Source organism: Phyllostomus hastatus, unplaced genomic scaffold (genome assembly GCF_019186645.2).
Source record: "Phyllostomus hastatus isolate PE091 unplaced genomic scaffold, TTU_PhHast_1.1 phas_contig_210, whole genome shotgun sequence".
In the NCBI taxonomy this organism is placed as follows: domain Eukaryota; kingdom Metazoa; phylum Chordata; class Mammalia; order Chiroptera; family Phyllostomidae; genus Phyllostomus; species Phyllostomus hastatus.
In genome coordinates this window covers 13738653-13852861 of record NW_025333737.1, presented here as the reverse complement: position 1 = coordinate 13852861, position 114209 = coordinate 13738653, and the positions used below count along the sequence as shown (strand labels likewise).

The 114209-nt window shown below is 36.8% G+C and overlaps 1 protein-coding gene across 2 annotated transcripts; it reads right to left on the bottom strand.

The window, feature by feature from the left end:
* Positions 1-477: 477 nt before the first annotated feature.
* SMURF2 (SMAD specific E3 ubiquitin protein ligase 2) lies at positions 478-110006 on the bottom strand. 2 transcript variants are annotated; one of them, XM_045836652.1, is made up of 20 exons: positions 109883-110006; positions 53184-53222; positions 47331-47439; positions 40594-40727; positions 38652-38717; positions 32183-32267; positions 30251-30334; positions 27725-27927; positions 25341-25425; positions 21121-21279; positions 18038-18233; positions 16639-16742; positions 13447-13561; positions 11498-11676; positions 10556-10693; positions 8086-8206; positions 5443-5644; positions 5232-5263; positions 4118-4193; positions 478-3797 (listed from the first exon to the last, which is right to left on the bottom strand). In XM_045836652.1, the coding sequence occupies exons 1-20, from the start codon at positions 109932-109934 to the stop codon at positions 3784-3786; spliced, it is 2193 nt and encodes a 730-aa protein (XP_045692608.1). In that variant the 5' UTR covers positions 109935-110006; the 3' UTR covers positions 478-3783. The 2 variants fall into 2 exon arrangements, with proteins under 2 accessions (XP_045692608.1, XP_045692607.1); XM_045836651.1 differs by lacking the exon at positions 5232-5263.
* Between the last annotated feature and the right edge of the window lie 4203 nt (positions 110007-114209).

Sequence of the window (114209 nt, the reverse complement as noted above, 5' to 3'; positions counted from 1 at the left end):
CCTTCACCCACTATCATTTATAGAGGTGTGAGTCGTGACCTTTTAAATAAAGTGATGGCTCCTGTTCATTTTGAGGATGAACTGCTCAACACCAGGGTAGCAAATGAGGCCCCTACTGTAGCTTCACCCTCCAGAGCCCCAACATGTGACGCTGTTGCAGGACCGAGACACTTCTCCAATAAGCCTGTATTGGCCTCAGAAATCCATCTCTACATGGCTCCCCACAGCCACTGACAACCAATCAATTTGTCACAGCAGGAGAAGTGCCATATGGCACCTTCCCTGCTTCACCTGGAGACAGGAAGGAGATGCTGAGCTCTCTGAAGCTCCAGCTCCCCAAAGTGACAGAGGCATCCTGGGAATCTTCTTCAACTTCTCATTTCATGGCTTACATGCTATCACCCTTCATAGAACCGATGAGATTTTTTTCAAAACAATTCATTATAAACTCAATATTCTTTAAAAACTTTGATGCTGTGACAGTGCAAACAGCATTCATTTTATTGCTCAACTTCGGCATGGGCAATACATAGTTAATTTTTAAAAACCATTTATACAGATGTTATTGATAAAGCTCATGTAACAACTGAGTGAAAATACAAAGAATATCAAAGCTAAAACACTCTGTAATAAATACAAATAACAAAATGATAAAACTTTGTTTTTAAAGTCAGTTTGAGAGAATATTACATTAAGTGAACTAATTACATCTACAAACAAAACAACTCAGCATTTGGTACAGTCATCATCCTAACATAAGAAGGGTAAATACCACGAACGGCCCCGCGGACTGGGTGCTGCAGCTGACGGATAAGCAGGAGGAGCTGCTCTGTCCAACCGAAGTGATGGCTGGAGCAGCCTCTAACTCCCGTCAAAGCAATCAGTTCAATGCACCAGAAGTTCAAAGCAGACTTAGTGTTGTAAAATAAAGCAAATTAGACTGTATTTAAAAGAAAGGAAACTTGTGCTCTGGACTGTAAATGCAAGAAAAAACAATGACTTGATAAAAAGAAAACCCATTCAGGGCAACAAACTATGTGCAAAACAAAATGTACACTATACACGGCACTATTTAAAAACTCATTACACCAAGAAATCAGACCCTCGAAATACAACTCACCTCTGTACTGCCGTATGATCTCTACAAAGTAACCACTGTTCATAATTAAGTATGCATGACAGAAAGGCAATGTATGGATATGCAACATCACGTATCTGAAATAACACAACTACAGGAAGGACTAGAAAAAAAACCCAGTTAAGAGGGACATGTGGAAATAAATATTCACATTAAACATGAGGTGCAAGTCCAAAGCTCAAAGACACATTGGGGGGTTTTGTTTGCTTAGCACCTTTTTGGAAGTAATCAGGTAACATACTTTTGAAAATGAAATCTAAACATATTTTTATAAATAATGTTGGTGAAACCACAGACTAGTAGGTAATTCATTTTTCTTAAAGCTCTATTAAATCATTTTTATAAAGTTTAAAAAGGCACTCAGAAAGCGATGGTATTTGCCTGCTTGATACTGTACATTATGATAGAGCGTTTCGTCAGTACTGCCTCTGTCAGTTAATGATTCCTTTCAAGTGTGTGCGGGCTGACTTTTCACTGAAAGCTTCTAAGACAGGCACAGTTGCACTGCACTAGTCCTGTAATATCAGAGAGAGAAGACCTGTGACCAGCAAGGTACTACTGTGAGAACTGAAACTACTGATATCAAACAGTGTGCACACCATTTCTGTACATTTCAAGATGTTCTTCAATGCTACTAAGAATATGGTAGGAAAACACAAAATGGGAAGAAAAAGGCAGGCAAAAGCACATTATTACTGCACAGTTAGACTATAACTAGCTCGCATGGAGCAGTCAAATTTGGCTGAATGAAACAAATTTAAATTCTTAGAAACAACACAAGTAGTTATCAACTTTTTTTAAGTGGCAAATGTCCCCTTCTTTTACCCTCCCCTCTCCCAACCATGTGAATGCTTACTTGGAATTCCAATACATAAAAGACAAAAACTGGAGCTGCTCTGGGTAAATAGGGCGGGGTGGGGAGTTAGAGGCCCCTGCTGAATACCAACTAGTCCTTTCCCCTCCCTCCCTCTGTCCCTCCTCTCACAAACCACTGATTCTGAGGCACCTCTGAGGAACCCCGTGGCTTCAAGAACACAGACTAAAAACCAGTCCATCAAAATAAAGAACACGTAGGCTTATTACTGACTTAATAATTAAGCCATAAAATTTAAACAAAGCTGTATCATCAAAATTTGCTATTCTTGATTTCACATCAAAATAAAAACAGTGCAGATTTCTCATGACTGAATTTAAAAACCCACCCATGATTTCAGATTTTTCCAATTCATCATTCCAGAATTTAGCTGCCTTCTGTATCATGCAACATGCCACACACCTTGAAAGCTAAATTTGAATATTTCAAAATCAGATGCTGAGCTTTAACACCAAGGAAAATGGCATTCCCTCACTTCCAAAATTCATTCTTCAGTTTTAAAGTAATTAATACCATATAGTTAGAATCACCCTTTCTTTATAATCACATCCCCTGTCCCACCACCCCCACTTTACTTTTGTTAGGTAAAAGCAGGGTTTTCTAAGTTTGTTAAATAATCTTTAGAGCAATTTTTTTCCTTTTTCATAATTTTAGCTGATTAAAATATTGCAAACAAAGATTTAGGATGGTTTACTTGATAGAAACTTACACCATAATTAAAATATAATATAAATTAGGTGTACTTTGTCAGAGGAGACTTTGGTTTCCAGAAATAGTATATATATTAAAGATAAGTTGATCCAGCAAAAGAGTTAAAATTCCATCCCATCCATATGATCTGAGAAGCTATAAAAATGCAGGATATCCATTTAAAATGAAAAGTAAGTCCAAAACACCTGGTCATATTGATTCAAGATAAAAAATTAGGGTTTTTTAAAGTCTTGTAAAAACACGGAGCCCCTGAAAGCATCTTATCATAGCAAATAAGCTACTAAGTTTAGACTAAATGGTTGCATTAGGAATCTGACAACCAAAATTATATAGCTGTATTCCAGGTAATTTGTGCTTGAAAAATATAGAAAAGACTCAGGCTAGGTTGAAACATATAATACTTTTAAAATATAATGCTTTGCTATAGAAAAATGTAATTAAATGTGTAAATGGCTTGATTTTTTAAAGATAATGATTCTTTTAGCCAATTGGTTACAAAGATAGGATAATTCAAAATAATTTTATTTCATTTTTTTTTTACAAAGAGCGAGTACAGGAGCTATTCAAAATCATGTATTCAATCAAAATGAAATGTGACTTGTACCGACTGCTGAAGTTGTCTTGATGTTTCAGAGACTTGAAATCTGTGAAGCGATTTGAATAGGTTACCTTTTATAAAAATAGTAGTAGTCTTTAAGTGTAGAATACTGCCTAACTCTGGAAATGTAGGAAAAGTCAGCATTCTTTAGGTTCAAGATATTAATTTTAAATAGCAGCTGAATGTGGCCTTATGGCAAAGCATAAAGACCTTTTTTTTTTCCTTGAAAAGGAATTTCAAAATTGTCCTTTCCCCTCAGTGTCCTAAAATTTCAAAGGGGAGGGGCATTTTCCTGTATTTCAGCATTCCTTGAAACTCTGCTGAAAGGAGGCTGTCAGGGGTATAAATAGAGTCCTGGGTAAATCCTTGAAGTCTGTCATTCCACAGCAAATCCACATGTTTCTTCGATGGCTGTTAGCAGCTTTTCATATAACTTTTCATAGCTTTCATAAGGCGGAATGTCTATTCGGTTGAAGCTGTAAATAAGCAAATCAGACTTTACACAGTTCATTTAAAATAAGTGCGCCATCCTAGAAAGTCCACACTCACATAGCCACACCACTCTGTGTCACACAGAGGATTACAGGGACACAGTTCTATCCCTCTGCAATTGAGATTACCACTTTCAGATGTTCCTACGAATTTCAGAACCATCTTACATCACTTAAAGAGTTGCTTATCATTCCTTTTAAAGGTCCATTTAGTAGTAAGAACAACAATAAACGAAAAGTCACCTGTCTGAAACTAATACCTACACACATGGAGTAAGGGGAGGGAAGCTACAAAAACGACTCACCACGTGTGCGCTTTGGGCAGGTTGTTCGTGCAGGCATCAATCTGGTGGATGGTGAAGAGTCGTGGGCCTGCAGCACCTGCCAAGGAAATCAGTGTGGGTCAGATCACCACAGGTGCATGCATTAGTGTCTCAATCTCTGCGTAAACCTGGTACATAAACCACAGGGTCTAGGGATAGAGGAACTCTAAAGACTCTACACAAGCTTCCAAAAAATATTGTTTTCCCAGGAAGAGATTCTTGCTTTGAAAGCTACAATTGACCTTGAATATGGTTGGATTCCTTAATATGCTCGCATTTCAAATTTGAGAAAAAGTTCAGGGTTGAAAACATTTGCCAACTTCTTTCTTCTATAGGAAACTGATGTCCCAAAAGCATGAGAAAAATAGGCAAATCCAAGATGAAATACACACACATTAAAAAAGATGACAGCCTAAATGCGAATTTAGGTTTCATGACTCAAACTTGGCCAAGAGCAAAAGATTAGCAGTCTACAGAATAAATTTCAGTTAACGTGAGACAGCCCCAAGACATATACATAGAAATACAAATTCACTTTATGGTAGTCTGATAATGAGTTCTCCAAATAGAAACTATCAGCCCGACTCCCAGTATGCCTTCCCCATGGGCTTTAGACACTGTGCTGTGAGCAACGCTGATGGGTTATGTACCAGTCTTGCTTTGTATATCCTCAGTCATCACCAGCAGCATCAACTTTGAAAACAAAGAGCTTCAGAAGTAAAAGAAGCAACTGCCACCCAGCGAAGCACCACAATCATTAGCAGTATTGCCAAGTCATCCAAAAATTAAACAGCTATTCCCCAGAAAACAATCTGTTAACATGGACATGACTCTAAATAAGCAGTCGGATGCCATGCGATAACTGACGTGCTCTGACCACACAAATGGCTTCGACGATGCGTGCTGCCACTTTCTGTTAAAAGAATAGAAAAACAGAGGGAACAGCATCCCAAATGGGTAAATGTTTTGCAGGTTGAGATGTGAGGATGGAAATGGACTTCCCCTATATGAAAGTGCAGCAGAATTTAAAAGCAAGGTGAGCAGAAAAGGCGGAGCATCACCACATACGGTCTCTAGCATGCGATGCGGCACTCACTACAATCACAGAGAACCCCAGCAGAAAAGGCTCTTGGGAGGGGAACAAAAAAGGAAGAAGAAGGGATCAAGATGTGAGAGTTACAGATAAGAAACAGGGTGAAAAGAGAATCTGTTTCTAAGCACATGGCTGTAAACTAGCTATGTACACCAAGTACTGACCGCCCCCCCATCGTCTGCGGGCACGCGGTCTGTCCCCCTGGCGCTGATACCTTGTAAGGCTTTGAAGCCTTGCAGAGGCACTCTCGACGAGCCTGTCACGAACTGAAGTAACCGCGCTCGTCTCTCTTCATCGAAAAACTCCACAGCTTTCCAGAACCACTTGACGACATTGCTGTCTGGTGTACAGTGTTTTAACCGGGTGTTTACCTTCCAGTCATTAACATCTATCTTTCCAAGTCCGCAAATAATGAGCTGTTAAAACAGTACACAAATCGTGAGCCCATGGGAACCAAGTTAAGCCAAAAATTCCTCAAAATAGAACTTCAGGTTTGTAGTGTTGGCTCTCACGTGGTGGTTCTTAATCAAGGGTACACATCAGAATCATCTTTAAGGTTTTTCAAATACACATGCCAGGTCCTATGCTCAAAGATTATAATTCTGTGTGTCTAGAGTGATACTAAGAAGCTGTATTTTAAAAAGCTCCACGGGTACTTACTCACTTTTGGGCACCCTACCCAGAGTCTGAGAACCACCACTGTGCGGAACACAAGATGAAAGCTCTATAATTTCACAGAATTCTAAAATCTCTTTTTAATGGACAGAAACTAGACTCCAAGAGTAAATACAATTTATACGTGCCTCCCTTAAGACCTGCATCATATTACTCTAATTTCAACACTGACTACCTTTGGGATTCTGAGCAATTCAGTTCACCTCCCTTGGCCAGCAGTTTCTTTCCTCTGTGGTAACAGGGTAGTAACATCTATTTCACTACATCCTGCGAAGTAACCCGTAGCATACAGGAACTCAAGAAATGTGTTGAATAAGTGATGCAACCTGTTGGACAATCTTAAAATTGTACCTCAGTATAAAGTACATGAATGCACTGACACAGGTCTGCCTAACATCCTGATGCAGGGACAGTACAGATGAACTCGACCAAAATTGCCATGATGCTGTGAGGGGAGGGCAGACAGCAACCCAAGGCAGGAAGGAGGAGGGATGCAACCCACTGACTCAGCAGTCCTTGAAATTCTGTCATCTGTTCTGTGAGCTGGGAAAGAAAGCCTTTGAAACTGTTCTTTCTTTCATCCCGAGGCCTGAAAGGCCAGAAAGGGCCCAGAGTGCTTAAAGGAAAAAGCCCATTAACACCTTTGAGTATTCACCCCCCCCCCATCCTGGAAAGCTGGCATCACCTTTACCTGTCAATCAATGTGTAACTTCTTGGAGGGTGGGGGGGAACCCATCCCACTCTTTCTGTAAATCCTCAGAACAAAGGACCACTGTCTCTGGCTCTCGCCATCCATCCTTGTCACCCTTGCTCTTGCCTTTCTCCCCTGCCTCAGAGGTTCTCTTCCATGAGAACACTGCTTGCACAATAATAGGCTCATTGATCTATAATCCTTTACTGTACTGGCGAGAAGAACCAAGTTTCTCCCATAACAACACTATCAATTCTTAGGGTCCTTAGGGTGGGTCCAAAACTAGCTCATCTAACTAGGGTGTTTCTAACAGTGAATTAGGATAGTGTACAGTGTAAAACACCATGTAACTTACAAAGCCTATACTTTATAATTCTATTAACCCAGCATAACACCAAAATGAATTATATATATTTCAATAAAACGTTTCATTTCATTAGCAACAGAAACTATACAACAAAACCATAACGCTACTGAATAAAATCTCCAACATAGCTTCCATGGTGTTCTGGAAAGACAGCTGAACCACAGCCACAGGGAAGAGGGAAACAGTTATCCAAACAGGCTTACAGAAGTATATGTGACAAAAAAGGTACCGGAACTCCTAAATTTTCTTTAGAGGAGTGGTAATTATAAAGCCAAATTCCTCATTCATTGTATGAACAAATAAAAATGCATTGTATTTCAACTTCACTGCCATTCCTGTTTTCTTCTTCCTCCTACTTCCTTCTGATCATTTCGCTATTGAGTGTAGTTCAGTCACAAAGAGGAATGGGGATGGTACTGAGTCAAACTGATCTTTTAGACTTGCCTCCTAACAGCTCTTTTTGTTAGAAAGGACACTGAAGTTAATAAAATCACGTAGACTTTGAATATTTAGGCTCTCCCTAGCCACTAGTTGAATTTGGGACCTCTGGCAGAATAAAACTCATTGATTTTTTCACAGAGTAGTTCAGTGGAAATTTAGATATATTTGTTAAAGGTCTTAATTTAAAAACCAGACTAAGGTGCTTTAAGGATCAGTATTAAAAGAAAACAAGGTGTTAACTGTTTATTACAGCTACTGTTAATAACAATGTGTCCGAAGAGGCAGAGGATGTTTAGATACAGTGTATCGTATTTTAATTATTTCCTCTATAATCTTATTTACCAATTGCTTTCTTGCAAAGTATAGTGTAAATCGATTGAGCCTAGGCTTTTATTCCAAATAAATTTCTACAGAAAACAACACTGGAAAAAGGTACACATAAGACCTGAAATCTGTTCAAAACAAGAAAGGGTAATATGGAAAAATAAAATACTCACAATGCAAGAGAGTCTGATCACTTGTAGAAATTCCAAAGCAGGAAAGACTTCCTACAAATAAGAATTCTCAGAGTATTGCACCATGGAACTTCAGAAGCTCCAGAAATACAACTTTCCTCTAAAGCTAACAAAATTCCTAACCTTTACTTGTTACACTAGATGACATCATGACATTAATATACTGACCTCTAACTCCTTCTCATCAAATGTCTTCAGCAGATGCTGTGGAATTACTTCATTAAATCCTTTCTGCAGAGCCAGGAATTGCGCCTCGATGCCTCGTAAAAACCTCCAGTTCACATATAGCCTATAAACATTGGGCAGGGGTTTCATATAATTAAATGTATCAGGTTTGGTAATTACTATGACTCTCTACTTTAGCAATATTAAAAAGTAACCTTCCACTAACGAAAGCTGCATCAATAAAACAACTCTTCAAACCAGAGAGTGAACTGGAAGCTGGATGAAGCGTAGATGGGACTGAAGTCAAAATCTGGATGAAACTTCTTTCTAAACTTCTAACGCGCATGCCAATAACCACAGAAAAAGAGCTCGATCAACCAAAAATGACTATTCTTTCTGGTTTCACTTGAAAATATGATGTGAATATGTTGGGTGTTTATTTATATTTTGGGGACAGCATAAGGATTGGAAGAGAAGGTAAAGAGAATCTTCATATCCAAAATGAGAATAAAAGCCGATGTAACACTTTTTGATTAAATATTCATTGTTTCCTTGAGGCTTTAAAAAACCTGGAAGAAGTAATTTACCAACAAAGAGTGTACTACATCTAATGAGTAGCTTTACTTAGGCTTTTGACTTGTAGTTTATAAGTGAATTGTTTTTTTTTAAATCTCCCCAGGAAAACCTCTCCATTTCACACATCTGAGAGCTATTCATCTTCCAAGTCTGTCAGCACATCCTTTTCTAAACTTGGAGAAATAGTTCTCTACTTTAAGAAGTGTTATTTAACATTATATTCTTTGAGGGACCTCACTTTTGTGTTTGGTTAAGGGGACAACAAGACTGCACATCTGCAAAAAGGTTTCTTTGTCATTTTTCTTTTTTAATCTCAAAACTGTACTTGGTAAGGGATCATCACCACACACTATAAACACGACTGAGTCCTGGAGAACGGGAGCCAGGGACTGAACGGTCCATACCAGGTCCATTCTTTTATTTTTTTAAATTAGTAATATAATAGATGCTTGTTAGATAATGAAAAATAAAACACTGAATGTGGAGACAAAGTAAAACCTGAAGAACATTCTTTTACCCTCTTTCCCTCTCCATTCCCAGGTGCGCCGCCTCCGCTCCCTCATCCTAGACCAACAGTGTACTTGGTATTCAGCCTTTCGGAAGACCTTCCGTGTCATTACAAAACAACACAGACTCTGTCCCTACGCAATTCTTCTATGACTTGCTTTTTAAATTCAACAGTTTATGCAGAGTCTCTCTTTCTTTTAAAAACCCACACAGTATTCTGCTGAATATATGTATTTCATCATTCTCTAAAAACACTTAGCAGTTTTAAAAATTTTTTTACAAGTACTGTTTAATTGAACATCCTTATTCATAATTATTTAATTACATGTGTTTCCACGGCATAGGCTCCTAAAGATGGAGCTGCTAGTTAAAAGGCATACATGTTTTTGTTTTGGTGCTATCATCAAACTACTTTCCAAAAAAGCTAAATCAATGCTCACAATCAACAGTCTATGAAACTGATGGGTCACATGTGTAAAGTAGGAAAATTGCAGCAAGACTTGAGGACAGAATGTATACCAAACCATTTAGCATGCACATTTCTGTGTGCATGTGATGAAGTTCAAACTTCTAAATTTGATTGCCATAGTTTTATGTTCAGAAGAACTTTAGTTACCATACGCCAAATGATCTACCCCACCACTTTTAAATTCCTCAATCAACAGGTGATTTTATAAAACTTGGAGAACATTTTCTTATTTTCTAGCCCTTAAAGTCACAGTGTGCTAGTAATACAGCACGAAAAGGCTTCTGCAGAGCCAGCCGTGGTAGACACGCTGCACACGCCCATGCACGTTTCCTGGTATCTGTGGAGCCCCTCCTCCACAGCAAACATAGCTTGGCATGCGACTTGCTTTAACCAAAACAATACAGCACAGAGGTGACGGTGGCCAGTTCTAGGCTTAGGCCTTAAAAAGATCCAACAACTTCTGCTCTTGTGTCTGAGAAACCAGCCACCTCATTACCTCTCCTTTGCTGGGGAGGGAGAGGCCCTGGGGAAAGTGAGAGGCCTCTGATACCAAGTGGGGATGACCAAGGAACCTGGCCAACGATGAGGACTAGGCCCCAGATGGTGACCCAGCAGCCATTCCAGCCAGCCCTCCACCCTTGGAGCCATTCTACCTGAGTCATCAGGTGTGTGAGAGAAGAGGCCATCTTGACGAGGCAGCCCCAAATGACGCCACCCAGAGGAGTGCTGCACTCACCCAAACTCCTGACTCATGGTATTGTGAGAAATAATTAAATGATAGTTGTTTTTAAGCCACTAAATTCTACAGAAGCCTATTTGATAACGATAACTAACACAACCTAAATACTTAAATGGTTTTTTCCATACTGCTATTCTAGAACAGTCAAACAATTCTCAGACTTGAGAACATAGAACGTTTACCTGACATACTCCTTTTTATTTTCTTCGGTAACAGGAATACTCTTGCCATTTGGTTTTAGTTCATGCTGGATAATTTCCCCATATGCATTATGTTCAACACAGAAGGTATGATCCAAAACACCTGTAATATCATTCTCACTGGAAAGGAAAGAGAAGGAAAGATACTTAACTGGAAAATCTAAGATACAGACCCTACAGATATATTAATTGGTGAGACAAATAAAACTAAAAGAGTTTTATGGTGTGACAAATAGAAGATCAGATTCCTCTGACTATTCTTATGCTACCATACCTCCCAGTTCTTGGGCAGAAAAGCGAGAGCTTTAACCTGCATAAACACAGGGAACACTTCACTACTTGAGTAAGAGAAAGAGCCCTGGCCAAAGCGAGGCTTGCCGTAGGGAACTTCAGTTATGTCTGGCTTTCAGGTAAGAGGCCCCACTTGAATCTAGGTACCCCCAGCAACCAAATGCCTGAGTATCCCCAGAGAGAGAGCCACTCATGCTGGCAAAATAAGTATGGCCAATATGTCTTCATAAACTAATGCCCTCCCACAAAACAGAACTGGTTCCTGAAGGTACCCTTTTTAAAGTGCGGTTTCAACAATCACCACATCCCCAGGAATTTGCTATTTTAACACACGCAGGACTGAAATCAAACTTGCACCACATCGAGAAAATCGTTTATATATAGTACTTTTAAAAAAATACACTATAGTTTTTTTTTCTTTTTAAAATACTATCATTCACTTTTAGGAATTTGAAATAAACAGGAAAGCAGCAGGAGGAAGACAAAGTCTAATGTCCTATCACTCAAATAATCACTCAATATTGAAATATTTTGTGTTTTTAAATTTTAAAGAAGTACATCCATTGAAACAGTATCTTTTTTAAAAGCTCAGATTCCAATTACGAAAAAACAGATATAAGACTCAATACATACAGTATCCACACTAAACTGTTATGAAGATCTGGATCAACTAACTCCATGTCATCCAAAGTAATTGACTTCCCAAGCAACTGTTTATAAAAAGGCAATGTGAAACCACCATCGATATAATGTCCATGAAACACAGCCATTCCCATTATTCGTCCAACAAAGTGGAAATATGATAAGTGTTCCTGAAATTGAAAAGAGTTTATATAAATACTAATATTAGACACATTTCAGGAGGTTTTTAATAAAAGTTAATGTTTAAGCAACATGAATCTTTTTACAGTAAGTATTAACTTATACTCTAGTTTACAACTATTTAGATGGAATAGGCTATCGTATCAAAGCTCAGTAATCACTAGGGGGAGTTTCTACTGGGCAGGCTCAAGATACTGCGCTGTTATAAAATATTACAACAGAGTCCATGCCTCTCTCAAAGGGCAGAGTCACTTTGTAAAATTCATCTCCAAAAATTCAGTCCAGACAACAGTCCCACTGCAGCTTCTTCGTTACACCCCTCTCAGATCCTGCTGCGCTCTTCACAATCCTGGCTCTGCTGTGGAAAAAAAAGCTGTCGATCCTAAACCTATTTCCTTGACCTAACCAGAAACTAAAATGCAAAACATCTCAGATTTAAGGGCACAGATTTCATGTCTAACTTGGACTAGAGTCCCAATTCTACCAGTCATTAGCTATGCATACTTGGGCAAATTACTTAACCCCTATAGGACTAATTTTCCACATCTGGAAAAGTAAGGGTAATAACAGTGTCTAAAAAAGGATCTCTGTGAGGAGTAAAATGAGATGGCGAAGCCCCGGCACGGGACCTGGCATAATAGGATAAACGCTCAGCCAATGTGAACCGTCACTACCGCAGTGGCAGGAATGAGCTCCCCAGGCAGAGTCTTCACCTAAAAGCTTTCCCTTGACGCACGAGTCCCAGCAATGACTCGAACATCCCTACCATGTTTGCATATATTTGGTCTCTCCCGATACATTGTTTTGTCAGCTAGGTATTTGTGTTTTAAACTTCTTTTACTTCTCTATTTAATAAGTAATCTTTAAACCTCCCTCTTACCTTACAAAAACACCTTTTGTTCTGTTTCTTTGTAAAAAGTAATACACGTTCACTACAACTATTTAGAAAATACAGACAAGAAAAATAATTACCCATAATCTAATACCCAGAGATAACTAACATCAGTATTATAGTGTAGATGGAGCCTTTCAGTGTTACATATGTACATACACACCAAAACTGTATCATACTATTTTATAATCTTTTCATATCATAAATACCATCTTGACATGTCATTACCTATTATCCCACAATGTCATTTTAATAGCTCTATAATATGTATGCCCTTGTATGGAAAAATAATAGAAATAATATAAAAACAAGTTAGTAGCAGCTGCTAACTTTTGGTGAGTGCCTAATAATATATAATAAGGTTAATAATGTGTAGCACTACACTGAATACTGAATGTGCAGGGGCCCACTGAATTGTCACAACCCTTCTCTAAGGTATAAACTACATTTATTATTATTAGCAATGATAAAATTGAAGCTCAAGTCAACAAATTTGCCCAAGTCACAAAGCTATTAAGTAATGGGATCCTGTTATGATGGCATGCCTAATTCCAGATTCTGTGTTTGTAATTGTTAATGTCATTCTGCTTGTCATAATTTAATCAACCCCTGCTTACGGACAACAATGCTGTTTCCAACTGGGGCTACTATAAACAATGACGCAGTAAACATATGTTCCTGTGTCCAAACTGTTGAATATATCCACAGTTGTTTACTTGAGAATATTTTCTAAAAGAGGAACTACTAAGTTAAAGTCTGTAACTAGGACAAGGAGAGTAATCCTATTTCATAAGCTACATTGACATTTAAAGATGAAAAGTACTGTAGGTCATAAGTTAATTCATATCATCAGAACCAGCAATCATACCGGGTTAACTGCAGAATCAGGATTGATCTGCAGTGTATAGATATCATCCCTTGAATACTGGAAGAGGCCATAGTATGGATTCAACATTTCATGTGACAAGAGATATAACCACTCCCTAGAAAACAAGATATGACAAAGGAACTTTTTATTAATGAATGTATTTTTATTAAAATGCTATTAATCATTTTAGCAAAGAAATTTTATAGAGAAAAATAAAACAATAATTAATTACATAAGATTACATTGGAAAAATCTATCATGCCCAAAAGCAAATGAAGACTCTTGTTTTGTTATGATGCAATCACTTCTCACTCATTTGGGGCAATTCTATGACAGATTAGCAGCAGAGAGTATAAAGGTATTACCCAGAAGTACCAACTACTAATTACATGATGCATCCCAGTGGTCTTCTCCTTTTAATTGCTAAGTAAATTTGTAATCCATGATAAATATAAAGGAAAGGATATTGTTCAAAATATTCAGGCAATCGACATTATCCTAGTCTGCTCCTATCATGGAAGATTTATACTCTAGTTAACATAGATACATATAATGCAGCATTACTCCCACTTTCAAACAGGGTGTGTTTTGTTGTTGGTATTGTTTTAGTAAGAAAATGTCATTATTCATTTCATCATCTTTTTTGTGTAATCCCTAAAACATCCCGTGATAAAAGTGTAAGTGGCCACTGGAAACCGAGAAGTGGTACGGAACAACCAAAAAGGACCTGCTCACCCTAGCCCGTATCTCTTGGTGTGTTCTATACCACTCCTCAGTTTCAAGTGTACCTCAATATTTATAAAACCTCATAATAAACAGGACTTTAAATTTATTAAATCCTTCATATTTTTCAAAGTATGAAAAATAACTTATCCATAACTGAAATATGAGGGGGTACTGGAAAATGTAATTTATTTTTAAAAATTGGGTATTTATTCTTATATGTTTAAATTTCAGTCACCTTCAAAGTGCTCTCTATTTGATGCAATGCACCTACTGAGACATTTTTCTACCTCAAAACAATTTTTGAACTTGTCAATTTTGATGCCTTTTACTGCTTCTGCCATTTTTTGTTTCACCTCTTCCACAATGGCAAAATGTTTCTCTTTGAGGACTTTTTTCATCCAGAGAAACAAAAAAAAAGTCTCTCAGGGTGAGATCGGGTGACTAGGGAGGGTGGGGCACAGAGGTCATGCCATTTTTGGTCAAACGCTGCTGAACATTCAGTGTGGTATGGGCAGGTGCATTCATAAATCACCCATCATGAAATGGGCAAATGCATTGGAAGAGTCTTCAAAAAAAATTCACTGAGGCCGAATGCAGCCTCTCACAACACCACCAGCAGATACACTGATACTGATGGGTTCCTAGAACACTCGTCTAGCAGGGGAAGCTTGTAGTACAAGGGACCCACCCTCCATGAGATAATACTGGTGGGTTGTTTTTTTGGTCTCTTCTCATACAATCACTAGTCTAGGACTTGAAGAGATGTAGTTCTAGTTTCAATTCTTGTCATTCCTCACCTAGGAAAGGTATCTAAATGAAATGTTGCTATGGATTAAACACACCAAATAATATATTTTTATGAAATACTTTTAAAAAGAAGTTAAAGAACTATGTTTTTAAATTCTATAATGTGCTGGAATCTAGCTCAAATCACTACCATTTATTTTATACTTGAAAAACTAGAAATTAAAAACAAGTGAGGTCTCCACATAAGTACTTTCCTAACACATAACACTCACCTGTCATGTCTTATATGCTCTTTGTACATGTGGGGTTTTTTTAAAGAAAATTCAAATTTTTGTTTTCTTTCACCAAGTATTTAGAACATACATCAAAGCAGAACCCAACTGCTTTTGGGTTCTACTACAGAGAAAGATCAGAAAAAACAGTTCACTGCCACTCCCTTTTAGTCTGCCCAAATCCTGAGAGTAGTGAGGTTAAGAGATAAACGATAGCCCTGACCAGTATGGCTCAGCTGGCTGGGTATCGTCCCACAAAGCCAAAGGTCATGTATTCAATCCCAGTTAGAACATGGGCTTGGGTTGCGGGTTAGATCCCTTGTCGGGGCACCTATGAGAGGCAACTGATTGATGTTTCTCTCTCACATCAATGTTTCTCCCTCCCTGACTCTCTCTCTCTCTCAAAATAAATAAATATTTTTTAATAAAAAATAAACAAAAAAAACTACTTATTTAGCCTAACCATATAATTATAAGCATTTAGATTCCATTAGCAGGTAATTAACAGGTTTTTTCAATAAGCATTCAAAATCGAGTTATGAATAAATCACAAGAATTCCATAGAAAGTACTAAGTGTGATGTATAAGTGATCAATTCTAAATATCCAAACTAAAGAAAACTATCCATTTGCAGTTAAAAAGGTCACAGGATGAAAATAAGTCTACAGATGAAAGCAAGTAATGTTAACAATTATGGGACTCAGTGGAAATAAAATTTAATTAAGGTTGGATTTAGAGTGGGGAAGCAGCAACACATTGTAGCTCTCTACAATGTTTCTGCTACACTTACATAAAGTAAAATTTCACACCTGGAAAAAGACACCTTCATGTATGAATAGAACATAAGGACCATTGATGATCCACACACACACACATTCCTTGAACAAGGTTGAAAAGCACGGCAATGGAAGCAAAGGGAAATAGTATTCAGTTTACATTATGTCATTAAAGTCTCATGGTTGTTCCTGACAATACACAGCAGAAGAGAGATGAAGAAAATATAGGGCCTGCAGGTCTACCAATAGTTAATATAGGGTTGCAGCTAGTTTTCAGAGAAAGTCTCATTGGGCTACATGATCCATTACGTCTCTCTTCCTACCCCCCTTCCCCTCTGTCTAAAAATAAATAAATAGCTAGGTGGGTGGGTTGGGATGGGAGTAAAAGATAGAAAATTGTAATGCAACAACAATTTAAATAAAATTTTAAAAATGATCATAAAAAAATAAAAGTGATAATGACAAGCCAAAAAATAAATAAAATCTTTTTTAAAAATCCACCTCCTCACACATATTATAAATAAATAAATAAGAAAGAATATCCTCCTATTGCAAATATTAGGGAATGTCACACTAGAAAAAATATCAATGAGAAGGTTACACCACAGGGAGTATCTTAAATTTGTAAATATACGGAGCCATATGTTATTTCCTGAGAAGCACGTCTTTACCTGGCGACCCCTCCGTAGTCAAGACCTTCTTCTCCACGGAACTTTATCATTAATCGTTTCCAGAGATCTTTTGGTCTCATTTTCATGACCTGTCGATATGACTCCTGAAAAAAAGTTAATATACTGTAATTACTAGGTGCTTTTAACCTATTATTTAAATTCTCCCTCCCATTCCATCTACACATTCCACCTACAAAACATTTTTATTTAAATAAGGTGAAATTCAACAATCAAATCAATGAATAAACTCCAAGTGTTTGAAACCTCTTGGAACTTCTAAAAACAAAATGACTATAGCCTAATACTACTGAAACCAATTCAGTTGATAAATTATTAAAAGCCTACTAAGTGCAAAATTCCGTATTTGAATATTATTGATTTTTTTTTGAGAGAGAAAGCGGGTAAAAGGGAGGGAAGGTGGAGAGAAAGGAGGTGGGGGAAAGAGAGAGAGAAGTCAGTTTGTTGTTCCACTTATTTGTGTATTCATTGGTTGCTTCCTGTATGCACCCCAACCATGGACTGAACCTGCAACTTATGCGTATCAGGACAACACTCTAAGCAACTGAGCTACCCAGCCAGCACCACAAAATTCCATATTTAAGTTCTATGAACCATAGTGGTGATTCCTTTCATATTAAAAAATAGAATTTGATATAAGTACCAAAATTTTTAAAGATGGCTGACCTAATTCTAGGTCATCAGCACCAGTAGAAAATAAAGGTTAATGAAAAAGAAATTTCCAAAAGAACGTAATCATTAATGTTCTTTTCATTAAACTGGCAATATTATATTATTTTACAATACAAATGACTGACTACAAACAAGGCCAGAACTGTTCTGAGAGAAAAAAGTTCATCCTTTGGGAAAATAATAATCAAGTCCCCAAACATCTTGCCCAGGAACCCACTAATGAGTGGGAAACCTCTGACTTGGAACTCTGCCACCAATTATGTAAGAATTCTGAAGTTGATGTTAGGGCTATAAAATCCAAAGATAAAAGAATATACTAGAAAGGAAAATTTTCAATAAAATAAGGAAGTAGTACAAGAGTAATTAAACAAACTGATTTTCTGATTTAAGAGTCCTTTACCTTTTGGAAGAATTAGAAAGTAAGGGATGGATAATACTTGTGGTCTTTTAAAACTCATTAACATTAAATATTTGCAATGCAGAGACCAGGCTGAACCAACTAGACCACCAAACTCTCTTCATCTCATTTAAATGTTTATTTTATACATTAAATCTCTCCAATATTATTGCCTTTAGTCTCCACAATTAAAAAAGAAATTAATGAAAACTCTCCCATTCTAAAGAGTCCCAAAAAGTATTCTTGGAAAACAGAGAGCAACACACTGAATCTTAATTTTTCTTTATTTTAAAATAAGACTTGTAAGTTTACCTCAAAAATCTCTTCCCTGGAAACCTCAATGCGGCAATGGCCAGCCTGAGGCTGCTGTTGGGAAAGTTCTTGCCGCAAAATTTTTAGTTTCTGAACCAGGTCTCGCTTGTACCGTGGGACTGTCAGGCACTCTGTGTCATCAGGGCATAAGGACACCACTTGCTGTTGCTGCTGGTCTTTCAACTGGTTCTGCCGACTAGAAAAGTAACAAAAATACTATTAAAATATTTAAATGAAAAAGATTACAATTATACACTTAAAATAGCATTATACTATAAAACAAGTCTAGCGATATCATTTCCATGTCGTACTGAGTTCTTGGTTTGTCTTTTTCAACAATGATAAACTAGCTCCAAAGTTTATTTTTCAGAGGCCATATGAATTTATGGAATGGGACAATGGAGTTTCAACTGTAAAGCTTTATACAGCTGTTGAGAACAAATTTCTCAGATACCATTTCCATCTTTCTTCTGCACAATTACTGTCACCCGTTTTAAAATTCTGGCCTACGCCAAGCTCTGTGCTGTTATCTCGAGTCTGTCCCTCTGGGAGAGACACACAGTCTGCACTGGCAGGCGGGCCGGCCCTTCTCCTGCACACGCTCCTCTAGGCCACAGGAACGCAGGCGGTCACACGACGGGCCTGGCACCAAGAAGTGAGCACTTTACAAACAAGTCTAAGTGCTTAGTAGAGTGACTACTTTTCCTTTATTGTGGTAAAATATACATTAACATAAAACTTACCATTTTAACCATTTTTAAGTATATGGTCAATGGAAGTACATTCACACTGCTGTGCTAAAGTGAATTTTAACTGCACATATATGGTTTACCTCAAACACATAAAATAGTCTTTCACATATAGCAGAAATACAATTAATTTTTAAAAAGCAAATTACCTAGAGATACTTTGATTCTCCTGGCAAAAAAATTATAAGTTGCATTGAAGAATTTTTCGAAGAACCTTATGATATAATGAACTAGTTAATTCCAGTAAGTTGTCAAGAGCTAAAAGTCAGATAATTTGCTACTGATGTCTATGGAGATATTGAGTGATTCAGTTGGAGTTTAATTTTACACATAAGAGAAAACACAATCTCCTAACCTAAAGGTAAAGGGCAATGGTAGCTATGATAAAATAAACAAAAATGACTTTTGGGTCTCTGACAAATCACCCAAACTTATTTTACACAAAATGGTTCTTATACACTAGACCCAATTTTATACGTAAAACATAACTATGGAGAGAAAATGCGTTTTTGATGAAAATTACAAATCACTATTCAGTACTCTCACAAACTTTGTAATAAAGGTGTTTTTTTTACACACATATACAAAAAATCAAAACAGAACATACTTTAAAAATACTCCCTAAACAATTATATTCATCCTATGCAAAAGAAAGAAATGAGCTCGGGTATATCTTACACCAGATACAAAAATTTAAATCAAAATGGATCAGAGACCTCAATGTAAAACCTAAAACCATAACTTCTGAAACACAGAAATAAACTGTTATGACTTGTGTTAGGCAAAGGTTTCTTAGTTATGATACCAAAAGCAATTCATGAAAGAACAAATGGATAATTGAACTTCATCAAAATTTCAAAGAAAACTTTGAAATCCTATATCAATACCTGATATAGGATTGTATTGCAAATATGTAAAGAAAATTCTCAAAACTCAAAAGTTTAAAAAAATCAACTTTTTAAGAGGCGGCAAAAAATTTCACCAAAGATACACAGATGACAAAAAGCACAGAAAAAGATGTCCGACATTATCAGATGTGAGAGAAATGTGAATTTAAACGATAATGAGAGAAACCACTACACACCAATCAGAATGTCTCAATAAGGCATCAAGCGTTGGTAAGGGTGCGCAGCAAGTACAACTCTCATTGACTGCTGGCAGTTGTAGTCTCTGGAATACACTGATAATAGTAAAGTACTTCCCTGGTTCAGTGAGCCATGCTAGCAAATTATTGAACTCCCCAACTTAACACCAACTAGGAAGAACTGGGACTTGGGGTTAGCATGTGAAGTCAGGACAGTTTTGAGGGACTGAGTCCTTAACCTGTGGGGCCTGACACTAACTACACGTACTGTCACACTGCATTCAATTGTTGTACATCCTGTTGGTGTCTGGAGACTTGGAGAATTGATAGGTATGACACATTTGGTGTCATAAGTTCCTTGGGTGGAAACAGATCACAGGCGGCCATGTGAGAACACAAACTGGGATGGTATGTCTACAAGCCAAGGAACAGAAAAATTTCCAGAAACCACCAAAAGCTAGGTGAGAGGGAAGGAACACATTTTCCTTCAGAGCCTCCAGAAGGAACAAAGCCTTGCTGACAACTTGAGTCTGAACTTCTGGCTTCCAGAATTGCGAGAGAATGAATTTCTAATAGTGACATTTTACAGCAGCCCTAGGAAACGAGGGTGGAAGCCCCACAGGAAGGGACGGGAGGGGAGATTACAGAGAGGCACGAGAAAACTTTTAGGATGATGGATGTGTTCGCTGTCTTCACTGTGGTGGGTTTTGTGGATGTATAATATGTCAAAACTTAAACTGTACATTTTAAATATGCACAGTTTACTGTATGTCAATTACATTTCAATAAAGCTGATTTAAATAATCCAAGGTACGCTGAGTGCATTCACAAAGACTTGTATGAAAAACTATGTCCTGCAAACAGGAAAGAAGACAAAGGTAGAAAACAAAACTAACAGCAAAAAAGGCTCCGGAGTGCACTCAGCTATCGTGGAGCTATTTCTGATGCACTCTTGGGGATAAATATTCATCTACTCCATAGAGCAGCCTGTCTCTTCAAGTGTGCCAGGGTACACCTCTGACACATAATCTTCTCCTAACGTTTCAGGACAGGCTGCTACTTAAGCACAGTGGGATTAAAATACTCATACATCAAAGTAAAACTTGACATACTCTTATATAAAATTTTGTTCAACAAAAGTAATTTATAATTAAAGACAGCAGACACCCTATCACATTTGTTACAAACAGCATCATCAGTCTTCTCTTGTTCAGACTCGCATTTTCACATATATTGCTTCAAAAACTTACTTTAAAACTAAATGCAAGTTAGCAGAGAGCCGAGGATCTGTAAATTGTGTTGTTCTGTTGTTATGGTCAACAAAATAAACTCTGCCTGTGGCCGTATTACGGATCTCCCATCCAGGAGGCAATGGACCAAGCTCTTCACAATTGATGTTGCTAAGATCCCTGCAAAAACAAATATAAAATAAAAAATACCTCATTGCTGGGCCTGCTGAGCCAAGCAAGTGTAAATGACACAGAACAATTCCATGAAGTCTGAGAAAATGTATTGTTTCAGAAACTTGAGATGTTAAGCTGGAATCTTTAATTCCCAATGGTTTAACAAACTTGCATATTCAAAACCCGATCCATAAATGGCTCAGAAAGTTTGTTCCTGGGCTTTAATGTGACACAGATTTTAAATTAATATAAAAGCAAATCACAACACTTGCCAGCATAAACTATACTTCAATACTTATCTGACAAAATATTGTCTTACAAATGTCAGTAGTATAAAGAATTAAACATTTTCTAAAATTTTCCTTCAGTTCTTTCTATCATTACTACACCATAAGATTTGTGTAAATATTCATTTTACTATTAATTTTAAGCTCTCCAACAAAGAAAAACTAGAAATATTATTAAAATTATGATCTTAAAAATAATTACAGCTGTCCCTCACTGTATCATGGTTCACTTATTGCAGCCTCACTGTAAACCCGTGATACAGTGAAGCCGTAATAAGTGAACCACGATATAGTGAGGGACAGCTGTATACTTCACTGGCAAGTACCCATACAGAATTTTATATGTTGTTAAAATTACATAGGTTTAAAAGTGTAGAAAGTGTTTAAAAGCATATGAAGTGTTTATAAGAGTATGGGAAAGGTTAATAAGAGAGTGGAAAAGGTTTACAGGAGTGTGGGAAGGGTTTATAAAGCCTTAAAATATATATAAATAATAAAATAAATAACACCACTACTTTGCGGATTGTCACCTATCGAGGGGGTCTCTGGAACGTGACCCCTGAGATAGGTGAGGGATCACTCTACAGTATACATTTCAAAGCATCCACTTTGAATTCTTAAAGCTGTAAAGCTAGTAAATGAAGAACCTGTTTAAGACATGCAAAAATAACACTCTAAGGCTGACTGCTACAATAAAAAAAGCAAAAAGACTTTTAATGGACCAAAGACCATTGTTACTGTATCACATATATTTTTTTTAGATGTTATTTATTTTTAAAGAGAGGAGAAGGGAGGGAGAAAGAGAGGGAGAGAAACATCCATCAGTTGCCTCTCACACGCACCCTGCCTGGGGACCTGGCATGCAACCCAGGCATGTGCCCTGACAGGGAACTGAACCAGTGACCCTTCAGTTGGCAGGCTGGCGTTCAATCCACTGAGCCTTGCCAGTCACAGCTGTATTATGCATTCCTAAAATACTATTATATACAGATAAAGATATACAGGACCTTAAAAATGATATAAAAGCAGCATATCTAATGTAAACTTAAACAGATAATTATAGTGACAAATTTCATCAAAGTGTTTTAAAAGTTAAACTAGAAAAAAAATTGCATGAAATCATCTCTTCTTGGTCATAATGAAACACACTGATGGGCACATATAAGCATCCATAGATTTTTTGAAACCGTAATTCTGGCTTCTGCTTATAGGTGCTCCAAGAGACTCTTCCACTATAGAACAACTAAAGCTTGAAAAGAACACACTATCTGAGACACTGTGAGTCTCAACACAATCAAGGGAAAAGTTCTAAAAATCCTTCCCTAACCCTGAGCGGCAGGCAGGCAGAAGGCTAGGCCTGCTGGTGTGTAGCTGTTAATTGAGAAACAGTCTCAGGCCAGCAGTAAGGTTGGAAAAGGAAATCTGAAACTGCCCCCCTAAGCTGAGAACTAAAAGGAAAGATGAAGTGATTCCAGGAAAACTTCCTAAATTCCTACTTCAGGTCCACAGAACTCAAACCAATTAAGATCAAACAAACTCACAAAGATCACCAAACACTTCAAAAAGGAAAGTCCGGATGACTGAGAGTCAGTGGAAACAATAAACCACAGAATTAGATTCCCAAGTACTGCCAGAGATCAAACAGAGAGAGAACAGCAATGACATGAAACATTAAAAAAAGAAGGGAACAATTACAAAGGCAAACTATCAGTGAGAGATTAGTAAGCATAAACAGATAGTTTTTAAAGTGAAACTTTTAGAAATGAAAAGCAAATATTGAAATCAAAGAATGAATAATTCTTTAGATATAATGCAGAATTTAATTTTATATCATTTTATTTAGAACTTTATAATCTAGTCATACATGGGAAAGCTCTAAAGAACTGATTAAAAGAACAGAAAACTGGAAACAATCTTTATTTCCACTTGGAAAATGACTGAAGAAAAATGGAATGTTACACAGCCATAAAAAGTAATACTGTATTTCAAGACTACATAGTCAGTGTGCAATGGCATTAATCATTGTTTTAAAGAGATATGTAAAACTTGATGAAATGGGATTTCTCAGATAAACCTAAGTTTACTGGATATCTTTAAATAAAGTAACTGAGTTGTACCATTTTATAAATGTCTTTGAATAGTGATGATATTTTAATAGAATCTAAATGCTTATAGTCTGCTTTGATAAAAGATCCTCCACACAAATGGTATGTTTATTAAAGGGTCCTTCAAAAACAAAAGATATGATATATGATGACATAAAGATATGATTTTTAAGATAACAATTTGAAGTATAGAGACTAAAGAAAAATAGCCCATAGCATAATTCCATAAAGTCATTATTCAATATTTAACATGAAATATTCTTTAAGATTTTATTTATTTATTTTTAGAGAGGGAGGAAGAGAGGGAGAAAGAGTGAGAAACATCAGTTTGTGGTTGCATCTCATGCACCCACAACTGGAGACCTGGCCCACAACCCAGGCACATGTCCTGACTGGGAATTGAACTGGTGACCCTTTGGTTCGAAGGCCAGCACTCAATCCACTGAACCACAGCAGCCAGGACACATGAAATATTCTTAAACCTTTATAGAAGCTACATAATCATTTATGAAAAACTGACGTTTCCTCAGGAATAAGAACATATTACCAACAGTGCTGCCAAAATCTATTTCATCTTCTGATGCCAGCTTATATAGTATTCTTTCAACAGATAACTCAAGATCTACTTTAACTACTATAAAACACTTAGTTTAAAAAAAATTACTTCTGTACACTTCCTTCTAATGATTTTAAATTATTTTTTTAAAAAGCTTATCATTGACCTTCAGCTGGAATAACAGAATCCATAACACTTCTTTTCATACTTCACATAATAAAAGTCTTGCTGCTAAAAGATAGGCCCATGGATTTTTTTCAGTGAGCTTATTAATAAAACAAAAACGTCCTCCCCACTACTATTTTTAAACTAACAGCTTATATTATCAAGACACAGAAATGACAATCTTGATACAATAATTGGTGATACCACATTTCTTTGGTTGCCACCCTTAAAAGAATCTAATTAAGCTCTATGACAAAGTAAAATAGTTTCATTATCATCATTTTATTTATAAATAAAGTAAAGGTATCAAGGCAATCTAAGATCAGCTAGTCACATCTGGTTTTGATTCAAATACATGAATCTTGACAAGTAGAGCTTTGAGTATAAGCTTTAAGAAAAAAAAAAAGATCTCAGGTAAATGCACTGAACAATGCCTGTAGTTCAAATGCACAAAATTTGGCATTTAATAGAAATTTAACTTAATTATGCTATACTTCTTTTCTATATTACAGTGAAACTTTATTAAGGAACACATAAGAAAACACTGAATACACTTTTATAAAGTTAAAACAAACCATTTTTTTAAAAAGCCTAACTGGAAATATCAATTTTCTATCCTTTTAAAAAAAAAGGTATGTACGGTATGTCTTTTGTAAGATTTTGTATGTTTTTTCTCCAGGTCTGTTTTCAAACTCCTAAAACCCATGTTTTTACCCAGATTTTTTAAAAAATGGAAAGTGGACAGGGACTGAGGATTGGTTGGGGGTAGGGCACTGGGGTAGGATTACAGAGAAGTAGGTAGGACTTTACATTAAACGTTAAACGGACATGAGTATTAGAAAGAACCAAACTTTTAAATAAACTATTTTAAGAAGTTGGAGATTAAATAATCAAAGAAACCCTGGGTAAAATGGATATTCAAGGGTACAAAGAATATTTAGAATATTTTCTCACCTAGGCACTCTTGGATCATGCCATGTGCTCACACCAGTCTGAGTATGCAAGAAATACACCTGACCTTGTTGAGTTGTCCTCTGTTCTGTAAAATTAAGAAACACTAATAATAAAAACATATTCAAAGTGTCCAAACCAAAGACAGCTATAGACACAAGACTGTTAATAAGTAAATTATCCAAATTACCAATCTACATTACGACAAAAATTTTGCTTTATAAATCATGTGTTCAGAACTCAATACATTTTGTCCTGGAAACAATCGTATCAATACTGATGAGGGGTCACCAACCAGCTAATCTAAAGCCAACTATACTTATAATGTGGCTCAATTACTAACCACATTGCAATGCAAAATAGAAAACAAGTTTGTGACAGTACCGATAATTCAACAAAACAAACGTGAAGAAATGATCTTTTATTTGTCTTAAATGTGGACCCTGAGTGGAACAAAAGAAGGCTCAGAGAAAGATGCCAGATAAGTAGGAAGATTCTGAGGTACTTGCAGAAACTTTCAAAGGGTTTGCTGAACAGTAATGTTTTTTTTTTATTATGCCAATTTTATAACAAAACTTGTGGGGTGGTTTTCTTGAGAGAGGTGTATTCTCAACACTACATTTACACTTAAACAGAAGAAGATGGAATGCAGGGGACACACTCTCTGGTCAAAAACAGGCAAAGATGGAAGAATAATCAAGGTAGAAAGAGGAGGACTAACACGCAGTGTACCTATCGGGGAGAAAAAAGTCAAAAGTGACATTAACTCAAAGCCCTAGGGAAGAAAGGAGAAAGCCAGCGGAATGAGAAGGAAATACGTGAAAGGGTCCCTTCACTGGTGGCTTCAAGTCTTTATAATACCATGTTTTTAAGCAACAGACTTTTTCCTTAACTATCTAATGAAAAATTCTACATATAAAATGATAATACTATTGCTAATATTTATTAGTATAAATTTGTTTATAAGTCTATAACTAAGTGAATTTAAACCTTTTAAAATTATAAACATAATACGATGTTTAAAACTGATTGTAGATAAGAGCTGCAATAATTTTAGCCTTGGTATCCACTTTATGCTTATGTTTAGGTTGAATTAAAAAAAAATTTGGTTGGATTAAAAAAAATTTTAATCCATGTCATACAAATATTATAAAAGTATAACCACTCCCACTCCAAACAGCTTGCCTTATAATCTCAATTAAAGAGAAATAGCAGGAAATACTTTATTCTGAGGTCTGAATATTAATAAGAGCAGCTAAAATTTATTAAGGTGCTTTTTATGCCAGACACTGTGCCAGGCACTTCACATGAAATTATCATTTATTTCTTTGTGACAAACCTGCATGGCTGGCACTATTATTTTCCCTATTTTATAGAACATAAAACTGAGACTCTAAGAGGTTAATGTGCCCACTATCACACAACTAATATGTGGCAAAGCCAGGGTATAAACCCGGATATGCCCCTTTCCCAAGCCCAAGCTATACTGTAAGTTCACCCATGCAGCAGAGCACAATTAATGAACAAATTGGGTTTTTTAAAATTGAGTTAAAATATATTTTAAAATGAAGTTAAAATCATGTATTTGCAGAACAGTTTTAAAAATATCCTACAGTAAAAATAAAAGCTAGATCAGGAGACTCCCAGTGTTCATCATCAGGTGTCACCAGCAGCCTGGGATAGTTTATTTATATGGGCAGGCTGTTGAGATGAGGATGTAACTGGTTAGCATTTAGCAAGGAAGGGGAGGAGACCGAGTTCATACTATCTATAGGAGTCCACAAGTTGTGATTAATTTAGAAAGTTCTGTATTCACCCAGAAGATCCATATCACCTTCCACATGAAATTGTACAATTCAGGAAATTGTAATAATTTTACACAAACAGAAATGACTAAATTATTTACAACAATAACCCCATAACTCAAATAACCAAAAATTATAGACAATATATAGGTATATGCTTTTGAAGTTATTTCTAAATATGTATGTCTAGAAAATTACATTTCAGGCCTGACTTCAGATTACCATTATCAATAACAATACCATCTTACCTTTTATACAGGGCCTACTTACAAAGAAGTCTCATATTGTTTCATATGCTCCTCATAATACTTTTGTGATAGAGAGAGGTATCATTCATCTTATTTCATTATAAAAGAGCAAAAAGGCTGAGGTAAATGACTAGCCCAAGGTCAAACTGTCGGTCAGGTAGTCTTCTACCACTTCAAAGACTTTTCAAAGTTGGGAAGTTTTACATTTACTTTTATTTTCATGCAGAATTCCTAAACCCAGATTAATAACTTCTTTAAAAGTTGATTTTCCGGCTCTGTTAGCAAGCTGAAATCAGTAAACCACACTTTATTTTTTCTCTGCTAGTTGTCATACCATAGCCTTCTGGTAGGTCTGGAGGAGTATGTAAATGTGTCCTGCTCATGTAATTTCTATGTCGTTGTGACCTGACTCTCCTCTCTGCCAGTCTGGGATCTGACGACTGTCCACATGTTGCACCATTTGTTCCACTAATTGGAGTGTTCTCATCAACAAAGCAGCTAAGAGGTCTGCCAGGACTAGAATATTCAGATGCCGGTCTATGGAAAGTAACAGAGAAAAAAAGTTACTCAATTCAGTAGAGCTCTCTAGACAATGCATGTACTGCAGTAACAATTGCTTATAAGAAAATGGAATGACTAATACAAATATAATGATTTCAAAAACTCTGAATAAAAGCCTGAAGCCTCCATGCACAATGAAACTGAAGTAATAAGCAGAAAGTCAATTATGTCTTTCGATCATTTCATGTTGATTTTAATTACATTTTATACAAAATCCACATATATTTGTAGATGTGAGTACTAGCTCACAAAGCACTACCTCACTTAGCTACAGTCTCCCTCTCATACCTGATTCCCACCATTCTCCCACACTGCTTCTCCCTGTTCCTTGAACTTGCAAAGGTCATCTACTTAGTGCTGGACAGTAGCTCTTCTTTCCACCCAAAATGCTTTTTTCTCCCATAGGAGAAATGCTAGAGGAGCATTTTTCTCCTCTAGGCCCAGCTCCTTTGTTTTGAGGTTGTTGTTTTTGTTTTTGTTTTTTGGGTTTTTTGGGCCATTCAAATCACAGCTTTAGCTTAAATGTGGCCTCTAAGAGACATTTGAATCTAAAGTAGTTACCCAGGCATTTGACAGTGCATCACCCTAATTCCTTAGCATAGCAGTTATTTCCAGTATTTTTCTTATTTGCATCCTTGTCTTTGTCTACCAGCACTAGAATACTTACTGAGCAATGAACAAGATCGCCTAGTTTGTTCCCCACTCCACATATCCCCCACACCCAGAACAGTGCTTGGCGCATGTAAGTAAACACAAGAGTAGCTCAATAAATATTAAAAGGATAATCAAGAGTTAATTTTTAAACTAACATTTACAGCACAATCAGCTTCGCACATGTGGAAATTAAAGTCTATTTTATCAGTTAAATGAGTTAGGAGGAAATGGATTTCACTAAAATACTGACAAGTACACATTCATTTACACTCATACAATAAAAAGGGGCTATCTGGCTTCAATAAAAACCTTGGCAGTTTAATACTAGAAATTTAACTCTCAAAGAAGCATTTTTAAAAATGACAACATGATCTAAGCCTTTACCCAAGAATCACATCAGAGAAAACTTTGTGATTCAATGAGTTAAGCAATTACTCTTTAGTAAATAAAAGTATGTATAGCTAATGAGAAGCATTTGATATTCTATGTCTGGTGCCAGCCAGTCCTGCTCAGGAAGAAAAGGGTGTGGGGGTGGGGGCAAAACAAACACAGTACAGGTGGCAAATAAACTTTGTTCTTACTTTGCTTCTTTTTATTGAACTTTGTTTTTTTAGTCCTCATCTGAGGGCACTTTTTTCATTGCTCTTAGAGAGAAGGGAAGGGAGAGAAGAATATCGATGTGGGACAGAAGCACTGACTGATTGCCTCCCATACACACCCAGACTGGGGATTGTATAACCTAAGCATGTGCCTTGACCAGGAATCGAACGCTCAACATTTCGGTTATGGGATGACACTCCAACCAACTGAGTCACACTGCCCAGGGCAAACTTTGTTCTTAACTTAAAAGGAAATAAAAATGATAATTATTTTAGTGGTTGGTATAATAAAATAAAAAATAAAAATTTATCCACTTATCCTATTCATTTTTAGTCACTTATAAAGCACTTCCTTGGAGTTTCCAAAAATACCTTGCATTCCTATGTCTTGATACATTAAGCTCCATAAAGGTTTTTCCATCTTGTTCAATGCTACCACCCAAATGCTGAGCACAGTGCTACCCTGAACACTTTTCATCACCTTCCCCTTACCTAGCTAAACCCTGACATTTTTCAGGATGTAATGCAGAAATTCCACTCCTTCCAAGTTTTCCTCTGCAAGTTCCACTATCCCCTTGTCCCTCCACTCTAAGTCAGGTGCCCCTCCATACAGTCTCAGAGCATTTGATTCTTATTTTGATTACAGACCTTACTTGAAGCAATAAATATAATCATCCCCCTACATGACTGAACAAATGTAGATCCTGTGTATATATTTTGTTACAATCATTCAATAATGGACTCAAAAAATAAAAAATTAAGAGTCCCAGAAATAAGGTAACTTCTCAATTTATTCATTTAACTCATTTAATAAATATTTGCTTAGTACCATCACAGGCCCAGCAGCTATGATAACAGGATAGTCTGCTAAACAATCCTTACTGAAAATTGCTTTTTAAAAATAATGGCACTTGCTATAAGATCTACTGATCTAGAGCAGTGTAAACCAAGACAGAAAATCCAGTAAAGCTGGTAGTTAAACAGAAAGGGACGACTTCAAGAGCATGAATACCATAGACCATAGGAAGATATTTGCATGTTCTTACCGTGTTGGGCGTTCCCATTGCGTAGTTCTGGTTATGTGGTTTAGATACTGGATTCTTCCAGAGGCAGTTCTCCTTTCTTCCCAGCTTAAATAAAGATGTTAAGAGATTAGATATTAATTACTAGGTATCTGGATACTAAATATTTTTAGTGTAATAACCAAGCCAAGAAGAGATTTGTGAGTATGAATCAAGAATGACAAACTGAAAGCAATACACAGAATGTAGGAAGAATGTTTTCAACTTATTTTTTTTTAATGTACGATATATCTTCTAGAATTCTGAAGCTTCTAAAATATTTACACTGAAGTGTGAGTAGTATTTGCCATCAACCAAGCTCTGAGAATTTTTCAATAATGTCAATAATGTTCAATTAAATTACACTAATTTCTGCAGAATTTGCAGGGGGAGGCCATAATAAAATAAAAATCACACAATTTTTAAAAAATTAAATTTAACTAGGAAAGTATACAGAAGCTTTTGAAAGCATTTAGCCTACTCAATTTTTTTAAAACAGAAATGCTACTTTTTCCTCAATTTCTTATTAATTCACATAACAAAAGTCTAATGACTGTAGAAATGTAGTAATGTTAATATTTCCACTAAAGCACTGGCAGATGTTTAGGGGCCTTAAAAATATAAAAATAAAGAGATGTTAAGAGGTTCTTTCTTTTCCCCTATGATTACAATTATAGTACAATAATGTAAAGCAAGTTTAGAAAGCTTGAGACTTATATTGTTGTAATCTCTCAATATTGGTTAGTTATTTCACCTTAAATTTCCCCTTCAAAATACCATAATCTACCTCACATTCATAAAAGTTAACATATATATATCAAGAAGCTACAGTAATCTATGAACAAACTTAAATTACAGTGACTTTTAACAGTTCTAACTAAATGAGCAAATACCATAGACTGGATATAAAATTTCATGTCAAAAATAAAATGAAAACTCAACCAATTACATACTTTAGATGGATACAATTTATAGTATATGTAAATTATAGTTCATTGAAATCAATTAAAAATACTTTGAAACTAAAAAATAAAATCAGAACAGTGTCAGAACTACTATTAACAAAGATAGAGAAAGTGACAAGGAGCTTTGGAATTAAAGCTTAAACTTATATTCCAGCTCTGCCATTTATCATGCGGCCTTTGGCAAGTTATTTAACGCCTTGAGTTCCAGTTTTTTAATCTGAGAAATGAATGAGGGTAACAATGGTAGTAGCAGTAGTAATAAGAGTAGCTAATTATTTATTAAGCACTTACTATATGCAAGACACTGTGTCAAGTGCTTCACACAAGTGATTTCATCTAATCCTCACAATAACATATGGCATATGTACTATTATCATCATCTTCTTTTATAAATATAAACCAAAGCTTACAGAAATTAAATAAATTAATCATATTCATGAAGCTAGTAAGCAGAAGACTAAAAATTGGATACCAGATGACCTAATTCCAGAATCACATGCAATAAAAATGATATAAATGTATTATATAAAGTGCTTATAACAATATCTGACACATATATGCTGAAAAAAATGTTACTATATTATAATTAATATTACACAGATTCTCTATCCTATCCTTCTAATAGAGAAATGTCTCAGATTCAGCACTCACTTGCCTTGTTTTGAATAATTTAATCAAACAGAAGGTTTTTTCTTCCTGTATAATATTTACAGGAGAGTCCTATTTGTCAAGAAATTTGATTTGTCTCCTAGTCAAAACTCTTAAGAACCAAATTTAACAAATAATCAACAGCTTATTTTATAAATTTATGACAAAATACTAATTTTCCAAGTAGAAGGAAAACCTAGACACTGGCATTAATCAGTAAATTTTTAAAGTATACAAAAACACCAAATTATTTCTCATTATTATAAGGGTATTATCTGCATATGTCTGTAAGACTGTAGCTTACCCATCTGGTAAATCATTATCAAACAAACGACTGCAGTCCACAACTTGTCCTCCTGTGCCTATCCGGTCTCTGGACTGAAGACTTACTGTTAAACAACAAAAACATTACTAGGACCCACAGAACAAGAAAGAATTATTATAATTAAATAAATATATATATATATATACACACACACACGCATCTCTTTAAAAATCATCTGGCTTAGCTTATTTTAATACTTCAGAATAAACTCTTTAGTTTGGACTAAATTCTGTAATTTCTTTTTCCATGAGATTTTTTTCCTTTAGGAATGATAATAGAATTTTAAGGTCTCCCTACCTTAAAATGTTCACAGAGAAGAGTCTAGTTACTTTTTCCATCATACTGGGCAATGCAAGGCTACTATTACACTTAAGAGGCAGAACACATAAAAGGTATATTCATATACAAAGGAATGTGAAAAGATCACATTAATCTCAGTTTAATTCTTAACCCACCTTTAAAAAAAAATACACTGGATTCTGACAATAGGGCAAGACCTGAATACCATGCATTAAAACAATACATCATCATCCAATGTAGTATAAAACTACTCTTAAAAACCTGGCGGAAGCCCTGGCTGGCGTAGCTCAGTGGATTGAGTGCGGGATTTAATCTCATATTTCTTATATTAAAGAGGAGAGTCTAGAGGCGTTCTCTCTCTCTCTCTCTCTCTCTCTCTCTCTCTCTCTCTCTCTCTCTCTCCCCCCCTCCCTCCTTCCCTCCCTTCCCTCCCTAAAAATAAATAAATAAAATCTTTAAAAAAAATTTTTCTTTAAAAAAAAAAACCTGGCGGCAAGAAATGTGAACTCTAAATCAGGCTATATACCATCTAGTTTAGCCCTGTGACTTTGAACAAAACACTTAACTTTCTTGAGGTTGAGATACTCCCAATCTAAATAATGAGGAAGTTTGGCTAAATAAGATGCCTGAGGTCCTTGCTGCTCTATTACTCTTCTATTCTATTTTTAGCCACTATCCCGAAAGATAAAAGAGGTACAAAAAAACTGACTACAGCCCAACTTAAAGAATACTACATAAAGGCATGATGTCCTAAAACCCTTCATTCTAGGAAGTGTCTCAAAATTCTGAAATTTTCCCGCTCTGTAAAAATTTTGAAAAATCAGAAAGTTTAACACATCGTTCTGTTTATAGGAGATAACACTATAACACACCTGCTCATTGAAAGTAAATAAAACATTAGTATTAAAATTATACTAGAAAACTATATTAAATAGTTTTTATGAGAAAGGCTAAGTGAAATGCTTACTGAAATACAATCACAGCAGAAACAAGGTATTTTCTTTGTTTAGAATAATACTAAGGATCAAAGTGCTAAAGGATTTCATGAACCTCAGTGTATATCTCCAGAATGTTGTATTACAAAAGACCTGAACAATTTTTAGATGGGATTCTGTTTTTAGATAGCCTAATTCTAGCAATATGTGAAATGAGTCATAGAAAATCTGTATCAGAGCACTGCTCACAATATTAAACATCAGAAATAACTTAAATGCCCAACAATAAGGGACTGGTTAAATTAATTATTTGCCCATGACAGACTACCAAACAAAATTTTAAATGCTATAGAAATGTATCCATGGACAAAAAAAAAGAAAAGATATTTAACAGATTGAAACAGGTCATATACAAGTCTGCATGGTATGCTCTCATTTTTAAAAAACTAAGAGAAAAGTTTGCACATGAAGGTGATAACGACAGCACATTATGGGTGCACCTTAGGTCCTCTGTCTATATACTTTATTTTATTTAAATTTTTTTTTAAAAACCTCACAAGAGTTGGAAAGAATCGACTAACAATTATAAATAGAAGGAAAGGGGTTTGAAACCCTTGAATCAATCATCTCAATTTGAGAAATTTTTAGTTTTCTTTTTTTGTTGTTGAATTTATTGGGGTGACCCTGGTTAACAAAATTACATAGAGGTTTCAGGTGCATAATTCCACAACATGTCACCTGGGACATTTTTCTAAGGTAACAATCCAAAAAAGTGATAAAGCTAAATGTCCAAAAATGTTTTGCAAGTTTTAATGTTATAATAGCAAAAACTGACAGTCCAGTGATTAAGTTCTGATCTATTAATATAATTCATCCTTTAAAAATCACTGACTATAAATATGAATAATGGTTACAGTAAATGAAAGCAAAATAAAAAATTTAAATTCACTGTAGTTAAAAATCATAAAAGTATATATACATTTATAAGTATATAAAAATATTGGAGCCCTGGCTGGTGTAGCTCAGTGGATTGAGTGCAGGCCTGCGAACCAAAGCATCACTGGTTTGATTCCCAGTCAGAGCACATGCCTGGGTTGCAGGCCATATTCCCAGTATGGGGCGTGCTAAAGGCAACCATACACTGATGTTTCACTCCCCCTCTTTCTCCCTCCCTTCCTCATCTAAAAATAAATTAAAAATTTTTTAAAAAAATAAAAATAAAAATATTGGAAGGGGATATATATATATATATATATATTTTATAGTTAGTGTTCTAGTGTATGTTTCTCCATTTCCCAAAAAGCTGTTAAAGAACTAGAACTCATTCTGTTCTCTTTTTTTTTAAGTCATTTTATTTTATTTTTTTAAGTTTTTTAAGTTTTTTTTTATTTATTTTTAGGGAGGGAAGGGAGGGAGGGAGGGAGGGAGAGAGAGGGAGAGAGAGGGAGAGAGAGGGGGGAGAGAGGGGAGAGAGAGAGAGAGAGAGAGAGAGAGAGAGAGAGAGAGAGAGAGAGAGAGAGAGAGAGAGAGAGAGAGAGAAAGAGAAACATCAATGTGCGGTTGCTGGGGGTTATGGTCTGCAACCCAGGAATGTACCCTGGCTGGGAATCGAACCTGGGACACTTTGGTTCCCAGCCCGCGCTCAATCCACTGAGCTACGCCAGCCAGGGTCATTCTGTTCTTAAATGACATAATTGTAGGATCTTAAAGCACAATGTTTGAGTCCAGCCTACCTCTATTATGAACACAAGTTTACATAAGAGATTTAAATTTAAAAAAATACACAATACACACACATTTTAAAGTAAAACCTTCTTTTTTATATCCCAAATTATATACTTTTTATATACCCCTTTTATATACTCCAATAGGTATATGTCTAACCACTAATAAGGGAAAGTCTGCAATTTTTGTAAGTGTGAATTTATATCTACTAAAACTATTTTGTTACTATTAGACATTAGTTGGTGAACAGTGTATAACAGACCAAAACAAATAAAGTAGGAAAAGTCTTGTAAGCCAGGGTTTATTTTTAAGTTTCTTACTCCCTTCTCAACCTAAGGATGACAGGAATTATCAATAATGATGCAGGATAATTACTTCCCTATGATAACTGCAATAGGGCTTTTGTTATGTTGCTATTCTGGCAATTCCCTAACTATGAACCCAATTCATTGCCTTAGAAAATGAAGTCCTTCAAGTACCTGTGGAAACTAAAACCTATTTGGTAGGATCATGATACAATCATCTCATTCTAAATTCTGCTCTACATTGAAGTGGTATGATTCCAATTGCTTTTTTCTTCTTTAGGAGTCCACTTCTGCTATGTATTTTAATCAAATCTCAATCCATCAATTCTTAAGATAAGTCTCAGGATTTTACAGAACTCCCCCTCCTCTGGGTTAATTCAAGATAGTCCATTAGCCCACTAAGTGCCTTGACTAAGATAACAATTTCTCCCTTTTTCCAATTAGTGCTCTTTCTTTTTTGTCCCACCATTCCTCATTCTGTTTTCTTTTCAATTAGCACAATTATTTTCAAACTGTAAGGCACTAAATAAAACATTCAATATTTACTCAAAAACCAGTTTGAGAATTATTTTCAGAAAACCTTAATACTATCTATAAAGTCTCAGTGTTACAGTTTATTTGAATACTGTATTTTGCTGTATATAATGTGTACTTTTTTGCCCAAATTTTTAAAATGTTTTATTTTTATTTTTTTCAGATATTTTATTGATTATGCTATTACAGTTGTCCCATTTCACCCCTTTATTCCCCTCCACTCTGCATACCCTCTTCCACCCACATCCCCCCCCTTTAGTTCATGTCCATGGGTCGAAAATATAAATTCTTTGGCTTCTACATTTCCTATACTATTCTTAACCTCCCCCCTATTTTCTACCTACCTTCTATACTACTTATTCTCTGTAACTTTTTCCCCTCTCTCCCCCTCCCACTCCCCCACTGATAACCCTCCACGTGATCTCCATTTCTGTGATTCTGTTCCTGTTCTACTTGTTTGCTTAGTTTTTGTTTCAGGTGTAGTTGTTAATAGTTGTGAGTTTGCTGTCCTTTTACTGTTTCTATTTTTAACCTTCTTTTTCTTAGATAAATCCCTTTAACATTTTATATAATAAGGGCTTGGTGATGATGAACTCCTTTAACTTGACCTTATCTGAGATGCACTTTATTTGCCCTTCCATTCTAAATGAAAGCTTTGCTGGATAGAGTAACCTGAAATGTAGGTCCTTGCCTTTCATGATTCGGAATACTTCTTTCCAGCCTCTTCTTGCCTGCAAGGTTTCTTTTGAGAAATCAGCTGACAGTCTTATGGGAACTCCTTCTTAAGTACTGTATTTTTGGACTATAAGACGCACTCCCCCCTCCCCAAAATTGGGAGGAATAATGGTTGTTAGTGCTGCTGTTGAGTTCTGTTTACATTTACACTAATAACATATTATGTTATTTATGTTATTAAATATTTTACCACATATTTTGCTTCAGAATTTTTTTCCTATTTTTCTCCCCTAAAACCTAGGTGCATCTTATGGTCCGAAAATACGGTAACTGTCTCCTTTTCTCTTGCTGCTTCTAAGATTCTCTCCTTATCTTTAATCTTGGGTAATGTAATTATGATGTGCCTTGGTATGTTCCTCCTTGGGTCCAACTTCTTTGGGACTCTGAGCTTCCTGGACTTCCTAGAAGTCTATCTCCTTTGCCAGATTAGGGAAGTTCTCCTTCATTAATTTTTCAAATAAGTTTTCCATTTCTTGTTCTTCCTCTTCTCCTTCTGGTACCCCTGTGATTCGGATGTTGGAACATTTAAAGATGTCCTGGAGGTTCCTAAGCCTCTCATTTTTTTTTTTAAATTCTTCTTCCTTCATTCTGTTCTGGTTGAATGTTTCTTTCTTCCTTCTGGTCCAAACTGTTGATCTGAGTCCTGGTTTCCTTCCCACCACTGTTGGTTCCCTGTACATTTTCCTTTATTTCCCTTAGTATAGCCTTCATTTTTCCATCTAATTTGAGACCAAATTCAACTAATTCTGTGAGCATCCCGATTACCTGTGTTTTGAACTGTGCATCTGATAGGTTGGCTATCTCTTTATTGCTTAGTTGTATTTTTTCTGGAGCTTTGATCTGTTCTTTCATTTGGGCCTTTTTTTTTTGTCTTGGTGCACCTGTTACATAGCAAGGAGGGGGGCCTTAAGTGTTCACAGGGTGGGACAACCCCTGTTGCTCTGCTGTGACGCTGTATGTCGGGGAGGGGTCCAAGAGGGAACAGCGCCTCTTGCTCTGCTCTCTGACAGTTTTCAGTTACTTCTCCCACTACCCACAAGCAAACTGGGCCCTTCTGGTGCTGATTCCCAGGTAGGTGGGTTTGTGTACATTCTAGGACCCTGTGGGTCTCTCCAACAAACTCTCCTATGAGGCTGGGCATTTCGCCCACTGCCACCTCAGTCCCCACCAATGTTTTCAATCAGAGGTCTGAGGCTTTATTTTCCCATGCTGGAGCCCTGGGTTGCAAGGTCTGTCCCGCTCCCCAGTTGTTCCTCCTGATTTATCCATACGTGAATGTGGGACCGCCTGCTCCACTAGCTGTGGGTCCTCTCAGCCCCAGCTGCCTGTCTCTGCCCCTCCTACCAGTCTGGATGAATGTTTCTTCTTTAACTCCTTGGTTGTCAGACTTCCATACAGCTCGATTTTCTGGCAGTTCTGATTTTTTTGTTTTTAAATTGTTGTTGTCCTTCTTTTGGTTGTGCAAGGAGGCACAGTGTGTCTACCTATGTCTCCATCTTGACCAGAAGTTCCTTTTGCCAAAATTTTTGTGGAAAAAATAAGGATACGCACTATACATGGGTATAATGATTACATACCATAAGTATAATAATCTCATGTATAATGCAAAAAAAAAAATGTGGGTACACATTATACATCGCAAAATACGGTACCTTAAAAGAATTCCTTCCTAAAGGATCAATAGTTCTTCACAACATTAGAAACCTTCAATTTCAAACTTTACACAGTTTGTTGAGTTTTTTTAAAATTAAGTTAGCCTTGATCCCATTGTCCATGGTTTGAAACATTTTACATGACTCATTTAATTCATGTCAACACAATGAAATGACAGTTGTACCTTGACTTAAAAGGTATTTAGAGTTTAGGTCAGTTGAATGAAACCAAAATTCATGTAACTTCAAGTTCCACACTTACCTACTATCTGTCCTCTAACTGTGTCATTGTCATTTGGCCCAAGTTTGCAGAGATCCAACCTCTGATCTATTTCAAGTAAACAACAAAAAGCAATTAAAAAAGAAGCTGGTATCAGAGACTAACGTCTATTGAGTAACAGTAAATTTCCACAATCCATTGGAAATCGAGCCTATCGTTTAAAAAATTAATCATGTTTTAACGATGAAACAAATGTTTTGAGTCAGTTCTGCTACTAACTCATTTAGGGGCAACTCATTTTCTCATGCCTCATCTATAAAACAGATACAACACTGGCCTGGGCAGTTATAGCAGGGAACAATGTCACCCTTAACATATTGGTTTTACTTTGATTACAGCACTTACACCTGAATTCTTTTACAGCTATATGCCATCAATCTACTTAAATAAATCATGAATTAATAAAAGAAGGAGACCATATCAGTCTCTGTAAAATTATCCACCCCAACTATATCAGATGCTCAATAAATATTTGATACATTAAATATTACTGTACATCAAAAGGTCAAATAAATTAATGCAATCAAGCATGCACAGCAGCAGAAAAAAATATTCGTGTCCCCCAACTATAGCACCTGGCCAAAAATACAGACATGTTTCCCTTTAAAATAAATGGACACTACTACTCAGCTATACAGTGGACGTGGACAGGCAATTCCTCTTCTGGTCAGTCCTTTCAATGTGTCCTGCTCCCTTTGCCAGGAGGCCTTTGCCCTTCCTTCTAAGAGGTCAGAATCCAAGCCTTTTTCACCTTCACATCACCAGGATTTTGAACAGTACTTAAAGGTTCAATACATGTTGGCCAAACTAAGCCAGAGATAAGGTTACACATGTGACCTATAAGTTTTTAGTCTTCCCGCTGGGTTGGGTAAGAAAACAGTTTGTTTTCATATGCTAGACCTTTTCCAGTCCCAGTGTCTTCTACCTCCTGTTGGTTACCCTGTCAGTCCAGAAACATAAGAAATTCTTAGTTGCCCTTAAATTCCCCTAAGAAATTCTAGCTCATTTTTCTCCCTTTTTCTTTTTAACAGGTCAATATTATATATCTGGACTACAGTATAGTAATACTACATTAAGAGGGATCATTTCAACATATCTAACATTCAAAGCTAAATTTACTTTTTTATTTATTAATTTCATTAACTAGAATATATGTGAATTTTTGCTTAGTATAGGCATCTGGGCTAAAATCCCATGACAATAGCTAACAATATTTTTTATATTATGTTGAAAAAAATGTCTGTAGAAACAACAAAAAACTTCTATTCAAAAAGATATTTCCATCTATGTCCCAGAAAGATGCTATGTTTCCTGATTATATGAATTATACATATGCTATGTCAATTTGTCAATCCAATACGGAAATCACTTCTAATGTCTTGACCTTGGTCTAATTTTCTAAATGCCCAGCTTGGTGAAACATAAGCTATAGAAAAATAAGTTAATAGAACTGTCTTACATTCAAAATAATGTTTGCCTTTCTGTAATTTTTAATTTTTCCAGTTTTATATATTTTTATTCACTAATAATTACCCATTAACTGCCACCTTAAATACTCCAGTCACCTAAATAAAACCCACTTTATTTCACAAATCCACCAAAACCAGAGAAGGCTAAGAAATTTTAAAAATAATAATAATAAAGGCATATATCTTTCTTTGATATCTTTCTTTTTATTCTTCTGGAAATTAATCATTTCTTAACCCTTACATATTCACTAGTAACTAAGCATCATCTCCAATTTAGTTTTACGATTCACATATTTAAAATGTTTCATTATTTTTTTTAAGTCCAAAACATAAATTTAGACCAGGAATTTTTAACCAGTGTTTCAAACATACACTGAAGTTAAGTTTTTAGACAACTGCCTCCTCCCCAAAACATGTATATATGTAAAATTTAAAAAGCACTAGTATCTACTCACAACCAGTGTCTTTAAGGCGGTTAATGGCATTGGAAAGAAGACGCACACAACCAAGAAATCCAGCACCTTGTTTTTTATGAATCTTCTTGTGATTCCACACACTGATCGTAACTGAATCAGACTTTCCAATATACCTAAAAAACCCAAAATGACTTCATGAGTAACTTGACAATTACCAGTAGTTAATGTAAAATTTTTCTTTTGTTTTTGTAGTTGAGTCACAAATGTTTCAGAGTATGGACAGGCAATGCAAAACATGTTTTGAGAACTCAAATCAATCCACAAGATCAAATTTAAATTCTTTAAATAATCTTAAAAGTAAAATCTAACAGGAATTTTTAATATATCTTTTATCACATCTGCCATTCTAAGGCTGAGTAACAAGTTTTGTTAGTGAAAAAAACTATTTTAGTAGCTGGTGTCAAATAACACTATGGGAGTTTATAGTTATTTCTTTTCAAGAACCAAAACCTCACAAGAACTTTTATTACAGTCACATTTTAAATACATTTCAATAATATGACCTACTACCTCAGAGAGTACTCAGTTCATTTTCGAGGGGTGTTGTCAAGGCTGACAGACCAAAAATCTGACATACCTGTTATGTTTTAAAATGCTGTAGAACAAAAGCTGACTGTAACGCTTTTCCCCTGCTTCTTTCCTGCATGCAGGCCTTGAGCGAGCAGGACTCTTGCAGATTTCACTTCACTGCCTGCAGACAAGCAGAGCAGGGAAAAGCGTTACTATACTTGTCTGTGCATATACCTGCAAGTATGTAAAAGCTCTACCACAGCCAATTGTTAACATGGTGTCATCCCATGCAAAAATATAATAACATAATTCTATTAGCAGAACCCTAACTGGATTTCAATGACCCTAAGAGGTCAAATTTTTGGTCCAGCAACCTTGACCTTAATGCGTCATTCAATAAAGCAGTAAATTCAACAAAATTCACCCAATACATTAAAAAGCCTAAACCTTTACATGAGGAACATGAAAGCAACATTTATGCCCCTGGATCCAGCTGTGTTAAAGCAAGCCCACCACCATGGACTTTTAATTATATAAGTTACTATATTACCTTTTATTAAATTATGCCAATTTAAATTTCATTTTTGTTGCTTGCAAATAAAAAATATGAACTAAAATATCAATCAGTATGCAGGTACCAATTTTTAAATAGACCTAACATGGCAAATATCTACCACATGACATGTCAAAATTCTAGAACCAGAATCACGTATTAAATAGCTAAATACCCCAAACCAAACATTTTTTTTTAGTCACATTAAATCAGTTTCCCAGCTGGGAAGCTTGACTTATAGGTAAGCTAAAATATTGGTTCCCTCAGGCCTTAGAGCAGCCTGCCACCTCTTAAGTATCCTGTTGGGAGGCTGTATATCAAGGCCCATAGAGACCTTGAAACCATACACTGCAAACAAAAGCTTCCGTCAGCCTGTATCCGTAATTGACTGTTTGACAGTGCCTCACCTGCCTGTCAAATGGACTTTACATATAAAATACACTTCTATTATATTAAGCCAATGAAAATTTGGTGTTGTCTATTGTATCAGTTAACCTGCTCTAACCAATACAGGGGACAAATCATAAAGGGCCTCTTTCTCAGCAATGGTATGAACTCTGGCTCTCACTCCAAGTAACAAAGAAAGCCAATGGGGATTTGGAGCAGAGGAGTAACAAGATTTTAAATATGTTTTAACCAGATCACTCTAGCTGCTATGTTGAGAAAGACTTGCAGTAGCAAGGTTAGAAAAGCAAGGAGCCTAAGAGGCAGGGGTCAGCAAACCACAGCCTGTGAGCCAAGATACAGTATGATTTCATTTTTTGGGGGGGGTTAAAAAATTTTAGGTTTTAAGGCAATATTAAAAAATATTTAGGCCCTGGCTGGTGTGGCTCAGTGGGCTGAGCACCAGCCAGTGAGCCAAAAGGTTGCTGGTTTGATTCCCTGTCAAGATACATGCCTGGGTTGCAGACCAGATCTCCAGTTGAGGGTGTGTGAAAGGAAGCCTATCAATGTTTCTCTTGCACGTCAATGTTTCTTTCTCTCTATCTCCCTCCCTTTCCCTCTCTAAAAAATAATACCTTTTAAATAAAAAAATAATAAAATGAAAAATATTTAGAATATCTACATCACTCCATTCACATTACCACTTTTTAACAGAAAGTCTTCATTTTCTATTTGCTGGATTCCTCCATAGTACTGGACACAGTATCCTTTGCCATTCTTGCCTTCCTCTAAATTTTTCACAATATAGGCAAAGTGTTCATTCTTGGATATAACTCTGATTATAGCATTTCCCTACTGAAAACCCTATCACTGCTCCTACTGCTTTTAGGAGAGTATTCAAAGTTATTAATAAGCTTCCGAAGACCTTCATGAGCTGGTTCCTGCTTGCCTCTCTTTGCTTGTCTTTTACCATACCTCCCGTACCTTATGTGAACTCATCAATGCTGCCTCTCTAAGCTGTTTCCAGAGTCATGTTCTCTTTCACCTTTGGGTCTTCACACAGGATGCTTTTGCCTAGAGCCTTCCCACCTTTTCCATTTTCAAGTTAACTCTTACTCAAAGTCTAAGCCTAAATGCCACTTTTCTAGGAGGCTCCCCCAACTCCTAAATCGACGTGAAGAAGTTCTACCTATTTCCACAACACTCTATACTTCCCCAAATTATCACACTGTTTATAGTTTCCTAATTATTTGTATTTCTACGACACTTGGCTGTAAGCTTGGAAGACTATGTCTTGTTCATGATTGTAGATGGGTCTCTGGCTGAATTCAAATCTGATTGAAGCTAAAAAGAAATGGCTTAAAACAATCTGATTAAGAACTCTAAAGCTTGGTCATGCTACACAGATAGTAGCTTATATAGCTATGCTTTCAAAGCCCCTAAAGGTAAAACCAACTAATAAAAATTTTCTGATCTAAAATAATGTATTAATTAAAATTACATGCCAGATACTAGTCTGAGCACTTTACATGTATTATCTCACTTAATCTTCATATCAATCCTCTGAAGGCATTATTGTCATTATTAATAGAAATTGATGCATAATGAGTTAGATAATAAGCTGATAATCACACAGTAAGTGGTAAAAGTGGGAAGCTAGGCAGTCTCACTTCTCTCTATTGCCTACCCTTTAGTTCCTGTTTATTTGATTATTAAATTAACTTGGAGTTAACCAAGTCATAGTAATGAGGAGCATAGAGAAACGTGTAATTCTTAGTTGTCTCTAGCTATTATTGAGTTAAAGTAGAGACATGATATTTGTCCCATGTGATTTAGAAGGCTAAATTTAAATAACTGCCCAAACCCAAAGCTCAGCTGGGTATGGCAGTTTGAGCTAATGGTCTAAAAATAAGTAGGTGAGATGTCAGGCATAGAGGTTTTTTTGTGGGGGGGCGGGGGGGGGTGCTTATTATTCAGTTTTTAGAGAGAAGAAAGGGTGGGGATGGAGAGAAAGAGAGAAGAGTCTTGTTGTGCCCTGACTGGGGATTGAACCTGCAACCTTGGTGTATCCAAACAACACTCTTAACCAACTGAGTTACCCCGTCAGGACCTTAATGGAAGATCTTAGGCTAGTTTTTGTAGGTGAATTCAAATGGAACATTTTGAAGAAAAGTTGAGGTTGACAAAGAGTGAAACACAATGACTGTGAAGCTTAAATGACTAAGGACTTAGAAAGTCAAGATATCAGGACAATTAACATGTGATAACTGAATTAGCAACCTGGAGAAAACTGAAACCTAAGCAGGAAGAATAAGACTACTGCTGCCACCAAACCTCTGAAATATTGCCAAACCATAAGCCCAAGATACTCTGATGGTGATAGTGGAGCTGAAACAGAAGGATTGGTGAACGTGTTTAAAAGGAATGGCAAGATCTACCAAATCCCTTCCTTCAACCAGTTCATCCTCAACCCTGGCCGACCAAAAGTTATCCTCTGAAAAGTACTCCAGGACACTATGCATGGCTGATGGAAGAGGTGAAATTCCATAATAAAAACAGAGGTATTAAGAAGAGGTTAATAATGTGAATGAAGAGTCCTCCTAGCAATCTAAACACTGTTCAGCTCCAAGAACACCTGCATCCAAGATTACAGCCCCAGGCAGGAGATGGGAGAATTATGTGCAATAAAAATGTCCTAGTTACACCTGCTTACCCTAGAGAGCTGACCAGCTCTACCCATGGGCAGAGTTTCCAATCAACATTTTAAGTGCCTCCCTAAAAAGACAGAAACCCAAACCAAACTAACCAGGGAAGAAAGGGAACTCTGAGAAACGAGAGTCAATACAAGTAACAGAAGAAAACTGCAACATTCACTTTTCTCATCAGATAGTACATCCAAAAAATAACAAGTAGTTATGAAAAAGGGATAGTCAGAAAGCAAATAATCTTTGAAGTTAAACAGGTGAAAGCAGAAATTACAATAATTAGGAATGCTGGAAAACGAAGTTGGGGAAACAGTGCAATTATTTTATCGTAGTTTTTAATTTTTTAGTAAAACAAACATTTTTTAAACTAGTATAAAATGTGGGAGAAAAAAAGATAGGACCACTAAATGATAATCAATTCACAAGGGATAATATCCAAATAACAGGATTTTCAGAGAAGGAAAATGAAGAGGAAATCATCTACTGGTAATAGAAAACATTTCCCATAGAGTTCTTACCCAGATTAAAAGATCCCATTATATTTGCCCTGGCCAGCTATCTCAGTTGGTTAGAGAGTCGTCCGATATGCCAAGGTTGCAGGTATGATTTCCAGTTAGGGCACATACAAGAAGCAACCAATGAAACCATAAAATAAGTGGAATAACAACTAAAAAAAGTCCCATTATCTAACACCGTGTATCAGATCCATCACACCAAATCTGTCATCAAAAAATTTAATGTCAGGCATAATGAGAATAACCTGAAATCTTCTGGTGGAAAACAATAATCATGAAGGAACAAAATCAAGATGGCATCAGCAATACTTTAAAATGATAGCCACCTGCCACATGGGGATATAGAGTACTGGTAATGTGGCTAGTCCAAATTGAGGCACTCCATAAGTAACATAACTCAGTAATTATTTTATTATTGACTGCACGTTGATATAAAAATATTTTAGATATATTGAACTAAATAAAATACATTATAAGGCTTAATTTCATGTTTCTTTTTATTCTTTTTAATGTGGCTAGCAGAAAATTTAAGATTAAAGATGAACTGCCATTTGTGGCTCACATTATATTTCTATTCAGCACTGTCCTAGAAGACAATGGAGTAATGTATTCAAAATTTGGAGGAACAGTGATGCCTTACCTAGAAATCTATTCTCAAATTATCAATCAAGTAAGAAGACAGAATATATTTTCAGACAAGATCTCAAAGTAATTTTCCATATCTTTGCCTTTGAACTCTGTCTCAAGATAACAATCAAAGATAGACTTCACCAAACAAGGAAGTAAACAAAAAAACAGGAAGTCACTAGAACTAGGAGACAAAGGAAATTCCCAACATAACAATAAAGGCAAGTTCCCAGACAATTGTGCAGCAGGTCTTAGAAAACCACCAGACCAGACTGGAGCAAACAAAGGCTCCAGAAGGGATATCTATGAGAAGAAAACAAAGTCAATGGCATTGTTGAAAATATGCAAAGGAGATATTCAGTCCCATAGGAGAGGTTGTAAATTAATGATACAGAAAACTAAACAAATAAATAATAGCTATTAATTTCAGAAAAACAAAAGTTGTCAAGAAAGGACATGTAATCCGTATATCATGCGACTCGGTGATGAATATCTACATGATAATAATATAAACAAAAAACAGTGATTTAACCAAAAAGATACAAATGACTATATAAGAGGGCTGGGATAAAGGAAGGGGCATTTGGGTGCTCTGGAAGCAAGGATGAGAGATATCAGTTGTAAAAGCTAAGTCATTTTCTATGATAGGAAATTTTAAAATACCTAAAACTAAATAGCTGTATATTTATATTTATATTTTGAGATGCCATAAAAAAAAGCATGATATCTAGAAACATAAGAAAATACCAAGCCCTGGCCAGGTAGCTCAGTTGGTTAAAGCGTTGTCCCATTTGCCAAGGTTGCAATTCAATCTGCTTGGGGCACTTACAAATAGCAACTAAGGAATATATAAATAGATGGAACAACAAATCAATGTTTTGAGAGCAGGGGCGGGAAGAACACAGAATAAACAGCCAGAGCTATTGAAAGCAGTTAACTTAAGAACGGGAATCTGGGGGATAAAAGGAGAAGAGAACTGCATTTTCCCATTAAAAGCCTTACAGTATCATTTGTCTTTTTTAAAAGGTATACTACTGTGATTAAAATAAAATTTAAAGGAAAGAAACTATCCAAATAAAAGCAGAAAAATGCCTATGAGTGCACCCCAATTGTGATTTCTGGTTTTATGCTTACAACTGGACTAAAGTAATTAACACATTTAATTAATGAAAGTAGGAGGAGGGAATTGCTGTATGCTGTGTATACATTTTGTTTTTCATAGGGTCATTACGAAGGGTACCTCATCTTCCAAAACCAGCTATAAATTAGCCGAAGTACTTTCCCAGTAGGTTTTGTATCCCTCTGTGAAGACTGAATTATACCATGGATCAAATTCAGGATCTTTTTTGGTGATTCTTTTCAAAGACTATAACAAATAATACTGATTGTATGTTTCATTTCAGATAAATCATTTAAACCTACAAGTCATAATGCTGATTCCACTTTGGATCAAGTGTATTCTTCACAGTATCTGTAGAATGGCATTGCCCAGATCCATCAACCACCACCTTAGCAAATGGGTCCGGAAGTCCTGTGAAAAGGGGGAAGATTTTTTTTAATTAAAAAATATTTGACATGGAAGCTAGAAGAATAATTACATAAAAGTTATTATTGCTACCAAGATTATTTCATTGATTCCAGAGAGAGGGGAAGGGAAGGAGAAAGACATCAATGTGAGAGAGAAAATTGGCTGCCCACAACCCATGACCTTATGGTTTAAAGGATGACACCCAAGCAACTGAGCCACACCGGCCAGGGCTATTTCACTCGTTTTTAAAGTTTAGCATGTAGCTATAAGAATGGTCTATTTAAAAACTACAGTTAAAATTATTCTACACTAAATAACAAAAACCACATTTTTTATTATTCCAATCTCAAAGCATTCTCAGCTTTAAACTATCAAGGTCTAGAGGTTACCTCAAATGTGGAGGTGTTTATAGATCTTTACCTTTGACCCCAGAAAGGAAAATGTTTATAACATTCCTGTTTCTCTTAGAGCTTTCCCAATGTCTCCCCTAGTAGCTTATTTAAAGAAAGAACTCACTGAAGGTTTTCACACAGGAACATGGGCTACAGAGAAATTAAATTAACCAAAAATTTTACTGAAAAACTACCATGAGTGTGAGAAATTGAAATAAAAATCTAATACCCTGCCTTAAAAAGAGCTTAATACCTAATTTGGGAAATAAGAACACCACACATATATACAAAACAAACACACATACACAAAAGAAAACAGAACAAACAAGTGTCTGTGCTGATTTGTAATACTATGAATGCTTTGTGTACATGTATAGTACATCTCTTAATCCTCATAATAACCCTATGGGGTAAATAATACTATTATCTCTATTTTATTTACAAGGAAACAGAGGCACAAAGGGTCCAAGGTCAAAGTAGTAAGTTGCAGAGCCAGACAGAGGTGTCCAACCTTTTGGCATCTCTGGGCCACAATGGAAGAAGAGTTGTCTCAAGCTACACATTAAATACACAAGCACTAACAAAAACTCATGAGCAAAAAAAAAATTTTTAAGTAAATTTAGGATTTGTGTTGGGCTGCACTCATAGCCATCCCAGGCCACAGGTAGGACACCCCAAAGTTTAGATTCTAAACCCAAGCACACACAATTTGGTTTTTTATTTCATGCTTTTAATTACTATGTGATTCAGTTTGTACAAGAGCTCAGAAGAGGAGAAAAACAGTTTGAGTTTAAACAGTAAAGAAAGGCATTTTTTTCTTTTTGAGGGGATGAGACTCATTTGGGTTTAAAAAATAAGTAGAAAGAACACCAAAGAGAGTCTGACAATATTTGAAGGGCTTAGAGGAGTCTAACCAAAAGGTTTGTGCTACGGTGTGAAAGTAAATACATCAGAGAGATAAGTCTGATCCAAGAGAAGCTTAAAGTCAGAAGGTATAGGCTTGGAGTGACTGAGGTATTATAGAGAGCAGGGAGCCATTGTTCTTGAGCATGGCTGTAAATATTTTCATAATTTTCTCTTAGTGGTATTCAGAATGGACTGAGAGAAGGAAAGATTAGAGGTACAGAGGCCATCTATGAAACTGTTGTGTCATACAGTAGCATGAAGAACAGTAGGATGAGTAGATCCTACGCTAGGGAAGTCATGTGGAAAGGAAAAGAAAATAACAAAGAAAGCTACTCTGAAAATTCTAACATAAATTTATAAGAAACTAATGTCAAAATGACACTATAGTTTTAAAACCAAACAGCAATGAAAATAGTGGCTCTTTTTACAAAAAAAAAAAAAAAGAAGAAGTTGGAACAAAATCAAACATTAAAAGAACAAAATGACAATTTTGATGTGGAACATACTAGGATAGTATAGATCTACGGACAGCTGAAAATACAACAAAATGTCAGGTAAGTGTTGCTACCTGCAGAAACTTTGCACCTTGATATCTATGCTAATTTTTTAAAAGTTAAGATACTAATATGCCAACATTCAAGGCCAGCCAGAAATCACCTAGCCAATTCTAATTCTATGATTTGGTGATCAGCAGCTTCAAAAAATAAAAAGACCAAAATTTAAGAATGGTAGGTATTTAAGAAGAAACTTGGTAAGTTAGGATATCAATCTATTTCACTTATTGTTTTTGAAGTTGAACACTGTTCATATTATTCCCATAATATCTAACAATTTGTAAATGTGCTTAATGGAAGAATACTTTTCCCTCTACCTTTAATAACATTAAGTGTTTTCTCCTGGGAAAAATCTATTCTACCTTGTTCTTTTGATTCTAGAATATAAGCAAATAAACACATAAGTGTATGATTGTAAGCAAAAACAAGCCAACAAAAAATCACATTGCTAGATTTCCCTTTGGATGTTGTTTAACTAAAGAATTAAAGACTAAGAAAAACAAGTTTTTCCACACAAAAACAGTAGGTATGGCTTGCAAATCCTTAATTAAGTATGAACGTCTGACTCCCATCCTCCTATGTCTCTCTTCTGTTCAATTATACATACAAGCTCTACACCCGACCAAAAACATACTTATTTCAATTTACCTGATTACATTATTCTACAAAAATTTCACTTGACAGCCAAGTTACTCTAATGTGGTAAAAAACTGTCAAGTTTTCTGAAGTTAGTGAGACCTCTAGTGGTGAATAAAAAGTGGCTAAAGTATTTTCTGTATGTTTTCAAATTTCTTGACTTTTCCCACCACTTCTGAGTTATATAAAATAGCTAAAGCTCAAGAATTTTCTCACTACACAAACAAAACTTAATGAGCTAAAAATAACAATGAAATAAAAATTTCAACATAAAAGGAAGTTATTTACTAGGGTAAAGAAGGCTTTGTTTCTGACTGGGGGAAAGAAAAAAAAAAAACATTGATCCAGCCAACTTGGTTCTGAGTGACTTCAGTATGGCCCCTATACAACACCTTAGCACAGTATGCTATTTTACATACATATCTTTTATTTAAATGTTGCTTTTATAAAAGAAAGAAAATAATTTGACACTAATGACAACATTCTCTTAAAAACATACATAATGGCCCTGGTCAGTGTGGCTCAGTTGGTTGGAGCATCACTGTAAACTGAAAGGTCCCAGGTTCAATTCACAGTCAAAGCACATGCCTAGGTTGTAGGTTTGGTCCCCAGTATGGGGCACATACGAAATGCTCTCTCTCCTTCCCTTTCCTCCCTCTAAAATTAACAAGCATGTAAAAACATACATAATGGCCCTGGCCAGATGCCTTGGTTGGTTGGAGCATCATACTGTACAGCAAAAGGGTTGCAGGTTAGATCCCCAGCCAGGACACATACCTAGACTGTGGGTTTGATCCTCAGTCAGTGCACATAAGCTGATCTATAATTCTCTTTCTCCCTCTCTCAAATACGTAAATACACCCTCCAGTGAGGATTAATAAAAATAAATAAAAACAAAAACATACATAATGGATAAATGAACATATAAAGTTAATAGTAAAATCTAAGTGATGGATATTAACTGTAAAATTCTTTACATGTTCTTATATGTTTGAAACTTTTGCTGCTAAAATTTGGGGGGAAGAATGATCTATTTTTAACAGACAATAAACTTGTAAACAGTTCTTTAAAAATGGCTGAGCAAAACTTTTCTCACCAAGGGTAGATACTCTAAAATAAATAGTAGTATCTCAAATTACCCAAGTTACTCGACGAAAGACCACAAATGGCAGTGCATTTTTTCTATAGTTAAAATATATATATATATTTCATCAGCTTGTAGTCCTGCTTCATATTAAATTTTGTTTTTCTCATTCCGCATGGTTTAAACTGAATTACAAGCAAAAGCGTAACTATATTTTAGTATCAATGATAATTACATCCTGATCAATAAACACATGTTCTCACTCAAACTTAATTAAGAGATTTAGGAACTATTACTTAATTCTTTCTCTGAAATCAATGTGAGCAATCTTCAACTTATAAAAGATGAAAAAAAAATGTAAATCCGCCACAGTGGGGAAAACCTTCAGCCATGTGAAGCGGGGGATATTCCATCCTGGCTGAGTCCCATCTGAAGGCCTCAGGATTGGCTTTCCTGTTTCCCTTGCCAGGGCAAATGTTTCTCCCACTCTGGGTTTTAAAGATATTTACACAGTTTTCCTTAATTTTTTTTATCCCTAAAGAAAGTCACAACTCTTAAGAATTTTCATCAATTCTTACAGCTTACACCAATAAAAAAAGGAAAGTTTCCTCTCTTTTTTTTTACGTGCAACTTAATATTAAGGAGAGATAAAGATCAGGTAAGTGATAATCACCTCTTAGAGGTTTATAATGAATTAAAGTAAGACCCCTCTAGGTTTCCTAGAAAAACTGAGACAAGGCTATCTGGATATTTTATTAGAGATGCTGTGTCTTGGGGCTCTGGAAGAAGGAACAGAATTTGGGGAAGAAGGCTAGGAGATGAAACTAAAGATTTTATCTTTGAAATCAGAGTAGATGTCCTGGAGGGTATAGAAGCAGCTGTTGAGAGTGGGCAGCCCTCACTTCCCATCCTTCTCTCCTTATCACCAGCCTATCTGATCCTGTTTGCCACTTTCCAGTCCTACTAGGATATTTCCTACCTCAAATCAGTCTTCAGAAGGGTACAAAGAATACACACTGGTTATTAGGTTACTAGCAACAGGGATGAGATGGGTAGTTCAGTACTAGCCTGTGAAGATAATATTAACTGGTGGAAGCCCAGAGAAAGATCACTGGGTACAAAAATTGGAGTACAGGGTACACAGTACATCAGCTGCTTATTATTGTTCTTCTTAACTATGTCCTAAAGCATATAGCATAAAAAATTTTAATTATATAGTTTTATAGGAAGTTATTTTATAAATTTTAATTCAGGTTCTACTCTATAAAGACTGGAAGTAATATAATTTCAAGGGGAATAAATTAAGTATGATTTAAAAATATATCAAGAGCTTATTATTTCTTTTAACCAAACCCTTGAGAATTATCTAACGTCATACTAAATTACCACTTAACAGACAGTTTTTGCCAGATGGTAGGATTTGAATTTAAAAATCGAATCAATCTTTATTTCTAACTTCAAATAATTTACATAAAAAATTTTGCCAGCTTAGAATTTTTTACTGAAAATTTTATCTTTTTTTTTCACTCAATAAATGAAAACTACCCACATATAAGGGGTACTTCCCAATCCTCCTTCACAAAACTTAATTCTAAATAAAGCCACAAAAAGTTTCACAACAGATCAGCAAAGAGACTGCAAATATGGGAACTAAATGTCTACTTTGAAGACACAAGAGCATCTATAACCAAATGTAGCAGAGATTTCTTTCCTACAGTCTGGAAATTCCAAACAAGCTGAATGACTTCTCAATTTCCCAAGGAATCCTAAATGCATGAGTAAAATTGCCTATAAAATCTTAGGGGGGAAAAGTGATACAAAATAATCTCAAATTTTTTTCTAGAAATCTAACAGCATGTACACCTTCAATATACATTACACACATCTGCATATACACACCAGCACAGACACACATTTTACATAAATATGTGGGAGGGGTATAGGGAAAAGGGTTAAGTAATTAGTTACTTAAAGTAATTAGTTATTTTATTAGTTAAATAAAATCCTCTAAAAAAATGTGATGCCAAAAGGCTCTGAACCAAAGCATTCATAAAACAACATTAATGGACATTAATGTACATTTCTGAATTGAGAAATCCCTAAACCAGACAATTCTGAAAATGCTACCTCAAAAGTTCACACACAACATACAAAATTTAAAGTTAATTTACTTACGGAAAAAATCCTTTTTCACCAAGTTTTTTGCACAGAGTACTGTAAAGGAAACAAAAAATACATGGGAAGAATTAAAATAAAATGGTAAGACTGCATTGTCAAAAGTGCTACTTTTTAAACACTGAAAACACCACTGAATATTAAACACTACAGCAAGGTATGAAATATGATCACAAACTTTCATTAAAGACTAGCAAAAGACAGCTGAACTAGTGGTTGCAAGTTCAGCAGTGATCACCAGTAACAGATGAGGACAAGAAAATTTATAAATCTAGTATTCTAATAAGGTCCCAATTCCTATTTTCCATCAAGATCTAGTCTCATAGTAGCCTGGCAGCAAGAGGGAAATAGTTCTAAGAAGTAAACATGTAAATTCAGATTGGTAGATATATTTTAGGGATAAAATAATTTTATACTGAAAAGGATCATAAATAAGATAAAGCTTTCTTGATCTGAGTTTTTTAAATAGTGTTCTGCTATTTACTCTGCATCTAAACTCCACAGAAACTTTACAGGTGAGATAAATTACCTTCTAAATCATCAGCTCAACAAAAAGATAGATCTACTGTATCTTCCAAAATTAAAAGTTAATATGTTGAGCTAGATATCCCAAACCCACATTCCCTGGACTACCTTATAGTAAATTAATATTTATATGGTGATGGATGCACAACCTGGTGAATATATTAAAACCATTAAATTCCACATGTTAAAGGGGTGAATTTTGCAGCATGTGAATTATATTTCAATTAAAATATTACTGCTTATACAGAGCCATAAACTTCCCTTCTTTGATTCAAACTTAATACAAGTGAAGAGAAAACATCAATTTCCATGTAGTTACAGTTTAATTTATAAAATATCTATGAAAGTAATGCCTGATTAATTTCTACTCACAGTTTAAATGATCTGTTCAATTAGTTTCAACTATTGGAAGTTTAGTATGTACAAATTCATTTAACATTATAAACCTTGACAATAAATCTCAATATAACTAATTACTTTTAAAGTTCAAATAAAAGTCATTTTGAAGACAGGTGCTATCAGTAAATGAATGAAATTATTAAGTAAGCACAATATACTGATTTACTAATCAGAGTCTCTTAAGCTGTGTCTTAGAGATAGTTTTTTTAATCATAAAAAAACATAAAAACTCAATCATGAAAACTAAGAGTACCAAATCACAAATTTGATTTAGAAGAACTCCTCCCAAAATTTTTATCATCATATAAATTGAACAGAATACTCAGGATCATCAGAAATACAATACACACATAAATACAAATTACAGTCTTCAGTATTAATGAGGTGCTTATAATTCAAGACATAATTTCACATCTTCAGAGAAACAGAAAATATATGCAAATTCTGCCAAGTTGTCACTAAACCTACAACTTATTGTTCATACTCATTCTTATTTTTCTCTTTCTTCCATTTACAATGTCCATTCTCCTGCCTAACACTATCCTTCCCCCGTGCTCTGGATCTCGTACCCAACCCACCACTTTCTCAGGGACCTGGTCCCTCCTCTCCTCTAAAGAACAGCCCCATCAGCGTTTAAACATACTTAAGTCTCACCCATGCCTCCTACTCCAGCCACCATCAAACCTCGTCTCCTTCATAATGAAACTACTTTAAAGAATTGTCTACACTTTGTGACTCCACTTCTTTACCTCCCCCACTGTAACACGGCTTCCTCTCTCACCACCACCTCTACACTGCTTCTCCAATGCCCTGGGGGACCTAATTACTAAATCCATCCAATGGACACTTTTCATTCTTTGTCACATCTGACCCCTGAGGCACATTGGCCTCTATTGACTATTGCCTCTTCTGGAAACTCTTCCTTTGGTTTCTGTTTAACACCACAACCACATGGTTTTACACAAGGCATAAAACTCATTCTAAGTCTCCCTGCCAGATCTTTTTTCCTAAACTCCATCCATGAAAGTTGAGGTTCTTCATGGTTTTGCCCTTGGTCCTTTTCTTTTACTCTATAACCTAAGGAACTCTGATCCCTGCTCTGTAAACCTTGAAATTCATTTGTAAACTATTATATGTATGTGTAAAACCTCACATTTTTTCTGGGAGAAAGTTCATAGTTTAATAGATTGATAAGATAAGGCTCTTCCTTCTTGAAATACTTATCTGAAGGGCCATTTCTCCATACATCCTCCCTTGTCTGTACTGTTTTGATGACATCTAGATCTATAAACCCAACTCTTTGATCTCTCCTGAACTCTACACAGGCAAACTGAATATGCCCCCCAAATAAAATCCCCATCTTCTCTCTCCCCTAAAACTGCTCCTCCAATTTACTTTCTTTTAATAAATAGCCCTTCTTTCAACTCCACTGCCTCAGACAGAAACCTCCATTGTAGCCTTCACTACTCCTCCCTTTCCCCACCTCCTGGCAATTACTGGTTCTAATTAATAGCCTTCATCTGTCTACTTCTATTATCAGTGCTACCACCCTAGTCCAGGCCACCACCAACTGCTATCTAGGTCATTACAATAGCCACCCAATCATTCCCCTGCCTAAAGTCTCAACCCCCTCCAATTAGTCCTCCACACTGGACCCAAAGTGATCATTCTAAAAATATGACTAAGCCTTTCCATCCATTTCCCCTCTAATACATTTCAAAGCATCCTTAAAACATCCTCAAAGCTATCCTTCCACCTGTGCTCTGCATCTCATACCAAATCTATCACTTTCTCAGGGACCTTGTCTCTTGTCTCCTCTACTAACCTCCATCCTTCAATCATTCCCAAGGTCTTCAGGCCCAAACTTTATATTGGTTTACAATGCTCTGGCCCTGGCTCCTGCTTATCTCTCTGACCTCATCTTTCATCACCATTTCTCCCCTCCATGACCCCAAGTCCAAGATCCAGCCACACTAAACTTTCACTTTCCTAAATGTGCACCATCTCTCACTCACAACCTTCATGTACCTAAAACATTTTTCTCAGGCTTCATCTTCTCATCTTATAGGTCTCAAAAGGGAAGGAAGCCTTTTAGAACATGTTTCTCTCAACCCTCCACCCACTTACATCTTCACAGTTTTTTTTTTATTCTTGGAAGTCATTTCTTAATATATTTTATTTATTGTACTCTTACAGTTGTCCCAATTTTTTCCCCTTTGCCCCACTCCACCTGGTATCAGTTATTCCCTCTGGCAATCCCCACTCTTAGTTCATGTCCATGAACTTAATCCATGGGTCATGCATATAAATTCTTTGGTTACTCCATTACCTATGTTGTTAACATTCCCGTCTATTCTGTACCCACCAATTTGTATTTCTTAATCCCTGTACCTTTTCCCTCATTCTCTTCCTTCCCCCTCCAAATAATAACACTCCAAATAATCTCCACATCTATGATTCTGCTTCTGTTCTGTTTGTTTGTTTAGTTTGTTTTTTAGATTGTTGATAGTTGTAATTTACTGCCATTTTAATGTTCATAATTGATCTTTTCTTAAATAAATCCCTTTAATATTTCATATAATAATAGCTAGGTGATAATAAGCTTTACCTTGTCTGGGAAGCACTTTATCTGCCCTTTCATTCTAAATGATAGTTTTTCTGGATAGAGTCATCTAGGTTGTAGGTCCTTGCTTTTCACCACTTTGAATACTTCTTGCCAGTTCCTTCTAGCCTGCAGTTTCTTTTGAGAAATCAGCTGACGGTCTTATGGGAACTTCTTTACAGGTAACTCCACTTTTCTCTTGCTACTTTTAAGATTCTCTCTTTAGCCCTGGCTGGTGTGGCTCAGTAGATTGAGCACTGGTCTATGAAACGAAAGGTCACGGGTTTGATTCCTGGTCAGGGCACATGCCTGGGTTGTGGGCCAGGCCCCCAGATGGGGGCACATGAGAGGCAACTGATCAATATATATCTCGCACATCAATGTATCTCTCTCTCTCTTTTTCTCCCTCCCTGCCCCTCTCCCTAAAAATAAATTAAAAAAAAAAAAAGATTCTCTCTTTAACCTTTGGTATTTTAATTATGTGTTTGGTATGGACCTCTTTGCATTCATCTTGTTTGAGACTCTGTGCTTCCTGGACTTGTATGTCTATTTCCTTCACCAAATTAGGCAAGTTTTCTTTCATTATTTTTTCAAGTAAGTTTTCAATTTCTTGCTCTTCTCCTTCTGGCACCCCTATGATTCAAATGTTGATACGTTTGAAGTTGTCCCAGAGGCTCTTTAGCCTATCCTCTTTTTTAAAAAGTTATTTTTTCTTCTTGCTGTTCTGACTGTTTTTTTCTTCCTTATGTTCCAAATCATCGATTTGATTCTTGGCTTCATCCACTAAATTGTTGATTTCCCTCTAATTTTTTATTTATTTCAATTAGTGTAACCTTCATTTCGACCTCGGTCTTTTGTTGTTGTTGTTAAGTATATTTTATTGATTATGTTATTACAGTTGTCCCAATTTTTCCCCTTTTGCCCCCCTCTACTCAGCACACCCCCTCTCCAACAAGCATCCCCCCTTACTTCATGTCCATGGGCCATGCATATAAGTTCTTTGGCTTTCCATTTCCAAGACTATTCTTAACACATCCCTGTCTATTTTGTGCCTACCAATTATGGTTTTTAATCCCTGCACCTTTTCCCACATTCTTCCCCTACCCCCTCCCAGATGAGTCCTTTTTATGTTGTTGAGGTACCCAATGAGTTCCTTGGGCACCCCAAGAACCACTGTGTTGAACTCTGCATCTCATAGATTGCTTATCTCTATTTTGTTTAGTTCTTTTTCTGGAGTTTTGTTCTGTTCTTTCAATTGGGCCACATTTTTTTTGTCTCCTTATTTTGTCAGCCTATGTTCATTTCTATGTATTAGGTAGAGCTACTTTCACTCCCTGTCTTAGTAGTGGGTCTACTGTAGAAAAGTGCACCAATAAGTTGGATGAAGAGGAGCCTTAGGTACTCATCAGGCAGGGCAACCCATGTGAACTAAGTTTATGGGAGTCTCTGATATGGTGTCGCTGCTCTGTGGCTCTGTGGCAGAGAGGGCTCAGAAAGGGAACAGTGCCACTACTTGGCCTCTAGAGTTTTGTCCAGGAGGAAGCTATCTCCTGTACTCACCCTGATGCCAGACACTTCAATTTCTCCCATATGCCACTGGTTCCCTTTCAGCTGCTGCTCCGGTGCAGAACCCTGAGGGAGTGAGTCTGTGTAAGTCCTAAGTCTGATGTGGGTCCTTTAAGAGGAGATTCCTGAGAATCCTGCAGCTTCTTCCACAACCCCAACCTCCACTGGGTTTTAGAACCAGAAATTATGGGGACTTATCTTCCTGGCACTAAAACCCAGGGCTGGGTGGTCTCATGTGGGGCTGGGATGCCTCGCTCCAGAGGTATCCCTCCTGATTTTTATCTACCGCATTTGTGTGGACCACCCAGTCTGCCTCTCCATGTCTCCACTCCTACTACCCATCTGGATGAATGTAACTTCTTTAATTCTTTGGTTGTCAAGACTTCCATACAGCTTAATTTTCCAACAATTCTGAGTGATATTTGTTTTGTAGTCTATTTGTAATTTTGCTGTGGTTGTGCAAAGAGGTGAGCCATGTTTACCTATGCCTCCATCTTGACTGGAAGTCCCAGAAGACCATTCTTATCACAGGCAGTCATCACACTTTATTATAATTAAGTTTAGAACGTTGCTTATATGAAGGTGGTAAACTCCATACAGCAAAATCATGTCTGCCTCATTTCTTTCTACCTTCAGCACCAACACACAGTGTGCCAGGCATTTGCTAGGCACTCAATAAATATTTATGAGATGAATGAAACAGACTTCAAAATAATCTAAAATAATTTCACTGAAAGAGGGACTTTTTATATTATATGATAGCTGAATTACCAATTCTCAAGTAATAATGATTTTGATTTATGAAGTGTTATTATTATAATTTCCCTTTACTTAGGTAATGTTTGACAAATTTTCTTTTAAAAATCACAAGTAAGATGTTGCTAATATATAAATAAGTTTCAGCTCTGGCTGGTATGGTGCAGTGGATTGATACCAGCCTGAAAACCAAAGGGTTGCTGGTTCAATTCCCAGTCAGGGCACATGCCTGGGTTGCAGGCCAGGTCCTCAATGGGGAACACATGAGAGGCAACCACACACTGATGTTTCTCTCCCTCTCTTTCTCCTCCCCTTCCCCTCTCTCTAAAAATAAATATTTAAATAAATAAATAAGTATCAAAGGACAATTAAAAATCAAAAGAACAAAGAACTTTAAAATCAGGTTTAAAGCTTATGAAGAGAAACTGAATTTAGTAACCCAGAGACTAAGAAAAATAACTATCAGAGTCCTACAAAAAGTTCATTTAAAAGTTAATTTAAAACTTAAAAGAAATACCAAGACTCATCAGATTGCTAACTTTAAGACTAGCTCAAGGGCTCCAGCCTGGTTTTGCTTAAATTATTTTATACCGTAAAAGAAAAAACTCTAATTTTAAGTTTTTTTCTTTAAGATTTTATTCATTTATTTTTAGAGAGGGAAGGGAGGGAGATAGAGAGAGAGAAACATCAATGTGCGGTTGCTGGGAGTCATGGCCTGCAACCCATGCATATACCCTGACTGGGAATTGAACCTGCGATAATTTGGTTTGCAGCCCGCGCTCAGTCCACTGAGCTACACCAGCCAGGTCATTTGTAAGTTTTAAAAGAATGATTCTCAAGCATAATTTGAGACTTGTTAATTTATTTGCATAAATAAATTATTTTCACACTTTGAAGCCTTTACTGCACTGTTCTTTTTCTTGGGAATGCACTCTGGGCACTAGAACCACTGCCCATTCCTCCCTCCATGCTCAGTACCAATTTTACAAGCTCAGAAAATACTCAATGAGTTAATGAATTTCAATAGGACAAACTCCTATTTGTCACCACAACAAATTCTCAACCAAGGAGTTATATATCATGTAACCTGGGGAATGCATGTAGCATATTATAATTTTATATTTGTAACATGATTTTATATTTATTTGTATGAGTTTATATTTGTAAACCTATCATTTTTGGTAATAGAAAGTTGAACCAAGATTGGAAATCACTGAGGTAGGGAGTGATAGCAGTGTGGAGAAACTTTCACTTTAGTTTTCTAAATGATTATTACAGGACAGAGGTAAAAATAATTTTGGGAAACGCCAGACTAAGCTACCAGACTAACAAGAGAGAAAACTTGTAAGATGGATAGGACCAGAACAAAGGCTAGGGAGTGTAGACTCTATCCTACATAGCAATCAATATTTCAATAACTTTAATGTTTAGTAAGCTTTTTACTGAAGTGACATACACAGAAAGGTACAAAAATCTTAAGTATATAATTCAATACATTTTAATTAATTTTTGTACTAACAGAACATCAAACTGGACTCTAGATATGTATTTAGCAGTCATGTGTCAATTTGATTAACACTAACTACAAATGTGGCATTAGACAGCACAATGCCATTACTCCAGAATCCATTAAGGACCAGGTCTCACATGGCCTGTAGATCTGCACTAGATTAATCTTATTAGACTACTTTGATCACGTACGTTTCTAAAATTCTTTCAAAGCAAATCTCATTCTTAAGTTTATACTCTCAAAACCTTGCCTGTTCTAGCTATTCTATTCACCCCTTCTGCAGACAGATGGTTTGAAACAGGTACAGGAGATAATCAAAATAAGCTAAGGTTGGCCTTGCTGGTATATTGGTAACTCCTATTTCACACTGATGCACATGTGACATCTTGAGATGCTTAATAAGAAGGGAGTACTTCCTACATCATTCATTCATTCATTTAACATTTCCTGAGCAACCACTCTGTGTCAAGTGCTATTACAGATTCTGCAGATACAAAGATAAAGAAATGTTTTTTTGGGGGGAAGGGGGGGGTGCTGGGATGGTGGTATGGTGGTAAAGGGCAGAAAACTGTACTTGAACAATTAAAATAAGTAAATAAAAATAAAAATACAGAAATGTTTTCAGATTTCACAAAAATCCCCTTTCAGTAACTTTTATATGAGGCAATGACTAGAGGAAACCATTTGCAGGAGTGCAGATGTAATAAATATTACCATTTCACTTAAGTCAAAGTTCTTTTCTGGATGGAAAGGAGTTACCACAGGCAAAACACTATGTAATACTATCAAAGTATAAATCCCAACTGCAGAAATAGAATGCTATTGCTGTTCTTACTGAGTTGTACTCATAATGAATGGCTGTCTATGCTTTATCTGAATAAAACTCCCAACTGCTCAGTATCTTTTCGCCAAAAATTTCCCTTCCTCCTCCAGATTGGAGTCACATTCCAATTACACTGCTGATTGGAATAAGACTGCTTGAGAGAAAGAAGAAGAAAAAAAAACCACTCAGACATCCCATCTTCCTTTGCCCCACAAAATAGATTTTGTAATACTGTTCCTGCAACTTGGAAGTTGTAGACTATTTTCAAACAGAGTTGATATCCCTGGGTTTTCTTTGAACTTATATTATCATTGTAAAATAAAACTGAAGTTCGGGATAGCATTCCTATACAAATTCCAACAAGACAGCCTAGTACTTTAAAAATGTCTCCTAATATGCACCCTTCCAGATCACTGGCACATGACAACAATTTAGATCTTTCTGCCAAGAAACAATCTCTACCTCTACTCTTAAAAGTGAAATGAAAATGTAACCTGTGCTCATACAATGTTTACATGTGTTTTAGTTATTGGTGCTTGAAACAGGAGCACTCCACAAAATTCACATTCAAGAGCATTATTACAAAATGTGGCAATGAGCAAAAATATCAGATACAACCTTTTGTGCACAACAATAATCAAATGGTCAAGGATAACAAACAGCATGTTGAAATATTACACACCCATTAAAATTATGTAAATATGTTTACTAATAAAATATTTTCTTAATATGCTATTAAGAGTAGAAGTCTATTTATAAATAGTATATTCAATACAATGTAATTTTAGTAAGGAATATAAGAAGACTGAATAACATTTATTGAATATTTTTTATGTGCAAGTGTACACCAACCACTCTGGGAAGTGAGTAGTATTACCTACATTTTAAAAACTTATTTATTTTTGTATTACCTACATTTTAGAAATAAAGAAGCCAAAGCTCAGACATAAAAAGCTTACCAAAGATTACACTGTAAATTCTAGAGTTTAGATTCCAAGTCATATTAATCTAATTACAGAACCCAAACTCTTTTTTTAAGATTTTATTTATTTATTTTTAGAGAAAGGGGGAGGTAGGGAGAAAGGGAGGGACAGAAACGTCAATGTGTGGTTGCCTCTCACACACCTCCTACTGGGGACCTGGCCTGCAATTTAGCCATGTGCCCTGACTGGAAATTGAAAGGGCGACCCTTTGGCTTGCAAGCTGGTATCAATCCACTGAGCCACACCAGCCAAGGCCAGAACCCTAACTCTTAACCATTATACACAGAATGAAACATAGTCTCTCTTAGGTCAGCTCTTCCTTTTTGAAGGAGCTTAAATGCTGATTAAAGCAATTACTGGTGATACAGATTCACAAGTGCTGAATAATAGAAACCTAGGTTGCAGAAGAGTCTTCTCCAAAAGAGAAGCAATCTTCCTCTTTCAACAGATATAACAGTTTACCTCTACAATCATGTTAGACGGGCTTTTAACTAAATATCTTGCTACAGTATCATTTCAACAAGGGATTTTAGGCAATTGATTTCATGTTGCAACACAAGCTGGGCCTCTAAGTTTAACTTCATGTACTTAGTACCTGGTAGGTAATTAATTTAATTACTGTATAAGATGATGTACTAAAAGATATAGGTTCTACCACAATGAGGTAAATATTCTTAACAAAACAACAGACAGTATCAACATTTAAATATTTCACCAAAGGAAACACGGGTTCTCAAATTAACCAATCAAAAATGACCTTTTAAGCTCACTCATATCACAACCTGGTGAAAAGCCTGTTTTCATTTGGGCTGCTATACCATAAAGGTGGCTTAACATTTATTTCCCACAGTTCTGGAGGCTGAGAAGTCCAAGACCAAGGTGCCAGCAGATTCAATGTCTGGTGAGGGCCCTCTTCCTGTTTTGCAGATAGCCACCTTCTTGCTGTGTCCTTACATGGCTGAGACAGAACACCTCTCTAGACTCTCTTCTAGTAAGGACACAAATCCCAATATAAGAGCTCCACCTTCGTGACCAAGTTGTGCCTCCCAAAAGCCCCACCTTCGAATATCATCACACTGGAGACAGGGGCTTCAACATACAAAATTTGGGGGACACAAATATTCAGTCAATAATAAAGTTTATGTATCAAGTAAGCTTTCTGTAAATACTGGTAAGTGTAAACCTGTATGTCTAGACTCACTCCTCTCTAAGCTCCAAGCCCACATTTCATTTGACTACCACACATACCCACTTTGAAACCTCACCAGCACTTTAAGTTATATTTATTCAAAGTTGAATGAATCAACTTCCCTGCTGAACCAGCTCTTCTTCCTTTTGACCACATGCTTTCAATTATCCAGAAAGCAAATGTCTTGCTTATCTCTCCCTCTCCTGACCACCCAACACCTAAAGCAGCTGCCAGATTATATCACATATCTCCCTGCCTATTTCCATTTCCAGTATTCACATTTAAATAATATATCTATTTTATAATGTGCCAAAAAAATTTCCACAGAGTTTCTTGCTTCATCTTAAAAGTTTGTGAGTTATGTTTTATATCCACAGAAAAGGAACTACAGCTGAGAGTTGTGGCTTGCCCTAAACCATCACCTAGTAAATGAGCATTTTGAATCCAGGCTCCATCCTCTTTTTCTATAGATTCCTCATTCAAAAGGCTATCAATGGTCTCAGCCTTCTCTCTCATTAACCTCTAGACTGAAAATCTCAACCTCTTTGTTCCCCTTAATAAGCCCAGGACTTTCTGCCTTTGCCTTTATTCAAAATATTCCTCTCACCTCAGGTGCTATTATTCTAACCACTGACCCTCAAAATCTTATCATCCACTTTTCAAACTTCAACTCCATGTGAAACCTTCTCTGGTTCTCTTTTCTCACAATCTCATTCTGATCTCTGCCTTCCTGTGAACTTCCAACATTTCGACTCCTGTTTATGTCCATTCTCTCATTTGTATTAAACTTATCCTTGTGTCTTATCTTTCCTTCTATGTCCCACTAAGCTATAAATTTCCTAGAGACAAAGCTGTGTCTTTTTAGCTCTGCTACACTTTATTATATAATATCTTAAACATAATATACACTGAAATATCTGGTGAATCAAGACAATCTTCAAGTAACGACTGCCCACTTCTTCAAGGAGGACATACAGATGGACCAGAGACATAAGAAAAAATGCTCAACATCACTGGCCATCAGAAAGATGCAGATTAATACCAAAATGAGATATCACCTCACACCTGTCAGAATGGCTATTATTAATAAATCCACAAATAACAAGTACTGGAGAGGTTGTGGAGAAAAGGGAATCCTAGTGCACTGTTGGTGGGAATGCAGACTGGTGCAGCCACTGTGGAAAGCAGTATGGAATTGCCTCAAAAAACTAAAAATGACCAAAGTCTTGCAGGTTCAATTCCCAGTCAGGGTACACGCCTAGGTTGCAGGCCATGACCCCCAGCAACCGCACATTGATGTTTCTCTCTTCTCTCTTCCCTCCCTCCCTCCCTCCCTCCCTCCCTCCCTCCCTCTCTCTCTCTCTCTCTCTCTCTCTCTCTCTCTCTCTCTCCCTCCCTTCCCTCTCTAAAAATAAGTAGATAAAATCTTTAAAAAAAAAAAACTAAACTAAAAATGGAACTACCTTTTGACCCAGCAATTCCACTGCTGGGAATATACCCTAAGAATCCTGAATCACCAATTCAAAAGAACTTAAGCGCCCCTATGTTCAGAGCAGTGCTATTTACAACAGCAAAGTGCTGGAAACGGCTCAAGTGCCCATCAGTAAATGAGTGGATCAAAAAACTTCGGTACATCTCCACAATGGAATACTACACAGCAGAAAGAACTTCTACCTTTTGTGACAGCATTAATGGAAATGGAGAACATTATGCTCAATGAAATAAGCCAGTTGGTGAAAGACAAATACCATATGATCTCACCCATAAGAGGAATCTAATGAACAAAATAAACTAAAGAACAAAACAGAACCAGAGGCATGGAAACATAGAACAGACTGACAGTGACCAAGGGAAGGGGGGAGGAAGATAATGGTGGAAAGAAGGGGAAGGGACTAGTCAAAGAACATGTATGAATGACCCATTGACATGGACAATGGTGTGGGGATTGACTGTGGGATTGAGGGGTGGACTGGGCGGAGGAGGGCAAAGGGGGGAAAATTGGAATATCTATAATAGAATAACAATAACATTTTTTTTTATTTTTTAAAGATTTTGTTTATTTATTTATTTATTTATTTATTTATTTATTTTAGAGAGGTGAAGGGAGGGAGAAAGAGAGAGAAACATCAATGTGTGGTTGCCTCTCATGTGGCCCCTACTGGGGACCTGGCCAGCAACCCAGGCATGTGCCCTGACTGGGAATCGAGCCTGTGATGCTTTAGTTCACAGCCCACACTCAATCCATTGAGCTACGCCAGCCAGGGCACAAATTTTTAAAAGAAAGAAAGAAACCACTGCCAAGGTGGTCTTTCATTCACAAGGATGAGCAAACTAAATGGTAAATAATAAAGCAAAACTCATTCCTTGCTTTTCTAAACCTTGTATTTTTCTTCAAATCAGGACTGTTTCTTCAACTACTTGTAAGCACTCTGCTTATCCTAGGACCCAACTACCTATTGGACTCCTTTCCTAGTGTCAAACATCTCACTGAGCCTTCTCTCTCATACACAATAAAGAAGTATATTGTCACATAATGTTCTCCAATTACATTAACCTTATTTCCACAACAACATAAACAAAGATAAGCTGCTTGGCTTATCTTTGCCTCTGCCAGAAGCTGCCTCTGATGGAAGCTTCTGCCTCCTTCCATCCTCTGAAAAACTGTAGTCACTCAAATAACGCAAAGTGGCTGCCAAAGGTAGTTTCCCAAATGGGCTCCATCTGTAAACACAAGCCACTAACTCACTAATACAAATAGGAAAAAAGACTATAACTAGAAAAGGCTGTAATTTATAGTAAAAAAAACGTCATAATGTCATACTTTTCAAGTATTTCCTGGGTTGATAGGGAATTACTAAATTCAATAAACTTTTTATTTTAGAATAACTTTAATAGAGTTACAGAAAAGTTACAAAGATAGTATAGTGTTCTCACACATCCCATGCCCATTTATCCTATAAATATCTTACATTAGTGTGGCACATCTGTCACAGTTTAATGAACTAATACTGATATATTATTAACTAAAGTTCATATATTATTCAGATTTCCTTAGTTTTCACATCTTTTATCTATTCCAAGATCACATTGAGGACACCATACTACATTTAGTCATCATGTCTCCCCTCCTCAGGCTCCTCTTGGCTTTGACAGTTTCTCAGATTTTGTTATTGTTCTCAGACTTGTTATTAATGACCTTGACAGTTTCTAGAAATACTGGTCAAGTGTTTTGTAGAATGTCCCTCAATTTAATTTGTCTGATTTCTCATGATTACTTTGGGCATATGGGTTGTCTAAAGAAAAAGAAAATCCACAAAGGTAATGGTACCACTCTCATAATAAAATCATAAAATCAAGGGTATATACTTACTATCAGCATGACTTCACTGTTGATATTAACCTTGACCTGATTCAAGCTGTGTTAAGGTTTCTCCACTATAAAGTTACTCTTTTATCCTCCTTTCCGTACTGTACCCTTTGGATGGAAGTCACTGTGTACAGCCCCCACTTAATAACCAGGGAGTTATTCTCCCCTTCCTTGACACAGGAACATCTACATAAATTATCTGGAATTCTGCATGGGAGATTTGAGTGCCTTCCTCCATTATCTATTTTTTCAATCATTTATTTATATCAGCGTGGACTCATAAATATTTTATACTTTGGATCATAATCCAATGCTACTTTATTTTATTCCTCAAATTGTTTTAACTTTGGTATTGGGAGCTGTTTCAGTTGGTTCCTGTGTCTCTTTGACTTACCCACACCCCTGGAAAGAAAGGAGGCACATTTCCACACTTTCTAACACTAGAAAATGCTCCAGGCTTATCTTGCAAGTTCCCTGACTCACCACTAGAATCAGTTATTTCTCCAAGATGGCCTGGAAATTACCAAATTTAAACCTCTATAAAGACCAACATTTTTTCAAATATAAACAATTAAGCCAACTAACCCCTTCAGTTCCTAAGGTCTTCCCCAACTACTCCAATAGAACATTTAACACCATTAGGTCAAGAACTTAATTTTAATCTGCACTGAATCCCCAGAGCTTAAAAACCATGCTCAGAGTACACAATTCAATAACTACTATAGATACAAAGTCTCAGAAATTCTGAAGCTCTCTGTAAGAGGGCTCAGGATTGAGTCACAACGTAACTCACCCTTCCAATGGAATCTGCCTAGATTTGTCCTGTTTAGACTCCTGTTCTAACATCCTAATTCACTGCATTGTTTTACAGTAAACAAAAGGCTTCCTTTTTCCACTGCTCCTCCCTCTGATTCCACTGCAGGCCAAGTTTGTTAAGTATTCCCCAGGAAAATTTCCAGTGCAAAGGACTAATGCATCACACTTCCCAGATTTTTTTCTATAATGGCATGTTGCCATTTACATCATCCTGTCCAAGCTCCATTCAAATGACCATTTTAACTTGCTATGTAGAGTTTAAATGAAAGGCATAATGCCAAATCCTTATCAACATTGGCAGGAGAAAAATTACTGACAATGAAGTGCCAAAAATCCATTGATACCTGTTTATACATAATGTCCCCTCCAAACACCCCGTTACTATTCATGTAAAATAAAGCCCCTGAAACCTACCAAAATCTTCTTATAAATTTGTAATATGTAGACAGGGGAAAGCATAAGCTAAACATATACTGTCTTATGTGTCCAGGGTTTGATTAAAATTTAAAGGCATGTTTCCAGAGCCTATCCAAATACATGCAAGAATAAAACAAGATTATAATGGGATGGTTCTACTAAATAACTTTATATCTACAATATAATTAAAATATTTGCTAAACAGCCCTGGCTGGTGTAGCTCAGTGGATTGAGCATGGGCTGCAAATCGAAGTGCTGTAGGTTCAATTCCCGATTAGGGCACTTGCCTGGGTGGTGGGCCGGGTCCCCAGTGGGGGCTGCATGAGAGGCAACCACATGTTAATGTTTCTCTCCCTCTCCTTCTCCCTCCCTTCCCCCTCTCTCTAAAATAAATAAATATATTTTTTTAATTTACTAAATAATTTGTCGCAGCTTATTTTTTTAGAGAAAGCTACCCACTACTGACCAAAAGGCAAGGAAGGTAGTCCTACTTTAACCTTAACAGGATACCAGAATGCTATAAATTATACTACCTCAATAAAATGTAATCTGTAGCTACAGCATAAGCCATAGAAAATAAGTATCAGAGGCTGTATTTATAGTATGTGATCCTGACCCACTGGCCACAACTGACTGACTGGATGAAGAGCAGCCACCACCCCAATGAACCAGTCATATCCTCTCTCCTGACTGGCACTGGGGGTCTGAGCCCTTACAAAGAAGGAAATTTAAAACAAGAGGGTTCTAAATGGCCATAGGGATGACTGGGAAAAACTGTTTTAGTTCCTGAGGCTTTCCATTTCCTGGATCCTATCTCACAGCCAGGATGCACTTTCTCCTTTGGGTGTCAAAGCTGTGTATCCTCCCATTAATGTCCCTTTTTGCTTAAGTTAGTTTGAGTAGGTTACTTTCCTATTACTTACAACCAAAAATATATTTATTAAGATAAAGGTAATCCACAATGAGTACCAAAACACTGTCATAGACAAAAGGCACCTAACCAAAAGTGCACAAAAGTCATTAACATTTTGTAAATCAAAATGTTTTCAAATATTAGTCATAATCTTAAATATCAACAAAAACCAGTATCTGCCCTGGCTGGGGTGACTCAGTGTGTTGAGCACCGGCCTGCAAACCAAAAGGTCGTGGGTTCGATTCCCCATCAGGGCACATGCCTGGGTTTTAGGCCAGGTCCCCAGTTGGAGGCATGAGAGAGGCAAATGATGGATGTTTTTCTCATACATCAATGCTTCTCGCCCTCTCTTTTTCCCTCCCTTCCCCTCTCTCTAGAGATGAATAAATAAAATCTACATTAAAAAAAAGTCTGTGTTAAAAATTGCTATGCAAACAAGAACATATGAAGATGCTTATAATACAAAATTTTGTATTCAACAGGTATCTCTATTTGGTAACCATATCAGCAAATTAGCATTTGTGTAGATTATTAGCTTAGTATATAGTTCATGGGTCAACTTGTATCTACTTTCTCACCTGAGAGTCTGGTTCTCAAAACTTAGTATGCATGTCACCTGGAGTGCTTGTTAAACTACACTGGGGAGGAAGGGTATACCCTCAGAGTTTCTAATTCAATGGGTCTGGAGTGGGGCCAGGACTAAGTTCCCAGGTAATGCTGATGCTGCTGGTCTCTGCACACCACTTTGAAAACCACTGCCATCAAGTAATGGTTCTTAACTTCTGGGGGAATGAGACAGCAGTGACTACGAAGGGCCACTTTGAAAATCTGATGAAAACTATGTGCTTACACACACATATAAACAGAGTAAAGGGTTTATAGAAACTAAGAAGCCCATTTACAACCTCTTCCAAATGATTTCGATTAAGAACTTTCTTAATAAGATAGGGTCTTACATATCTATGTTTTTCAAGTAAACTTAAAAAATTTCCTCAAGATTTCTTATTTTTATTTATTGATTTGAGAGAGAGTAAGAGATAGAGAGAGAAAATGAGGAATGAGTGATTTGTTGTTCCACTTATTTATACATTCATTGGTTGCTTCTGGCATGTACCATGACCGGGGATTGAATCTGCAACCTCGGCATATAGGGATGACGCTCTAAGCAACTGAGCTACTGAGCAGGGACTCAAGTAAACTTTAACCTGAAGTATTTCACAGATTCATTTAGTTTTTCAAAGAGCATAGGCTTTTTTATTCAAATTACCTAATAACATAAGGAAGATTGTTTTAAAAAAACTAAAAACAATTTCACCTTGACATAAAAAATAGACAAAATTATACCTAAAAATTAAACCAAAAAATCTTTATCTAAATTTAATTGAACAGAAAAGAAAAATATTTAAGAGTAACTAAATTATCACATGACATACCTACATTAAAAAAAAACTCTCTAGATTAGAGCTAATGTACAAATTCCACTGAAACCTACATATTAAATCCACCATAACTGAACCAAGCTGGGGAAACTCATTCTCTGAAAGTTTTCTGTGCCACTAGAAAAATCCAGGTGCATAAGCACTTTTACAGAAGGTATATACTATTCAGATGAAGATATTTTAAGGTAAACAACTATGATAGAGTTGGAAAATTGGGATGCTATAGACAATGTTTGTGTCCCTTCAAAATTCTAATGTTGAAACCTATTCTCCAATGTGACGGTATTTGGAGGTGGGGCCTTGGGAAGATAGTTGGTTTCACTCTATGTATTTACCTTGAAACTGACCAGGCCACAAAGAGAGACCACTTACAGGAATTTCAGCTGAGAGTCTCAACTAAGGTTCCAGCTGATAGCCAGCTGAACTGCCAGAAATACTGGTGAATAAAACTTCAGATAATGTAGACCCCAGTCTTTGAGCCACCCCAGCTGATGAACAGAGATATGCAGACCCTGACAACCCTTTTGCAGATTCTTGAGCAAAATAAATGTTATTTCAAGGGATTAAGTTTTGGGGTAGTTTATTGAATATCAACAGGTAATTTGAACATCATTACACTGCCCTGGCTGGTGTGGTTCAGTGGATTGAGTGCCAGCCTGTGAACCAAAGAGTCACCAGTTAGATTCCCAGTCAGAGCACATGCCTCAGTTGCATGCCAGGTCCCCAGTTGGGGGCATGTGAGAGGCAGCTACATATTGATGTTTCTCTCCATCTCTTTCTCTCTACCTCCCCTTCTCTCTAAAAATAAAATAAAATCTTTTTTTTAAACTTTAAGTAAAAAAAAAAGAACACCATTACATGAGTTTAGAACAGATTAAGACCCATTAAAGCTGCTATTTTTCTCTACTAGACCACTTTTCAAAACTACAGAACCACAGCTACAGATCTCTCTCCCAATACCTACACCCTCATATCCAGACAGCTACTAAACTCTGATAAACCTTGACCTGGCTACCTAGTCTGATGATGCCAATGCAGCAAATGGGTGACATAATCTTAACTCAAACATATTACATACATAGAGGCAGCTAGATATCATAATTCCATACTCACACATGTTACAGAGTAACTCCAGTCACTCCAATGCTTACCAACCAACAAACCCAGATAGTAACAGCTAATCAACAACACTCAGAAATATGACTCTTCTAATACGAAACAAAGATAACTCACTTGACTTGGGGTAAGGAACACACAATACAATATACAGGTAATATATTATAGAATTATATGTCCAAAACCTATAACTTTATTAACCAATGTTAACACCAATAAATTCTATTTTAAAAATTATTTTTTAAAAGATTTTATTTATTTTTAGAGAGTGAGCAAGAGAGGGAAAAAGAGAGGTGGAGAAACATCAACGTGCAATCAGTTGCCTCTCACACACCCGCAACTGAGGACCTGGCCCACAATCCAGGCATGTGCCCTGACTAGGAATCAAACCAGTGACCTTTTGGTTTGCAGGCCGGTGCTCAGTCCACTGAGCCATACCACCCAGAGCCGATTTTTAAATTAAAAAATAAATAAATAAAGTAATAAAAGTTAAGACTCAAGAGTCAGTAACGTTATGAAACAAAAAAGAAAAATATAATTCATGGTCTTTTGGCTTTAAAAGACCTACCTCATTTCTCCTGCCCAGAACATCACCCAGAGAGCCTCCTTATACTCAGCTGAATCAGATTCTATGCTTGGCAATAAAGTTCTTTCACTCTATTACAATCTTTAGTCTCTAATAATTATTATGCTTTCTTTAACAGTTTGGAGGCCCCACAGAAACCATGTGATTGAGTCATCCAGTAAAGCTGATGGATCACCAACACTTAAGAACCTACTGAGCCCTGCATTTAGCAAGTTTTTGGCACTTTCTGATGGTGATTCAGCTGATTTCAGCTCTGAGTTTGTTCTGCTCTGTCCCACCAGTTCTATTTGTTCTGGCTCAGAGCCTTCTGCCTTCTCATGGTAGACATAGAGAGGCAATTAGGTCTGTTTCTAGAGTGACAAAAGAGAGGGGATCTATTCTGCATATGTTCTGTTGTTAGTCCACCTGCATCTTATCTAAGACATTCATCAGAAAACTTATGGTATGGGCCAGATTCAAGGACTACATGCACTAGACTACTGGGTCTCTCTCAACTACCTAGGTGTTTTGTATATACATTTATTTACCAAATAGTAAAGAATTCCCCTTTTTAATATTTGTTGTAGGGACTGTCAATTCAAACAATCAAGCATATACAAAAGGTGTATGTCCAGAAGAAGTCCAGCCACTATTACATAACGAGAACGGTTTACACAACATTGAAATAACCTGGCAGCCAAGAGAGTGGACTGGAAAGCACATGCATGAACAATGACAACTTCATTGTACTAGTCAGTGGGGGTGGTAGACACCGTTAAGTGAGCATGTGTACTGTGTGGCCGTTGCATTCAAAATGAACAAGTAGGGCAGGGGTGTCCAACCCACAGCCCACGATGGCTATGAATGCAGGCCAACACAAAATCATAAATTTACTTAAAACATTGAGATTTTTTTATTACATGTTGCAACGTCACGTAAAATAAATGTACCTACACTTTCCCCATTTGTACACGTGTGGCCTCAGTTTTATAGTGGTGTGACTTCAAGTGTGTTATCTTCCAAATGCAGATAGTAGAATGGACACCATCAGACGTCACATGTGCACGTGGTGCCTTAGCAAGGCTGCAATTATCAATAATATTTCGACCTACCATTGCAACATTATGCATTTAATGTTATTTAGAAGTCAGGTAAGCATTCTTATTTGATTACTAAAAGTACTTCCACACCTCGGCGGTGCCTCTCTCAATGCCCTCCATGCTTTACAATTGGCCCTCCATCTCGCCCTGCATCAGCAGCCAAGAGGGCTGTGGAAGGGCCCACACCTTGCTTTCTATTAACCTGTCAATTAATTTTCATAATAAAATTAAATAAAGTCCCTTATCTATTATTATTTTTTTAAATCCCTGCATGGCTTCTACAACATCTCAAAAGAAAAAAGTACCCCCCAAAAAGAAAAATTGTGGATGAAGGAAGACTGTTCAATGAAAAATGGACAGATGAATACTTTTTTGTCAAGGCAAATAGTAAGGCACTCTGCTTAATTTGTAGGAATTTGTGTGAGTTTTCAAAGACTATGATTTGAAAAGGCATTATATGCAAAAACATGCTGCCAAATTCAATGCATATGAAGCATTGTGTTGAAAGGACAAAACAGTAGAACTGAAAAAAAGTCTTGTCTTCTCAACAAAAATTTTTTCAAAAAGTTCCAACTCAGGCAGATTCCACTGTAAAAGCTAGTTATGTGGTTGCATATTTAATAGCAAAAAAATCAAAACCATTTACTGATAGTGAGTTTATTAAGCAATATATAAAAGGCACGGCAGATATAATTTGCCCTGAAAAAAGGGAGGATATTTCTAAAATCAGTTTGTCTCACCAAACGATAGCCAGGCAAATCGAAGAAATTTGAAAATCTATGAAAAGAAGTTTGGAGAGTAAAGCTGATAATTTTAAATTTTATGCTTTGGTGATGGATGATAGCATGGATGCTACAGATATGGCTCAAGAGATTTATGTGAAGCAATAAAAAATACCTTAAAGTGATTTTCTTTGTTCATTTTCAACATACCTGGTATAGCTACTGATGGTGCCCTGGCAGTGGTAGGTAAAAGAGAGGGACTTGTAAAATTAATAGAAGACAATGCAACTGCTGCCCAAAACTCACATTTGATGAAGTAATTGCATAATACATCAAGAAAATTTATGCACAAAAGCTTTAAAAATGCATAACGTCATGCAAATCATCATCAAGACTGAATTTCATAAAAGCCAAGGGGTTGAATCATCGCCAGTTCCAGGAATTCCTTAAAAGTATCAATGCCGACTATGACAACATCATTTACTTTTCGGAAGTAAGGTGGCTAAGTCGAGGCCAAATGTTGAAAAGACCTTATGATTTGGAATGTTATCAAGGCATTTATGGTATCAGAAAACAAATTTGTGCTGGAACTTAACGAAGAAAACTGGCTTGCAGATTTAGCATTTTTAGTGGATTTAACCACTCATTTAAATGAGTTAAACATGCATCTTCAAGGTGAAAACTGACTTATCAATAGCATGTTTCAAACCATAACAGCATTCCAAATGAAACTGAAATTACGGCAAGCTCAAATGAAGGTAAACGCTTTATTGCACTTCAACGTGTTGGATAAACAGAGAAAAATATGCAGCCTTGTTTTTCAATTTGATACAAGAATTTGAAAACAGATTTCAAGATTTTTGGGAAAATAATCAATATTTTGCTCTATTTGTGACTCCATTTTCAGTCAACATAAATATGTTACCTGCCAATTTTCAAATGGAATGCTTAGAGCTGCAATCTGACATTCACCTTAAAGAAAAATTTGATCGTGTCTCTCTTCACTGGACTTTTATAGGTCCTGTCTTCCCAGAGACAAATCTCCCTTGCTTCACAATCACACCTTATTCATGTCATTGCTACTTGGCAGCATCTGTATTTGTGAGCAACTATTTTCAAGAATGAAACACATTAAAAGTAAAATTAGAACCAAAATAGCTAATGAGCACCTTGAGAACTCACTGAGAATTGCAACTACTTCTTTTTTTTTTAAGATTTTGTTTATTTATTTTTAGAGAGGGAAGGGAGAGAGAGAGAGAGAGAGAGCAACTACTTCTTTCAAACCAGGTATTGATGAAGTAGTTTCTCAAATACAATGTCAAACATCCCACTAGTTTTATGTTGCCCTCTTTTCTTTTACTTTTATAATTTAAAATATTTTTAAAGTCAATGACATTTTATTACTTACATATGTACATTTTCTGTATTAGTGATCACAAACTTAGAACCTGCTCAATGATTTTAAAAAGATTATCAAAAGGGCCGCTGCATGATTAGGGTTATTATGTGAGGACTTTTTTGCTTATCTGTGATGGCAGATATCACACAAATTATGCATAGACCTTTTTTTGCCCATCAGTTTTCCTTAGTGTTTGTGTATTTAATGTGTGGCCCAAGACAACTCTTCTTTTCCAGTGTGGCCTAGAAATGCCAAAAGGTTGGACATCCCTGAAGAAGAGAGACAAATCTGCACCAAATTTTGCATTAACTTGAATGTTCCTCCATGGAAACAATTCAGATGATTCAGAAGGCTGCAACTATGGGCAAATGGTGATTGGCAGCTTCATCATAACAACACACCCACTCATGCATCATGGTTTGTACAGTTTTTTGGCGAGACATGAAATCATCCAGGTGACTCAGCCCCTCTATAGCCCAGATTTGGCACCCTGTGACTTCTGGCTTTTCCCAAAACTAAAAATCACTTTTGAAAGGGAAGAGATTTTAGATCGTTGATGAGATTCAGGAAAATATGATGGGGTAGCTGATGGAAATTGTGAGAACTGTGTCAGGTCCCAAGGTGCCTTACTTTGAAAGGAACTGAGCATCATTGTCCTATGTACCAGTTTCTTGTATCTTCTTCAAAAAATGTCTCTATTTTTCACATTACATGGCTGGATACCTTCAGGCCAGTCCACTCCTTATCTGACCCACAAATCCATTATGTCACCAGCCTATCAAAAATAGGCATGGACTTTGTTTTCCTAATATAACCAGAGATATCTCAATGTCTTTTTGGCTACTCCATTTCTCCTTCCCAAAAAGCTGTCCCTCAGAGCCTATCTAGACCAGGTTCCTTGCTTGGCAATAAAACTTCTTCATTCAACGCTCAATTTTTGTTCTCTAATAGTCTTTGTTTTTCTCTTTAGTAACTGTTTCTAGGGTTCCCCATTATTAAAGTCTTAATCATCTTTCCCTTTCCCCTTGAAGTTTAACAGCATCACCAATCCACATACTCATCATGGAAGACTGGACCATTTTCCATCATCCATACACACTTTCCATAGCAAATTTCTAAAATAGAACTCAAACTCTATCATTTACTTGCTTAACATCCTTAAATGGCTTGCCAAAACACCTTAGCACACACAATACTTTATACTTTGGTCACCCTGTCCGTATCTCCCTACCCACTCACAAGTACCTTTCATCCACTATACTCCTTCAGTACAGAAGGCCTTCTGCACTATTTCTCTAGCTTACGAACCTGGCTAAATCCTACTAATCCTTTAAAATTGAGCACAACCATCACTTCCCAGCAAAAAGTGATCCTTAACACTTGCTCAGCCCTCCACCAACCCAGCCAAGTTCCCTTTTCCTTTCCTAGTCTTCTCATGGTACTGTGTTTATCTCTACCACAGCACTTAACAGAATATACTGAAATACCACACTGTAAACAACCATAAAAACAAAGATAATATCTTCTTAAACCTCTTCTCACCACAGTACATGAAACATATCAAGTACTCAATAAATATTTCTTTACTGAAATGTATGATGCTCTAGGTATGTTAAATTGTCTCTATTTTAATGGTCTAATCTGTTTCTTTTTTTTTCCAGCTTTATTGAGATACAATTGACATATAACATTGTATAAGTTTAAGGTATATAATGTGATTTGATACACATACATTTTGCAAAATAGTTACAATAAGGTTAGTTAACTGAGGTTCATTTCTTAAGGGGGAATAAAACCTTTGATATGTAAATGCTCACTATATTCTAGGCATCACCTTTTATATAAATTGTCCTTTTAGTCCAACAAAAATCATGAGATGCATATACTTTTACCAATGAGGAAAGTGAAACTTAAGAGGTTCAAAACTACCAAGTGGAATATGAAGATTTAAAAGTAAAAAATTTCTCAGTTCAAGATCCATCCTCTTTCCATTATGTTTTTCTGTTTATTCATAGGTAAAATCTAGAGGAAAAAATAGCTCCCCTCATGTAGTGGCAACTTCATCCCTACCTAAAACATCATTATAAAGTGTAAAGAGTATTTAAGAACTCTTAAGGCAAATTAGAGCAATTAGCATTGACTGGAATTAAAAGGAAAACCAGACTAAGGTAAACCACAGTTTAAAAAGACATGAAATTTCTAAAGGAACCAGCTTATGTCCTGGGAAAGAAACTTAGAAACTGAGACCGATGTTCTACAGCAAAATCTTGAAGACAACTTTTGAGTAACACTGCAGTAGAAAGAAAGACTAGAGAGAACAACAGGAAAGTGAACTTTAAGAAAAGAGGCTGGGATGAACAGCATGTTAAAAGAGTTTTAAGAACAACATAGCAAAAGGCAACAGAAAACAAACAGAAAAACAGAACTGAGAAAACAGAGGCCAGGAAAAACAATCTGATAACAAACAAGTAAACTAATAATCCAGAACCAAAGAAAATCTATTCAAAAATCTCCTACAGGAAGAGCCTAGAACACTCACCAAGGAAGGCTGCCTTGACACAAAGAGTTCTGACCTAAAGTCTTATAAGAAATGAATGTTGTTGAGTTGACTGCAAGAAAAATACTTATCCAGAAACCTAGGCTGCTGGTAGAGAAAGTAAAGGCTTAGGCCCAGGAGAAGATATAAAGAAAACTTAGAAAGGCAATGACACCTAAGTGTTAGTTAGGTTTAGAAGAATGAACTGGAAATCACAAAAGACCCCTGGGAAAGAGCTATTTAATATCTGAAACAAGTGTCAAGCTGAGAAACATGAAACTACTTATATTTCAACTATATGTAATATAAACCCAGCAATACTCTCATAATATGAAGATTAGCTATAAACCTGACCTCAGTGAACAGGGTAGTTTTACAAAAGGAGACAATGAATGACAAGGAAAGACTAGCCACTTGAAGTGGGAATAATCATATGCTTTTGCCCTTAGGCAGTGTAATATAAAGTTAATGTAGATTAAGCAGGCAGCAAAAATCTTAAGAAGGCACTTTTGTTTGTACTTTTTTAAAGAGACTTCTATCTAGTCTTTATCCCTGCATCAAGCAGTAAATCACTTCACTTGAGAGAAAGTCAATTGAGACTTTCTAAAATATATGATCACATTCAAATGCCACAAAAGGTGCTACTCTGCAAGTGAGCCCAGAGCTAATCTACCAAAACACAAGAAATTAGTTCCTGCCACCACACCCAAACTGGTGTAACATGTTAATTAGTGTAAGCAGTAAGGCAGAGCGATCTGTTAATACTGCTCAAAAATTTTCTAAAGGCTCTAAGACAACCAGAGAGAAAACAAATGATGAACCATCCTGAGAGGAAACAAATTTAGCCCAAAAAGGTTTTTTAAACTGTTCTTGGAAAACTATGAAATCACCCAGAGTTTGCCTCTCATTAGCTGAACTGATAAAGATAAGTACAAGTTGCTTTGCAAGATCCAGGTAAGAATTTTCCTTAGATAATTGGGGGGAAATTCAAACATCCCCTGAGGCTCTACTTTCACCAGCACTTAACTGGCTCTAGGATGTCCTAAAAAGCAACTACTAGTCAAATGAAGTACACAATGAGGTCAAAAAGGGTAAGACAGAAAAGTCCCCATCCACTTCATCAATCAGGTAACCAGTATCCTCACCAAAAGCAGTTTTGAAGAGTACTGAACACTGGATTAGCACTTAAATAAAAGGTGGAAAATGTGGATAGAAATGAGTGTAGACTACTTTTTTCTAAAAGTCAGACTTGAAAAGAATAAATGCAGGAGTTAAAGAAAACAGGCTAAAAAAGGATTTTAATATGAAAACCACATGTAGATATTTAAATTTTGAAAGAAGTGGAAAAAGGTACTGATAGGGCAAAGTTCCAGATCCCAAAAGGAAAATTAATTGGCCTTGGCTGATGTGGAACACACCCTGACAAGTCATCTTTGAAAACCCACCCAAACTTCTATGATCTACTCTTACATGACACCAAATCCACTTAACGAATGCCGAGAGAGAGCGCAAGAGAGTGAGAGAGAGAGATGTAACAAAATCCTAAATTCTACTTTTGAACTCATTTTCACATCCTCTTTATTGGGTGTAAAATATATTTATACAATAATAACTAATATTCATTGAGTGTTTACTACTTCCCAGGCACTTTATATGGTAAATTCATTAAATTCTCTGGATTAATAATATTATTCCCATTCTACAAAAGGAAAATAAAGTTTACAGAAGATAACAGTCACTTAATGAGGTTGCATTTCTCTATCATATACTGACTCTTGTCATCTGTTAACCACCCATCATTCTAGTATTCTTCTAAACCTCTGTTTTTAAAAAGTGGGAAAAGGCAAGCTTTCAACCTCCATAAGTTTTGACTTAAGTTTTGGCACATTAATCACAAATTTCTCCATTTGCTTAGAAGTCTGGAGGTAAAATGGCCAACGTATCCTGTGTAATCCACACCACATGGTTAATAACTCACCATTCCCCAACACACTCCTAACATCAGTCCTCTCAGGGAATATTTGCCAAATAAACAAAATGAATCTCCAACTGACTTAACATTTAGTCAGCTGTCAAAAGAGACATGGCAGAGAAAAAAACCAAACCTCTCTTAATCCAAAACACTCAGGTAGCCTATTTGACCTAAAACCTGGTTCTAAAGGAAGTTACAAACGCTTCTGTCTCCCCTCATCCCCCTTTTTTTTTAAGCTTGAGGAAAAATGAGACAAAAAAAGGAACTACTTAGGGAAAAAAACTGTTCAAAGGCCTCCAGACCTCTGTCAAGAGATCTAAACTGTTTCGGAAAACAGTATAACACAGAACCTAGAAATAAGAGTAAAACACATTTGTTTTCAAAATCTAGCTTTGAGGCCCTGGACAAATTACTTAACCTCTCTAAGATCAGTGTTTGCTGGGAATATTTGTACCCACCTACTTCATAGGATTATTTTGAGAATTAAATGAGGTGATTTAAATAAAGATTTTCTCAGTACTTGGCAAACAGAAGTACTTGGTATTTACTACTATAATAAAAGGTAGAATACCTAATGACAGGTACCACTGTCTCCAAGGCATTGGGAGTTGATCAGGATCCCTTAAATCAGCAAGAGAAGAAGAGTATAAAACAGAAACAGGCAAGAAATTCCCTTCCCATTGACCTCTCCACACCCACCTGAGTATCATTCCACCCAGGTGAAATGTTTGTATTATCTGGGTAAAAATAATAAAAGTCATTTACATAAACCCCTTATCATGCACTTACAATACAAGCTAAGATTAACCATTAATTGTGTCATATTCACTATACCGCAAGCTTAAATTCCAAACTCAACTATCTTCACTGACATGTTGTTCACATAACATGAAATATTTCACTTCAATTAATTAAAGGCATCACAGGCATAAGTAAATTCTAGTCCCTACAATTCTGAGGCTTTAGTAATATGCTTAAAACACTGAGCAACTCTCAACACTATACATTATTTGGAGGTAACTTAAAAACAAAGGCAACTACAAAAAGATTACCCAAAAAAGGCTATGAAGTATTTTATACTCTCCATACAAAGGTACTATAAAAATAGAAAATGCAAATAAAACACTTCACTGGAGTGCCCCCCCCACAAGAAAAAACACAATGGTGGTAAAAAAAAAAAACTTACAGCACAACACTCTGAATTAAATTAAATATACTCAAACAAGAATTTTGGAGATGCACAAAAACTAAGAACAGAAAGAGAAGAAAAAAGACAGGAGAGGAGCAAAAGAATGAGGAGGAAGAGGAAAAAGACAATAATTGAACAAACTCAGGAAAGAAACTGAAGATAAAACCATGACAGAAATATAAAAAACTACAGGATGTTTATAAAAGAAGAGAATTAAAATGAAAATCTAATAAAGGGTTACTCAAGCAGGAAGAGAATAAAAGTGAGATTTTTTAGAAGTAAAAAAGGTCAGAGAGAAAGTGGTTGAAATGGAAGGGAGACAATATACATACAATTGAGAGTCTCCAAGGAGAAAAACAAAATAAAAGATTTTTAGAACTAATATTTAAACTATAATCCAAGAAAACATCCCAGAAATAAGAAAAAACAAATCTACATATTGAAAAGGCCCATCATAGACATGGGAAAACTGACTCAAAACAATAAACTCTGAGACATCCTAGTAAAACTAGATTTTAAAGACAAAGAAAGAAATCCCCAGGGTTTCCAGGAAAGATCAAAGTACTCAAGAAAACAGACCCATACCAAACCTCTCAAGAACACTGCACATAGTGAGGCAATTGTGGAGAAGCATTTCCAGAAATTAAAGGAAAGAAAGTACAAGTCAAGGGTATTATATTAAGCAAAATGAGCTTTCAAGTACCAAAGCTATTTAAAAAGTTGTTTTCAAACAACAAATATTCTATCCTTGGACCCTTCTTGAGGAGTCCACTGAAAGATAAGCCTCACTCCAGGAAAAAAATAACTGAGACAATTTAAGTAAAAGAATTCATGGTGGTCCTAACCAGTGTGGCTCAGTTGGTTGGAGCATCAGGTTCCATTCCCAGTCAGAGCACATGCCTGGGCTGCAGGTTAGGTCTGTGGTTGGGGGATGTACATGAGGCAAGTGATTGATGTTTCTCTCACACTGATATTTCTGTTTCTCCCTTTCTTTCTCTCTCCCCTTCCCTCCCTCCCTCCTTCTCTCTTTCTTTCTCTGGAACCAGTGGACATATCCTAAGTGAGGATTTAGAAATAAAAAAGAACTGGTGGTGAACATTTATTATATTTACTTGTAAAGAATTACAAGACCTGCCCTGGCTGGTGTAGTTCAGTGTATTGAGAGCGGGCCTGTAAATCAAATGGTCTCGGGATCGATTCCCAGTCAGGGCACATCCTGGGTTGCAGGCCAGGTCCCCAGTGGAGGGTACATGAGAGGCAACCACACACTAATGTGTGTATGTGTCTGTCTGTCTGTCTGTCTGTCTCTCTCCTTTCCTTCCCCTCTCTCTAAAAGTAAATAAATAAAATACTTAAAAAAAAAAAGAAAAAATCACATTAAAAAAAAAAGAATTACAAGACCTGACAGGTGTGGCTCAGTTGGTTGGGCATAGTCTTGCAAAGCAAAAGGTCACTGGTTCTTTTTCTCCCTCCTTTCCCCTCTAAAAATAAATAAATAAAATCTTAAAAATAAAAAAGAATTACAAAGAAGTGGAAGGACATGGGTAAAAGAACAGTGTATGAATATTATATGTAATGACAGATTTCAGATATAATACCCTAATAATAGAAAATATTAAGAACACATACACACAGAACCATTACAGAAATCATATATTAGGATACATGGTCACAAAAAATCAGAAAATTTCATAAAGGAGAAATACTACAAACACTCTCTGATTACAATGAAATGTAATCAATGGAATAAAATTAAATCCCTGTTCTTAATTAGAATATTTCGCTCAAATTATCAAAATATTGTCCTGATGATAATTTATCAATATAATTAAATCCCAATAAAAATACTAGCAATCTTTTCCTGGAGCTAGAAAAATTGATACCTAAGCACATATGAAAATATCACAAAAGAATCTCTAGAAAAACACGTAAAAGGAAAAGCTATGGGGGAAGGGAAATGCTAGCCCTACCAGAAACTGAAACAAACTACAAAGCCTCTATGATTAAAATCACTAATACATAAATAGATGTACATTAATAGACAGACTGATGTAATAGAAAATCCAAAAACAAATCCAATTACTTCACTATTTTCCCATAATATATTTGATATACATCCCTTTACAGTACATATGCCAATGAAACATTTGTTTACGTAACTTTTGTCACCACACCTTTCTATCCGTTCATATAACCTTAACACCACATTCAGGGACTTAGTCTGACAGAGCAGGCAGAATGAATAAATGAGTATCAATAGGAAACAAGGAGAATTTATCTCAGAATCAACTAAGAAATAATTGCAGTATCACCAATTACTTTTTTGTAAAAACTTTTATGTCAAGGAAATGTGATGATATTCTAAACTAACTCAAATTATTTGCAGATTGGTCTGTTTAACACTGAAAATGACCATCCTCTTGAACACAAAAAGACTCATTAGTACTTTAGTCTCAAAATAAGGCAAGCAACACCGATCATTTATTAAAACTAAAACTTCAAACTTTCAAGTATAATAGCAGAAATATATTCATTACATTGAAATTTAAAAATCAGATCAGCACAATTCTTGTTAACTCCTCTTGGTCTACCCTCAAATGTGGTGGTCATTATCCCAGGGTATCTCCTTAGTCCTAAGTTACTTTGTCATTTGTGATTTTATGCCTTCCTTTCTAATTCTTATGTACAGATTTTCTTGTCTTATAAGCACTGGTTATGACTTCCAGTACAATGATGAATTAAAGCAGTAATACTGACTGCTCTTATTCCTTGTCTTAAAGCAAATATTGGGTTGGCCAAAAAGTTCATTTAGATTTTTTCCATATGATGGGTCTAGTAGTGCTTAGTTGTCTTTAACTTCATTCAAAACAATTTTGTTAGACTGTATTGTGACAGATGTCATATAAGCATACATTTTTTAAAAACTTACCAAATTGGTGAATTTTTGTGCAGCCACTTTAATTTTGAAGATGGAAGAAGCTACCCAACATTTTTGCCATATTATGCTTTATTATTTCAAGAAAGGTATAAACGCAAATGAAACACAAAAAAAGATTTGTGCCGTGTGTGGAGAAGGTCCTGTGACTGACTGAACATGTCAAAAGCGGTTTGTGAGGTTTCTTGATACTAATAACATTTTGGCCAAGCAATTCTTTGTTGCAGCACTGTCATAGGCATTGGAAGATGTATTTAGCAGCACCCCAGGCCTCTGCCCAAAACAAGTCAACAGGAGGAGACAGCCAACATACTCAAAATACCCAAATCAATCAAGTGATTGGTGAAAATGAAAAGTGTGTCTTTTATTTTATGGAAAACACTAAACAGACTTTTTGACCAACCAGACTTTTTGACACTTGATCATTCAATGCAGTTTTTTTTTTTTTAAAGTTAATAATCCATTATCATGTTAAGGAAGTTTCTTCTAGGTTTAATTTACTGAGCATTTTTTAACATCAGTGGGTGTTAAAAGTTGTTTCTGCTTCAATTATGATGAGTATATGCTTTTTCTATTTTATTCTGTTAATGTAGTGATCAATTAACATGTTTTCTATCGTTAAATTGTCCTTGCAATCTTGGGATGAAAATGTACAATCTTGGAAAAAATTCAAGATGATGTTATTTTTTAATTGTATTTTGAGAAGGATTAAACATTACTAAAATCAAGTTATTAATCACTTGCTTAGGACAGAATTTCTGCTACTTTCACAGAAAATATGCTCAAAATTGATGAAGTGGCAGAAGTACTTGTATATCCTCTGAATCTTTTGTTCAAGTAGCATAATTACATACTTATTAAAAATATCAGAAAAGAAAGCCTTCAGTCCAAAGTAACATAAGATTTCACTTTCCTTTTCCTGTTTTTTCACAGAAAATAAATAGGTTTTCTAGGCTTTCATTTCTTAGAAAAATGTATTAATTCTAAATGAAAAAAGAACTTTAAAAAAAACTATATAGATAGAAACTATTGCCCTTTAAAAGTTATTGCAGTACCAGGACTTCCGGCAAGATGGAGGAATAGGTGGACGCACCGTACCTCCTCGCCCAACCAAGGTTAGAACAACAATAACTTACAGAACACCCAGAACTGACAGAGGATTTATCTGAATGGAAGTCAGACAGCCAAGAAGTTGAAGTAGACCCGTACATCCAGACTGGTAGGAGAAGACGAGCCAGGCGGGCGCGGGGCTGGCACGGTTCGGCGGCGCGCAGAGGTCGGGGAAAATTTGGCTCGAAATCGGAGCGACAGCCATCTGGGGCTCAAGAACGCAGCGGTGATCCCTGAGTACGCAAGCTGCGGCTGGCGGACCCAGTGAGGCAGCGATTGTGGACCAGGGCAGAGCTCGCAGCCCAGGATCCCAGAGAAGGGTCTGAGCCCAGGAGAACGGAACTACCGCCATTGTTCCCTCCCGTCCCACTCCCGCCCCCGCCCACACGTATAACGTCACAATCTAGCGACTGTGGTGCCCAGCCCCGGTGAACACCTAAGGCTCCGCCCCCCCCACCATAACAAGAGCGACCAGACCAGGAAAAAAAGAAAAGGAGAGACAGGGAAAGACATGTTTCCAACAGAACAGATCAGTCCCCCAGGACTCATCCTTTTGAGCGACCAAGAAATAGCCAATCTATCAGATGCACAGTTCAAAACACTGGTGATCAGAAAGCTCAAGGAATTGGTTGATTTTGGGCGCAAATTAGATGAAAGGATGCAGGTTACCATAAAAGAGATGCAGGAAGATACGCGGAGGAGAGCCAATAGTGAAAGGAAGGAATCTGAGTCTCAAAACAATACAGTGGACCAGAAGGAAGATAGAATCAACCAAGCAGGAAAGTGTGATGAAATAAGAATTCAAAAAATCGAGGAAAAGCTTAAGAGCATCCAGGACACCTTTAAATGTTCCAACATCCGAATTACAGGGGTACCAGAATGGGAAAGGGAGAAGCAACAAATTGAGCATGTATTTGAGCAAATAATAAAGGAGAACTTCCCCAATCTGGCAAAGGGAACAGTCTTCCAAGAAATCCAAGAAGCTCAGAGAGCCCCAAAGAAGTTGGACCCAAGAAGAAACACACCAAGGCACATCATAATTACATTAGCCAAGGTAAAAACAAAGGAGAGAATCCTAGAAGCAGCAAGAGATAAGGGGACAGTAACCTACAAAGGAGTTCCCATCAGACTGTCAGCTGATTTCTCCAAAGAGACCTTATAGGCAAGAAGGGGCTGGAAAGAAATATTCCCAGTCATGAAAGGCAAGGACCTACATCCAAGATTACTCTATCCAGCAAAGCTCTCATTTAGAATGGAAGGGAAGATAAAGTGCTTTTCAGATAAGGTCAAGTTAAAGGAGTTCATCATCATCAAGCCCTTATTTTATGAAATGCTAAAGAGACTTATCTAAGAAAAGAAGATAAAGAAAAGACATATATAGTAAAAGGACAGCAAACTCACAATTATTAACAACCACACCTAAAGCAAAACCAAAAGAAACTAAGTAAACAACTAGAACAGGAACAGAACCACAGAAATGGAGGGCACGTGGAGGGTTAGCAGCAGGGGGGTGGGAGGAGGAGAAAGGGGGAAAGGTATAGAGAATAAGTAGCACAGAATGTAGGTTGAAAATAGATAGGGGGAGAGCAAGAATAGTACGGGAAGTGTAGAAGCTAAAGAACTCATAAGTATGACACATGGACATGAACTAAAGTGGGGGAACGTGGGTGGGAGAGGGGGTACAGGGTGGAGGGGAGAGAAGGGGGGAAATGGGACAACTGTAATAGCATAATCAATAAAATATGTAAAAAAAAAGAAGAAAAAACAAAACAAAAAAAAGTTATTGCCGTATCAAACACAATCCAGCTATTTAAATTATTGTGCTTATATTGAATAATATAAGATTAGAAAAAGGAGGCCTGTATGCAACTTTATACTTAGAAAGATGATTTCTTTTTATCTGAGAGAGACAGACAGACAGACAGACATCACTTTGTTGTTCCTTTTATTTATGTATTCATTGGTTGTTTCTAATATGTGCCCCAACAGGGAATTGAACCCATAACCTTGAAAATGGGGACAGCACTCTAACCAAATGAGCTAGCCAGGGAGGGCAGAAGGATAAGTTTTAAATGTCCATATTATAGTCACAGCAAGAAAATGAAATTAAATCAGTTAAGATTCATCAAACTTTCCTTTAAAAGTTAAAAACTAGCATATTAATTATAATGTCAATCTACAGTGCCAGATTTGATCTTTATGCAATATTAAATTTTAATCTCAATTAGCCAGTTAAAAAATTCTGTATGGGAAAAGTTACCATAAACATAGTTAAAAGAGAAATGACAGAAACAAAATAGAGTATAACAAAAAGTTAATATCTAGAACCTATAAAGAGTGCCTACAAATCAATTAGAAAAAATTCAGACTGGAAAATGATCAAAACAATATAAACACAGACTTCACAGAAGTAGAAATGGCAAATAAAAATATAAAAAATATGATTACCATAATGAGAATCAAAGAAATTAAATACCACGGTACCATTTTTAACCCACCAAAATGGCAAAAATTTTACAAATCTGTTAAAAGTGAGAGATTTTTTCAAGTACATTATGTATACATTGTGGAAGAATTCTGAAAGTATAGATGAGACATATTTCCTGCTCTTAAGAATTTTATAGTCTAGTAGAGAGACCATGACTAAGATACATAAAAGTACCATGAAAATACTTACTGCACAAAAAGGTAATCCAAAATAGGAAAGTTCAAATAACAAAACAAGTATTTATCAAGTACAAGTATATGAAGGCACTGTGTGGAAAATAAACACCATAACTATGTTATATAATCTAGAAAGGCAGTTAAGACCGGCACAGTAGAAAGCAGTAAGTGCCAAGTGCCATAAGCACAAGCAAAGAGTTCTGAAATTTCAGAGGGAAGAATTTAAACCAGCATCTAAATTATTCAAAGAAGCTGTGCAAGGAGATACAATGTTAACTGAACTCTAAGGATGGGTACAATTTTTAACCAGTAGAGATGAGACTAGAAAATGGATAACCAAGGAGGAAGAAAGAAACAGACAAAATTTAAAAGTGGAAAGGGCTAGATATATTAGAGGGTAAAAGGAATATTCCAAATTCTCTACAATCCAAGTTAAATAAAGGGAGAAAGGTAAGGCTTAAAAAGTAGACTGGCCTAATTTTTGGAATGCCTTTATGACAGGCAAAGAAGTCTGGATGTTACCCTGTCAACAACGAGAAGATACCAAATGTGTCTGAGAAGGAGAAAGACATGACCAAAGTGAAGCTCTAGGTAAGATTACTCTGATACTGATGTCCAGAATGAGCTGCAGGACAAAAGGCTTAAAGCAGAGAAATCACTTGTTTAACTATAGCACCAGCCTCAGTCTGATGTAATAAGGACTGAATTATGGTACTGGAATGAGTAAGAATGGAAAAGGAAAGGATGGGCCAAGAGAAATTTCAAAGGAGAAAAAGTAGAATTTGACAATTAGGATCGGGAGGAATGGGAAATTAATTATAAACTCAAAATTCTTCCCTTGTTTAGAAATGTTTATTAACTCCTGACTACCTACCGGCCTAAACTCTAGACTCCTTAGCCTATCATTCAAGTCACTGTACAATCTGACCAGGTGTTCCTTTTCTTCCCCTACCTACCCGACTCCATGTATATAACTTGGCATTTTAATAGCCTTTGCTTTTGTTCATGGGTCTCTCTCCACCTGGAGATTAGAACAGCTTGAGTCTAAGAAGTGGGCTTAGACAACTGGAATTACTTGGACAATGAGTAAGACAGAAGGGGTTCCCAAAAAACAAAGTAGAGTTAAGTTACCAACAGAAGGGGGCAAAGCTGCAAGCATCCTCTACTTCAGCAGTTAGCAATTTACAAAGTAAGTGAAACTGATAACATCTCAGGGAGCCACATTAAGAAACTAGGGAGCACATGAAAATTAATCTTGTCACTGTAAAGTCTTCTGTACAAGCTAAATTTGCCATGTACATACATTTTACCTTATTATAGTTTTTCAACTTTTTTAAATCATGCACAAAAAATATATAAAAACTGGGTAACAACTTGTTTAAGTCACCTCAAATCAAGCACAGTATCAGAACAAGGTCCAAGTCTTGTTGTTCATAGTTCAAGCCAAAAAAACATTACACCCCAAGGTAACTCTGATCTTCCCCCACCTCCCACTGTGTAGCAAAGTTTAAAACTTTTCAATAGAGAAAAAAAGACAAAAGACAAAGAAATTCCTTGACTGCATATCAATATAAATCCATTTTTAAACATAGGGAGAAAAAGTACAATCATTTCCCCATTAAGCACATTTCTGGCCAAAAGACTATTATACAAAGAACATGTTTACATATAATCCAAAATATAACATAATCTCTGGGTAATGAATGATTTTTCTAATACTTTACAGTAATTTTCAAAATTTCTAAAATCTATCATTTTATAATCATTTTTCATTTAATCTTTATTGTCTCTTTCCATTACCATTTAGTCCCCTTAAACCTCCCTCCCCTAAGCAATCACCACACTGTTGTCCCTGTCCATGAGTCTTTTTTCCTTTTTGTTCAACCCCCCATATACCCACCCACCCCCACCCACTAGCTGTCATCCTGCTCTCCATCTATAAGTCTGTCTCCATTTTCCTTGGTAGTTCAGTTTGTTCATTAGATTCCACATGGGTGAAATCACATGGTAATTGTCTTTCTCTGACTGGCTAATCTCACTTAGCATAATGTTCTCCAGGTATATCCACACTGTCTCAAAGGATAAAATTTTCTTCTTTCTTATGGCTGAGTAGTATTTCATTGTGTAAATGTTCCACAGTTGTTTTATCCACTCATCTACTGATGGACATTCAGGCTGCTTCCATATCTTGGCAACTGTAAAAACCATTGCAATGACCATAGGGGTGCTTAGGTTCATAGGAGTACTAATACTCAAATTAGTATTCTGGGTTCCTTCGGATATATTGCCAGAAATGGGATCACCGGGTCAAGAGGCACACTGATTTTTTATTTTTTGAGGTATCTCCATAATGCTTTCCACAGTGGTTGTACCAGTCTGCATTCCCACCAACAGTGCAAAATGGTTCCCCTTTCTCCATCATTTTTCTTAATGTCTCAAAACTGACTATTTCAACCTTTAAAATATACCCTAATATATTTGCACTTAGGTTTTATTATTTAATAAATAAGCTTTGAATTCTCCATACATGTTTGACACCAATTACATAAAATAAGTCCCAGCCCCCAAGTCAGTTTCAGCCTAGTAAGACTAGATAGATACAGCATTAAACTCAGTAGTTGCTCAAGGGACCCATCACAAAAAAAAAGTACACTAGGCCTTGCCCTGGCTGGTGAGCCTCAATTGGCTGGACCATCTTCCCATGGACTGAAGGGTCACAGGTTAAATCCTTGGTCAGGGCACATGCCAGGGTCATGGGTTTGATCCCCAGTCAGGGCCCGAGCAGGAGGGTAGCCTGTCAATGTTCCTCATAAATTTCTCCCTCACATCTATGTTTCCTCCTTCCTCCCTCCCTTCCCCTTACCAAAGCAGTGAAAAAATATCCTTGGATGAGTATTAAAAAAAAAAAAAAAAGAAAGGTACTAGTCCTTAAGCTTTATTTCCAAAATTAACTTAAAGTTTAGAAATATGTACCATGTGTTCAATTTCCCACATTACTTAAGGCTCCAATGCTAAAATGCATTCCAACTGACATTCAAACTGCAAGAATGCAACATCCTGAAACAGCCATTAAGATATTACTAACTAGGACAGAAAAGGAAATTTACATTGTAGAAAAAATTTCAATAAAGAAGGTAAAACAACCCAGGTTGTCCCTAAATATTCATTCCTCAACAATTCCAAAAATATACATATTTATAAAATTTGCACGTAAGATGTAGACTTTAACCTTTACGAATTTTTCTAGAATATTTCCTTATAGTTCTTTTCCTTCACAAACAGAGAAGTAAAAATATTATTCTCCATAATGCTAGGGGCAATTTGAAATGTCTATTTTAGGTTTTCATTTTTTAACCTTAAGATGTTTTAACATAGTACTATCACACTCCAAAGAAACTCTAACCAGTTCTTAGATCCACCTTATTCATTATACACACTGTTCAAGAAATTTAAAAGGGACCAAAACTTTTTGGTCCCTTTTTGTTATACTATACTATTAGTATAGTATAGTATATTATTATACTATTAGTATACTATTATACTATTATACTATACTATTAGTATAGTATAACAAAAACTATACTAATAAAAGGACTCTGAAGACAGCATAATATAAGAGGAAATGCATGTCAAAATAGGAGTCAGGAGACTACTGTTGAGTATGTCAATCCCTCTGAGCTTCTTTTTGTATGATCTGAAATTGGACCCTATGCTGGGGGTGGGGGGCAGGGGTGTAGGAACCTGTCCACATGTACAACTTTACATACAACCTGGGGATTCACAGTATCTACACAGTACTGGGAGTCAATCCAGACTTCTACATGTGGTCCACATATCCCAGGTTAAAGTAATTACTTGGTTTTCAGCCAGCTTTAAAACTTGAGTGTTCTGTAAGCAAGTATTTTAGCAATAAAGCCATAAAATAATTGACAAAGCAGGGAAAAGGAAAAAAGCTCTGACAGTAAAAGTGATCAACTTTACTAATAAGAGTTTCAAACTCAAAATTTTTACAACATACCATTTCACTTACCTACAAAATTGTCAAAAACTAAAAAACTGATCATGTTCATGGCTGGCAATTCATCTTCACAAGTTTGGCTTTTGGTTATTTATAAACAAGAGTCCTAATACAGACCATCTCCCAAGAAAATACATACAGAACGTTACACAGAATTTCAGTCTCTTGCCCTAAACTTTAAATTTACTGTTCCAGGACTTCCCTTTGCCTCTTCTCCGCCTTTCCTTTTGTGTACAGGGATACAATCACCAGTGTATTCCTCTTTCACAGTATGCTCCCTCTTTTGGTGGCATATCCTTCAGTAGCTTCCTAAGAAGGGTAAGTGGAAATAACATGGGGGATCTGGCATGCCCCAAATGCCTTTATTCTGCCTTCACACTTGACTGATCAAATGGTTGGGTTCTAGGCCAGAAGTCATCTTCCCTCAGAATTCTGAAGGCATTGCTCCACTGTTCTGATATTGCTGTTGAGAATCTGGCGCCATTTCTAATTCTTCATGTGAAAGTTTAAGGACTGAATGATGAGACCCTTGGCCCCCGACCTGGCAATTGGTAAATTTCACTGTAGGGTGTATGGCAGGATAACCTAGCTGAGGAGACCTTGAACATCAATATTTATAAGTATTTTCTCTAAAGCCATCCAATTTTTTTCCAGAAAAGATTCTTCATAAAGGATAAAAAAAAATGTAACTGGCTGCTAGTGTTCTTGGAGCTGAGCAGTGCAAGAGGACCGAAGGTTTCACCACTGAACATGTTGCCAGTCCCCTCATTTTCAGGTGAGCACTTATTCCCCTAATTCCACAGTACCAGGTACCCCTGGGTCTAGAGCCAGTTTGGTTAACTTCAGCCACAAAATAAATCTAATTTTTTGTGCAGGGTGAGGACAGACAGTCACCAGGCTACCTGGTGTGAGGCACGTGCAAAAGTTGTCAGCTTCATGTTTCACCTGCACCCAATTAGCCAATTTACTTTTTTTTAATGAAGCTGTTCTGTGGAGAGTGAATTAAAGAAAGGCAAAGAAAAACAATGCAGACCTAATGGGGGAGCACTAAAATTCTTTGATTTTTAAGCGTGACTTAAAATATTTTTTCATTATAAAAATAATTTCAGCCCTGGCTGGTGTGGCTCAGTGGACTGAGTGCCGGCCTATGAATCGAGGGGCTGCCTATTCCATTCCCAGTCAGGGTACATGCCTGGGTTGTGGGCCACGTTTCTGATTAGCGACAAGTGAGAGGCAGCTAATCGATGTTACTCTCACATATTGATGTTTCTCTCCCTTTCTTTCTCCCTCCCTTCCCCTCTCTCTAAAAAAAATATATTTTAAAAAATAAAAATTAAAAAATAAAGATAATTTCAGAGAAGCAGAACATAACACAACTAAATTATAAAAGCTGGAAAATGGTATTAGATTAGGATACCAAAGAGAATGTAGACCAACCCCCAAAAAACAAAAGCTACTGCTGCTGCAACCTATGATGTTTTTCAAATGGCTGCAAATTCTTGGACACTTTTTCCATTAAGAGATAGGGTCTCTTGAATCTAGAACATGTAACTAACTAACTTGCTTGCAAACAATGACATGCAGCAAGGATGTCCAGGCTAAGTCAGAAAAGGAGATGTAGCTTTCACCTTGCTCATTGGGCAATTCCTGCTGGTGCCCTGGGCCAGTTATAATTAGCAGTGTAACTGCCCTGGACCTGCCATGGACTATCCCATGCAGACAGACAACATGGAAGGGCTCTCAAAAGACCAGGAGAGAAAGAAATGCCCAGCCAGCTCTCAGCATTCCAGCTCCAGCCACCACCTGAATAAAACACAGAAGGGACCCTGTGCCAAAATCCTCCAGCAGAACCCTTCCTAAACTCCTAATCCACAGAAACCATGAGAGATAATAAAAGTTATTGTTCATTATAGGTCTCTAATTTTTTAAGCAACAATTCTAAATAGTATAGCAAATATATGATAATTAGTTCAACTAACTGTGGAGAAGAAAAGAATTTCCATCAATAAGGGCAGTTACCAACAGGGGTGAATTTTCCAGATAGAGACCAGCTATCACATATTTAAGTGACTTGAAAAAGCTATGTAATAAGCAAGGCAAATCCCTCCTGAAGTCAACACATTTTGACCTTATAGCCTCTACAGATTCTTTCCCTGCATCATCACTTTTCTATAGCAAAACAAAGTGCATAAATATATTTACCAGGGTACTGAGCAGCAATCTCAGAGTCATGCATTATAATCCTTCTAAATGTAGAAATCTATTATGGCCTAAATTAATCTCTGGCCTCTCTTCAACCAAAATGAATGAGCTAGTTATTGCAAAAGCATCAAAACTGCCAAACAAAGCAAATATTACTGAATATACTCTCTTTTGAACTAAGAATCACCACACATTACCACTAAGTAGGATAGACCTTTTAAATTATGTTTCTGGGAGGGGGTAGGGAGTCTGAGTGAAAAAGGTGAAGGAATTAGGGAAAAAAAACAAACAAACGCATAGACAACAGTATGCTCATTGCCAGGGGAAATGGGGGTGGGGGGAGGCAGGAGGGGACATAAGTGCTAATGGAAAGAAACATGACTTAGAGTGGTAAACACACAATACAATATATATAGGTGATGTATTCCAGAATTATACACCTTAAATCTATGTGATTTTATTAACCAATGTAACTAATAAATTCCACTAAAATACCAAAAATAAATAAATTACATATCTCATCCATCTCTTTTTATACTTTTATTCACTTAGTTAACAAATACCTAATGGTACTGTAGGTATGCAAACACAAATAAGAGACAGTTCATAGCTATAAAAGAGTTCATGGTGCTATGGGGAAAACATCAATATGACCAATGAATTTTAAGTCAGTATAGAAATGATACGATGAAGTATGATCAAGTATTATAGGAGTATAAGTAGGGTGTGTTGGATGTTCTCTACTTGCTCCTCCAGAATCATTCTCCTTTGTCCAGTGCTTAGTGTCCTACAAGGCTTACCTTTATGAACTACATAAACTGGGCTCCCTTGTCCTCTGGCTTCAAAATTGGGTTCACTAAATCAGAATCAACAGTGAAGGTCTCTCGGGGTTCCTATAACACTCGCTCCTTCTGCCTTTCCTGGCCCCAAGATGGTGTAATTTTGCCAGTCCTAAGTGCTGCACTATTCTTTGCTGGATTTCTTTAAAGCTACCCATTCATTCTAAGTAGTCCCTCCATGACATTCCCTTTCACCTATTGTAGGAATATTAATTGTTTCCTATCTGGGCCCTTAATGATGGAGAGGGGTGCCTAACTCAGACTGGGGAAGTCTGGGAGGACTTCTAAGAGATAATGCTTAGCTACATCTTAATAGCTGGGTAGATTTGGCAGTAAGACTAAGTAAGAAAGGAAAGTAGTAGAGTCTAAGGAAACAACATTGTCAAAAATTTGGAGACAGAAGAAAATGTGAAAGGAGTAAGAAAATGTGAGTTCAGGGTAGTGTGACATTGGAGCATGATAGGAACACAGGCATAATGGGAAACAATGCTAGAACCAAATTATAAAGCGTTTTTAAATGGAGACGTTTAATAGAACTGGTTTCTATAACAAATAAAGTTTTTAAAAATTCAAAGAAAAAAGGGTGGGCTATATTTTAAGAGAGACTTGAGACATACCAATCAAATAGACCTTTTCTGCATCTTGATTATAGCAAACCAATTATTTAAAAATGGAAAGGGGAAGAGGGCGAAAAGAATTGAAACTGTTGTCAGAGAAAGACAAGTACCATATGACTTCACTCACATGTGGAATCTAATGAACAAACTGAATTAACAAGCAAAATAGAGACAGACTCATAGATAGAGAGCAGGCTAACAGCTCTGGGGGGGGGGTTTAAGGGGGTGGACGGATGGAGCAAAAAAGAGAAATAACTCGTGGACACAGACAACACTGTGATGACTGCAGGAGGAAGAGGGGCAGGTGGAGGTGGAAGAGGGTATGGGGGACAATTGATAATAAAAAAATACAATAAAATAAACTAAAAAAACAAAATGCATCTTTTCATGAGATGAATAAGGGTTTCTTATTTTCAGTTAGTTCATGTATCTATGAGAGAACACTGCTTATTGTAAATATTCTATTCCTATTTTTCATTATAAATATAAGTACTAAGGAAACTTATTCACATAAACATGTGCAAGTTTTATTACAGTAATGCCAAATTATTTTAAATCTTTAATTTATATGCCAAGCCCTGGCTAGTGTGGCTCAGTGGATTGAGTGCTGGCCTGCAAACCAAAGGATCACCAGTTCCATTCCCAGTTGGGGCACATGCCTGGGCTGCGGGCCAGATCCCCAGTAGGGGGAGCTCGAGAGGCAACCACATATTGCTGTTTTCTCTCCCTCTCTTCCTCCCTCCAGTCCCCTCTCTAAAAATAAAGAAAACCTTAAAAAATAAAAACATAGTTTTTAAACTATGTTTAAAAAATTACATGCCAAAAAATCATAATAATCTATCGGGATTTTTTTTAACTTTCTGGAAAGTAATGGCATTTATTTGACTTCTCTATTTTTTATGAAAATTTAATGATCAGCTAACAACTTGATCAGGTCCTTCAGTTTTGTTAAAGATTAAGGATTGGAAACCACAAGATTTGTGAAAAGCTGTTAATCAGTCACTGGAGTCACTACCTTCTCAACAACCTCATCAATATTCAGTCTGATTGGTCTCTTTGGTGCCTCTCACCGCAGGGCAATGTACTATTTGAGATAACCAAAAGATGTTGGGATAACCTTCCTTTTGTAAGGTGGAAGGAAGAAATATAAGACTGATCAATTTTAAAATCCAAAGTTGAGCTCCCTTAAAAATACCCATGGGCTTCATTCTTTTTATTTCACCCTCACTGCATGTACCACTAACTCTAGCAGAGTGACTATTTGGTTATTTTATCCACCAAGTCTTGTCTGTTTACACTGCAAGTTGCCTGAAAGCAAGATCAGGATCTAAACCTCTTCTTAAAACCCCAAGTGTATGTCAGACTCTCAAGAAATGTTCGCTGAAGGAATACATAAATATTTCATTCCCATCCTAAGCCCCCTTCTAGTAAGAGAAAATTATTTAAGAGTTAACCAAATTAGAAATCAGGAAGAAAAAAACAAACTTAAACTATCATCACCAATCCCACTGTAAAGTAACAAAAATACTGGTTTCCTACCTACCTAAAATAAGAAAAATTCAAAACAACTAGGCAGTAGAAAACTAATATATATAAGGATTCCCATTTTATTATAAAGGACTTTGGTACAACTATTCTCATTTTGGTAACTGAAATAGTTGTACCATTTTTTCCATCAAAAAATGTATTACTAGCCTCTTCATAAGATTTTTTTTAAATATTTCATCAAATAAAAGGTTCTGACTTCACTTTCACTGATTCAGAATACCTATAAAATCAGGATCTGAACAGTAATTACTGATAAATTACATAACAAATAGAACACTAACACTGTAGAGCTCTGAAAAAGTTTATCTTTGGCAACGAGTAACAGATTGATCTTCACTTTGCTACGTAAATTTTGCAAAGTATGGTAAATGAGTTATATCCACCAAGTCAAATATTAACAGATAAATACTTCAGTCTTACATCTTTATACCTTAACATTGTCAAAAATACTAAAGCATGACTGTCAGTGAATTCAATAATGACATCAGAAAGAGAGATCCTATTATTTGTTTCAAGTTAGGTCCTTAAGATCATGTAAGCTTTTTTCAATTTGGTCAATCATTCTTTAACTCACAAATATTTACTGAAGTAGTACTATGTACTGAATACTGTGTTAGACATGGTATTTTGACCATATCAAATGCCATTTTATTTTTCTTAAATTTAAAAAAGATTTTTCCCATCATTCTTCCTTTACAAAAATTCCAAAATGCAATTAAAAAAAACTCTTTCAACTTTATTTACAGTATTAGATTCATATGATTCTGAATAATCTGACCAAACAGTAACTCTTCTTCAGTAAAGAAAGTCATAGTTAAAGCCTGATGACATAAGATCATACAAAACTAAAAACAACCAGTTAAACATCGATGTCTGCAATTCTTATAACAAGTAACATGTTGCATAGAGTTTATATAAGAAAGTTTATCCTAAAGTATGGATTTGCATTAGAAGTCAGCATCACCTTTGACAGTTTTGATTCTCCAACTCCATTATTTCAAGTCCATACCCTCATTCAGCCAGTTCCAGTTTTAGAGGTCTTCATGCTCTTTTGACATCTACCTATGCAGAAATAACCCCATCTACTGGGAAGAGATGAAACTACAAGCTACTTTTGAAAGTGCCAGCAAGCTACAGGGAAATGTATTAAGTCAAATATTTAAGACTTAGGTCCAAACCAAGACCTCCAAAATCCTGAGCCATTCAAATTGTTCTCCAAAGCTCTTCTATCTCTTACCAAAAATAAAGTGGGATGGGAGGATACATTTAATTTTCTAAATGTTTTCTATATTATTTAAAGATAAAGTTATAACACAGTAGCTAATTTAACTATATAAATTCTTTATGATATACCAGTACCCCAAGGTGTACAAGACACTTACGTCTATCTTATAAAACATGGTGTCATTTAAATCAATACCTATAGTAACTGTATACTTGTTCCTAAAAAAATATAGCATATAATTGGTTCTGACTTATTTTTTTACCTTATTCTTTTAGTGTTTTAAATTTATTTTTCAATTACAGTTTACATTCAATATTATTTTGTATTAGTTTCAAGGGTATAGCATAATAGTTAGGAAAGCATATATTTTACAAAGTCTTCCCTCTGATATTTCCAGTTCCCATCCGCACCATACAGTTATTACAATATTATTAACTATATTCTCTATGCTGTACTTTACATCCCCATGACTATTTTGTAAATACCAATTTGTACTTCCTTTTTAAAAAATCTGTTATTGTTATTCTATTACAGTTGTCCCAATATTCCTCCCCCTTTGCCCTTGTCTTCCCAGCCCAACCCCCCACTCCCACAGTCAATTCCCACACTGCTGTCCATGTCCATGCCTCATCATTCATACATGTTCTTTGATTAGTCCCTTCCCCTTCCACCGATTAACTTATTTAAAATACAATTTTTGGTCAAAAATGACAAAATACATTAATACAATATGTTATCACTTAAACAGTATTTGTAATGTTATAGCCTGCCCAGCAAAATCCTAAACTAAATAACACTCTCATTTAAAGAATGCATTTATAACTAAAAGCAGAGGCACTGAGAAAATAAATAATTTGCTTGATGGCACAAAGCTCATCAGTAGCATGAATAGTATCTGAACCCAAGTTGTCTGCCAAGTTCTATATTCTTTCCATAATATCCCAACTGCCTCCCAAAAAATTACCATGTATATCTTTCATACTAAGTAAGGTCTACATTATGTCTATTTTGTGACAGTTCCTGAGGAATACACTGTGGTCAAATTTTAAAAAGTCTGCTTGGACTTTAATAAAATTAAGTTTCTTTCTTTGTTTTGCCTTATAGAAAAGTATATACATTACCATAATATAAAATAATAAAAATTTAAAAACCATAATCCAATTCACATTTAATAAAACAATGATATCCATTCTTTTCTATTGCCACATTTTAGACATGTTTATTCTTTTTATCCCACCTTTTCCTAATATAAATTGAGGGGGATTGATAGAAGATAAATAGGCAAATCTTAAGTCATGCCTGTTACAATTCACTTTCAGCTAGCAAGAGAAAACAATAATAATAAATTTGTTAAAGGTCCATAATAGAAATTTTGAAAAGGAGAATCCAATCTAAGTTTCTGGTTTCTGTTTCTGGTTTCTTGTATCTCCCTTCATAATATTATACATAATAAAAATAATGTCTGACACATGTCAAGAAACTGATAAATAGCCCTGGCTGGTGTAGCTCAGTGGATTGAGCATGGGCCTGCAAACCAAAGGGTCTCCAGTTCGATTCCCAGTCAGGGCACATACCTGGGTTGTGGGCCAGGTCCCCAGTTGGGGGCGCACTAGAGGCAACCACACAATGATGTTTCTCTTCTTCTCTCCTTTTCTTCCCCTCTTTCCAAAAATAAATAAATAAAATCTTTAAAAAAAGAGAAATTGATAAATATTTGCTGGCTGAATAAATAAAATAAAGGCTCTAAAGTATTATAAGACCCTAAATCATTACAGTATCCTAAATTTAAAAGACACAATTATGCTTATTAATCTATTATTGAGATGTTCACAAAAAGCTTTTTTATCATTGTTTGAAATCAGGAGACTTATGTGAAAGCTACAGAAATCAAAAAAGGGTGGATTATAAATGATAAACTTATAAATGACAGAATTATGATAAAAGGAACAAAAGAGAGTCCAGAAATAGAACTGCATATATATTGTCAATTGATTTTTCAGTCATGGTGCCAAGACAATTTAATGCAGGAAACAAAAGTATTTTAACAGCCCTGGCTGGAGTGACTCAGGGGACTGAGTGCTGACCTTCGAACTGGGGGTCACCAGTTCAGTTCCTGGTCAGGGCACATGCCTGGGCTGTGAACCAGGTCTCTGGCTGGGGGTATGTGAGAAGCAACCAACTGATGCATCATCTTGCACATCAATGTTTCTCTCCCTCTCATTCTCTCTCCCTTCCCCTCTCTCTAAAATACACACACACACACACACACACACACACACACACACACACATTTTTAAATACTTTAACAAATAGTGCTAGGAAAATTGGGTATCATATGAACAAAAAAAAAATTTTCAGCCTTGACACTTACCTCTCATACCTTATTAAAAATTTAACTTTAGCCCTGGCTGGTGTAGCTCAGTGGATTGAGTGTGGGCCTGCAAACCAAAGGGTTGCCAGTTTGATTTCCAGTCAGGACACATGCCTAGGTTGCAGGCCAGGTCCCCAGTGGGGGATGCATGAGAGGCAACTACACATTGATGTTTCTCTTCCTCTCTTTCTCCTTCTCTTCCCCTCTCTCTAAAAATAAACAAGATCTTTTAAAAAAAAAAAAATAACTTTAGCCGTGGCTGGTGTGGCTCAGTGGATTGAGTGCCGGCCTGTGAACAAAAAGGTTGCCAGTTCGATTCGCAGTCAGGGCACATGCCTGGGCTGTGGGCCAGGTCCCTAGTGGGGGGAGTGCAGGAAGCAACCACACAGTGATGTTTCTCTCCCTCTCTTTCTTCGTCCCTTCCCCTCTCTCTAAAAATAAATAAAAATCTAAAAATAAAATAACAAAAAATTAACTTTAGAAGGATCACAGATCTAAATGTAAGAGCTATTACTATAAATAATGTAGAAGAAAACATAGGAGAAAATCTTTAGAACTGAGAATTAGGACAGGAATTCTTAGAACATAAAAAGCATAAACCATAAAGAAAAAATTGATGAACAGAGCTTAGTCAAAATTCCAAACTTCTGTTCTTTGAGGTATTAGTGAGAGGGGAAAAAGGCTCAATATAGGAGAAAATACTTGCAAACACAATTTTAAAACTACAAGCAAAAGATTTGAACACATATTAACCAAAGATACATGGATAAGAAATCCATGAAAAGATGCTTAATACTATAGGTCAATAAGGGAATTACAATTAAAGCTACATTGAAATATCTCTATACACCAATTAGAATGATTGTAATCAAAGACTGCCAACAGCAAGTGTTGGCTAAGATTGGAAGCAACTGGAACTCTCATTCACTGCTGGTAAAAATATAAAATGGTCCATCTTTGAAAATCAGTTTAGCAATTTTTTAAAGATTTTATTTATTTGTGTGTGTGTACATATGCATGTATTTACTTAGAGAGGAGGGGAGGGGAAAAAGAAAGGGAGAGAAACATAGATGTGGGAGAGCGTCATCTTTCCTAGTCCCCCTCACCCCCGCACCCTTCCCCACCCCAACCCTCCCCGGTCCTGGTCCTGGGATGAACCCACAACCCAGGCACGTGCCCTGACCTGGAATCTACCAGATCCTTAGCTCTGCCAAACGAAGCTCCAACAACTGAGCCACACCAGTCAGGCTTAGTCATTTGTTTTAAAGTTAAATACATACTTACCATATGACCCAACAATCCTAATAGTGAGAATTGAAAATGTGTTCCCAAAAAGAGGTGTACTCTTTTAACAACTTTATTCCTAATAACCAAAACCCAGAAACAACAAATGTCTGTGGATATGTATCAATAGATACATAACATGGGGTATATATGTACGATGCAATATTCCTCAGGAATAAATTGGAACAACTGATACACAACATGAATGGATCTCAAAAGCACTGTACTAAATGTAAGAAGCTTCATCACATTTACATAAAATTCTGGAGAAGACACAACTGTAGTGACAGAAAGTAAATTAGTGGTTGCCAAGGACTGGGGATGGGAGGAGACTGGCTGTGAGGGGGCATAAGAAAACTTTTTGGAAAGAAAGAAATGTCCTTCATGCAATCATCTATAGTAATTACTACCTAAAATGAATCAAGATTTATTTTAAAACTGAAACTTTATATCTCCTGTCAATTTTTTAGTAAGAAACCAAACCAAACTGCCAAACTTAAGATACACATTGATACTTTAATGACTTGTCAAATACAATTTTCTTAAACAGCAGTCAATGCTTTCAGAAGTTACTCTAAAACACCTTAACATAATAATTCCTCTTTGTATACTAACTATACATTAATGGGAAAACCTAAAAGAAAAGAAAAATGTTAACATTCAATTGCAAAAATTGCCAAACACTGATACCCAGAAAATTGCCATCAAGGGAAAAACTAACAAGCCCAGTAGTGTTCAGCAAAGCTCCTCTAATCAAGCAAAAAATACATACGATGGCATTACTAAATAGAAGCAATAACTAAGATTAGAAAATAAAATGAAAATGCGACAAATATAAATTAGCCAGGATTATGTTAAAAAATAACAAGAAAATTATTAAACTATCCTCAGCAATACAAAAGCTTACATATATGTGAATATATAAATGCTCCAAGTGAGAAAACTAAATAATACACTTAAATGTTTCCTTCTCCCTGAGTAATGCAATCCTAATTACAATCCCAATGAAATTTATTTTAAAATTTAACAAGTTTAATATTCATATGGAAAAGCAGATATATAAATTGGAAAAAAAATTCCAGCACAAAGAGAATAAATTATAAAGCTACCATAATGAAAAGTGCATGAACAAAACAAGAGATAATCTGATTCCACTATAACTAATTTAATGTAACTAAAAAGATATCACATCATTGTGAAAAGGAACACCTGGTGAATAAATAATGATGAGATGACTAAATAGCAATTTGGGGGGGAAGAGCCTCCTAAACCATTTTTTAAAACACTAAAATAAAATGTACTTAAATATTTGCTAAGCCTCTTGAAGTAAAAGGCTTTCCTAAGCATAGAAATAATAGGAAAAAAAAAGAAAAGTTGGACAGATTTGACTCCTAAAATAAATTTCTGCATGTCCAAAAATGGTCAAAATTAAAAGACAAATAACAGACTGTTACAAATATGACAACAGAGTGACACCTTTCTTAATTCTCAGGCAAATCAATAAGGAAAATACTAAAACCCTAACAGATAACTAGGACCAGGCCAAACAAGTCAACAAAGAGATATATAATTAGTAAACACAGAGGAACATATTCAACACTTCACAAATGTTTAAAAACTATATACCATGAAATTAGCAAAACAAAATTAAAATAAGAATCATTGCCTGTAATAAAATTACAAAAAGAAACCTTTATTTATCCTTTGCCACTCTGAAATAAGCACAAATCTTTCAGGAAGCAGCGTGAGAAAAAAACTAATCAAGAACCTTAAAACCATCCATACCCTTTAACACAACAGCACTCTTCCTACGGAAATATCCTAAGATAATAATCCTTTTAAAAATTTGAAGTTTTCTACACCAAGATTTTTATAGCAATTATCTGTAATGACAGAATTTTGAAATAAATGAAAGTTAAAACAACAAAACCACCCTGACCTGAGTGAGTCGGTTGGGCAAAAGATCTCCCCAGTTGAACTCCTAGTCAGAGCACATGGCTAGGTTGCAGTTTGGCCCCAGGACAGTGCACATGTGAGAGACAACCTATGGATGACAGATGTTTTTCTCCTCTTTCTCCCTCCCCTTCCCTTTCTCTAACAATAAATAAATAAAATCTGAATGAAAGAAAGAGGGGGAGAAAGAAAGAGAGGGAGAGGGAGAGGGAGAGAGAGAAGTAGAGAGAGAAAGGAAGGAGGAGAATGAGAGAAGGAAAGTCAGGCACAAGAACAATGGTTTCTATAGCATCCTCTTAACTGGTTACCCTAAAATATCAGTCTTCACAGTTCCCATCACAGTCCATCCTCCCTATTGCCCCAAGATTAATGTTTCTAAACATCAAGCATATCAAAGCTTAAAATCCTTCAATGGTTCCCACCTCCTTTAAAAAAAAATCAAACTTCTTGGCAAAATATAACAGGGTCCTGCCCCGACTGATGTGGCTCGTTGGGTTGGGCGTCCTCCCACAAACCAAGAGGTCACCGGTTCGATTCAGGTCAGGGCACATGCCTGAGTTGCCAGCCAGATCCCTGGGTGGGGTATGCAAGATGAAACCAATTGCACATAGATGTTTCTTTCCCTCCTGTTCTTCATCCTTACCCCTCTCTCTAAAAATAAATAAATAAAGTTTTTAACATATATATAAATAACAAGGCCCAAAATGGGTCTGTCCCTATCTATTGCCTCATCTCTTGAACTCATACCCAATGCACTAGCAGTAAACACCACATATGGAATTACATAGAACTACTACTGTGTCTCTAGCATTAGTTCAATAAAATGCCAAAAAGCTCTTAATCCATGCTGAAACAGGGATTCTGCCTTCACGGAATTTACAGACAGAAATAACAAATGCACACCCTGGCTGGTGTGATTCAGTGGACTGAGCACCAGCCTGTGAACCAAAGGGTCACCGGTTTGATTCCCAGTCAGGGCACACGTCTAGGTTGCAGGCGGGTCCCTGGGAGGAGGACAGTGCACAAGAGGCAACCACACATTGATGTTTCCCTCTCTTTCTCCCTCCCTTCCTCTCTAAGGATATATAAATAAAATCTTTAAAAAAAAAAAAGAAAGAAAGAAAGAAACAACAAATGCCCTTCAGTGAGTTACAGAGGAAAGGACAAGTCAGGTCAAGGAAAGTTCTGAAGTAAGAGTAATCTGTAGTTGAACCTCAAAAGATGAGCAAGGGTAATTCCAAATAAATGGAAAGTATGTTTCCTCACAAAACCTTGTAAATTTGTAACAGACTTTCTATATAGACAACTTAGGTTCTGACATGTACTTAATTAACCTCTCCAAATTTCTACCTCTTGGAGGTATTGTGAGAATCAAAGCTGATAACACATGTAAACTTAACATAGTACCTGGCACTTAATAATCATTCAATACATGTCAGCCACATGGGAACACAGAATGTTGATTGCAGAAGCATACAAGTATTTCAAGGGTCCAGCATTCTTAGAACAAAGTAACAGTAAATAAAACAAGGGCAAAGAGAGAAAAGGCAGTAAGAACAGGGTTAAACAACAGATCACCAAATAGCTCGAGTCAAACAGTTCTCTCTACACACCATGACAATATCTTCACACTAAACGTTACAAGAGCACAATAATTTACACTCATTATGATACTGAATCATAAATAAAACATAAGTCCTGTTAAGTATGGTCTATGTGAAAGGAATAGGATATATTACACCTTTAAAAGGCTTTGAAATCTTTAAAATATTTTTAAAATAACTAAAAAATCTTTTGTGCATATATACCTTCATTACCTTGAAAATTGAGTTATATGCAAAATAGCTGAACTATATACTAAATAAGTGGCATATTAGTAATGTTATGATAGTTACAATTCAACCAAGAAAAGAAAAGTAGAATCCATGATTAAACACACACACACACACAAACACACACACAAACACACTTTACTGGCCAATGAAAATCAAACTACATGAAGTACCTAGACAAGACCAACAGCCTGTTTAAAGGCTAGAAGCTAAGCTAGATTGGCTTCCTCCTCAGAAACCAAGAAAATAAAATGAATTGGGAACATTCAAATTACTAATACCCCTAGAAAAAGGAGTAAGTCATTACAATATATTAGAAACCTGTGGAACATAATCAAGTTCTAATTTTTAAAGCCTTGAATCAATAAAATATACAGAAAAACAATACTAAAATAACAGCATATCTAAAGTGAGATTTTTAAAGTTAATTTTCCATTAGCAAGACAAGGTTAATCTCATTACTGCCAAGGGTTTTATAAATTAATTATATGAGGAGCAGCATGCAAAAACATTTAAATTACAGAAAGGTCTGGAGAAGTAATCTGTTACTTCTCCATATCTAAGAATTTTAAATATTAGAAATTACATTAAACTGCTTTTTCCAGTCTTTGGTTCTCAAAAACAATGATATCAAAAAATTATTCCCCTACCCTGGCCAGATAGCTCAGTTGGTAAGAGCATCTTCCCGATACACCAGGGTTGTAGGTTCAACAGCTGGTCAGGGCACACAGGAGAGGCAACAAATGAATGCATGAGTGGAAAAACAAAATAACGTCTGTCTGTCTGTCTCTCTCTCCCCTCCCCACCCCCTACCGTTCTCCTCTCTAAAAATAATTTTTTTAATTACCCCAATAATTTTACTATAACCAAATACAAAGAATATGTAAGAGAAGCCTATATAAGATATTCATTCCTAAGTAATGTATACAAACTTCACATTTTATAATCGATTTGCTCCAGAAGCATTTGTTGAAATTGGTATCTTAACCATAGAGCCCATGTTAGTATGTCATAAAGAACGACAGAAGTAGCTTGATGGACTCAAATCAGATTTTACTCACTAATGGCCTAAGGAATCTCAAATTTAGGATTAAATTAACCCTACCTTCTTAGCATCAACAAGTACCAAACTGCTCACTAGTTAATTGTGGTCCTAAGACCATGTAGAAAAGTCCACCCTGGCTGGTATGGCTCAGTAGATTGTGTGTGGGCCTGAGAACCAAAGGGTCTCCAGTTCGATTCCCAGTCAGGGCACATGCTTGGGTTGCAGGCCAGGTCCCAGGTTGGGGGTGCACGAGACGTGACCACACACTGATGTTTATCTCCCTCCCTTCTCCACTCTAAAAGTAATTAAATAAAATATTTATTTAAAAAAAGAATATGTAGAAAAGTCTAATATCTGTTGTGGGCAAAGATCTCACAGCTCAAATATTTGTTCTCCTTCAGTCTGTGTGTATGTGAAAGTGTGTGTGTGTGTGTGTGTGTGTGTGTGTGTGTGTGTGTGTGTGACCACACAAGAATTGTTTACACCTTTCAGTAAAGGGGCACCTCTACATTAAGGATATACAGTAACTGAGTAACCACAGTTCATTAAACACCTTGAAATCAACAACACTCTGTAAATTTAAAATACTGGTATTGTATTAACATACAGCAAAGAAGAATAAGTTTAAGGCATCTTACAGCCACAATGTATTGTAAGCCATATAAAAACTCACTGTGGGATGTCTTTTTTTTTAAGTGACTTTCCTCTATTATAGAATACAGATCTAAATTAACTGTTAAACACTTATTCTAAAGGTATGCCAAACATTTCTTAAGGTCTTAACAAAGAATCAACTTAAAAAAAAAAAACAGAAAAACAAAACCAGGCCTAGGTTAAATATTTTATTTGGCTTCTCAAGATGGACTGAAAAGTTGGGCACCAGCTCCAGACCAATTCCTGGACGCACATCAAACACAACCCTGTCATTTATCCAGTCAGTCAAAACAATCTTTTCCATCTAACCCTTTAATGTTTATGTCCTAAAAAGCTGCTAATTGAATCCAGCTCTTGAGATCTATTTGTTAAAATATATACCATCTAATTTGTAAATGAACAAAAAAGAGAAAATATATGTTAACTTTCCTGGCAAAACAGAAGAAAATCCATCATATGTAACCAAAAGGGAAAGAGAAATGTTTTTAATATTTGAGTATTTTCTCTTAAAATATGACAGAGACAAATTCCCAATGGTTTTAAGAAATTGAGAGTACCTCAACTGTTTTTACAATTAAGGGGGACACAGTATATTTAAAATTCTTCAGAAAAATCTAAAAATACAAAGTCACTCTATAAATTTAATCCACTGTTCCTCTCCTCCCCCCACCCAAAAAGTAATCTCTTTTCCTAACTTTACTCATGAATTTTAATAATGTATCACATGCAGTCAGGAAACCACAGACAAACACTTTAAGATCTATTGAGTCACACGAAAACCTCAAACTCATTTTATCTCCAGAAAATCAAAATCCCTGTTTTCTCCCTCATTTATATTTATATCTATACACACACACACAGGTAAATATAGAGAGACTAGAAGGAAACAGGTGACCTAGTCTGATGCTTTCTGCACACCTGGAATCACAGGTTCTTTTCATAGGCACTGACACGGGGCTGACTCAGGAGAGGAACAGCAGTAGATAAACTAGAGCAACAAAGATCCCTTATGAAGGTTTCCATTGATTCATAACACGGAAACTGAATAGGGGAAACAGGGGAGACAGGCATTCCCCAATCCAGGTTTTCCATTAAGAACCACTCAGTTAATGATTCTTTGCAATTTTCCCTAGGGAAAGTAAAACTGTCACGAAAGTAACCTATTTTTTAAGTTGCGGCCAACATCGTCTAAATTCTCAAATACCAAATTCACTGCAAGTCTGTATCTCAAAAGTTCAGCCAGTGGACTAGGATGTGACACACAAGCATTCAATTACAAAAATTAGCCCACATAAATCTCAAAGTCTAGTGTAGGCAAACATAATTATAGTTTATTCTTACACATGCACCTACACACATAGATAGATTAAGGAAAAGCATCTTTCTCACCACACATCCGAGTATCAACGTGGGTAATATATTAACAGCAAATGGTAAAAGGAGGTAACTATGCTGATTTCAGTCACACTCTTCCTCGCAAAAATAATTTTTCCTTAAAACAGGGTAACACAACCGTGTAAGAAGACCAAAAATGGCACTGTAAGCAAAATGGACCTGTAATGTTAAAGATTCAATGCACTTAGACTCATAAACAGTTCGCACGGGAAGCCTTCTATCTAGCAACCCCTCCAGACATTCTTTTCCATTTAGAAAAGGGAAGGGGAGGAGGTTGAGGAGAGAGAAACTTCGCATGAAAGTTTGTATGAGCACATACTTAGAAATGCACCAAAAAAAATAAAAAATAAAAAAAAAAGTGTTTGTAAAGCCGGTCTAGAGTTAGAAGTGAGACACAAGTTCTGCGGCCTACAAGGAACAACCCCAAACAGGCTACCCTGCAATCAAACACTTCCAAAACACAGAGTGCACCAGGAGCCGGAGTCGTCGGATCAGGCGGACGCACCGGAAAAGTCAACCTCCGTCTCCTTCCCTCCCAAGGACGTGCGTTCCAGGTGTGTGGCACCGGCCGCCGCGGCTGGCAGCAGAGAGCGAAGGTTTTTGCACGCGGACACAAGTGGGCGAACAAGTTAACAACCGAGGAACACACACACACCCTCCCGTTAAGCGCTCCATCTTTAAGGAGTGTTTACTGCGCGCAGCCAGCCGCCGGATTCAATAATCCCGGCACAGGAGCTCCTCATCCCCTCAACGACCCCACCTGAGCGGCAGCCCGGGGATTGCTCCCCGAGGCCCCGGGAGAGAGTGGAACTCCTCGGCCAAGGCTTCGCGACCTCAAATCCGCCTGGCATTCCAACCGGGATCCCCTCCCCTCAACAAAAGACCCCCGAGTCACCCTTAGCTTTTTCAAGAATTTCCAAACAGCAGCGAGTGGTTGTGCCATGACTCTCCCTGAACTAGGCCTTCCCATGTCCCCCGACCCCCAACTCACCATTGATCACGACCCTGGCCCTTCCCAAGGCCACAGACACCCCCCGCCGCTCTCCCACCCCGCGGCTGCCCCAGCCAAGTCCCGCCGCCCGCCCGCCCCCCTACCCTCTCACCTGTCAGGCGCAGCTTGACGGGCCCGTTCCTCCGGCCCCCGGGGTTAGACATGTCCCCGGCGGCGGGGCTGCGGCCGCGGCGCGGGGCCCGGGGCCGGCGGGCGGCGAGCGGGGCGGGGGCGACGGTGAGGCGCGGCGGAGTCACCACAGCGGCCGGGGTTGCGGCCCGAGCAGCCGGCGCCGCGGCCGCCACGGCCGGAGGGTCCCGGATGTGCCGAGCGTCGTCGCCATGAGCCGCGGAGGGAGCGGGACGCCGAGCTCCCCCCTCCTCCCACTTCTCCTTCCTCGGCCCGGGCCGCACAACAAAGCGGCAGCCGCGGCCGGCCGCGCCGCCTCCGCCCGCGCCCCCACCGCCTCCACGCAACCACCTCCGCCTTTCCCTCCTCTCAGCGTGGCTAGGCCCGGGAGCCGACGGGGCTGGTCGGCTGAGGCGGGCGGTGCTCGGCTGCGCCGGAGCAGACTCGGGGACCGGCCGCTTCCTCCTCCACCCGCCTTCTTGTCTGAGCGAACCCGGTCCTGCGGCCGCCGCGGCCACTCGTCGGCTGCGGGGGGCGGGGAGGAGACGGAGGTGGGGCGGACTGGCGGGGCGGGGCGGGGCCTGGGCGGGGTCTGGGCCGGCGCGCGCTGGGTGTTGAGGGCGCCGGGGCTGGAGGCCCGACTCCAGCCCGGGCGCCCGTGGTCCGCAGAGCGTCCCACGCGGAGCTTAAGGACGGTGACCCAAAGGGGCAAAGTGGCGGTGCGGAGCTCTCTGGAACCAGAAGGGGCTTAGTGTCCCTCCTTGGAGCTTTTGTCTTTGTAACGCAGACTGCATTTATTAATCGCCCACTGTGTATAGATAGGGCTCTCTGAGAGGTGGGGCGAACAAAGTTTGAAACGCTGCCCTCTGGGAATGTAGCGTCGCGTCGCTGAGGATAGAGACACTATTTCCATACCAAGGATTCCAGCAAATCCCCCGGGGTGTTTTGCTCCTGGTATAGTAGCTGCCACCTCCATCCACGACTCACCTGGTAAACGAGATCAGGTTACCTTCTTGCTCCAGCTCTTTTTCCAGCTGTAGCGCTAGGATAGGAGGATAATAATCCTACCTTAAAGGATTATTAACAAGATAAACCTTGAAGACAAATGTGTGAAAAGCTTTTCATACAAGAGAACAAAATAAAAAATAAAATAAAAATAAATGTACCTTCCCTTTGACTCTGTAATTACACTCTTAGAAATTTATCCTTGACATATAATAATACAGAAGACGTTCTTTGCAAAGTTTGGTTAATAACAAAAGGGAGACTGAGCAAACAGCTCGGTAAATTATATTACATCAACTGCATGGGTTTTTGTGCAGCCATTAATACGGCAATTGTGAAGATCATATAATATGGGAGTTTACAAATCGAAGTTTTAAAACACAATAAAAAGTTGTATGTATGCATTCAAAGTATCTGGCACAGTGAAAACTAAGGTTAACAGCATGGGGGATTTTGTGTGTGTCTTGTTTAAGGCTGGCATGACATTAATGCCATTTTAAATGTTTAATAAAGTTCAATAGATTTTACTCCTAAGTCACTCAGTCATTATTTCAAATTCATCAGTGATGTCATTTCATTCTCCAGATGAAGTTACAAGAGCATCTCATCAGTCTGAGTACAACTCTGCAATTAAAGTGAAGCAAAAATTATATAAAGTCCTAGAAGTCAGACTAGAAGTTTATTCAATAAACAGTAACTGCCTACAATGTGGCAAAGAGTGAACAAGATCCTTTTAAAATGCTGCTTTTACTACAGAAGCTCTGCAAATAAGCTAATCAATTCAAACAATTTAAGAGACTGGATGGGTAATAGCAATAAAAGTTAGCAAACTGATACATACATACACTTCTGCCTTGTTCTTAAGGCAAACACTTGGTTCGAACCACTGTCTAATAATTTGTAGCTTTTTATGAGGTAATAGAAGTCAGAAGTTCAAACCATGATGGGGGAACTGGGGCAACTGTTATGAAGTTTACAGCAGTACATTAACTATAAGAGACACTGCAGAAAAATGTACACATGCTTAATATGCCAGGAAGACTTTGTTTAGGCTTGCCTGTGTGTAAGTATAAATCTTACTGTTTAAAACAAAAGATTCAGATAATACTTAAAAAATCACTCATACTGGTAAGGAAAGCTAAACTTTCATTTATATTTTAGCATTAGATGCATAATAGCATTGGCTTTGCTTCATCATAACAATCGTAGTCATAGTTTTGAGCAAAGGAGGAGAAATAAAAAGTCTTAAGGAATTCACCCTTTTCTTTCTCCCTAAAAGAGAAATCCATTTGCAATGTAAATTGTACCTACACATGTCGCTAATGGGTATAGGAATTGCAGAAAATCTTTTCAAAGCCTTTTTATTTTCTAATTTGCTTTCAGTTGAATTGTGCATCTTTATCAAATCATTGGTTTAGGCAGCTGTCTCAAGAATACAAACTCCACCTATTTCATACCAACAAAATGTCTTTTCCTGTGGATGCCATTAATAGAACCTTCCAGTGAAAATGCTGTAACAACTCATTAAACAGCATTTCTGAGCAAAAGTTTTCAACTTTTTCATTAATGTATTTTAATCACTTAATGTTGCACTCTTTATGATGGTATCCTAGACCAGAGGTAAAAATCAACACCAGGCTCTAAGAATATTTAAAACTTTTCATTTAAAACATGTTTCTGTTTTCCAAGGCTAATGTTAAATTTGATGTGACTTTTCAGGCAAATGCTTACCATCTGTAGTTGGTATTTTTCTTCTGCTCCAGCCATTAATATATTTTTTACATAGAAGAGTTGTCTCCAGTAATAAAAAATCTGTCTGAGGTAAGGTTATGTTAATAATGGTACTCCTGTGAAGCTATTTTTGTAGTATAAATTTCAAATTTAATACAGTTTATGTGCCACGGAAAAAGCAAACATCGGGCACTCAGCAATTTCTACCCCGCCGAAAATTCAGCTTGCTTTAATGTTTAAACTATCATGAATTGAATTTAATATTAGGTCCAGCTTCCTCCAAATCAGCTTAAAACTGATGAAACAGCCAAGCACAGCCCCCATATTCTTGCAGTTGTCAACCAGACACTTCCTCCCCCCTTCCCACTAATTACCCCTACCTGTCCCAGGTCCTCAACGTTAGGTTAACTAAAAACCCTCATGTGCAGTCCTGTTCCAACATGGTTTAAGACTAGGTCACATTCCAGGCTATTCTCCATGACCCCTTCCCTGACCCCCTCCCAGCAGATCTGGTCTCCAGTGATGGAGGCCAAGGTCACATCCGAGACCAGTGTCTCTCCAGGTCTGGGATCCCCCATGCCACACTCCTTGGCTTTTGCCTTCTCAGCCTCTGCTTTGGTACACTAAGGTGGTAGTCCTTATCCACATCCCCTTCTGAAGGTATCTGCCCTGACCTATTGCTCTAACACGATGTCCTAAGCTCCATCCCCACAGATACTGATTCAACAGGTTGCAGTGGGACCTGTGAATTTGCATTTCTAATGCTGCAGGTAGGGAGAACCCACTTTGAGAACCACTACCTTACCCCAAGGGTAACCTCGGTGGCCTTGTTTGTACGTAGTTGAGCTTGGCCTCAACTAACTGAGCCAAAGATGGGTAGCAGACCAAGAAGCCAATCACATTTTCTCTCCTTGCAACATGAAATGAGGACACTGGGACACTAAGTTAGCAGTGGGCAGCTGGGTTGGGAGGTCACAGAGTTAGCATCTGAAGAAGGCAATTTAAGGTTTGAGTAGATAAACAAAAGAGGAAATGAGTATGTAGAAAGATACTAAAAAGCAGACAGAGAGAAGTGGAGATAAGAGGCTTCATAGCCCCAAAGAGGAAAACAGAGAGTGATTGTCTGGTGGATTTCCTGCCCATACTCCTGGCCCAGGTGTGCCTTCTTACCATTCATTTCCAAGGGATCTCACTTCACAGAAGAACCATCTAACTATCCCCTCCCCTTACTTAGCAAGTCTAAGTGGATCCCCATCCCTCATATCCACTTTGTCTCCACTGGCAACACCTTTCCCTCTTCAGGAGTATGGGACTCAGTATGGGAAAATATTTAATATTTTTATACTGATGACATTGAAATGATAATATTTGGGATAGATTGGGTTAAATAAAATATAGTGTTAAGGTTAATTTCCCCATTTCTTTTTACTTTTTTTAATATGAGTACTGGAAATTTTGAAACTGCAAATGTGACCCACTTTATACTTCTGTTGGACAGTGGCGATCGAGGATGACAATCATCCTACCCATCTACCTCCTTAATATTTGCCACCAGCTGGATATCCTCATCAGTG

What these genes read in the sequence shown, in the direction of transcription:
- SMURF2 (XM_045836651.1), bottom strand. Translation starts at nt 109,934, where the DNA reads ATGTCTAACCCCGGGGGCCGGAGGAACGGGCCCGTCAAGCTGCGCCTG. An exon ending in GGTGAAAAAGGATTTTTTCC is followed by an intron (nt 47,440 to 53,183) that starts GTAAGTAAATTA and finishes CCCTTTTCACAG; the next exon opens with GACTTCCGGACCCATTTGCT. An exon ending in CTGCCCAAAGCGCACACGTG is followed by an intron (nt 3,798 to 4,117) that starts GTGAGTCGTTTT and finishes GCTTATTTACAG; the next exon opens with CTTCAACCGAATAGACATTC.